The sequence below is a fragment of the Delphinapterus leucas genome, chromosome 12 (assembly GCF_059928025.1).
Source record: "Delphinapterus leucas isolate spDelLeu-1000000601 "Yukka" chromosome 12, BTC_Dleu_Yukka2, whole genome shotgun sequence".
Lineage (NCBI taxonomy): Eukaryota > Metazoa > Chordata > Mammalia > Artiodactyla > Monodontidae > Delphinapterus > Delphinapterus leucas.
In genome coordinates this window covers 49870791-50014969 of record NC_143140.1, presented here as the reverse complement: position 1 = coordinate 50014969, position 144179 = coordinate 49870791, and positions in this window count along the sequence as shown.

Genomic DNA, 144179 nt, shown 5'->3' with positions numbered 1-144179 from the left:
GGAGTTTATTTTCTTATTCAAATATAGTGAATAATAAAACTAAACCATTGAATGAACCCATCTCCCTATTATACAAAATTGCTTTAGTAACCTTAATATCTAGTTTATGTTATAGTGAATTATGACTTACAATATAGTTAATTGTAGCATACTTATATAATGCCATTGCTATATAATTTTGTTAACATACAAGCAGGCATTTCTCTCTTGCCACTTTAGATCAATTTCAGAATTAAAATAATCTACCTAATACATATTAAGTGAGAGAATATAGCATTAATTTCTTTAAATTTTGTCTGAAGTTGTATAAATCTATAAATATTTCTTACATGATCCTGAGAGCTCCTGGGAAATAAATGAACAGTCCAAAGGATTCTGTGATTTGAAAAAGCAAAATCTGTTGTAAAAAGGAAATATAAATCAAGAGGAAAAGCCACACGAAAGAAGTATGTATTCAATCTTTGCTTAGGATCAAACTACATTTTTCACATAATTCACAGAGACTAAGATGCCAAGTTGATACATGACTTGGAATATATCGAAGTTATAACAAATTCTGGAACACTGTTGAAAGGAAAAAGAAAATGCTAATGCTAAATTTTTGGTGCTACAAATGGGAATGCTTTGGTATCATCTTAGCCTAAAAAGTGCATCCTAATAAAGGTAAGTATGTTTCAATCATTTTTCTGGATCTCTTCTTTAAGATAGATTTTCAAAACCTAGAGTCATGTCTGCCATCATGCTAGTATTACGTCCTTAATTGGGAAGACACTTCTCTTGGTAAAAGCTTGAAGCTACTTCTTCACGTGTGTGATTTTCTCTGGCACTAGGGACTCTGCCTCTAGTTTGTCAGAGGAGAACTTTAAAATGGGAAAACTTTAGTCAACCAACATTATTTTCATTGACAAATATCCATCCTATTTAGCTTAACTTTTTTATTGAAGGGACAGTTGTTTTAAACTCAATTTATCAGTTACCGTCATGAGCTGTGTTATAAGCATCTCAAAGCCAAATCCACTAGTGCCTCTATGTGCAAGTTCACGGTTACCCCCTAAGAAAGTAGTACATGCACTAAATGTAATTTTGACTTTGTCTAGAAGGGTAAGTAAAGTACAAGGGCTTAGTCCCTTACCAGGAAGGACTCCATCTTACTGCAGAGATGATTAGGAATACAGTTAGAACCAATATATTGTACAGACAGTTCTCATTTTTCCCACTTGACTGACCTTTGGTTATATCAAGGTCCCTGCTCATAAGCATCCAAAATGCCCTCTTCTTCCTATCTTTTTCTCCTTCTTTTATGACACCTTTTCTTCCTTCCTCTTCCTGTCCAATTACCCACAAGCACACACCTGCCTGGATTATTGGTTTCCTCTGGGCATCACTGTCTTTGAGATGCTAGCAATGATATTAGCAAAGGCAAGTCCTCTTTCCCTGGTGCATCTTATGCTTTAGAGTGGACTAAATATAAGATTGGCCTTTGGTTTCACTAATATGCATTATTCTTCTGTGTTATAAGCATTACTCTGGTGCATTAATACATCAAAAGCTATCCTTATTTTGCAGAGGACCTAAAAAGCCACCTGAACACTTGCGGGTCTTTTAAATGAAATGACCATGAGAAACAGGGTGAAAGAGAAAGAAAATTATCTCACATATCCCCCCCTTCCCACTAATTACCAAAGGCTTCAGGCCTTGGAATCAAATCACTTCTGGGACCCAAGAGCTATTGGCCCAAAATACCTGGTAGTTAATACCAATACTTTTCATTTTATCGTCAGTTTTAGTCTTCCTAAAATGCCAAGTGATTAAACACTTTCACTGTGTCATCACTAAATTGCCAAAACTTTAAATTTTACACATTTTTCTTAATAGAGAGTTGAGACTAAGCCAATATTTCCTGTACCAACACTAAAATCTAGCTATTTGTAAGTATTCATTTAAAGGGAGAAGTGATTATTTTTCAAAAAGAATTCTACCCCAAATCCAAATTAAACAATTTGCTCATTTCTGCTCCTGTTTTCTGGTCTCCATTTTAATTACTCTTATTTGGGTGTCTGAATTTACTCATAACTCTTACCTATCAGGAGATAAAAGGAATGGGAAAGCAAGCCTGCCATTTTATACTTCAAAGTCAGAATCAGCATGCTAAATCTACTTCCCAAGTCCTCCTTGAAAGCCTTCAGTAAATTATTCTATAAATTATTCCAGGGGTATTGACAGAGAGCGTGGCTTTCATTTTTAGCTTTTATCCATAGCATAGAGGATCTTACTGGTATGGAGCTAACTCTTTAACTGTAGTTGGGGTGGAAGATGGGGAGAAGAACACAAATTAAATAAAGACTATCGCTGAGTGCATTCATCTACTGATTTTCCATTCAGAGGTTCACAGATAATCAACAAGGTACAGAATAAATTTGTCTGTTGGGAGTTCTAATCAGCTGAAGAAAAACCAACTCCAAAGTTCTAATAAGTTTTTAAAACACAGGATTATGGCAAGTCCATACACTGACTCTGACTCTATCAACTGGATTTCTTCACATTGCGCATTATTCTGATCCCATTTCTACACGCAATCCTTTAGTTCTTAATTTTTCTATACAGTTGACTCTCTAACAACGCAGGGGTTTGGGGTGCCAACCATCCCACACAGTCGAAAATGTGCATATAGCTTTTGACTCCCCAAGGACTTAACTACTAATAGCCTACTTCTGTTGATCAGAAGCCTTGCCAATAACCTAAACACTTGATTAACACGTTCTATAAGTTATATGTATTATACACTCTATTTTTACAATAAAGCTAGAAAAAATGTTATTAAGAAAATCATAAGGAAGAGAAAATACATTTACACTACATATATGTGTTTATTGAAAAGAATCTGCGTAGAAGTGGACTTCTGTGGTTCAAACCTGTGTTGTTCAAGGGTTAACTGTAGTACCAACAGTCAATGGCAAAGGTTTTCAAATTTTATAAGGCAATAATAGTTTTAAAATACTGATAATGGTTTTTTGATCCACCTCCTAGAGTAATGAAAACAAAAACAAACAAATGGGACTTAATTAAGCTCAAACCTTTTGGCACAGCAAAGGAAATCATAAATGAAACAAAAAGACAGTCCTCAGAATGGGCAAAAATATGTGCAAATGAAGCAACTGACAAGGGTTTAATCTCCAAAATATACAAACAGCTCATGCAGCTCAACATCATAAAAACAACCCAGCCAATCAGAAATGGGCACATCTAGACATTTCTCCAAAGAAAACATACAAATGGTTAAAAAACACATGAAAAGACGCTCAACGTCACTAATTATTAGAGAAATGCAAATCAAAACTACAATGAGGTATCACCTCACACCAGCCAGAATGGCCATCATCAAAAAATCTACAAACAATAAATGCTGGAGAGGGTGTGGAGAAAAGGGAACCCTCATACATTGTTGGTGGGAATGTAAACTGGTACAGCCACTATGGAGAACAATATGGAGGTTCCTTAAAAAACTAGAAATAGTGCTACTATATGATCCAGCAATCCCACTCCTGGGCATGTATCCAGAGAAAACCATAATTCAAAAAGATACAAGCACCCTAATGTTCATGGCAGCATTATTTACAATAGCCAGGACATGGAAGCATCCTAAATGTCCATCAACAAAGGAATGGATAAAGAAGATGTGGTCCATATATACAATGGAATATTACTCAGCCATAAAAAAAGAACAAAATAATGCCATTTGAAGCAATATGGATAGACCTGGAGATTGTCAGCCTGAGTGAAGTCAGAGAAAGACAAATATCATATGATATCTCTTATATGTAGAATCTAAGAAAAGGCTACAAATGAACTTATCTACAAAACAGAAAGAGAGTTACAGATGCAGAAAATAAACCTATGGTTACTGGGGGGTAAAAGGCAGGGAGGGATAAATTTGAAGATTGGGATTGACACATACACACTACTACACATAAAATAGATAACTAATAAGGACCCACTGTATGGCACAGGGAACACTATACTCTATAATGGCCTATATGGGAAAGAAGCTAAAAAAGAGTGTATATATGTATATGTATAACAGGAGTGTATATATGTATATATATAACAGGTTCACTTTGCTGTACACCTGAAACTAACACAACATTGTAAGTCTACTATACCCCTATAAAAATTTTAGAAAATAAAACATAAAACAAAATTTTGCTACTTTCTAAAATAAAATAAAATAATAGTCTCAAAATAGCTTCATTTATAGGAAAGTCACATATTATTAACTACTTGACAAGTGTGGAAGGACAGGATTATTCAATAAATGATGTTGGAAAAAACTGCTTATCCTTTTAAGATCTTTACCTCAGTGTTTTCAAATAAATATAGATTAATAAAAAAGGTAAATATAAAAATTACAGAGAAATTAGAAGAAAATAGAAATTAAAAATATCAAATGTTAGGAATGGCATAATATCTAACATTAGAGACAATGGGATAAAATCCAAATAAAAGATAAACAATTTTGTACACACACAATAATTTTTGATCATTAAAAAATAAGAGAGGAACCAAGATGGCAGAGTAGAAGGACGTGCTCTCACTCCCTCTTGCAAGAACACCAGAATAACAACTAGCTGCTGGACAATCATCGACAGGAAGACACTGGAACTCACCAAAAAAAGATACCCCACATCCAAAGACAAAGAAGAAGCCACAATGAGATGGTAGGAGGGGCACAATCACAGTAAAATCAAATCCCATAACTGCTGGATGGGTGACTCACAGACTGGAGAACACATACCACAGAAGTCCACCCACTGGAGTGAAGGTCCTGAGCCCCACGTCAGGCTTCCCAACTGGGGGTCCAGCAACGGGAGGAGGAATTCCTAGAGAATCAGACTGTGAAGCTTAGTGGGAGTTGATCACAGGACTTCGACAGGACTGGGAGAAACAGAGACTCCACTCTTGGAGGGAACACACAAAGTAGTGTGTGCATCGGGACCCAGGGGAAGGAGCAGTGACCCCAGGGGAGACTGAACCAGACCTACCTGCTAGGGTTGGAGGGTCAACTGCAGAGGCGGTGGGGGGGGGGAGGCTGTGGCTCACCGTGGGGACAAGGACACTGACAGCAGAAGTTCTGGGAAGTACTCCTTGGCGTGAGCCCTCCCAGAGTCTGTCATTAGCCCCACCAAAGAGCCCAGGCAGGCTCAAGTGTTGGGTTGCCTCAGGCCAAACAAACAACAGAGAGAGAACCCAGCCCCACCCATCAACAGTCAAGTGGATTACAGTTTTACTGAGCTCTGCACACCAGAGCAACAGTCAGCTCTACCTACCACCAGTCCCTCCCATCAAGCCTCTTAGATAGCCTCATCCACCAGAGGGCAGACAGCAGAAGCAAGAAGAAATACAATCCTGCAGCCTGTGGAACAAAAACCACATTCACAGAAAGATCAACAAGATGAAAAGGCAGAGGGCTATGTACCAGATGAAGGAACAAGATAAAACCCCAGAAAAACAACTAAATGAAGTGGAGATAGGCAACCTTCCAGAAAAAGAATTCAGAATAATGATAGTGAAGATGATCCAGGACCTCGGAAAAAGAATGGAGGCAAAGATAGAGAAGATGCAAGAAATGTTTAACAAAGACCTAGAAGAATGAAAGAACAAACAGAGATGAACAATACAATAACTAAAGTGAAAACTACACTAGAAGGAATCAATAGCAGAATAACTGAGGCAGAAGAACGGATAAGTGATGAGGAAGACAGAATGGTGGGATTCACTGCTGCAGAACAGACTAAAGAAAAAAGAATGAAAAGAAATGAAGACAGCCTAAGAGACCTTTGGGACAACATTAAACGCAACAACATTCACATTATAGGGGTCCCAGAAGGAGAAGAGAGAGAAAAAGGACCAGAGAAAATATTTGAAGAGACTACAGTCAAAAACTTCCCTAACATGGGAAAGGAAATAGCCACCCAAGTCCAGGAAGCACAGCAAGTCCCATACAGGATAAACCCAAGGAGAAACATGCAGTGACACATAGTAATCAAATTGGCAAAAATTAAAGACAAAGAAAAATTATTGAAAGGGAAAAACAAAAAATAACATACAAGGGAACTCCCATAAGGTTAACAGCTGATTTCTCAGCAGAAACTCTAGAAGCCTGAAGGGAGTGGCACAATGTCCTTAAAGTGATGAAAGGGAAGAACCTACAACCAAGATTACTCTACCCAGCAAGGATCTCATTCAGATGCGATGGAGATATCAAAAGCTTTACAGACAAGCAAAAATTAAGAGAGTTCAGCACCACAAAACCAACTCTACAACAAATGCTAAAGGCACTTCTCTAAGTGGGAAACAAGAGAAGAAAAGAATCTACAAAAGCAAATTCAAAAAAATTAAGAAAATGGTTATGGAACATACATATCGATAATTACCTTAAACATGAATGGATTAAATGCTCCAACCAAAAGACACAGGCTTGCTGAATGGATACAAAAAGAAGACCCATCTATATGCTGTCTACAAGAGACCCACTTTAGACCTAGGACACATACAGACTGAAAGTGAGGGGATGGAAAAATATATTCCATGCAAATGGAAATGAAAAGAAACCTGGAGTAGCTATACTCATATCACATAAAGTAGACTTTAAAATGAAGAATGTTAAAAGAGACAAGGAAGGACACAACATAATGATCAAGGGATCAATCCAAGAAGATATAACAATTATAAATATATATGCACCCAATATAGGAGCACCTCAATACATAAGGCAACTGCTAACAGCTATAAAACAGGACATCGACAGTAACAAAATGATAGTGGGGGACTTTAACACCTCACTTACACCAATGGACAGATCATCCAAGATGAAAATAAATAAGGAAACAGAAGCTTTAAATGACACAATAGACCAGATATATTTAATTGATATTTATAGGACATTCCATCCAAAAACAGCAGATTACACTTTCTTCTCAAGTGTGCACGGAACATTCTCCAGGATAAATCACATCTTGGGTCACAAATCAAGCCTCAGTAAATTTAACAAAATTGAAATCATCTCAAGCATCTCTTCTGACCACAATGCTATGAGATTACAAATGAATTACAGGGAAAAAAAACGTAAAACACACAAACACATGGAGGCTAAACAATACGTTACTAAATAACCAAGAGATCACTGAAGAAATCAGAGGAAATCAAAAAATACCTAGAGACTAATGACAATGAAAATGATGATCCAAAACCTATGGGATACAGCAAAAGCAGTTCTAAGAGGGAAGTTTATAGTTATACAAGCCTACCTCAAGAAACAAGAAAAATCCCAAGTAAACAATCTAACGTTACACCTAAAGGAACTAGAGAAAGAAGAAAAAACAAAACCCAAAGTCACAGAAGGAAAGAAATCATAAAGATCAGAGCAGAAATAAATGAAATAGAAACAAAGAAAACAACAGCAAAGATCAATAAAACAAAAAGCTTGTTCTTTGAGAAGATAAACAAAATTGATAAACCTTTAGCCAGACTCATCAAGAAAGAGGGAGAGGACTCAAGTCAATAAGATTAGAAGTGAAAAAGGAGAAGTTACAACAGACACCAGAGAAATACAAAGCATCCTAAGAGAGTACTACAAGCAACTCTATGCCAATAAAATAGACAACCTGGAAGAAATGGACAAATTCTGAGAAAAGTATAAACTTCCAAGACTGAACTGGGAAGAAACAGAAAATATGAAGAGACCAATCACAAGTAATGAAATTGAAACTGTGATTAAATATCTTCCAACAAACAAAAGTCCAGGACCAGATAGCTTCACAGGGGAATTCTATCAAACATTTAAAGAAGAGCTAATACCCATCCTTCTCAAACTCTTACAAAAAATTGCAGAGGAAGGAACACTCCTAAACTCATTCTGTGAGGCCACCATCACCCTGATACCAAAACCAGACAAAGCTACCACAAAAAAAGAAAGTTACAGACCAATATCACTGATGAATATAGATGCAAAAATCCTCAACCAAATACTAGCAAACAGAATCCAACAACACATTAAACGGATCATACACCATGATCAAGTGGGATTTATCCCAGGGATGCAAGGATTCTTCAATAATGCAAATCAATCAATGTGATACACCATATTAAAAATTGAAGAATAAAAACCATATGATCATCTCAATAGATGCAGAAAAAGCTTTTGACAAAATCCAACACCCATTTATGGTAAAAACTCTCCAGATACTGGGCATAGAGGGAACCTACCTCAACATAATAAAGGCCACATACGACAAACCCACAGCAAACATCATTCTCAATGGTGAAAAGCTGAAAGCATTTCCTCTTAAGATCAGGAACAAGACAAGGATGTCCACTCTCATCACTATTATTCAACATAGTTTTGGAAGTCCTAGTAGCCACGGCAATCAGAGAAGAAAAAGAAATAAAAGGAATACAAATTGGAAAAGAATAATTAAAACTGTCACTGTTTGCAGATCACATGATACTATACATAAAGAATCCTAAAAATGCCACAAGAAAACTACTAGAGCTAATTAATGAATGTAGTAAAGTTGCAGGATACAGAATTAATGCACAGAAGTCTCTTGCATTCCTATACACTAATGATGAAAAATCTGAAAGAGAAATTATGGAAACACTCCCATTTACCACTGCAACAAAAAGAATAAAATACCTAGGAATAAACCTACCTAGGGAAACAAAAGACCTGTAGGCAGAAACTATAAGACACCAATGAAAGAAATTAAAGATACCAACAGATGGAGAGCAATACCATGTTCTTGGATTGGAAGAAACAACATTGTGAAAATGACTATAGTACCCAAAGCAATCTACAGGTTCAGTGCAATCCCTGTCAAATTACCAATGGCCATTTTTTACAGATCTAGAACAAATCATCTTAAAATTTGTATGGAGACACAAAAGACCCCGAATAGCCAAAGCAGTCTTGAGGGAAAAAAATGGAGCTGGAGGAATCAGACTCCCTGACTTCAGAGTATACCTCAAAGCTACAGTAATCAAGACAATATGGTACTGGCACAAAAACAGAAACATAGATCAATGGAACAAGATAGAAAACCCAGAGATAAATCCACACACCAATGTCAACTAATCTATGACAAAGGAGGCAAGGATATACAATGGAGAAAAGACAGTCACTTCAATAAGTGGTGCTGGGAAAACTGGACAGCTACACGTAAAAGAATGAAATTAGAACACTCCTGAACACCATACACAAAAATAAACTCAAAATGGATTCAAGACCTAATTGTAAGATGGGACACTATAAAACTCTTAGAGGAAAACATAGGAAGAACACTCTTTGATATAAATCACAGCAAGATCTTTTTGATTCACCTCCTAGAGTAATGGAAATAAAAACAAAAATAGACAAATGGAACCTAATGAAACTTAAATGCTTTTGCACAGCAAAGGAAACCATAAACAAAATGAAAAGACAACTCTCAGAATGGGAGAAAATATTTGCAAATGAATCAATGGACAAAGGATTAATCTCCAAAATATATAAACAGCTCATGCAGCTCAATATTAAAGAAACAAAGAACCCAATCCAAAAGTGGGCAGAAGACCTAAATAGACATTTCTCCAACGAAGACATACAGATGGTCAAGAAGCACATGAAAAGCTGCTCAACATCACTATTTATTAGAGAAATGCAAATCAAAACTACAATGAGGTATCACCTCACACAAGTTAGAATGGGCATCATCAGAAAATCTACAAACAACAAATGCTGGAGAGGGTGTGGAGAAAAGGGAACCCTCTTGCACTTTTGGTGGGAATGTAAATTGATACAGCCACTATGGAGAACAGTATGGAGGTTCCTTAAAAAACTAAAAATAGAATTACCATATGATCCAGCAATCCCACTACTGGGCATATACCATAATTCAAAAAGACACATGCACCCCAATGTTCATTGCAGCACTATTTACAATAGCCAGGTCATGGAAGCAACCTAAATGCCCATCGACAGACGAATGGATAAAGAAGTTGTGCTACATATATACAAAGGAATATTACTCAACCATAAAAAAGAACGAAATTGAGTCATTTATTGAGACATGGATGGATCTAGAGACTGTCACACAGAGTGAAGTAAGTCAGAAAGAGAAAAATAAATATCGTATATTAACGCATGTATGTGGTACCTAGAAAAATGGTACAGATGAACTGGTTTTCAGGGCAGAAGTTGAGACACAGAGGTAGAGAACAAACGTATGGACACCAAGGGGGAAAACCACGGTGGAGTGGCAATTGTGGTGTGCTGAATTGGACGATTGGGATTGACATGTATACACTGATGTGTATAAAACTGGTGGCTAATAAGAACCTATAGTATAAAAAAACAAACAAACAAAAAAACTAATACTAAGCTTTCTTTGGGTTATTTGTATGGAAATATGTTAATATAAATGTTCCAGACATTACATGAAATTTCTAAAAATCTTATATGTTTTGGTATAATGTTATAAGTCATAATTCAAGTTATTACTTTAAAATGTGTATCTCAGAAATAACTACATTTCCTTGTCAATTGCATTATTATGAACTTTCATCAAATCTTTAACCGTGGTCATTTTAAGTCTTTTGTCATTTACAGACAGTTCTGGGTGTACGCTGACGCTTTCGCAAAAATGTTCCTATAAAAGGGTTTCATCTTCAAGGAAGTCATGGAAAAGACTGACAAGTACAGGTTTCTGGTAACAGAAATGAATATACATTTTCAGAACTCTAATGGAAAACTGATGAACTCATAAAAGTGCTAACAAAAGATCAAGATGAAAAAAAAATGAATTACACGGGACTGAGCGAACTGATGAGGATGATTATAATTTTTGTGACTTTCTGTTTGAATAGAAAAAAAAATCCCACAAGGACTCAGAGGCAAAAAATACACAAATCAATTTTCACTGCAAAGTAAAGGAGCTATTACAGTGGAGGATTACTGGACTGAATGTCAATATTATGACATAGTATGAGCGTGTTTCGCATCTGGTAATTGCAATCATTGTTGCTTTTGTTGTGGTCATCCATTTACAATGCTTGGTGTCAGTTTATTTATCTCTATGTGTGTGTGAGTTGTGGGAAAAAAAAAAGAGCTCAGGAGTTGTCACTTCCATCCTCACAACAGAATAAAATCTGAGTAAACTAAAAAATAAAATAAAATAAAATACCATCAAAAAGGATAAAATATTTAGGCATGACCTTAACAAAATAAGCATGAGACATGTACATAGAAAACTACAAAATATTGTTGAAAGAAAATAAAGAAGACATAATAAATGGGAAAAAAAAATCCCAGGTTCATTGATCAGAAGGCCTAATACTGTTAAGGTAACTATACTTTCCCAATGGAGCAACAGATTCAATGAATCTGTGTCGAAATTCCAGTTGCCTCTTTTTTTTCAGTAATTGACAAGCTGATATAAAATTAATTGAAAATGCAAGGAATCCAGGATAATCAAAATAACCTTGAGAAGGAACAAAATTTGGAGTACTCAACTTACCGTTCTTGAGTTCAAAATTCACATACAGCTATGATAATCAAGACATTGTGGCACTAGCATAAGGCTAAACATATAGATCGATGGAATAGAATTTAGTTACCAAATACGAATCCTTACATTTGGGCCATTTGATTTTACAGGTTTGCCAAGACAATTCAATGTGGATTATTTTTCTAACAAATGTTGCTAGGACAAGTGGATATCCACACGCAAGTTGGACTCCAATCTCACACCATATACCAGTTGACTCAGAGTGGAACATAGACTTAAATATAAAAGCTAAAACTTTAGAATAAAACATAGGAGTAAATCGTCATGACCTTCAGTTAAACAATGGTTTCTAGTTTATAACACCAAAAGGACAAGTGACAGAAGAAATAAATTGAACTTCATCAGCATTTAAAACTTTTGTGATTCAAAGCATACTATCAAGAAAGTGAATAGACAGCCCAAAGAATGGGATAAAATATTTGTAAATTATAAAGCTGATAAGAATGTCTTATCCAGAATATATAAAGGACTCTAACAACTCAAAAATTAAAAAATCTAATATTCCAATTAAAAATAGTTAAATAATTTGAATAGATATTTCTCTAAAGAAGATATGTACATATAGTAAGCACATAAAAAGATGCTCAAAACCTTTGACCATTAGGGAAATGCAAACTTATGCACAGTGAGGTAAACTTCACAAGTCTTAAAGGCATTCAGCTAAAGGAAAGAAGTTTGAAAAGACCATATATTGTGTGATTCCATTTATATGACACTGGAAAAGGGGAAACTATAGAGACAGTAAGCAGATTAGTGTTTACCAGGGGCTTGAGAAAGAGGATGGTTAAATAGGTGAAGTGGGGCTTCCCTGGTGGCACAGTGGTTGAGAGTCCGCCTGCTGATGCAGGGCACACGGGTTCGTGCCCCAGTCTGGGAAGATCCCACGTGCCGCGGAGCAGCTAGGCCTGTGAGCCATGGCCGCTGAGCCTGTGCGTCCGGAGCCTGTGCTCCGCAACAGGAGAGGCCACAACAGTGAGAGGCCCGCGTACCGCAAGAAAAAAAAAAAAATTGGTGAAGTGAAAATGTGTGTCGGGTGTATGTATATTTCTGAAATATATCTCTGTACTGTCTTCACAACTGTTTTATAAATCTAAAACTGTTCTAAATTTTAAAAGTTTATTTTTGAGAAGTCATTTCTGAGCTTAATATAAAGAACATTAGCAATATTGTAATATTCCCTGTATGCATATCCCCAACTTCATCCTCTTCCCTACCCACTGAAGGTGTTATTTATTATTATTTTGAAGTCTCTATTCATCATTCCTTTATTTCTTCTTCTTCTTTTTCTCTCTACATTTCTATTTCCAAATAACATACTGTTCAGCTTTGCTCATCTTCAAACTTAGATAAATATAAGTGTATAAATTAATCTATATCACTAGCATAATCATGAGAAAACATGCGACAAATCCACATTTTGGAACGTTCTACAAAATATTTGACCAGTACTTTTCAAAAGCGTAAAGTTCATGAAAAATAAGTGAAGACTGAGAAAGTGTTGCAGATTGGGAGAATACCTGATGTAGTGGGTAGACTCTAAGATGGTACCCGATGATCCCCACTTCTTGGTATACCACTTTGTGTTCTAATCCCTGCTCATGTGTGTGGGCAGTAACTGTGACTTTCCCACATGGCAAGGAACTGAATGCAACCTCTAGACAATGGCCAGTAAGGAACAGAGGCCCTTGGTCCAACAGACTGCAGGTAATTGAATTCTAACAATCATGTGAGTTTGGAAGGGTAATCTTCCTTGGCTGAGCCTTCTGTTGAAACTTTATCCTTGCACATTATCTACATCTGGATTCTTCACCCACACAAACTTTGAGACAATATGTGTGTAAGTTTAAGATGCTAAATTATGTGGTAATTTATTATTAGCAAAAAAAATATGTGATACATATGGCAAATAAATGTAATGTTGTGTCCTGGAATATTGGAAAAGAAAAATGACCTTAGTTGGCAAACCTATTGATAAAATATCAAGAAAGTCCAGACTTCCTTTAGTAGTTTTATACCACTGTTAATTTCTCAGTTTTTATAAATAAACTATGGTGATATAAGAAAAAATAATAAGTTAAAAAAAGAAAATATTGAAAATAAACTTCAGGAAGTTTTACAAAGGAAATGTACGTATTTCATACAAGCACACAAAAGAAACACCAAGACTAGCATAAGTAACTGGATATAGGACTTAAATTATTTTGTCTTTGGTTAAAAATCATATGTTTATCTAGTGATAAAAGAAATGAAAAATTGTCTAAGCTCATTGGTATTGTACTTTTAAATTATATATAAATATGTAAACACTGTACATACTTTAGACAAAGAGGTCATATGCATACATAAATAATAAAAGAAGTGGGATATTTCTATTAGTAGTTTTTTAGCTATTAATGAAGTATAGAGTTTACAAATAAAAGCATCCAATACTGGTGAGGATGGACATCTTCAAATACTGTTGGTGACAGTGAAAAATATCCACTTTGGAAAGAATGTGGCAATGCTTATATAATAAGATATAAAATGGGACCCTTTGTTTATCAGTTTTGGTTGGGGTCTCAAGAGAATAGATGATAACTGACCCCTTATTCTATAGTAAAGTGCTAGACCATCTGCAGAACTTGCAAAGAAAGTGTCCAAGTATCCAAGAACTCAACACATCATCCACCTCCTGGCTATATAAACAAAGACCAATAATCTAATTATGGAAGTTGAAGGCTTAAGAGAGGATTTATTTGGAGAAACATGGAGGTGCTGTGGTCTCGTGGGGGTGGTGCTAGTCTTTTTATGCCTCAAGAGTAGTGAGAAATGATTTAAAGAGGCAACTCGGAAAGCTTGGTGTGATTTCTCGGAGTTGGTGGTCAACGGGCATTGAAGGGGTGGCCTTGTAGAGGAGCATCTGATAAACCTGAGATATCTAACTATAAAGAACCTGGCTGAAGAAGCTTGTGACATCAGTGTAGATGGGGCTCTCTGACAGAGTCAGAGGTGTGTGTGTGTGTCTGTGTCTGTGTCTGTGTGTAGGGAATGTGATGGGAGATTGTTGGAGGACTTAGATTAGGAAGTGAAGTGATGTGATTGGATTTACACTTTTAAAAGCTGACTCAGGCTGAGGAGTGGATTAATAATAATCGTAATTGTGACGGTTAATTTTATGTGTCAATTTAACTAGACCATTAGGTGCCCAGACATTTGGTCAAACATTATTCTGGGCACCTAATGATCTAGTCAAGGGAGAATTCAGTGTTGGGAGTTCTGTGGAGTGTTTTTGGATGAGATTAACATTTGAATTGGTAGACTGAATAAAGAAGATTCCCTTCCCTGATATGGGTGGCAATTATCTAATCAATTAAACACCTGAATAAAATAAAAAAGGCTGAGTAAGAGAGAACTCCTGCGTGAATGTTTGATCTGGGACATCAGTCTTTTCCTGCTTTAAGACTGGAACTGAAAAATCAGCTCCTCTTAGGTCTTGAGCCTGTCAGATTTCAGACTGGAACTTACACTATTGGCTCTCCTGGTTCTCAGGTCTTTGAAGTTGGACTGAAGTTTAAACTATTAATATTAGCTCACCTAGTCCTCAGGCCTTTGAACTTGGACTGGAACAATACCATAAAAATTACTAACATTGACTGTTTCTTGTACTAGGTGCTACCCATTGGCTCCCTTGAGTCTCTGGCTTGCAGACTGCAGATCTCAGGACTTTTCGGACTCCATTATCATGTGAGTCAATTCCTTATAATATATCTCTTTCTAAATATGTGTCTATATATTCTGTTGGTTCTGTTTTTCAGGAGAACCCTGAATAATACAGTAATAATAATTACTAACATTAAGTGTTTCTTGTACTAGATGCTATCCAAATGTTTTATGTTTACATATATCAATCTATGTAATCTTCACAATGACTCTATAATAGATACTATAATGGTCATCATTTTAAAGATAAGGTAATTGACAGAGCTAGTTAGAGGTCAGGTCAGGTCCAAGATTCTCATTCATACAGTCTACTTTCTGCACTCACTCCCCTACCCGCTACTCTATACTCCATAGTAACAAAAACTGATTATGGTTAGGGACAATGATGCAAGCAGGGAGACCATTATAAGGTTCTTGCCAATCAGGCAAGAGATGGTAGTGGCTAAGACTAGGCTTAGAACAGATTGTAATTACATATTGAAGGTGTGGTATAAGAGACAAGTGCCAAACACAGCAGTGGACATGTATCCTGTGAAAGCAAAGCAAAGGAAACACAGATTTTTGGAATTAACTTGTTACTCTAGCATACCTAAACTATCCTTTCTTATGATTTTGATTCTTTTTCCATATCATCTTTTAATGCATTTGAAATTTTATATATCCATTAGACATATATACATTATAATTATATAAGTATATAATAGATAAATTAATATATAAAACATATATATACAGCTTTATTTATGTGGGTACATTTATTTTACCAAGAGGGTTTATAGTTATAAATTCTCAAAGAGGCTTGTATCCTCACAAAAGTTTAAGAGCATGGGTTTAAAGAGTCCCGATCAGGAGTTTCTAGGGTACAATACAGACACCTGAACCCCACTGGAGCCAAAGAACTACGTGATGATGTTCTTGAGTGGAACCCTGATTACTGAGAATAAAAATGATGGGTAGCTCCTGAAGCAGAGCAGATGCTAAATGTCACTGATAAATGGCATTTATCAAGAAAGGAAGATAGGAGATTTGGACAGAGGTAGGAGAACTGGGACAAAGAATCAGGAATCCTGCTTTGAGCATTCCAAGTTTGAAAGCCTTTATGCTTCTAAGCAGAGAGCCAGACTATGTGGTTTCATATAAGAGTCTGGAGCTCAAGGGAGAATTCAATGCGGAGATGTAAATTTTAGTGGTATCGGTTTATGGGTGATATTTAAAACCATGAGACTATAAGCCATGAGACTAGGAAGAGTGTCTAAATAAAGAACAGAAGGCGGCTCAGAGCCAAGTCATTCCAACATCTGAAGCTTTGAAATAGGAGGCAAAATTAGGGAGGGAGACAGAAAAGAAGTAGATAGAGGGGTTAGAGGAAAATCAGGAAATGGAAGTATTTCAATACCCAAAGAAGAAAGTATTTCAAGGAGAGAGAGGGGAATGATGCTGAGGGAGCAAGATGAAGGATGAGGAGTGACAACTGGCAGGATGGAGGCTGAGGGTGAGCTGGACCAGAGCTGTTTCAGCAGAGTGATTGAGAAAGAATCTCATTGAAGTAGATTGAGGAGTGATTCAAGGTTAGGAAAAGCAGACAAGAAATGAAGACAGTTAAGTTAAGCAAGCCTATAAATCATTGAAACTTGCATGTTACTGGTATTAATTAATAAAAAAAATCCAAATCTCCTTTCATTAAAGATCTTAAAATTTTCCAGCAACAGTCTTAATTGGAACATTGGTGTGTCTGCTGAAGGGCTGGTGAGGGGGAGGGATTCTCTTTGGTTCTCTACTTGCCATCAGATGTCCCCAAAACCACTATGGGTCTAGTGATTCACCAGGAGGACTCAGCATATAGTCACAGTCACATCAATGATTTATTACAGTGAAAAGATGCAAAGCAATATCAGCAAAGGGAAAAGGCACATGGGTTGAAGTCTGGAGGAAACCAGGTGCATGTTTCCATTAGTCATCTTCCAGTGGAGCCACACAGGAAATGCTTAACTCCTCCAGCATCAAATTGTGCCAACAGGTGTGAAATGTCTACTCGGGAAGGTCATTAGAGACTCATTACCCAGGGTTTCCACTGGGGGCTGGTCACATGGGCACCCTCGGCTGAGCACATACCAAAGTTCCAGACTTTCAGAAGGAAAGCAGTTGTTCAGCATAAACCACATTGTTTGCTCAAAAAGTTCAAGCACAGTGAGCCCCTCTTATGAGTAAGGGATTGGTTGGAGCAATCCCAAAATCTAAGTTCTTCAACATCACCCAAGGGCCAACCTTGCAAGCAGGCCTTTCTAAGGACAGCAGTCTCAGGACTGCTGTGTTAACACCTTTTTTGCATACCATCTGTTACAGACTAAATATTTATATCCCCCCAAATTCATATCTTGAAGTCTTAATCTCCAGTGTGATAAGTACTTGGAGGAAAGGGCTTCAGCACATAATTAGATTTAGATTAGGTCATGAGGGTCTGACCCTCTTGAGAGAATAAGTCCATTTATAAGACTCTCTCTCTGTCTCTCTCTCTGTCTCTCTCTCTCTCTCTGCATGTGCACCTAGGAAAGGGCCTCTGAGCACACAGCCAGAAGAGAACCCTCATCAGAACCCAGCTATACTCACACCCTGATCTCAGACTTCCAGACTCCAGAACTGTGAGAAATGTTTGTCGTTTAAGCGACCCAGTCTATGGTATTTTGTCATAGCAGCTCCAGCAAACTAAGACAGCATCCAAAGCTGATTACCTTCTTTTCTGTCTTAATGTATTTTAGCAGTATTCTGGCTTCAGTGCATACCCATCAGAGAGGCTGAGCAAGGAGAAAGGTAATTATGAATGGGTATTATGTGGAGTTTCAGCCAGATCATCAGTGTGTCTGGCAGTAGCTAGCCAGTTCCAAATGCTGATCTGAGAGCCAAAGGCACAGCTCTAGCTTAAGGAGAAGTAGTAAGGGCATGAGAGGGCCAGAACTTAAAGCAAATAGAAAATCAAATAGTGACTTTTTTTTTTTTTTTTTACAGAAGGGGAATTGTCTGTTCCAGCTCCTACCTTATACCTAGATATGAATATTGCCAATTGTTGGGAGTAAGGCCAGTCACACCCAGAGGATGGAAGGTCAAAAGCTGTGTAGTTGAGGTGTCATTCACACAGAGACCTGCCCTGCTCTAGAACCAATTGTGGTTTCTAGTAGAGGAGAAGTCTGTTCCAATTACCTGTTGCTGCATAACAAAAGACCCCACAACTTAGTGGTGGAGCCCTATATTCATTCTCATTCCATTTATTAAAAGGCAGGCACTTATTTATAATAGCCAAGATATATACAATGTAATATTAACCATAAAAAAAATGAAATCTTACCCTTTGCAAAAACATGAATGGATCTGGAAGGTGTTATGCTTAGTGAAGTAAGTCAAACAGAGAAATACAAATACTGTATGCTTTCACTTACATGTGGAATCTAAACAAACAAAAGAATGAATATTACAAAACAGAAACAGACTCACATATGCAGAGAACAAACTAGTGGTTACCAGTGGGGAAGGGGGAGGAGCAAGATAAGGGAAGGGGATTAAGAGGTACAAACTACTCTGTATAAAATAAATAAGCACAAAGGATATATTGTACAGCACAGGGAGTATAGCCAATATTTCATAATAAGTTTAAATGGAGTATAACCTATAAAGATATCAAATCACTACGTTGTACTCCTGAAACTAATATATATTGTAAACCAACTATCAATACAATTAAAACAAACAAGGTAGGCACTGTTTTTCAAAAGAAGGATACACTCTAGCACGCAAAGGAGCTGCTAGACTGTCTTAGTTTTTACTTCACACTTATAAAGCACTGATATTTATTATGAAAACCAAAGGACCTACAAGAACTCTTCTTGGATCTACATATGAATGATAATAATGAATGTATCTGACTTATAAACAATGAAGTAAAATGGAGCTGGATCTGTTCTCTCAATGGAATGGGGATTATATTTTTATGAGTAGAGCCTACAATCTAGAGTTTATTATAAAGTTATATGGTAGGACAGAACAAAACATAATTCCCGTAAGAGGAATAACAATGACAAAAATATTTGATAAAAGTGTTTAATGTGATTCAAAAAGTGCAATCATGTTCAATAGTCATAATAAGTGAATATGTACAAGCACACAGTCATAAGTGGATGGCTGGATTTCTGTTTTAGGACTGGGATACCATGCATGTTCACTTGCAAACCTTCATTAGATACTTTCTACATATTAAAAGTCACAATTTTCTTCTTCCTAATAATTACAAATTTATATACTATTCCCTCCCCTCTGCACGTGCATGTGTGTGTGTGTGTGTGTGTGTATGTCTCCTGTTGAATCATTGACAGGATACAGTGAGAACTAGTTTGCAGCTAGAAAGTACTTCTGTTTACAAACGTCAAAGCAAAATAAAAGTTTTCTCTTTTAATATCATTTGAAAATGAGAAGTTTGTCTATAAGCAGGCTATATTATACAAAAATAACATTGCCAAGTAAGGCATTTGAATTTTAAACATCATCCTCATTTGCTTTACACAGGTACCACTTTAATAATTATTATTAATAATTCCTGAATCATAGTAATTATTAATGGGCTCTGTTTCTCAATGCAAATATACTTCACAGAGTTTATTAGAAAATTTACAGTAGGGGAGGAATGTCATTTGCCCTCTTAAGAGGGATAATTTCTTCTCTCTGCCTTTTGGAATATAACTGGAAAATGGAGACAGTGACTGTGCTCATAAAGCACAGACCTGTCAAGATGGCTCTGACTTAAGCCATTTCATTTTCAACTCTCAGCCAACACTAAGACAGATGGATTTGAACCTTTAGTTTTATTTTAGGAGCTTTATGCACTGTCCTACGTGAAAAAGTAATGCTATCTGTGGTGGGATTTTTCATTTCCAAGCTGAATTTTAACAGCTGCTGCAGAAAATGTCCTTCTGTTGGACTCCTAATCACCAGGCAGGCTGCTTGGCAGATATCTCACCTTTGTATGAATATTCATTATAAAGTCTAAAATAGATGAATAGTTGTTGATCTGACTTCATCCTCCCTGGACCCAGAAAATAGTACCATAAAAACTTTATCTGCACCCCCTTGCTCCACAGCTATCTCAGGACCAAGGGGCCACAACTGCCTGGTAGGTCCATCCCCAGGGCCTCTGCCCATCACGTTCAGGTCTGAGCCCAGAGCCCTGTGCCTGGAGTCAAGTTGCTATGGCTGCCTGAGGCACCTGTTACTGGGATAAGGTGACCCCCTCTCATGTCTACCTGACAGCCTCCAGCCTTCAGCAAGGTCTTTATGTAAAGCTGAAGAAAAGGAAAAGGAAAGAAAAAATAGAAAAGGAACAAAAAAAAGAAGCCTTTTACTTGATGTTTAGTTTAGATTTTTATATTTTCAAAAATCACTCATACCCATACATCTTTCTCCTGACTGGGATTTAATAATCCAGTTAATGAAGACTCTGGTCATTTTCAATGAAATCAACCAGCCTCTGAGACAATAAAATGAGAAATGTGTGTCGTGTCCTAACATCTTAGTGGTAATATCATTCCTCACGTATTTTGTTCTGTGGGTTGAAATTTACACAGAAGAATCATGATCTGTCAAATGATGTCAGAGATCACTTTTATAAAGGTGCCATGCTAGATTCAGTGACTTTTTTAAAAAGGATAGGGGAGAAGGCCCAATTAAATTTGAATTTCTGGTAAATAAGTAATTTTTTTTTATTATAAGTATGTACCATACAATACTTGGGACACACTTATACTAAAAAAATTCCTTGTTTATCAGAAATGTAAATTTAATGGGGCATTCTATTCTTTTATCTGAACCCTAGTTGTATATGTCTTTGGCTATGTGTTGCATTGCTAAAATTAAACTTAGAAATCTCATTTAAGCAAATAGGAGAAAAATATTCAAATGAAGAAAACTTTTTTAAATGAAGATGAAAGTTGCCATGCAACAGAAATCCTTATAAATACATTGAAATAGTTAAACATCATATTTATCTGATTATCCTTTCTTCCCTCATTCTGTAAGTATAGGGTTGGTTGGAATGCAAAAGGCAGCTCAGTGGCTTGAGAATTGCATAATTCTCTCAAGAGATGAAGCAGTAAATTAGCAAGAAATGACTCCTCACAAGAAAATTTCTCAGTTTTATTGAAATCATTGTTTATTCTAAATTAACAGAGGATGCTTAGAAAATACTGCAGGTAATAGAGGATTGAAAGGATCAGTGGGTTGTTGGGTACTTTTTAAATACAGGTCAATGATTAGAAAATCAGATTGGGCATTTATTTACCATTTCACTATTGTCAATACTAATCACTATGTCAATACTCTAATACTAAAGAGAGACTAATCCTAAACCACAACTCCAGTATCTACAATACTTCACATTAAAATACACTTTTTGCTCATTATGTTAAAAGATTAACTAAACCAATAGTAGGCTACCGTATATGCTTTATATACTGGGTTGGCCAAAACGTTCATTCAGGCTTTTCCGTAAGATGTTACAGAAAAACCCGAACTAACTTTTTGGCCAACCCAATATTAAGTGTATGTGAGTGTGTGTATATGTATGTGGATACATACAAATGTGCGGGTATATATATGTAGATGGATATATATCTATGGATACTTATATCACCAGATCACCTCCCAGAGCAAGAATGGCAGCATTTTACCATAAATTTGCATATGGACCTACATTTACTATTAATAAATGCAATAGAAACAAGATAAACTTCAAAATATGAAGTTGATATGCTGCTTTTTCCTTCGTTTCTTTTTCATAACTACTTTACAGTATATTATTTTTCTCTTTTACCAAATATGCCCATTTCTTAGAGAAAATAAATCACATTTTAATGAAAAGCAGCAGAAAGGATTTTTTTAAAGGGCATGTGTTACTGTGGAAATAGTTAAGAGAACTCATTTAAGCAAAAGGCTTTCACACTATCAGAATACGTTTATTAAAAAGAAGATACATTAAACAAATTGATAGTATTAATAATAGTGTAAGAAAAGCATTAACCTAAATAAAAAGATACATAGCCTTAGCAGCAACCATTTGAAAACAAGAACAGCAGAGCTATTCTATTGAGTCTAAAGAGGTCTATTATAAAACACTGTTAAGCTAATTTGCATTCTTGTTATGGAACTAAGTTAATAAATCCAATTATATTATGAGAATATTCTGTAATCCTAACTTCATAAGTTCAACCTAACTTCATGAACTCAAACCACAACCAGAAGCAATTAGTGAAATTTTGATTGTGTGTGTGTTTGAGATACCCTTTCACGTCTACAAATTACAATGGTGACTGTAGTCCTGTTTGTATGTTTGACAAAGGGACTTGTGTATTAGTAATCTTTTAATGGTTAAAACAATGAAGTTGATTGTTTATGTTTTTTAGGGAGCAACTTTCAGTAACTTTAAATATACCTCTTTGCTTTTAAAAGGATCCATGTGCTTATTTCTGCTACCTTCACCTTATTGCTATGAGGTGACAAGCAATTTCATATGTAGTGAATCTTTAGAGGAAAAGCTTTAGGTAAGCACGTGTTGCCTTGAGTGTTATGGTTTTAGAAAAATTATAATTGAAGTAGTGGAGATGGGGTATGAGGGGAGGTGATATTTAACTAAGTGATAATTCATCTTGCTGAAAACTCAAAACCCCATTAGAGATTTCCATAAAGTTTCACACTCCTAATGAACCTAACATTTCATGCTGAGGGAAGAGTTGCTATTTAGGTATTTGACAGTAGAGTGTTGAAAGGTCATTTGTCAGCAGGGTCACTAAGCTGCAGAACTTGTTAGGAAAGCTTGATACTGCTCCGTCCCACATTGTTGCTGTCTAATATCCCACGGGAAGCTAGCAAGAGCAATTAGGCAAATTCTGGTTTAGCCGAGATTGACCCCTTTCAATATTTTGAAATATGCATAAGTGCCTGTCAAAGTGTATCAGCTGACTGTATTAATAAGAGGAGATGCTCCTGGCAATGATCCATGCCTCCTGCAGAGAACTGAGATTTAAGGCCAGTTAAACTAAAGCTTTGTCAGGCGAAAGGTTATTGAAGGAGGTGGCAGATTGATGTTGGAAAGCCTACTATTCAACCACACACTACACCTATCTTTGCATTTACTCTATCCTGTGTATCCTGTTATGGTCATTAAAGTTATAGATTGGAAAAGTACGTTAATGCCCTTTCCACAACCGAGCTATTTTGATATGCTATCTCATATGTGTTAATGTGCTTTATTTTAAAATATAAAATCACAATTAAGATTGCGAAGTAAGATCTATGAAAGAGTAATTTCACCTTTATTTTAATATTGCTTTGTATGGCCAAATATTTCATACTTCATATGGGGATGAGAAAGTATGCACATACATGCAGAGTGTGCATGTGTGATCAGATATTTGTAGCATCCTTCAAAAGAGATGATCAGATTAAAACGAATTTTTATAATTCCCCACTCTTAAAAATCTCAAAGAGTTAAACGAACAAATGTAATTTTTAGAAGATAAGTCCCTCAGCAACTAAATTTATTTTCCTAGTGTCATTCTTTAGCATACAATGTACTTAACTCCAGGCAAATTTATTTTTCCAAAACAGTATTTAACATTGTCAACCCCCATACCAAAAATCCAGTGGTACCTGAATAATGAAGGTTAGAAAATGCCAATCTACCAGTCTCAGCACAATGCCAGAAAACCAACCTCTGACCAGATGCTTCTGTTGATGTTTCTGAGCCTTGCAACTAAAAGCTTATTTGAGACCACTATTTCTGCCACACGCTAACACACTGCTTTATTAAGCATTGTCCTAGAGAATTTCCATAGAATGTAAAAATAAAATAAAAACTAAACAAATCATGAAACAACAATAAAACTGAAAATAAGAGGTTAATTTATTCTTGCTAAGGAATTGTTTACTAGTCTTTAAATAACTCATGTTATTGAGGTAAATCAAGTAGAGAGTGAGTAAGTATTATGTGCAAGAAAACCCAAGTGTTAACTGAGCTGGAAGTAAATGGAATTTAATAACATAAATAGCATTTTTATTTTTCTATGTGTTGATAGTATGTACCCTCCATATGACGTGATGAGAATGACACTTTACCTCTTTGGCATTCCTCTCAAAACCCATAACCACTGTCTAATCATGACAATAACTTCAGACAATTCAATATTAAGAGACATTTTACAACATACCTGACCAGTAGTTCTCAAAACTTTCAAGGTCATCAAAAACAGAAATGTCTGAGAAACTGTCATAATCTAGAGGAGGCTGTGGTGATATGATAACTAAATAAAATGTGAAATACTAGATGAGATCCTGGGACAGGAAAAGTACATTCAGTAAAAACTATAAAAAAAAAGTTCAAATAAATAATCGGCATTTCCATGATGATTATTTACCTGCTTATTGATTTACATCTTACTGATCATTCATAAACTTTTCATCCCTCTGTTACTGTGTCTATTCAAGCCTTCTCCTCATTTATTGTATTCTTGTTTATCATTGAGCCTAGGTCATATTAGTTAAAGCATACCTAATTCCATCCAGATATTGTTCTTGATAAAATTTAATAAGAAATTACACACAATTTCATTTCTTTGGATTTTATATTGATATGCATTCCTATACACTAACAACAAAAGATCAGAAAGGAAAATTAAGGAAGCAATCCCATTTACCATCACATCAAAAAGAATAAAATGCCGAGGAATAAATCTACCTAAGGAGGCAAAAGACCTGTACTCCAAAAACTGTAATACACTGATGAAAGAAATCAAAGATGACATGAACAGATGGAAAGATATACAGTGTTCTTGGACTGAAAGAATCAATATTGTCAAAATGACTATACTACAAAAGACAATCTACATATTCAACACAAAATCTATCAAATTACCAATGGCATTTTTCACAGAACTAGAACCAAAAATTTTAAATTTGTATGGAAACACAAAAGACTCCAAATAACAAAAGCAACCTTGAGAAAGAAAAACAAACTGGAGGAATCAGGCTCCCTGACTACAAAGCTACAGTAATCACAACAGTATGGTACTGACACAAAAACAGAGATATAGATCAATGGAACAGGACACAAAGCCCAGAGATAAATCTACACACCTATGGTCAATTAATCTGATAAAGGAGCCAAGAATACACAATGGAGAAAAGACCATCTCCTCAATAAGTGACTTGGGAAAAATGGACATCTCTATGTAGAAAAATGAAATTAGAACATTCTTTAATACCATACACAAAAATAAACTCCAAATGGATTAAGGACCTAAATGTAAGACCGGATAATTAAAACTCCTAGAGGAAAACATAGGCAGAACACTCTGACATAAATCACAATATCTTTTTTAGATCTGTCTCCTAGAGTAATGGAAATAAAAACAAAAATAAACAAATGGGACCTAATTAAACTTAAAGTCTTCTGCATAGCAAAAGAAACCATAAATAAAACAAATAAGAATTTAGAGATGTGTACTTTAGTACATCATAATAAAATAATTTCATTTTAAAAAAAGAAAAAGATGATCAGATGTTGGTAACATCGGCTTCTTTATGAAACAAATCCTAATTTCCAGGTAAAATTTGAAAATATATAATAATTAATGATTTTTGAACTTAAGATCATTTATACTCTATGAAGTTGTTAGCTCTTAGGTGGCATGCCTAAATCTCCACATACTTTTTTTTAAAGAACATATAGTTAGTTCTTTAAAAAAGAACTAACATATATAGTTATATATATTCTATAGAACTATATACAGTTCTATAACTATATGTTATAGAACTAACATATAGTTAGTTCTTTAAAAAAGAACTAACATATATGTTCTTATTATTCATTTGTTCAACAAATATTTACTAAAGGCCCATATGTTCCAGCCACAATCCACAAAAATCTATAAAAATATATAAAAGGGCTGAAGAAGATGGAATGGGTCCTTGATCTCCCAGAATTTAAAATCTAGTGAGTAGATGGCAAAAACAAGATGGCAGAGTAGAAGGATGTGCTCTCACTCCCTCTGGTGAGAACACCAGAATCACAACTACCTGCTGGACAATCATCAACAGGAAGACACTGGTACTCACCAAAAAAGATACCCCACATACAAAGACAAAGGAGAAGCCACAATGAGGTGGTAGAAGAGGCGCAATCACAGTAAAATCAAATCCCATAACTGCTGGGTGGGTGACTCACAGACTGGTGAACACATAGCACAGAAGTCAACCCAGTCAAGCGGTTTAAAGCTTTACTGAGCTCTGCCCACCACAGCAACAGTCAGCTCTATCCACCACCACTCTCTCCCATCAAGCCTCTTAGATAGCCTCATCCACCAGAGGGCAGACAGCAGAAGCAAGAAGAAATACAACCCTGCAGCCTGTGGAACAAAAACCACATTCACAGAAAGACAGACAAGATGAAAAGGCAGAGGGCTATGTACCAGATGATGGAACAAGATAAAACCCCAGAAAAACAACTAAATGAAGTGGAGATAGGCAACTTTCCAGAAAAAGAATTCAGAATAATGATAGTGAAGATGATCCAGGACCTTGGAAAAACAATGGAGGCAAAGATTGAGAAGATACAAGAAATGTTTAACAAAGACCTAGAAGAATTAAAGAACAAACAAACAGAGATGAACAATAAAATAACTGAAATGAATACTACACTAGAAGGAATCAACAGCAGAATAACTGAGGCAGAAGAACAGATAAGTGACCTGGAAGACAGAATGGTGGAATTCACTGCTGTGGAACAAACTAAAGAAAAAAGAACGAAAAGAAATGAAGACAGCCTAAGAGACCTCTGGGACAACATTAATGCAAGAACATTTGCATTATAGGGGTCCCAGAAGGAGAAGAGAGAGAGAAAGGACCCGAGAAAATATTTGAAGAGGTTATAGTCGATAACTTCCCTAATACGGGAAAGGAAATAGCCACCCAAGTCCAGGAAGCGCAGCAAGTCCCATACAGGATAAACCCAAGGAGAACACACTGAGACACATAGTAATCAAACTGGCAAAAATTAAAGACAAAGAAAAATTATTGAAAGCAGCACGGGAAAAATGACAAATAACATACAAGGGAACTGCCATAAGGTTAACAGCTGATTTCGCAGCAGAAACTCTACAAGCCTGAAGAGAGTGGCATGATATACTTAAAGTGATGAAAGGGAAGAACCTACAACCAAGATTACTCTACCCAGCAAGGATCTCATTCAGATTTGATGGAGAAATCAAAAGCTTTACAGACAAGCAAAAGCTAAGAGAAATCAGCACCACCAAACCAACTCTACAACAAATGCTAAAGGAACTTCTCTAAGTGGGAAAAACAAGAGAAGAAAAGGATCTACAAAAACAAATCTAAAATGAGAAAATGGTCATAGGAACATACATATCAATAATTACCTTAAATATGAATGGATTAAATGCTCCAACCAAAAGACACAGGCTTGCTGAATGGATACAAAAACAAGACCCATCTATATGCTGTCTACAAGAGACCCATTTCAGACCTAGGGACACATACAGACTGAAAGTGAGGGGATGGAAAAAGATATTCCATGCAAATGGAAATGAAAAGAAACCGGGAGTAGCTATACTCATATCACATAAAATAGACTTTAAAATAAAGAATGTTACAAGAGACAAGGAAGGCCACTACATAATGATCAAGGGATCAATCCAAGAAGAAGATGTAACAATTATAAATATATATGCACCAAACACAGGAGCACCTCAATACATAAGGTAACTGCTAACAGCTATAAAAGAGGACATCAACAGTAACAAAATGATAGTGGGGGACTTTAACACCTCACTTACACCAATGGACAGATCATCCAAAATGAAAATAAGGAAACAGAAGCTTTAAATGACACAATAGACCAGATAGATTTAATTGATAATTATAGGACATTCCATCCAAAAACAGATTACACTTTCTTCTCAAGTGTGCACGGAACATTCTCCAGGATAGATCACACCTTGGGTCACAAATCAAGCCTCAGTAAATTTAAGAAAATTGAAATCATATCAAGCATCTTTTCTGACCACAACACTATGAGATTAGAAATGAATGACAGGGAAAATAAGTAAAAACCACAAACACATGGAGGCTAAACAATACATCACTCAAAAACCAAGAGGTCACTGAAGAAATCAAAGAGGAAATCAAAAAATACCTAGAGACAAATGACAATGAAAACACGATGATCCAAAACCTATGGGATGCAGCAAAAGCAGTTCTAAGAGGGAAGTTTATAGCTATACAAGCCTACCTCAAAAAAACAAGAAAAATTTCAAATAAACAGTCTAACCTTACACCTAAAGGAACTAGAGAAAGAACAAACAAAACCCAAAGTTAGCAGAAGGAAAGAAATCATAAAGATCAGAGCAGAAATAAATGAAATAGAAAAACAGAAAACAGTAGCAAAGATCAATAAAACTAAAAGATGGTTCTTTGAGAAGACAAACAAAATTGATAAACCATTAGCCAGACTCATCAAGAAAAAGAGGGAGAGGACTCAAGTCAATTAAATTAGAAATGAAAAAGGAGAAGTTACAACAGGCACCGCAGAAATACAAAGCATCCTAAGAGACTATTACAAGCAACAATATGCCAATAAAATGGAAAACCTGGAAGAAATGGACAAATTCTTAGAAATGTATAACCTTCCAAGACTGAACCGGGAAGAAACAGAAAATATGAAGAGACCAATCACAAGTAATGAAATTGAAACTGTGATTAAAAATCTTCCAACAAACTAAAGTCCAGGACCAGATGGCTTCACAGGGGAATTCTGTCAAACATTTAGAGACGAGCTAACACCCATCCTTCTCAAACTCTTCCAAAAAATTGCACAGGAAGGAACACTCCCAAACTCATTCTACAAGCCCACCATCACCCTGATACCAAAACCAGACAAAGATACTACAAAAAAAGAAAATTACAGACCAACATCACTGATGAATATAGATGCTAAAATCCTCAACGAAATAGTAGCAAATAGGATCCAATAACACATTAAAAGATCATACACCATGATCAAGTGGGATTTATCCCAGGGATGCAAGGATTCTTCAATATACTCAAGTCAATCAATGTGATACACCATATGAACAAATTGAAGAATAAAAACCATATGATCATCTCAATAGATGCAGAAAAAGCTTTTGACAAAATCCAACACCCATTTATGGTAAAAACTCTCCAGATACTGGGCATAGAGGGAACCTACCTCAACATAATAAAGGCCACATACGACAAACCCACAGCAAACATCATTCTCAATGGTGAAAAACTGAAAGCATTTCCTCTTAAGATCAGGAACGAGACAAGGATGTCCACTCTCACCACTATTATTCAACATAGTTTTGGAAGTCCTAGCCACAGAAATCAGAGAAGAAAAAGGAATACAGGTTGGAAAAGAATAATTAAAACTGTCACTGTTTGCAGATGACATGATACTATACATAGAGAATCCTAAAAATGCCACCAGAAAACTACTAGAGCTAATCAGTTAATTTGGTAAAGTTGCAGGATACAAAATTAATGCAAAGAAATCTCTTGCATTCCTATACACTAATGATGAAAAATCTGAAAGAGAAATTATGGAAACACTCCCATTTACCACTGCAACAAAAAGAATAAAATACCTAGGTATAAACCTACCTAGGGAGACAAAAGACCTGTATGCAGAAAACTATAAGACGCTGATGAAAGAAATTAAAGATGATGCCAACAGATGGAGAGATATACCATGTTCTTGGATTGGAAGAATCAACATTGTGAAAATGACTATACTACCCAAAGCAATCTAAAGATTCAATGCAATCCCTATCAATTTACCAATGGCATTTTTTATGGAACTAGAACAAATCATCTTAAAATTTGTATGGAGACACAAAAGATCCCGCATAGCCAAAGCAGTCTTGAGGGAAAAAAATGGAGCTGGAGGAATCAGACTCCCTGACTTCAGACTATACTACAAAGCTACAGTAATCAGGACAATATAGTATTGGCACAAAAACAGAAACATAGATCAATGGAACAAGATAGAAAGCCCAGAGATAAACCTGCGCACCTGTGGTCAACTAATCTATGACAAAGGAGGCAAGGATATACAATGGAGAAAAGACAGTCACTTCAATAAGTGGTGCTGGGAAAACTGGACAGCTACATGTAAAAGAATGAAATTAGAACACTCCCAAACACCATACACAAAAATAAACTCAAAATGGATTTGAGACCTAAATGTAACACCGGACACTGTAAAACTCTTAGAGGAAAACATAGGAAGAACACCCTTTGACATAAATCACAGCAAGATCTTTTTTGTTCCACGTCCTAGAGTAAAGGAAATAAAAACAAAAATAAACAAATGGGACCTAATGAAACTTAAAAGCTTTTGCACAGCAAAGGAGACCATAAACAAAACGAAAAGACAACCCTCAGAATGGGAGAAAATATTTGCAAACGAATCAACGGACAAAGGATTAATCTCCAAAATATATAAACAGCTCATGCAGCTCAATATTAAAGAAACAAAGAACCCAATCCTAAAATGGGCAGAAGACCTAAATAGACATTCTCCAAAGAAGACATACAGATGGCCAAGAATCACATGAAAAGCTGCTCAACATCACGAATTATTAGAGAAATGCAAATCAAAACTACAATGAGGTATCACCTCACAGCAGTTAGAATGGGTATCATCAGAAAATCTACAAACAACAAATGCTGGAGAGGGTGTGGAGAAAAGGGAACTCTCTCACACTGTTGGTGGGAATGTAAATTGATACAGCCACTGTGGAGCACAGTATGGAGGTTCCTTAAAAAAACTAAAAATAGAATTAGCATATGATCCAGCAATCCCACTCCTTGGCATATACCCAGAGAAAACCATAATTCAAAAAGACACATGCACCCCAATGTTCATTGCAGCACTATTTACAATAGCCAGGTCATGGAAGCAACCTAAATGCCCATCGGTAGACGAATGGATAAAGAAGTTGTGGTACATATATACAATGGAATATTACTCAGCCATAAAAGGGAATGAAACTGAATCATTTGTTGAGACGTGGATGGATCTAGAGACTGTCATACAGAGTGAGGTTAGAAAGAGAAAAACAAATATCATATATTAACGCATGTATGTGAAACCTAGAAAAATGGTACAGATGAACCGGTTTGTAGGGCAGAAGTTGAGACACAGATGTAGCGAACAAATGTATGGACACCAAGGGGGGAAAATCGCGGTGGGGTGGGAATCGTGGTGTGCTGAATTGGGCATTGGGATTGACATGTATACACTGATGTGTATAAAATTGATGACTAATAAGAACCTGCAGTATAAAAAAACAAACAAAAACACAACTAATATTAAACTTTCTTTGGGTTATTTGTATGGAGATATGTTAATATAAATATTTCAGACATTACATGAAATTTCTTAAATAAATAAATTAAATTAAATTAAATCTATTGAGTAAATCTTAGTGAATTTTAGTGGATTGATCATTAAAAACTCAATATATAAGCACAACTTTTTCCTTTGGCTTAATCACTAACTTAAAAGGGACTCTCTTTTATACCAGCATGTTGAAAGAAGTCTAAGCAATAATGTTATTAAAAATGTCACCTTATTTTTTAGAGAGTCTGGTTGCTAACTCAAAAAAGGTACTCAATTGAAACAATTCTAGAAAATGAGCATATACATACACACATACACAAGTACATAAACACACAGTTCAGTGCAAACCCTAGTATTACTAAAATGATCGTTAAATGTTCTTAGTCTAGTGTATTAATTTTCTTATTAAAAACAGTTATTTGGATTTTTGTTTAAAAATTACATCCTAGGACAACCTCCCAGATATTATGATTCAGTAGGTTAAATGTGCATCCCAGGAATACACATTATCAACCAATCTAATCTGATTCAGTTGCTCCGTGGCTTACAATTTGAGAAACATTACCTTAAATAACAAATGGACTGTGTTTATTATTAGCAAATCAGAACCAGACCACAGGACTTTCATTTCTGTCCATAAATACTTACTTGCTAAGGAATTTGTTCTCCCATCATAAAAAATTTAAAAACTAAAAAAAAAAACTGGATAATATATATAAAACTATAATTATTAGATGTTTCAAATAGGCAGTAGAGGGCTGTGGTTCTTCAGAAAAGGGAAACAAATAATATGACCCCTATGGTTGCTCCAGGTTACTTAATGGAAGTAGTTCTCAGAACTCAGAGCAGGTGAGGGCAACTTAAGCCACACAGAGTTGAGAACAGAATTCCAGAAATTGGGATTTGGGAGACGAGGGATGGCTAGAAATTGTGGGACAGACTACAAGAGAATTGGGAGCTGGGAATGGGGGTGGAGAGAAAGAGAGAGATAGATATATGTAGAGCCATTCCCTCTAGTCTTTGGCTGAGTATCTGAACACATGTAGGATAAAACTCACTAAGACTGGGGAAAAAAATACCAGGAAGAAGGCTGAATAATTCCTCTTGCTCACTGAGGGTTGAAAATATTTTACATTCCCACAGTCAGAATAGAAAAATCTCACAATACAGTCATAGAATATTGAGTAGAATCAAAAACAGGTATCACTTTAGGAATGAACTAAGAGAGCCTAAGACTAAAAACTTCTTTGGATCAGTCCTAACAAAGTTTTGAAGAAAATTATGAAAGGATAAACTTGGTCTCAAACAGCTCAACTGAATGCTAGAAAAAATTCAACACCCTTTAAAGGCATACAACAAAATCTACTAACCAACAGCATAAAGTTCATTGGGTAGGACATTCAAACAAAATTCCAAGGTATACAATGAAGCAGGAAAATGTGACCCATAAGAGATATAAGTATCAATTAATAGAAATAGACCTAAAAAGGACAGATTATGGACTTGCAAGCCAGAGACTATAAAACGGAAATTACAAATGTTATAAATATGCTCAGGAGTGTAAAGGAAAACTTAAAAATGATGATCAGAAAAACAGAAGACGTAAAAAAGAAAACAACAGAACTACTAGCAATTAAAAATATAATATATAAAATGAAAATACTTAGTTGAATAGGATTAACAGCATATGAACCGCTGCAAAAGTTCAGAGAACTTGAACACATAGCAACAGAAGCTATTCAAAATAAAGTTCAAAGAGAAATACACTGAAAAGAATAAACAATATCAGCAACTGGTTGAACAATATCAAACTATCTAACATATATAATTGGAACCCCAGAATCATGGAGACAGAGAGAGGGTGGGGAAAGGTATGAGGAGACAGAATAAAAGGACTGAAAAAATAATCAAAAGTGATGAAATGTATAAACCCTAAGATCCAAGAAGTTCAAAAAATTCCAAGAAGAAAACACATAAAGTACTATATAAAACAATAAAGACATTCTGAAAACGGTGACAAAAAGAAAATCTTAAAAACAGCCAGAGAAAGAAGCATTACATACAGAAGACCAAAGAGATGATAAAAGACTTACTTTCAGAAACTATGCAAACCAGAATACAAGAAATGTCATCTTCATATTACTGAAAGAAAAAAAAAAATCTGTCAACCCTCAACTGTATACCCAATGAAAATATTATTTCACAAATGAAGGCAAAATAAAGACTTTTTAGGAAAGAAAGAAAAAAAAAAAAAAAAAGCTGAGTAACTTTGTTGTCATCAGACTCTCCACAGGCAGAAGGAAGGAGATACCAGATGGGAACTTGAATCTTTTCGAAGGAGTGAGTACTGCCAGATGACTAGCTGTTTAAGGCAAAAATAATAATAGTGTGTTGTGGGGTTTCTATCATATGTAGAACTAAAATGTATGACTATGTTAGCATCAAGGCAGGGAGAATAGAAGTTTTTTATACTAGACGGAAGTGATACAATGCTTGCTAGTTGAAGTGATAAGTTAAAGTGATAATGACAGTGATAAGTTTGTATATTGCAAACCTAATGGAGAAAACTAAAACATAAAACAACATATGCTAATAAGCCAATAGTGGAAGAAAATGTAATCATAAAATAATGATAGATGCAAAAGAAGTGGAGAAAAGAGTAACCAAAGAACAAATGAAATATTTAGTAATATGGTAGATTTAAAATTAAACATATCAATAATCACATTAGATTTGAGTGATCTAAATCCTTCAATTAAAAGATAGATACTGTCAAAGGAGGCAAGAATATACAATGGAGAAAACACAGTCTCTTCAATAAGGGGTGCTTGGAAAACTGGACAGCCACATGCAAAAGAATGAAATTAGAACATTCTCTAATACCATACACAAAAATAAACTCAAAATGGATTAAAGACCTAAATGTAAGACCAGATACTATAAAACTCTTAGAGGAAAACATAGGCAGAACACTCTGACATAAGCTGCAGCAGTATCTTTTTTGATCCACCTCCTACAGTAATGAAAATAAAAACAAAAATCAACAAATAGGACCTAATTAAACTTCAACCCTTTTGCACAGCAAAGGAAACCATAAACAAAACAAAAGGACAGCCCACAAAATGGGAGAAAATGTTTGCAAACGAAGCAGCCGACAAGCGATTAATCTCCAAAATATACAAACAGCTCATGGAGCTCAATATCAAAGAAACAAACGACCCAATCAAAAAATGGGTAGAAGATCTAAATAGACATTTCTCCAAAGAAGACATACAGATGGCCAAAAGCATATGAAAAGATGCTCAACATCACTTAATTGTTAGAGAAATGCAAATCAAAACTACAATGAGGTACCACCTTACACTGGCCAGAATGGCCATCATCAAAAAATCTACAAACAATAAATGCTGGAGAGGGAGTGGAGAAAAGGGCAAATTTATAGTTTTAAGTCAACTATATTCTTGCACTGTTGGTGGGAATGTAAACTGATACAGCCACTATGGAAAGCAGTACGGAGGTTCCTTAAAAAGCTAAAAATAGAGGTACAATATGACCCAGCAATCCCACTCCTGGGCATATATCTGGAGAAAACCATAATTCAAAAAGATACATGCACCCCAGTGTTCATTCCAGCACTGTTTACAATAGCCAGGACATGGAAGCAACATAAATGTCCATTGACGGATGAATGGATAAAGAAGATGTGGTACATATACACAATCGAATATTACTCAGCCATAAAAAAAGAATGAAATAACGCCATTTGCAGCAACATGGATGGACCTAGAGACCGCCGTACTGAGTGAAGTAAGTCAGAGAAAGAAAATATCATACGATATCGCTTATACGTGGAATCTAAAAAAAGGGTACAAATGAACTTATTTACAAAACGGAAATAGAGTTACAAGTGTAGAAAATAAACTTATGGTTATCAAGGGGAAAAGGGGGGAGGGATAAATTGGGGACTTGGATTGACATATATACACTATTATATATGAAATAGATAACTAACAAAAACCTACTGTATAGTACAGGGAACTTAATACTCTCTAATGACCTATATGGGAAAAAAAACTAAAAAGAGTGGTTATATGTATAACTGATTAACTTTGCTGTACAGCAGAAACTAACACAACATTGTAAATCAACTATACTCCAATAAAAATTAATAAAAAAGATATTGTCAGATTGGATACTATATGTAGTCTGCATGAAACCCATATAAGTATACAGATACAAATACGTTAAAAGTAAAAGGATGCAGAAATACACACCATGCAAAAGTTAATTCAAAAAAGCTTAGGAATAAGAAATATTATCAGAGATAAGCAATATTACCAAAGAAAAGGATGTCATCTCCTAATGATAGAGGAATAAATCAAGAAGACATAACAACCCTAAATATGTCTGCACCTAATAACAGATGTTAAAAATGCATGAAACAAAAACCAAAAGAGAAATAGACAAAAGTACAGTTAGAGCTGGAGAGCATGCTGATTTCAACTTTTTTCTTTCAGTAATGGATAAAATGATATAGAAAATAGACGAAAAATTCAATAAGGATGTAGAAGACTTAAATATACTCTCAACCAACTTGGTCTAATTGACATATAGAACTTTCTAACAAGAACAATAAAACCTACACATCACGTTTTTCAAGTTCACAGAGAATGCTGACCAAGGTAGAGTATATTTTGGTCCATAAAGAAAATCTGAATAAATTTAAAGGGATCAAAATCATACATATGATGCTATCTGGCCACAATAAACTTAAACTAGAAATTAATGAGTATGTTAAGATTAATAAAAGGATATATTTTCATTATATATTTATATACACACACACACAATATAGCAATACATTTAGGAATTTTAAAATATACTACTAAATAATCCTCAAGTCAAAAAGTGTATCACAATGAAAATTAGAAAATATTTTGAATGGTATCAAAATGAAAACACCAACATTTTTTGCTCACATCAAGAACAGTACTTCAAGGGAAATTCATAATATTAAGTGTTTGTACTAGAAAAGAAAAAATGTGTCAAATAAATGATCTTAGCTTCCACTTAAACTAAAAAATGTAGAGAAAATTAAACACAACCAAGTAGAAGAAAATAATAAGGATAATGTTAAGTCCATAAAATATAAAGCAGAAAGAGAAAAATTTATGAAAACAAAGGTTGGTTCTTTAAAAATATCAATAAAATTGATAAATATCTAGCCACTGGTTAAGAAAAAAAGGACAAATTAGCAGTACATGGAAAGAATGGAGAGTACTGGCTATACTTCCTACATTGAAGGCTACTAGTAAAGGAATATTATGAACATCTTTATGCCTATAAATTTGAAAATATAAGAAGTGGACAGACCTTGAAAGATAAAAATTAGAAGTTCACGGAAGAAGAAATAGTAGTATAGAACACTATATGTATAAAAAATCGAATTCTTATCTAAAAGCCTTCCTACAGAGAAAAACCCACGTCTGAGATAATGCAATAATGAAAGGAGAGTGTTTGGCATAGTTTTGTAGTTTTTGTTTCTTAGTTACCCCAGCATAACCTACCTTAATCTTACTAAGATAATATCAATAACATACTAAACTCTGATACTGTAGGGATCTCTGTCCTCTGGAAGATTAGAGGGTAGCAAAATAGAACTCTAACCTGAGAAAGCTGATTAGCCTCTGGCAAGACGTCACAGTTTAGCAAAATGGCAACAATCAAAGCACCATGCTCAAAGGTGGCCAGTTTCAGGAAACTCTTACCAAACTCATATATAGTTAAATAGAATATGATTTATGTATTTGTAGAGACGTCATGGAGACTGGTCAATTAAGTCCAAGTCTACTGGTAAGGGGGGGTGTGGTCTATTTACTCAAGTCCTCTGTTCAAAGCATCTCTTCCCTGAAGGCAAATAAAACACTGACAAATTCTTACCTGTATACTCCCTTTTCCTGACTTCTGTGTAAACATGTCCTTTGTTCCATTGTTACTATCACCAGTAAAGCTACAGCTTCCTCTTGTCAAAATGGGCTTTGATTTTCTTGTCTTTTTTTCAACTTGGAATTATAAAGACATTTAAAGTAATTTATGCAGAGAATTCATATCATCCATTGTATGTTAATTTTGCAGACTAATGCCTCACAGTTCCCTCATTCAATAAATATTTATTGGGCACCTACTATGTATCAAGCATGACTCTAGGTGATGGGAACACGGTGAATAGGCTGAAGCTCCCACTAATGAGAAATATTAAATGAGGAAGACAGACAAGAAACAAACACGTAATGTCAGTAGTGGAGGCTGCTATAAAATACTTTGCTAATTAATCCTTCGCCATCACAAATATCTTATTTGCATTGGACCTTGGGTTTGTTTTTTTTTTTTTACTACAATCCTTTAAACAGTAGTGAAAGATACATTTATAAAGTTTAGGAATATTAACACATTTAAGAAAAATAATAGGTATTAGTTGTGCTTTAAAATAGCTAGTTGTTCTATAAAAATTGATGCACTAACATTTATTCAGGATTCAGTACATTTAAAAATACCATACAATGAGTTTATCTTTTTCTTCAAAATGTATGTGAGCCAAGAAACATTCTATAAATAGAGTAATAATTAACACATTGCACAAATTTAAATTCAAAGCACTTAAAGAAGTGCTTTCACAGCTCCAAAACTGTTCCTGTGGCTGAAACACCTAAGGAAGATGCTGTACAGTGTGGCCATAGTGCTTCTTATTCCCAGTTTTACTGTGTTATGGTTTCAAAGGGAGCTTACAAATAGCAAAAATGCTGTGCCATGTTGATTTCTCTAGGAAACAAGGTTCATTTTAATCAAGCATTACTTTTATCATACACTAAAATACCTGCTAGAAAATGGTAGGTTAGTAAGCAGTCCTATATCAAATGGCTACACTGTATCTTTTTAATTTTTTTAAATTGAAGTATAGTTGATTGACAATATTGTGTTAGTTTCAGGTGTAGAGCAAAGTGATTCGATTATACATATATATGTGTGTGTGTATATATATGTTTTTTCCAATTCTTTTCCATTATAGTTTATTACAAGACATTGAATATAGTTCCTTATGCTATACAGTAAATTCTTGTTGGTAAAACTGTATCTTAAACCACAAAGAAACAAAAATGACGGATCACTATGCACCCTAAGGGACCTCCTAAATGACTGCTAGATTGTTATTTTCTTCTCTAGATATCCTGCAAGGTGTAACTTTGGACTTCTCTGAAACAAACAAAACTATAGACCAATTGACAAGCTATCAGGCATGGGTTACAAAACAGAAGGAGAGAAAATGTTTCACTTTTCCAGAGAAGGGAAAAACAGAAAATGTTAGGATAGCCCAAATCTGATGGAGAGCGTCTAAATCTCTAAAATCTCTAAAATCTCTAAATTTCAAGGGTATACCTTGAAATCTCAGCTCTGATTCTGTGTCCCTCCAAAGTACAGGGAACCTGGTATTCTTTCCCTCTATTTCTTCACACTTTTCTTTAAATGACAGAACCAGAAGAGTTAACATGAGTGAACTCAGGGAAATCATGTCTAAGGAGAAAGATAATTGATAATCGTATCAAGAAGTTAGAAAGAGACAACAGAGAAAAGAGTGAATGATGCCAAATTAAGATGGAGAGTCAGCTATAAATAAAGGCATCCGTTATTCCAGGGTTTGGCAGCTGTTTTCTGTAAAGGACTAGTAGTAAATATTTTAGGCTTTGCAAGCCATATGGTCTTGGTTGCAACTAACCAACTTTCATTATAGTGTGAGAGCAGACATACAGGCAATACCTAAATGTTCCAATAAAACCTTATTTATAAATGCTAAATTTGAATTTCATATAATTTTCAGGTGTAATGAAATACGATTTTTCTTTTATTTTTTCCCAAACATTTAGAAATGCAGAAACCATTCCTAGCTGACAAGCTATATAATGTGCTGTGGACCAAATGTGGCCCATAGTTTGCCAACCCCTGTACCATCCAAGGAACATACAAGATCAACGGCTGTATGAAATTTTCTTTTTATATTACTACAGTCTGAATGTTTTATTTTTAAATTAATAATGTACATGATACTTAATACACAGTTTAAAAATGTGTGAGTAGGAAAATAAAGTTATATTTCTTATTTTGGTCAGGTCTGTTTTGTACATCCAAAATCTTTCATCCCCTGACGATATTAAATCCAAAATGCAAGAGCAGTACCTGACTAATAAATTAACTCCTTGAGAGCCAAAACTGAAAATCTGGGTAACAGAGGTAAAATCTTCAAGGCTCTGGCAAAATGTGCATGAGAGAGCGAGAGTGGGAGCGAGCAAGGGAGGGGGAGGGGGGGAGAGAGAGAGAGGGAGATGGTCATTGCAGTTACATTTTGATTTGATATATAACCACATCCTCGGTCAAAAGAATCTTCAAGTCCTCACAATAGTGGATCCCTACAAATCCCCATAAATTTATTCACTCTGGATTTCCTTGTTTTCTATCTCTAAACAATTATTGTTTCTAGAAATCACAGTACTAGAGAAGGAGATCTTTGTTTCCAGGGGTGATTCCTGTCCAATCAGGCATAACCTGGGGACCTGAGTCCTGGGGCTTCATGCTGCTTTCTATGTTCTGAATCCATCCAGTGGTGGGGGACTGCTGAAGGATCAAACAGTGAAGGGGCCTTGCTAGAAATCTTGACAGCTTTTTTACTAGAAAGACATTGGCTAAGGTCAATACACATAGTTGATACATAGGGTAAAAGCATTTCTGGAGGTGCCACTGCACTGCAGAGTAAGCAACAACAAAATAAACAAAGCAGGACCCTCATCTTCAAGAAACACTGGATATCTTGCTGGAAGGCTCAGAACTGCCTGCACATTAATTTATGTGCATCAACCATTCTTTTTATATAATCTTTATGTTGAATTCAGCAGTTTTCAAAACTTTGTTTTTATAGCAGCAGTTAGATTACTTTAGGAACCCAATAAGATTTAAATCAGTCCAAGGTGGGGCTCCTCTGGTTGACTGTGGGTGAGTCCATTGCTTGGGGTTCTCTCATCTAATTCACTGGCTCTTGGGGCTCCTGGAATATCATTCAACAATTACTGGTCTGTACTATTTTACTTACTATTTACTTTTGCTTTGCAACGGTAAAGTTTTTCTCCAACCATATACAGAAATGGCAACCTATTAAAAATCTTCTCTTTCAGAATAAAATTCCACACAAGTTTGTTATAAAGTTATGATAAATTTCAAATAAGATCCCTTCACCCTTTCCCAGAACAAATAAGGATCTGCAGTATTGCTCATTGTAGATTACTAAATGGTTTATCTCCTCTTTTGTTTGCCTTCGGAAATAAGTTTTACTTTAATTTCAAAACAGTTAATTTTGGAAGTATCCACAGTGTCCTTCATGTACAGCATTCACAGATATTTTCATAGAAGGCAGAAGCTTCAGGGTGGGTGGAAAAAGAGAGGTTGAGTTCTTGCTAACAGGAAGCACCTCAGTGATTTCAGTTGCAAAGATTTCTAGAGAAGGCAGTGAAACCAGGGATAGAAAAGCAACCTCCAACTGTGAACAGTCATGGGAAATTGGAAGATAGAAGGACATGCATAATTTCGCCTGGCTGACAAATTAGCATTCATTCCAGTCTGTGAATACACAGCTTTGGCCTGCCCACAATTAAAGTGCCCGCTTAGCTTTCAATTCAAGGGGCATTATAAAGATCAGAAGAAAAAATAACAGTTTCTAAAGCCCTTTATTTAGACTACTGAAAACATCTTGAATTAAATTGAAAGAACAGCTCATTTACTTTCAACTACTTTTGCCACTTGTTTCCACAGACCAAGAGAAATGCAACATGGAGATTGCTCGGGACATATTTGCGGACTCCAAGAATTATTGGTGCCTGCTGCTGCTGTTGAATATTTGGTCTCAACTTTTAAAACATTAATTAGGACTCCAATTATAATATTGCCTGATCTGTGTTAAATATCACTGAACTTATTTTAAAAAGCAAACTAAATTTAAGAAAAGCTACAAGAAATATAATTTAGTAGCTCTTAATATAAATAGCCTTTTTAAGATTAGGTAACTGGTCCTGTGTAGATTTAAAAATGCAAGAGAGGGCACATCTGGAGATGAAGTTATATGTTAATTTGTTCCCTCATCTCAAGCTGCTTCCTCAAGTATGTAAGGATTTAATTTAATGTAGATTATTTGGACTTCTTTCCAGGTTTTGTTTTCTCAACCTGGGAGGTCAGTCCTGGAGGGGATGAACAATAGTAGTCAGTTAGGGAATCTTTTTTTTTTTTTTTTTTAAATAGGAAACTTCTGAGGTTGTATTTTTAATCCCACATAAAGGGATGTGTGTGTGTCTGTGTCTGGTGTGTGAAATGTAAGCTCAAATTTCTAGGATATACTTTTCTCTTAAAATCATACAATAGGATCCCCTGAGAATAGGTTTGGGGGTAGAAAAAGGAAGATTATTTATTTATTGAAAGTTTCTTAAACAAAATCCAGTTTCCATTTTTAATTAGTTCAACATATTAAAAATACATTTTACATATATTTGTGTGTATGTGAATACATATTTTATATATATATAAATATTAACATGTAAATATATAAATATTATGTGCATATTTATATGTTAATAAATGTTATATTTATATATAAATATATATATTTTTTTACATTGACTGTATGCTACCTGTGCACCTTTCTAAACTCAGTTCTATGTGAAGGTCACTGAGAGTGCACAGGCTCTTCATGTAGCCTGTGGCACTATAAAGTGTAGCAGATAATGAGCTGAAAACATATTTGGCTGTGATTATGAAAGGTCAGAGCATGCTTGCTGAAGGGTCACTAAGTGGAATTCGTTCTGAAATAAAAGCAGAGTCTTCGTGGTACTGAAAACAGCCAGATGAAAAGTGAAAATCAAGTCAATCTGCAAAGTCATCTGACAATGTTTTACAGTCATAGTGTTGTTTATCCAAAGTTCACACACACACATCATAGGAAGAGGCGCTTCTCAAGCATACAAAAATTTTTATGATCATCTAGGTTTTTAAACGGTTTAGATGAAAAAATACACACATTTTATTGTAAGAATCAAACAAACAATTTAGTAGTAACCAAAGAACAATGATTAGAGGGGAGATGGAATTATGGGTTTTCTTTCAACAGTGTAATTTATTTTCAGTGAGGAATTGGTGATTTCAACCTCTTTCCAAGATATTCCTTATTTACTCCTCCCTAACCTCCCAGAAGGCTATAGCCCTAGTAAACACAAGAGTTGTCAGGAGGGACTGTTGTGTTGGTGGGAAAGAAAACAATTTTAACAGTAACTTCTCACTTTTTTTGTGTGTGTGTGGTACGCGGGCCTCTCACTGTTGTGGCCTCTCCCGTTGCGGAGCACAGGCTCCAGCCGCACAGGCCCAGCGGCCATGGCTCATGGGCCCAGCAGCTCCGCGGCATGTGGGATCTTCCCAGACTGCGGCACGAACCCGCGTCCCCTGCATCGGCAGGCGGACTCTCAACCACTTGCGCCACCAGGGAAGCCCTAACTTCTCCCTTTTACTGCACCAAATATAATTATGTATTAAGGAAATACAGGTTAAAGGCTATGTCAAGCTGCGATGCTTGACATCATGAGAGAGCACGGATAAGGGTGTAGGCATGTCCTCAATTACAAGGAGCCTGCATTCTAGGAGTCAATCTTCCCAGTAATGGACCACACCCACTGGTGTGACTTGACAGGGTTACACAGGGGCTTGGAGATGCTGAGTCTCTGTGCACTGGGGCGCCAAGTAAGCCCTGCAGAAGACAAGACCTATGGCCAATAACCTCCAGCTGTAAGCAGTCTTACTTTGATTTCCTTGGAGATCATCATAAGCTGGGTGGCACTTCTGATGGTCCAGCGACCTACTGAATAATACTGAAGAAGTTCTCTACCAACCAGACATCTGGCTCTGAAGCCAGCAAGGGTTTGTAGGCTGCTGCTAGAAGATTTTATTCTCCAGGTTTTTCATAAATGTCCGTTATTAGACTGAAGGAGTTTTATTCTTTTCCTAGCATTTCAAGGGGTTTCATCATAAATGAACATTTAACTTTGTCGTATGCTTTTTCTGCATCTATTTAGAAAGTCATAAAATTTTCCTTATTCTGTTAATATATTAATATAATATTAACATGCTGTTGATTTTCAAATGTTGAACTTGCATTTTCCAGATAAACCCCACTTGGTCATGATGTATTATTCTTTTTACACATTGTTTGCCTCTCTGCTAAAATTTGGTTTAGAATTTCTGCTTCTATATTCATGAGGGATATTGATGTACAGCTTTTATGTCTTGAAATATCTTTATCTGTTTTTGGTATCAGGGTAATGTGGTGCCAAAAAAATGAGTTGAAAGTATCCACTCTTCTTCAATTTTCTAAAAGAATTAGAGTACAATTTATGTTATTTCTTCTTTAAATGTTTGGTAGAATTCTGCAGTGAAGACCTCTGGGCCTGGCATTTTCTTTGTGAGAAGATTTTAAACTACAGTTCAATTAGGGCTACTGGGGTTAATTTTTTTTCTTGGGTAAATTTTGGTAGTCGGTAGTTTGTGTCTTTAAGGAATTTGATAATTTCATATGTTTTAATATTTATTAGCATAAAGTTGTCCATAAATATTTCTTATTTTCCTCTCAAAGTCTGTAGAATTTCCTCTTTTTCCTGATATTGGTGATTTGAGTCTACTTTTTATTTTCCTGATCAATGTGACTAGAGGTTAATCAATTCAATTGACTGTCTTAAGGATTGATATTTTGGTTTTATTGACTTTATTGTTTTGCTTTATATCTGCTCTTATCTTTAAAATTATCTATAATTATTTAATTTTATATCTTATCTTTATTATTACTTATTATATTTCTATCATTATTACTTGTCATTTCTCCTACTTTTGTTGCATCTAATTTGCTCGTTTTTTTTCTTTCAGTTTTATTGATATTTAATTGACATATAGCACTGTATAATTTTAAGGTATACAGATAATAATTTGACTTACATACATCATAAAATGATTATCACAATAATCCATCATCTCATATAGATATAAAATTAATGAAATAGAAAAATATCTTTTCTAGTGATGAGAACTCTTAGGAATTACTCTCAACACTTTTCATATATAACACAGAGCAGTGTTAATTATATTTATCATGTTTTATATTACATACCTAGTACTTATTTATCTTATACCTGGAAGTTTGTACCTTTGACTGCCAGGGGATTCTGGGCTGGTGCCTACCCACTAGTGGGTAAGGCTGGTCCCAGGGTTAGTGCGGCCCACTGGTAGGTGGAGCCAGGTCCCAGAGTCTCTGGCTGTAGGGTCCTGGGGGTCCCACAGATAGGGCTGGTGTACTGAGGTGCAGGGCTGGGTCCTGGGTCCTCCATTTTTTTAGATTTTTTTAAGTGAAAGTTAAGGTCATTGATTTGAAGCCTTTTAGCTTTTCTAATATGTGTATAATTAATATAAAATATTTACAATTTTCTAAGCACTGTTTAAGCTGCACTCCACAAATTTTGATATGCTGTGCTTTCATTTTCATTCAATTTGACATACTTTTTTAACATCTTTATTGGAGTATAATTGCTTTACAATGGTGGTTAGTTTCTGCTCTATAACTAATTTGACATACTTTCTAATTTCTTTTGTGATTTCTTCATTGACCCATGTGTTATTTAGAGGTAAGTTATTTAGTTTTTGAATATTTACGGATTTTCCAGATATCACTCTGTTGTTGATTACTAATTTCATTTTGTTCAAAGAACATATTTAAATTACTTAAAATTTATTGAGACCTGTATTATGGCCCAGAAAGTTATCTGTCTTCATAAATATTCCATTTTCACTTGAAAAGATTTCTTGCTGTTTTATGGGGTGGGGGGTCCTATAAATGTCAATTATGTCAAGTTGTTTACATTGTTGTTCAAATCTTCTGTATCCCTAGTGACGTTCTACTTGTTCCATCAATTATTGAAAGACGAGTGTTGAAATATCTGATTGCAATTGTGAATTTGTCCATTTTACTTTTCAGTTCTATCAGGTTTTGCTTCATATATTTAAAAGCTCTGTTGTTATGTGCACAAATACTTATATTTGGTATGAATTTTTTATGAATTAACCCCTTTATTATCAAGAAATGACTGTCTTTATCCCATGTAATATTCTTTGCTCTGAAATCTATATTTTTCATAAGAATATAGCCATTCCAGCTTTCTATTGATTTGTGTAAGCTTGGAATTTCTTTTTCCAAACGTTCACTTTTAACACATTTGTATATTTTATTTTAAATGAATATTTTATATATAGCATAATGTCAGCTTTTGAAAAAATCCAATAGGACAATATTTGCCTTTTAATTGGTGTTGTTAGAACATTTATGACAGGATACCTTCAAGTAATATCATTCTATTTCATGTATATCATAAGGCCTTTACAACAGAATTCTTCCTCTTCCCCTCCCTCAGTCTTTGTTTCTTTGTTTTCATATATTTTACTTCTATATAACATTATTTTTTTGTTTGTTTGTTTTTGTTTTTGTTTGTGGTATGCGGGCCTCTCACTGTGTGGCCTCTCCCGTTGCAGAGCACAGGCTCTGGACGCGCAGGCTCAGCAGCCATGGCTCACAGGCCCAGCCACTTCGCGGCATGTGGGATCCTCCCGGACCGGGGCACGAACCCGTGTCCCCTGCATCGGCAGGCGGACTCTCAACCACTGCACCACCAGGGAAGCCCATTCTATATACATTATTAACTCTATTTTGTAGTGAAGACATCTGGGTCTGGCACTTTCCTTATGAAAAGATTTTTAACTAAAAATTCAATGAGTACTATAAAGAAAACGAAAAGGCAAGTCACAAACTGGGAGACAATACTGTCAAAACACATACCCAGCAAATGACTTATATCCAGAATATATATATAGATCTCGTATACCTCGATAATAAGCAAACCAAGAGTCCAATAAAAATGAGCACAGCATTTGAACTGAAACTTCAGCAAAGAAGATATATGAATGCCAAATAAATACAAGAAAATATTCTCAGTACAATTGAGGAAATGCAAATTAAAACTACAAAGAAAAAATATTACACACCTATTAGAATAATTACAATTAAAAAGACTTACCATACCAGATATTAGGTAGGATGTGTGAAGGAACTTGAACTCTCATACACTGCTGGTAGAAGTGTAAAACGGTACAACCAACTGTCAGTTTAAGCATACACCTACCATATGATTTAGCCATTTCTCCATAATTATGCCCAGTGAAAGAGTATGATTTCACATAGAAAATTCTAGAAAATGCAAACTATAGTGACAGAAAACAAATCAGTGGTAATCTGAGGACATAGAGGAAGGAAACACAGGGATGGAGTATAAAGGCATATGAACAGGGTTTGTATGTGATTGATATGCTCATTTTCTTGATAGGGGTGATGGCTTCATTGGTATATACATATATATAACACATTAAACTGTTCACATATGTGTAGTTTACTGTGTATTAGTTGTATATCAATAAAGCTGGATATAAAGTATTTTACTTAAGTTTTAAAAAGTATTATTGAATTTGAAATCCATTTGTGTAGTGACAAATTTCAACATTACCTTTATCAATAAAAAATAGAGTTTTATATTTTTAAAATTATTTCCAGTTGTTGTAAATTGTTATGCTTTTAATAAATGATGTCACATTTTTAATCACCTCCTGGCCTGAACATCAAGGGTGGCTACTTAGAATTTTAAGAAATCCAAATGAGAATTACTGATTAGAAATTGTATGTAGTCATTTCAAACAACATCTATTATAAAAAGTTTGTGAGGGCTTCCCTGGTGGCGCAGTGGTTGAGAGTCTGCCTGCCGATGCAGGGGACATGGGTTCGTGCCCTGGTCCGGGGGGATCCCACATGCTGCAGAGCGGCTGGGCCGCTGGGCCTGCGCGACCGGAGCCTGTGCTCTGCAACTGGAGAGGCCACAGCAGTGAGAGGCCCGTGTACCGCAAAAAAAAAAAAAAAAAAAAAGTTTGTGATTATGAATAAAAACTCATGAAAAGCTTTTATTTGAAAGTGGTATAAGAATGTAGTATGTAATATCTTCCTAATTCTTTGGATATTAACTTGCCTATCGAACTTATTTTATATATATAAAAAAAACTATGGTTTTTTTTTCATCAAGCCTGAAATAAATACCCCTAGATTACCTCCAGCTTACTCCCGTGTGCTGTACAAAAATTATCATGTTTTATGTGTGCAATGAATCAGTTGTTTTTTGGAAAGGCTACTCAATGAACTAACATAAAACAGATTTATACATGCTAATTTTTAAAAATAAATTTTGGGTATTTGGGGTCTGGGAACCTTGTACACTGTTGCTGGGATGTAAATTGGTACAGCCACTGTGGAAAACAGTATGGAGGTTTCTCAAAAATCTAAAAATAGAACTACCATATGACCCAGCAGTGCCACTCCAGGGTATATATCCAAAAGAACCAAAAACACTAATTCGAAAAGATAAATGCACTCCAATGTTCATAGCAGCATTATTTACAATTACCAAGATATGGAAGCAACCTAAGTGTCCATCAATGGATAAAGATACAGTATATATATATATATATATATATATATATAATGGAATGCTGTTCAGCCACAAAAAAAAAAATGAAATTTTGCCATTTGCAGTAACATGGATGGACTTGGCGGGCATTATGCTAAGTCAAGTAAGTCAGACAGAGAAAGACAAATACTGTATGATATCACTTACATGTGGAATCTGAAAAATATGACAAACTAGTGAATAAAACAAAAAGGAAGCAGACTCACAAATACAGAGAACAAACTAGTGGTTACCAGTGGGAAGAGGGAAGGGGGAGGGTAATATAGGAGTAGGTAAGAGGCCCAAACTATTAGGTATAAAATAAGCTACAAGCACATATTGTACAACACGGGGAATATAGCCAATATTTTATAATAACTATAAATGGAGTATAACCTTTAAAAATTGTGAATCACTATATTGTATACCTGTAACTTATATAATGTTGTACAGCAACTATACTTCAATTTAAACAAATAAATAGCTGAAACTAGATCTTTGAGTGGGACATTTCTATTCCCATTATTAATTTCAGGTATACGCATACAGTGAAAATTAAAAGCGGAACTCTGTTTCATTAAACTAATAACCAAAAGAAGCTTAATGGGGTGTGGCTGGAAAGAGGGCCACTCCCTCTCATGTCACACAACTGCACATTCATGGGAACCTGATGCTAAGCTGCTCCCAGACAACCTGCTTCTGGGTCCGGATTTTGTAGCAGAGCAGTTCCCTCGCTGCAATCTACTGAAAGCCTTTGACATTAATTTTCTTTTTAAAGACATACTTTTGAGGTAAAATAAGGCGGAAAAAAAGAATGCTGAAAGAAGGAGCATACATGAGTAGGCAAACAACCAGCTCAACTAGCCAAGGCTACTTTGACTCATTCAAATTCTTGGCTTAATGTTGACTGCATGACTGTGCATTCCAGATTTCAAAATGTGCCACTAATACCACTTAGCCTTTTGCCTATCTTTTAAACTACAAGTACAGTTGACCCTTGAACAACGCTGAGGGTTAGGGGTACCCAACCTCCAGACAGTGGAAAATCCACTAGTCGACTTTCCTTATCCAGGGTTCCTCAGGATCCTCGGTTCCACATTAAGATTCAACCAACCCCATTTTGTGTAGTACTGTAGTATTTGCTATAGAAAAAAATCCACTTATAAGTGGTCTCACACAGTTCAAACCCATGTTGTTCAAGGGTCAACTGTAAAACAATAGATAATGTTCAACTTTTAATTCACAATTTTATTTTCACGTGTACTTCAAATGGTATTTCACATATAATTTGCCATATAGTGCTCATATATTTTATTTTTGTCAGTGAATTTTAAAGTGAAGGTGCTTGACCTCCATGTTCTCCTTCCCCCTCCCAAAGGCTGGTGAGATACCCCTGACCCTAAAGACAAAGGTAACTGGAATAATTGCCTTAGACCCACAAATGGAAGTCCCATAGCATTTATAGTAGATGGGGTACAAATGCACTACCCACCTGAGTCCGTGAATGACCTTGTGGAGAAAAGCCTGTCTACTCATTTTGAACTATTAGTTAAGCGAGAAAAAAGTTCTATTTTATTGATAGATTTTGGGGGTCTCTTTTGAAAAAGTTTAGGAGATACTCTAATAAATACAACCTAGAAAACAAATTTTCTCCCAAACCTAGCATATTTGTATAATCTAGCATGGAATATTACATAGATGTTTTTCTCAAGTATGTCTATTCTAGGTGAGAGATAAGGGGTAGGCCCTACCACCAACTACTAGTAAATACCGTCCTTGCTGTGATAAGGAACGAGCCCCTTTTGTAGTCAAATTCTTAACCACTGCAGTCCCACAGTAGACGTCAAAAAGACATGTGCAAGGTATGGAGTGTCCTCATGGAGGAGACTTAGGGGCAGCACGTGAGGAAGGGATGCAGGTGAGCTCAGCAGGCTGCCATTGACTTAAATGAGCTCCTTGAGCAGTTCTTTCTCTATAGGAAGGGTTGAGAGTATGTTTATGACCACTGAAGGGTAAGTAAGAAGCGATAAGATTAGACGAGATTGACTCTCGGTGCATCCACAGTGATCAGTGAGTGTTCACAGATCATATGTGTCTATTGTTTTACTTGCTTCTAAACCCATCTCCCTTCTGTCTGATCTGATGATTCACAATCATCTCCTGTCAATCTTCTGGGTGTTAATCTAATTCCCAGACTTTTCTATTCTATCCTCATAGCTCTGCTAATCTTCAGGAATAATAAAGAATCAATTAGGAATGTATAGAAGCACAGCAAAAGCTGGAATCCATCATTTTATAGAGGCTGGGGCTGGTGCAGCAGGGCACTGACCAGAACTAACCAAATATCCGTGGAGCCCCAAATCAGGGAGTCACATCCAAGGGTCAGGGAGCAAAGCCATGACCTATGCAGGCAGCTGAGGTCCAAATATTATAGAAGAGTCCGGAAAACCACAACACCTGGGCTAAGGCCTAGTCAAACACAACAACTAGAGTACTAAAAATCAAAACAAATGGTAAGAATTTCAAGTAGCCATTGAAATTCAGAGTTGGAAGGAAGCGTAGATAGTCTTTAATTCATAGTTTTTTAGTCATTTATCACTAAGTGGAAAAACTCTTTCTTCAAACAAACCCTTGCTAGGAACAGCAACATAGCTCCTGAAGCAGTGTGAAAGGAAGACAAAGATGGTGTCTTGTTAATTGTCCCCACAGATCCAGACCCCACCCAAAGTCACAACCTGGCCACTAAGCTCCCTCTTCCTCATAGGAACCCTGTTATGACAAATAATATTAGAGTAGCTCTGGTTGAAGATGGGTGAGGAATTGAAAACTCCAACAATCTTGCCTTCTCAACCATCTTTGACCTTTAAGAGTTTCTATGGAGTCCTAGGAGTTTTTGCACTGAAATTTGAGAAAACCACTTATTAAACTTTCTTATGTCATAGATGAGGACACTGAGGTTGAGAAAGGGTAAACTTCTTGCCCAACCTCAAGACCAGTGCCTCTTTCTCATGCTGCCAATAAATTATCATCTTTCTCTGGTTACTGGGAAGAACTGATGTGAGCTTCAGGACAAACATATTCTACGACTAGAAAATACTTAAATGGATCATTATGTATACTAAAAATAATTGGGGTATGTGGCTGCTATCAATTTAATGCCTCTCCACAACAAATCATCCTTTGTTGCCTAGCCTGGAAAAATGAATCTGGGCCCTTTACAGTCTTTGCTTTTCGGGCTGGTATGATGTTAACATTTGTCCGTAGAGGGCAACAGAGAGGCATTTGGGGAAGAGGACAGGGCTTCTCTTCTTGGTGATACACTTTTTCCCCACTGACTCTCCCTTGGAGTTTTCTTCACTGTCAAGTGCTTATAGGGCAAGCTTTCACATTGTGTTTTCTATAGTTCAGGAAGCAACAGTGTAGACAGACGCACCAGACAAATTTGGACCTTGTCCCAGGGCTCTTCACTGCTGCCCACACCCTTACTTTAGTTCTGGGTGGTAACAAATGAAGGGAGCCCTGTGGGTCTGGCCAGTCAGCAAGCTGGTAGTATTATGTGACTCCATATACCTTATAAGTAAGATAATGCCTGAACAAAATCTAGTGCTTTGCGATAACCTAGATGATGACAATATTTTTCTCATGCTTCTCATTTTTATGTTTCATGTGATATGATGTGACTATATTATAAAGCAGGAACACTGATAATGAATCAGAAAACAACAATATGGGATGTGGCAAAGTCAAAATAAATATATAGGTAGTAGCAGCTATTAAAAGAGATTGTAACTTTAAGTATCCCATGAAAGGAATTTGAAAATGGGAATTGAGGGCTTCCCTGGTGGCGCAGTGGTTAAGCATCTGCCTGCCAATGCAGGGGACACGGGTTTGAGCCCTGGTCTGGGAAGATCCCACATGCCACAGAGCAACTAAGCCCCTGTGCCACAACTACTGAGCCTGCACTCTAGAGCCCGCAAGCCACAACTACTGAGCCCACGTGCCGCAACTACAGATGCCCGCGCGACTAGAGCCCATGCTCCACAACAAGAGAAGCCACAGCAATGAGAAGCCCGCACACTGCAACAAAGAGTAGCCCCCGCTCACCACAACTAGAGAAAAGCCTGTGCACAGCAACGAAGACCCAATGCAGCCAAAAATAAATTAATTTTAAAAAATGGGAATTGAGCTGTTATTCTTGTAATAACCTATTAATCTTGTTTTCAAAATATATTTTCCCATGCTGTAATTGTATTATAAAAGAGATCTTGATGAAGACATGCCTTCAGTTAAGACAGTCAATAGGAGCAAGAAATTCTGGAAACTCAAATTACTAGCATAGTACACCCAATTCAGTATGTTTATATGACATAATCATCTCTAGATAACCTGTGTATTACTAGGCATGTTTTGAAAAAGTATAGCTCAATAAGAGTTTATTAAATTATATCCAAAAAAGACTATTTTCAATTGGAAAACTGAAAAACAAAAAAGGAAATAGAAAAAATTGATAGAGATCTCATCACCTACCATCTATTTCCTAGGAATAGTTGCTGTATTAAAAGGTAAATAACATTCCATCAATTGGTGAACTTAACATTTATAACCAAGAGCCATAAAAACTTAGAGAAGTTTGAGAAGGTTTACAAGTAAGTTTGCTTGTTATGAGTAATTTTGTGTCAACATGTTTTAAAAATTACTACCTCGGATTTTAACCATGAAAAGATACAGTTCTATCCCATATCTTGGATTCCCTTACAATGTGACATGTCATTTCATTTATTTATTTTGTTTTAATTTTGCACCTTTGCTTGGATTAAGGCTGGAACCCCAAACCTCAGCTGGTATGGGCAATAAGTGGCCACCAGAATGGAGATTAGCCACTCCAAAAATGTACTTGGGTTTTACTGAGTACAAATGCTGGTCTCAAACAAAACCTAGAGGGGCCTGTGCTACACATATTTCATTTTGATGTACAACTGTATTATATTCTTGAGCAATATAAAAACCCCTCCAGGACCATTGGAGAAACAAGGTATCAGCCCTCTTTTGTTTCCCAGGGCCCCAGGTTGATTTACCAAATGTGAATTTGAAAATATTCTAATTAGAATTTTTTTGAAACATTTTATAGCTCAGACCTTTCACTTTCAGTTTCTTTGCCAATGGTCTTAATTATGGGATTCAATTTTGCAATTATCAGAAGTATTCTAGCTCTTAAAAGTGTTATAACATATAGATATGTGATTTTTGCAATTATCAATGTTATATTGTTATTAACAACATTTTCATACTGCTAATATTAGACAAGGGCAATTAACCTGGTTCCAGAATGTAAGTATTCACCTCCAATATAGGTAAAAGGAAAATAATCTTTAATATGAATGAGAAATTATAGTAATTTATATTATTAATATCTCAGATCATTGGTATTCCCATAGGTAAGAAACCATTACTTTCTCCCCATCTCAGATCTTTTTTGCCTGTTAACTCCAAACAATTTTAGAAATACTAGACTGTCCATTTGTTCAACAAATAAGATCATAATATTTCTTCACTTGACAGATGAATTATCTCAATTTAGGATTAGGTTGAGAAAAAATGTGACAAAATTTCCAAAACCTTAAAAATAACTTAAATTTTCTCCTTTATTTTTTAAGTAAAGATTTTCATTTTATGACCATCATTAAATAGAAACTCTAAAAATTATAATTGTCAAGAACTATCAGCCATTTTTTGTAATGGTTGTTTTATTTGTGTAGTTTTAAATATATATACATATATACACATATATACACTATATATATAATTGAAATACCTATAGTATTTTGGTAATGAAACAAATAGCACCAATTTTAAATAATTTTTGGTAAATGGTACTTTGCAGTTGAATTTTGCCAGTTCCATCCATACTTATTTCACCGTGCTTGCTAATTTAATCCTAAAAGTTACTGAACAGCAATAAACTTCGGTCATTGCTAATTGCCTCACCTCATTTTCGAATTTAACATCACAACAATCCTCTCATAAAGCCATTATTATCATGACCATTTTGTACACAGTGACAGGTAGATTCTAAGATCTCAAGCATCCAAGGAGAAAGAAGGTAAGAAATAGAGCCTGGATTTTGGGTCACATTTTCTGAGCCTCATTTTCTGAGCTGTGTGACTTTTACAAGTTCACTTTTCTTTTCCTTTCCTCATCAGCAAAATAAAGTAATGATAATTTCTAACATACAGTAAAACAGTATTAACTTACACAGCAAGTGAAGAGCATGTAAGTTAATGATAGGCCTATGAAAGTATCTATCCCATGATAGATGCCCAAGAAAATGAATTTCCTATTCCTTACCCAAGGTAGCACAAATAATAAATACCAGATTATGACTCAAACCCAGATTTCCTGACTCCAAGACCAAGTACTATTTTCCACATGGTTGACCCAGCCTCCATTCACATATTTAGCTAAATCCAAATGCATGCTATGTTCAATCAGAGCCTATCAGGTCAAGGACAGGGTAGCAGTGATTTGCCATACATTTGTATGATTAGAGTTTATGTGTGTGAAATTGTGTACAAGCTGCGTCCCTGTCCTTTGAAGTAAAAGGGCTTTGCTTTAGTCTCACAGGCCTCCCCTGAGTCTCAAAGGGCTGGTTCAAGAGTTAATGATTAGGAAATGTGAAGATGTAGAAACAAAGAATAGCTCTTGGGCCTGGAAACTGGTAACAATTTAGACTGTAAATCCACACCATCACAGAATCACCGAACTCCCAGTTCCCTGAAAGATATAGATAGAGGCCTGGCACATATTCCTAAGTTGTTTTTACAGGAAGCAGACCTCCAGCAGATGAAAACTGACCACAAGCACATAGACCCTAGACCAGTTGAAACCAGAGGTTGATGGTGCTTGAAACTTCACCTTGATGCCAACCAATCCAAGAATGGTGCACGAGCTGATCACACACCCTGCAGCCCCCTCCCTCACACTGCCTTTGAAATCCCAATTGGGGAGTCTGGGTCTTTTGAGCGTGAGCTGCCCATTCTCCTTTCTTGGTGCCCTGCAATAAAAGCTCTACCTTCCTTCACCGCAACCTGGTGTCAGTAGCTTGGCCTTACTGTATGTGGGCAAGCAGACCCAAATTTGGTTCAGTAACATGTACAAGACGCTGTACATGAGAGAAAGCTGCCATGGCTTGACCTCTGGAACATAGGAAGCTGGTTGCATTTCACCTATTTTCCCATTTGTGTTTATTGGTGGTATATTGGCCTGTTTTGGACACACATGCTCTTGTAAATACCAAGCATGCACTCAGGGTGTTATATCTAGACCTGTTTATCTGCACAACCAGAGGGAGATGCACAATTTTTAGCAATGATGGATGTTGAGCTTCTGGAGGCCAGTGTTTGACAGTTTCAGTATCCCACATATTCCACTGAGAATTAGATTCCAGTGGAATGAAATAAGTTTTGAATATTTTCTCACAAGTATGTTCTATAAGCATGCCCACTGTTTGGCAGCCACTGTGCTAGACACTGCTGACACAGTGGGCAACAATAAGACATGGTCTTGCCCTAGAGAATCTAGCAGTGTTAGTGGAGAAGACAAAAAGCAAATATCCACTGCGACAAATAATATGAGGGTGACGTACAGAGAGGATATGAGAGCCTACAATAGGGTATTTGGTTGGATCAGAAAGGTCAAAAGAGGCCTCTAGGATGGATTGAAGCTTGAATTGATATCTGAAGAATAAGTAGGAATAACCTACTTGAAAAGAGGAAGGAAGCACATTCTGATATACTAAACAGATGTGCAAAGGAACTGTGGCAGGAGGAACACGGTAAGTACAAGGGATGGAAGAAGTTACAAAGTGGCTAGAATAGGAAGAATGAAGGGAATACTTGGTGGAAAATGAGGGTAACAGAAATCAAAGGGTCAAATTGTTCAGAATCTGTAGTATATGTATTATAAGAAGGAGGAAGTGTTATAATTTGGTTGTTAACTTTGGCTGCAATATGAAGACAGATTGAAGAGGGACTAATATGAAAGCCTGGAATCATGCAGTAGGAGGTGATAGAAATAAGGCAACACAAATGAGAAATTTTGTTAAGTTCATAATAGATGAGATAAAGAGCAGGGAGGGAGATGGAACTATCAAGGATGAATTCTAGGTTTCTGACTTGTGCAGCTCAGGCAAATTCTCAGCAACTGGTCTACCATCTGCTTAATACCACAGTACAGGCAGTGTGCAATATCTGAGCCCATTAGCCCTCAGTCCAAGGTGACAAGTCCCTTGTCCACTGAGCCAGTGCCTGCCCTCCTCAAAGAGGCACTTGAGATTAAACCCACTAAATCACATGCCTTGTTTTCATCATTAAATGCACAGAGTATAAGTCCCCCAAAGCCTCCAATGTCCTCTACAGCACCTTTGTATAAATGAGAAAAGGGTGACCCTGTGGGTGGATGCAGTCCCATGCGGGGGGGTGGGTTTCACCCCTCACTACCTTGCCCATGCACTGTACACAATCCACAACCACTCAACCACAGCACAGTGCCCTCTCCAAACCTTACCTAGGACCTACCCTTCCTCCACATTCCACACCCTTCCCACATGTCCCCGAGAACTGACAAACATCCTTATACTCTCTATTTGGGGGGATATTTTCCTCTACATCTTTGATTTTAATTTAAAATGTAGCTCACCATTTTCATGTAGCCCTTTCAAATTGGTCCAGTTATTTTCTCTTATCCACACACCGAAGAGCCAGGACTCCCATTACCATGGTCAATATCATTGCTCTTTCCTGCTCTTTAAATAAAAAGCCTAACTCCTAATTCCTTGAAGATTTTGTGTATTATACCATAGTGGATAAGCACATGGACTCTGAAATCTTACTCTCTGGATTCAGATCCAAACTCTCTGCCCTCATTAGCCCTGAGACCTTTGTCAAGTTACCGAATCTCTCTGTGCCTCGATGTCTTCATTTTATAATGGAAAAATAATTTTACTTAACTCATGGGATTACTGAGAATATTAATGAAATAATGTATGAAAAGCACTTAAAACAGTGTTTCACATATTTTAAGTTAAACCCAATGCGTTAGGTGGTATTATTATTATTAATTAGATATACCGCTATCTTCCATGTTGCTATTCACCAACAAACTCAACAAATTTCCTGATTCACTGGACACCTTGTCGTCTGAACCATCATCACTCATCATGCCAGCTGACTTCAGTACCCACATAACCAAGCACTCCAGAACCATAGCTTACCACACTCTTCTCCCATTGCCGTATCTTTGGTCATGTCACTAGCATACAGATTCATTCTCCAAAAGCATTGATTCAAACGTTGACAGAAGCCTCCATTCAACTTTTTTTTTTTTCATTGTTCTTGCTCTGTTTTCTGACCACATGGGGAACTCCTATACAGTGATGCCTAAACTTCTTATCAAGCTATCAGTCCTCTCCTCTCTTCACTTCCATAGTATATCAGACTTAGATTACAGGGTACATTGTTTCACAAACCTTCTTACTTTTACCCTAAATTCCCTTGACCATCTGTGCTTTTGTCATCTGGCTCTAAACACCATAGTCCTATATCAACCCAACAACACTCGTTTCTTTGCTGGAGAAAATCACAGGAAGCAGGAAAAATGATTTCTTTAAAATTCATGAACAACAATGAAGTAGATCCTCAACAATGCACCTGACTTTCCACGACATTATTTCAGACTCACCCCACCTGACTCTTTCCACACAGCTTTACTTTCACTAGACTGCTAGATTGATGTATTAGAAAATCAGGGAGTTTTTATCATTTGGCATATATTCTCAGCCCTAAGTTTAATTGATTTTCTGATGATCAATGATCAAATGGGCGGATACATCTGTAAAAGAATTTATAAACTGAAATTTTCTTCACACATGTTAGTGATGGCTTTATTATCATTATTACCTTTGCTGGTTTGCAGATTTAATGGATGATTGGGCCTTTTACTGGGACAAAGGAAGACTGAATAAGACTGAGTTTGGGAGAGGAGGTAGGAAATCTTAAACCCTGAGTAAATTCTACAATGATATTACAGCTCTATTCCTAACATTTAGTGATTTTTCATCTCTAAAATTTATTTAGCTAAATGACAAAATATCAAAGACTATTTTGACAGATGCATTGACAACAGTTGCAGCAAAATCCCTGATCTTTGCTTTTACCACTCAAAGCAGATGGATCTTCAGCCACAACTTAGATTGGAAAAGAACATATTTCATTTTCACTAAATATCAGTGTGATGACTAGTCAATGTTGTAATCTGTTTTGACAGTGACCAGGCAGTTATTTTTTTCTTAGATATGTGTGAACATGATATTAATGACACACACATCCATGAAACTTGAACACCACTCCCCTTCAAAGACACTCAAAGTGCATAACACACATTTATCCTCTAAAGAGCAAGAGGTGAGAGAGAGTAAGCACTATCGATAATATTCAAAATATAAGGAAGTTTACGCATAAAAACTTACTTGATTTATCCAAAGATGAATGAAAAGCAATTGGTGGAACTCAAAAGACAGCCCAGTTTCCCAGGTTCCCAGCTATCTCTGGAAAGTCTTTTTCCCAAAATCACCCTTCCTTTTGCTGGAACTGCCATTGAAGACAATGAAATCTGGCTTCACATATCTTTTTTTTTATTTCTTAAAATTTGTCTTCTATTAAATGAACTAAAGGGATATCCTATTCTTGAATAAGAAGTAACTAGCATTTTGCTCTTGACTATCACTCCCCTCCAGAAGAGGAGAAATTTCTATTTTCAGGCAGTAAAAAACACCATTACTTATTGAGCACATATAATGAAAGATCAGTCTTCTTTTCACGTTTTTAATACACTGTCTTCAAATATGTCCCCAAAATACCCATCAGGTGCTTCACCCACTAAACCTAAGTATCAGACATGGCATCTGTAGACCAGAGTTTTGAGAGTCAGGTAGTCTCTTATCTGACTCTTTCAGATAGCTGCGAATAACAGAAAGCTGCTTATCAGAACTCCCCACACTTTGCAGTGTATTCATTTCATACAAGAGGTCGAGGGGCAGACAGTGCTTCGGCTGCTTCTTACTTTCTTGCTGTACCATGTTTGCAATGCCTGCTTCCACAAATCATCTGTTTACTACGGAAAAAGAAAAAAGGGAAAGAAGGCAACAGCAGACAGTGGGCAGAACCTGGCTACTTGCAGCTATAAGAGAGACTGGGCATTTGATGCATTTCTTTTACGTGAGAGGCAGGCAAAGGAAAAGGGTGGGTAGAAGAAGTATGAAATGAGCAAACCCACAGTTTCTGCTCCACAGTCTCTCCTCTGCCTCTTCCTAACTCTATCTTGCCTGGTCAAATTAAACAGACAGCCACTGATTCAGAGAGAAAATCAGGGAGATACTTTGGGAATATAACCTAGAAAGCTTTCCTAAATTAGTTCTTCTTGAGTAATGCCTGTACAAACTCTCTGATTCCCAGAGTCATAAATTGAATTTTTTCACAAAATAGGCATCCACAGACACTGAATTAATAAAAGAGCTACACAAGCTATCCTAAAAAGCAAAATAAAAGCTCTCATAAAGGAATATCCAAGAGATCCTGGATATGGGCTATATTAAGGAACCACTTCTGCTGCATTTTTCACACTCTCAGCTTGCCTGTTGTATATGTGTTTAACAATACAGAGACCTGTAAGTAGCAAAGCCAGCAAGTCATCCTCATGAGGATATCTGTAGTCACATCTTTAAAATGACTTACTCCTCTTTTCCACTCAGGATTATCCTGCCTCTAGGAAAAAGACTGAGGTCAGAACCATCTAACATGCTAAGAATAATACAGAACAAAGTTTGAGGCACTTGTCATGTGACCTTGAGCAAGATATTAAATCTTTCTGAACTGTGCTTGTATCATCTATTAACAAGGTCTTTATAAATATACCAGAAAGAGGCTATGAATGTCAAATAAAACAACATCTGTCACTGTACACGTAAGGAATTATTAGCAATGCATTATTTCATTTCCAGAGAATTCATTAGGAAATTTAGTTAAAAGTTCTGGATGCATGAGAATGAAAGCCACTCACCAATGAAACTGCTCATCCTCTTCAAACCAAAAGATTATCGGACAACAACTATTGTTACTCTTATTATTACCACAATTTGTGTGATTTCCCGTGTCCACTCTTTGCTAAGAATACTAGCAGCTTTGTTCCTCTTAAGAAACCCACTTTACAGATGGAGAAACTAAGATCTGTGGGATCATCATGAGCCCAAGATGACCTTACTACTAAGTGATGGCCCTGGATTCATACCCCCATTTTTTTTTAATTCAAATTATTTCTTAGTCCCTAGTATACTAGGTGCTCAGTAAAAGGATGTGAAATTACTCCATCCCATCTTTTGTGTCTTTGAATTGTGCATCTCCTTAACTGGAATATGAGCTCTTTGACAGCATACAGCCCATGAATCTGGTTCACTGCTGTATTTCTACAGCTTAGGACAGTTTTCTCAGCGGATGAATGAATAAATGATGAATGGTTGAATGAATGTCTTATTAGAATCAGCATGCTTAGTTATAAGAGGCCTTTCTTCTGACGTTCTGGAAAATCTTTGCACAGTTTTTCCCAATCCCTTCAACTGGTAGCAAAGATTATTCACATATTGAATCATAGGAGTAAACACCTTCATACATATTTCCCTTTTTTGGGAATAATTATTTGAAAAGATCTTTGAAACATTCCTCATAGTACTGGTGTTTATAACCAATATGATGCTAGATTGGTTGCTTTAGCAATTAACAAAGTATCTAGACAACAACAGAAAATTAAATGAGATATAAAGGTATTTATACAGAATAAACACAAATATGTAAAATATTTAAATTTGAGCACAGAAAAGTTTAGAAGGGACTTTTCTAAGGCCAGCAAAGGCTTGGAAGAAAGACTTCTCATACTAGGAGCACCAGTGAAGGTAGAGGATGAGCAGACACTGAGTGGATGGGAGGAAAGAACACTCAGTTTGGTGTGCCCAGTGGCTGGCTACAAGCTTGTAAGGAATGACAAAATTTGAAATGCTGCTTACTGTCAGATGGTAGAGTTATGTAGACTCTAGGCCAAGAAGACAGAATTTTACTTTAAGAAATTTTGGAGGGTGTTGGGGAGAAGATGGTGATAGCACTTTTGGTTAGACTGAATTTCAAGACATCTAACGAGGAGATAGCAAATGGCAATTGTAATACTGGATTTGAAACTCAAGGAAAAAATTTGCACAGGAGAAAGAAAAGCAGGCGTCATCCCTGTGTAATTGGATGTGATGCCCGAGGGAGGTGGTTTAGAGTGGGAAGAGCAGGACTGAGCCTTGGGGGTCACGACAGGTAATGCCCAAGTGGAATGAGGATCAAAGGAAACCACGTAAGAGGCTGTTTAATAATCCAGGCAAGTGCTGGTGAAGAGCTGGTCTGGCATGATGACTGTAGAACGGGAAAGAAAGGGAAGAATAAAAAACACTTCTGTTATTGTTTATTTTTTAAATACAAAGGAAAACTGTCTAGTATGTGAATGACCAGTTTGTGTCTATGCCAGTGATTCCCAAAGCTGGCTGTCCATGGCCATCACCTGGACATGCTTTCAGTAATGCTAATTCCTACCTTAGCTTTTCCCCAGTATTGCATCCCCAAATCTGATTCAATAATTTGTGATGGGATCAAGGAGCTGGTAATTTTACAGAGCTCTACAGCTGATATCAGTGACCAGCCAGATGTGAGAACTGCTGGTCTAAGTAGTCCATTTCAAACCCATTCCAGCCCAGCAAACTGCGACCTTAACTGAAGTTGATATTGCCGTGCTAGGATGTTCCCCAGTGGCTTCTAGTTCAAGTTGCCATGGTGGCAGCTCACTTGATAAAGCATCCTCGATGGGCTGCCTGCCTTTTCTAGTCTCATTTTGTCTTTTCTTTACAATGTCTCCTTCACCTTTCAAATAAATGTTTTTCGTTCAGATCTTTTCCTCAGGGCCTGCTTCTAGAAAGCCCAAACTAAGACCCCTGGTTTTGAAGTGCAGAAATAGTGTTTTGGGACCAGAGTGTAAGAAGAGCACTGGACATCACAGTCTAGAGGCTGGTGGCAGCAGATACAGAGATGAAGCAACAGAGCTACTATAATTAACAGTAGGAAAGACCAGTCACCAATGATCACTGTTGGCAGAGCTTCAAGCAGAAACTCCAAGTATACATTTGAATCCCACCCCTGCCAATTCCACCACAGGCACACACACAGAGACACACTTACTATCCCAGTAATTTCTAGAAGGAATAACCGGAGAATGGAAAACCAAGGAAAGACTGGATTTTTGTTAACCAAGTAAGTAGAGTGTTAGATTTTTGTGTGGTGTCTCAGTAAATGTGCTATGCTTTTTCTCCCCATTGTTTAGACCTGAAAATTACATGTTACATATATAAAATACATATATATATATGCATATGGTCTGAGATCAACGTAAAAGATGCTAAAATGAGTATCACCTTGTTATGTTGATTTTGTTCTTCATTCAAAATTTCAGGACCATAAAATGACAATAAAATCAGATCTAAAGATGAATACATGCACAATTCTTTAGACAGTGGAGGGAAATACAATTCTTCTGTTTGCATCTGAAAAATGGTAGCAACTTTTTGAAATCTAAAGCATAGATCTGGGTCAAGCAGACATAGTGACTCTGTGGGTTGAGTGAATTTTCTCCTCTCTTCCTTAGGCACAAGTACAGTTTCCCCAGTGTGAAATGGGCTCCAGTAGTTACAAATGCCCAACCTGGGACCCACAGAGTATGTATTCAGTAGCTGCTCCTGAATGTCTGTGTACAACTATGAATGCTCCAGGTTATGGGGCGCCGGCTGCTGTAAGAACATAGTTATCTACCGGAGTGAAGAAGTGCACGAAAGAGTCCAGGAGAAGCTAGAAGAAAGGGAGCTAGAGCAAAGCAAGAGATGTAGCTTTAAAATGATATGTATACAGGGCTTCCCTGGTGGTGCAGTGGTTAAGAATCCACTTACCAATGCAGGAGACACGGGTTCGAGCCCTGGTCTGGGAAGATCCCACATGCCGCGGAGCAACTAAGCCCGTGCACCACAACAACTGAGCCCACGCGCCACAGCTACTGAAGCCTGTGCGCCTAGAGCCTGCGCTCTGCAACAAAAGAAGCCACCGCAATGAGAAGCCCACTCGCCGCAACAAAGAGTAGACCCAGCTTGCTGCAACTAGAGAAAGCCTGTGCAGCAACGAAGACCCAACGCAGCCAAAAATAAATAAATAAAAATAAATAAATGAAAAAAATGATATGTATACATTTCTCTACTTCACAGCGTGAAAGGCTCAGGTCCACAGACCCTGTGACTGCAGCATGCTGAGTATCATCATTCGGGAGGTGAGGGGGTGATACTATCAACAAAATCTACAAGACACCAAGGTGTAGTGGTCATGCTATAGATTCCCAGTTGCACTTGGATCAAATAAAAGGCAAATGAGCTTTTGTTATGTTTACCCATTTTTCTGGAATTATTTTCTCCTCCACTAAAACCTGTTCTTTCTGTTGAAAGAAAAGTTGTGTTGATATCATACTAAATGTTTCATGCAACATATGTTTACCTCAGTCCCTCCGTGCAGGATAGAATTTAAAAGTTTTATGGGGATTGATCATGGACCCCTTAATTCATTCATTTATTCATCCATTCATCCAAACATCCAACAAATCCTTGTTGAGTACTAGATTTTCAGTCATCTTTCTAGAATAAAAATTGACCCTTTTTTAGGATTTTGGTAAAGTGAATCAGAATATAATTGGAAACTGGATAAAAGTTTTAAAAATAACTGACCTAAGGTTTTTTTAAATGATTGTATTATTTTACTAGTTATTAGGTGAATATACATTCCAGAGGCTCTTAGATTATGTTAATCAATAGTAAATGCTAACTAGGGATGGTCACTCAAGCCTTCATGCCTTTCATTTCAATGGCAAATTCTTGCATAGTTGGTTAAAACTGATGATTTAGCTCATGATACAAAAACATGTAATTGCCTCTGTGAATTAGTCATTAAATCTTATTTTCAGCGAGGACATGATTTTACCTTAGGTTGCTGCATTATAGACAGATTAACTAAAAAATAAAAGTGAAATTAACCTCTTTAATTGAAAAGAAACTGGAGAAAACTAATTTGAAAAGTTACATGCACCCCAGTGTTCATAGCAGCATTATTTATAACAGCCAAGACTGGAAGCAAGCTAAGTGTCCATTGACAGATGAATGGATAAAGAAGATGTGGTATATATACACAATGGAGTACTACTCAGCCATTAAAAAAGAATGAAATAATGCCATTTGCAGGAACATGGATGGATCTAGAGATTATCATATTAAGTGATGTAAGCCAGACAGAGAAAGCCAAATATCATACGATATCACTTATACGTGAATCTAAAAAAAATTGATATAAATGAACTTATTTACAAAACAGAAATAGACTCACAGACATAGGAAACAAACTTATGGTTACCAGAGGGGATAGTGGGGGAGTGGGAGATAAATTAGGAGCTTGGGATTAATATATACACACTACTTAGTGCAAAATAGTTAAACAACGACCTACTGTATAGCATAGGGAACTATATTCAATGTCTTGCAATAACCTAGAATGGAAAAGAATCTGAAAAAGAATATATATATACATATATATATAACTGAATCACTTTGCTGTACACCTAAAGCTAACACAACATTGTAAATAAACTATCCTTCAATAAAAAAAGAAGCTAGTTACTGTTTCATTCAACTGTAGATTTACTGGTTAAATGCATCACAGAATATTTGCATTCCTCATATAGGCAATTACAGGCAGGTCTTCATTATCAGAAAATTAAGAAAAATTTATGCTACTAGACGGCTTTACTTCCACAAATTTGTACATCCTTCTAATGTTGAAGTTTAACAATAAAATGTTTGCTTATATATGAAATAAAATAAACATAGCTTTAGTCATTTATTTGAATCTGTGTTCCCACGCTAACTTCCCCAAACAAATTGTGTTTTCATAAGAATCCCTTTTGAGATTGTTCTGTAGAAAGTCTTTAGGATCTAAGTGCAAGCAAAATATGTGTTATCCATCAACGTCTGGAAGTCTCTGTAAACTACAGCTTGACTGGAGGCAAGAAAATGACCCCTGACCTAAGAAGGCCCAGCCTAATGTTACTGTAGCACTTGATACAAAAATGGCCTTGGCAAGCTGCCTCATTTTTACAGTCCCAGTTTCTTCACCCATGAATTAGCAATAATCACTTCTACTGTAAAGTTTCTGTTTCATCGTTCAGAGGTACTATTTAGAGCACTAATTTTATCAGTAACCCCTGATAGTAGTGATGGAAGATAAAGTATGCATGAATTCCAACTGTAAGAATGAAATAATGTACAGAATAGTGGTTAGTAAACCACTATCTATGGTACACACGCTGTTATTATTATATTCATGCAGTTAGGTTTTATTACCTTTTAAAAAGAAAAATAGAAGTGTTTTCAGACTCAAGACTGATGAATATATGTGTGCATTTCATCACTTTATTATTTCCCAGATATTTGTAACACAAGACACAGACGCTCCTGTCTGGTGCAGGCAGGGCAACAACAATGGGGCCTCTATTAATCCACTTTCTGCCATGAGCACTACACTTTTTAAAAGGTGGCCATTCTGTAGAAAATGAGATTCAGATTTATCAATCTGGGTCACAGTTTAAGGTATGGACAGGGGCTGAATTAGTATTAGGCTGGTTTGACTACTCCAGATTAACATTTGTCTAGGAAATATTTATTGAATTGTAGCTTGTCACTTAATCCTCCCAGGATCTGAGATTCTCATGTAAAACATCTCTCCCTAATAGTTGTTTCTAAATAATCATGGGTGGAAAAAGAAGTTGAACAATTTCTTTGATCTCCCAACCCCCAAGGACATTATTTATTTATTTATTTTACATCTTTATTGGAGTATAATTGCTTTACAATGGTGTGTTAGTTTCTGCTTTATAATAAAGTGAATCAGTTACACATATACATATGTTCCCATATCTCTTCCCTCTTGCGTCTCCCTCCCTCCCACGCTCCCTATCCCACCCCTCTAGGTGGTCACAAAGCACTGAGCTGATCTCCCTGTGCCATGCGGCTGCTTCCCACTAGCTATCTGTTTTACGTTTGGTAGTATATATATGTCCATGCCACTCTCTCACTTTGTCACAGCTTACCCTTCCCCCTCCCCATATCCTCAAGTCCATTCTCTAGTAGGTCTGTGTCTTTATTCCTGTCTTACCCCTAGATTCTTCATGACACTTTTTCCCTTAAATTCCATATATATGTGTTAGCATACGGTATTTGTCTTTCTCTTTCTGACTTACTTTTCACTCTGTATGACAGACTCTAGGTCCATCCACCTCATTACAAATAGCTCAATTTCGTTTCTTTTTATGGCTGAGTAATATTCCATTGTATATATGTGCCACATCTTCTTTATCCATTCATCCGATGATGGACACTTAGGTTGTTTCCATCTCTGGGCTATTGTAAATAGAGCTGCAATGAATATTTTGGTACATGACTCTTTTTGAATTATGGTTTTCTTAGGGTATACGCCCAGTAGTGGGATTGCTGGGTCATATGGTAGTTCTATTTGTAGTTTTTTAAGGAACCTCCATACTGTTCTCCATAGCGGCTGTACCAGTTCACATTCCCACCAGCAGTGCAAGAGGGTTCCCTTTTCTCCACACCCTCTCCAGCATTTATTGTTTCTAGATTTTTTTGATGATGGCCATTATGACTGGTGTGAGATGATATCTCAGTGTAGTTTTTATTTGTATTTCTCTAATGATTAATGATGTTGAGCATTCTTTCATGTGTTTGTTGGCAGTCTGTATATCTTCTTTGGAGAAATGTCTATTTAGGCCTTCTGCCCATTTTTGGATTGGGTTTGTTTTTTTGTTATTGAGCTGCATGAGCTGCTTATAAATTTTGGAGATTAGTCCTTTGTCAGTTGCTTCACTTGCAAATATTTTCTCCCTTTCTGAGGGTTGTCTTTTGGTCTTGTTTATGGTTTTCTTTGCTGTGCAAAAGCTTTGAAGTTTCATTAGGTCCCATTTGTTTATTTTTGTTTTTATTTCCATCCCCAAGGACATTATTTATCATGATGCAGTCTAGATGATTAAATGGTCTGGATGCTCAGAGTAAATTAACTTTCATCTATATCCACCTCTACCTATTTTGGAAAATAATGATATTCAAAGAGATTGAGTATTAAAGCAGTAATTCAGTTCAGGCCTGCCTTAAGATCTATACAATAATAGGTTTTCTGCATGTTTGATGGAGTAATTCAGGGAGGATTTGATCAGACCTTCCAATTATTCTTCCTTTTCTGTTACACTTTTCCTAATACCATGGATAGTGAGTTACAGTAAAACAGATATCATAAGATAATATACCTGTTCATATATATGTCCTGCCCCCATACTCTTTTAATCACTGCTGTACTTTAAGTATTCATTGCTTCCTCATTGTGCATTGCTCAAATCCAAATCAAATCGAAATTTCAGAAAAGTCTGTTATTTCCTTAAAATGAAGACTGATCTATTATATAATGTATCTTAGTATTTTGTGCAATACTTTTTAAAGTAAAAAATTATAATATTTTGGTTATATTGCCATATGTCAAAAATAAGAGTAGGGTTTATTTCAGGTAACCTGAAATAATATTCAGACAACTTATTTTCTATGCTTTCCATTAGTACCTCCTGATACTGATGGTGGGAAACAAAGCATGCAGAATTCATAGTGTGAAACCATCTCTTTAAGAAATTAGTTTGATATCTCATTTTCAAAATAATTTATTATAATTCTACCAAAAAACACATTTTAATAAAAGCAATATAAACACTGCACCAAGAGGTCTAAATGAAGTAAATGTAAGAAAGTATTGACAATACAAGTTAAGTATTAGATAACTGGAAATACGTAAAGCAAAGATTCAAAGCAAATATTTGGGTATCAAAAATGTCCACAGTTTAATGCATTTTTCAATACAAATATTTGGAATGACTCGGATTAACCACTGTAAATGGAGCAGAGTTTCGAGATTATATTTAGATATTTGGCAGCACAATGTTAAAAACTTTGGGGGCAAAAATACTAGCTCAGATTCAGAATCATACTAATTTGGAAAGTGGAGAATTCAAAATTATCATCCCTTTCGGAAGTAGAAAGAAGGAATACAACTAAATTTTGCTTTTAGGTTAAAAGACATGATAAGAAACGTGCAGGAAAATTGAAAAAAAAAGTCAAAATAGCCTTATTTGTTCTGTTCAAATTTGATTTTTTTTAAGTTTTTGTTTTCATCTGGCTACTAATATCATGTGGTGATAGCTCTGAATTAATACTGCTACGGGTAAATACCCTATAAGATTGTTTCATTTTTCTCCTGTGTACATACATTAATCGATAACTCATCACTAGAAAATAAGCTAATAAATAAATGTAATGTCACTGCAAACTGTGTCACTGTTTTAAGTTTATTATTATTAACCAGACATGAAAAATAAAATACAGATAATAGAACAAAAAATGTCATCTCTCTGTAGTCTGAAATGTTCATATCAGTATTTTATTATCAGGTTAACTCATATGTGCATATTAACCAGTTTAAATTAGAAGCTGAATCATAGTTTTGTTCCCATTTTTACTGCAAAATCAATATAGATATTCACGGAGAACTTCCCTAAATAATTACCTGCCCACAGGTAATTATGGAAGACATACTTACAAATATTTTAGCTGCTTTGTTGTTTTTTGTTTTCTTTTTTGGCCCTGATTTATCTTTCTATTCTTTTACTTTCTGTACCATAAGAAAAAATATATTTGTCATAAATCAGGAAGTTCTAAGTGAAGTTCCCAAATGAAGTCTAGGTGTTCAGGACCAACATTACTTAGAAGTGAGGAATGTTAGCATTTTAGTCTCTTAGGAAATTCTCTCCAAACCGTGCCCCCAATTTACAGCTGAGTCAAGTTACACTCAGGTCACACGCAGACTGAGGAGGTAACAGAGGGGAGGTGTGAGGGGCAGACACCCCACCAGGTGACTTGCTAGAGCCACTTGGGCCCTCCTTTCCTTTCAGTCCCGTTCACAGAGTAGTATCCCCTCACCATCTTTCACTTTTAGAAGTTTCTGAGTAGATGTGCAAGGCTGAGAACGTGACTCCTTCTCTGGGCCCCTCATCCTTCCCTCGCGCCTTTTTCTACCCTTATAACCGCACCCCTACCCTGCCCAGCCCCGCCCCTCCCCAATCCCATGCTCCTGATACAATATAAAAATTCTCCTGGACTAGCTCTGAGGGAGGAGAAGGGTTACTTATTAAGGTCCCACAAAGATTAAATCAGGTCTTGCTGTGATGTAGTCTCAAGGCCCTACAATCTGGGCGGGAAAGATACATGCCGTGTCAACAAGCCTCCTATCTCTAGTGGGCTTCTAGAAACATTCATAAAAAGTATGGCAATGTTTAGTTCAGGAGGTGCACATTCTTGAGCTGAAGAGTTAGTGGGGCCACAGGTTTTGCTTGGAAAGCTCCTCCTGCAGTATTTCCTGTTTACTAATCTGGGTTTACATGCAGCAGGATGCAAGCAAATATAAAATCCTAGTATGATTTCATAGGAATTCGGGTATTTGCCACCTAGGGGTGCAACAACAAAACATACACTTACATTATTTTATGGTTACCCTCCAACACACACATACACACATGCCATCCGGACCTCAGATATCCATTAAATAAAAGTAATATCTGTTGGCTACTTCAAGGAGGAGCATATTTACTATTGGAACAGTGAATTAAGGGACGTGTGTGTGTGTGTGCGTGTGTGTGTCTGATGTCTTCTGACTTTATGTCATCAAGTCATTCCTCTAAAAGAAGCAGGAACAAGCTTGGAAATCAAGATTTATCAGCAACCTCTGTAGGTTTCATTGTGATTCATCAGGTTTGAATTTCCTGCGAGGGTATCTTACAAGAGTTGCTGGAGGCCTTTACTTAATGTTTAGTATTCACTTGATTATTGTTTCTCTCTGAAGGGATTCTTGCTGTCACATGGGTCATTTCATAGTTTGTTAAGATCCAAGTGCATTCTACCCTTTGGTAGTACGTTTTCCTCCAGTCATCTGCTTCCCTTTAAAATGGGCTTTATCTGGATCTTTGCTTAACTGCCTTGGTGAAAGAGCTCTCCAAGTTCCCCATGTCTATGTTAGGGTACTGAGTAACCGTGTGCTGGATGTATGTCTTACAACTCAGTTTAAATTAATTTTCATTATGGCCAAGTCTTTAAGATATTGAGGTAGTTAAAGCAATTAAGCAACGCTATTTGACAGCCATGTCTCAGCATCTTGGTTTTCAGATGATAAGATAAAATCTACCTGTTTGGCTATTGCCTTTGCAAAGAGGTAAAACCATCTGATATTCATTTTAACAGTGCATAAATCATGGCAACATACATAAATCAAAGCAATGGTTTCCATTTCAGACTCCAAGAGCCAAGAGAGATAAGCTGATCTCAAAAGATCCAACTAAATGAGGGAAACAGATGTCAGAGACTTTGCATTTCAGTTTTTCCTCTGTAAGAATGTTAATTTCTCCCCTTGGTCACAAAGCCCTAAGAAAGCAAAAAACTGCCTGCCATACCTTGTCATATTAAGTACCCCATCACCCAGCATTAAAGCACAAAGAAGAAGAGCTAAAATGACAATGATATAGTCTGAAAAAGTGATCAGAAACATTACATTTCAGTGCCTCATTTGTATAAGATGCTAAGAATATGGACCAACTTCATGTGGGTTTCTTTTGGGAATGACTTAACTGAGTGCTTTAAACACACTTCTTCTAAATTAGCTACATATGTTACATTGATCAAAGGTCCAATAGCAATCATAGTGTGTTGAACAAAGCACTAGAGTATAAATCAGGAGATGTGGGTTCTAATCTTTACTATTCTACTGTATTAACCATGGTCCTCAGACAAGTCACATAAAACCTCTCTTCCACTTCTTTAGCATTTAAATTAGGATAATATACCTCTGCCAGCTAATCAGGATGGATGTTGTGAGATTCAAACAAGGTAAATATTTAAAAGTGTTTCGAGAAAGTAAAATATCTGTAACAAAAATTTTTAATATAAAATCCATTTTGTGGCCACCAACAGCAATTATATAGAGTAGATTGATCATTTAACTTAGTCATTCATTTGTTCATTTAACAAAAAATTTATTTATCCTTGCTGTTTCAAGCACAATACATAATTTAAAGTAATAATCTAGAGGTTCTTACAATCTAGTGAGGAAGACAGGCATACATACAAGCAACTATGTTATGGTCAATAATATTCTATGTTAAGCCTCAGACTTCCATGAGAATATGGATACAGGATCCATGATGTGCCTTCGTCAAAGAGGAGGATTTAAGAAGATCTGGAAAGATGAGTAGGAATCTGCCACACAGGAAAGTCAGAACTCACTTCAAGTACAGAAACGATATGAGCTAAAAGTGAAAGCTAAGAGTGAAGAAACTTTTGGAGACCTTGAAGGATTTCAGTGCACTTGGGACATAGAGGGAATACTGAAAGTGTAGCTGGTTTGGGGAAGAGGATGAACACCGGACATGCTGAATTTGGGTGCCATGAGCCAGCCAGATGGCTCTGGGGTCTGGAGCTAGGGGGGAAATCTGAGCAAAATAGAGGTTCTCAGGTCCTCAGTGTAGCTGCAGTCATTTTTCATTTACATCATCAGAGTAGGTGCAAAGATGCAAAAGGAGTGTGCAGTGGCATGCCCAGAATTTGTCACAGAGAGCAGTTTTTAAACTTTTTATTTTGAAATAATCACAGATTTCAAAGAAAAGATAGTAAAGAGAGGTCCTATGTAGCCATTACCTAGTTTCTCCCAATGGTTATATTTTAAATAACTATGGTAAAATATCAAAACCAGGTAATTGACATTGGTGCAATGAATGTATATAGTTCTATGTCAATTATCACATGTGTACATTAGTGTAACCACTTCCAGAATCAAGATACAAAACTATCCCATCACCATGAAGATCTGCTGCATGCTTGCACTTGATAGACACACTAACCTCTCCTTCATCGGTAGATTAATCAACCAACGAGCATTTATATCTCAAGGAATGGAGGTGAGCCTAGCACAATTGCTGCAAACTTGCCAGTTAGATTAATGTTGAGATTTCTTTCCAAGAGATGAAACTAATGGCCCATTGTGAGGATCTATCATGTGTGATCCATCATAGACCTCCTAAGTGAGAATACAAATCCAAAAACTTGAAGGGGAAGAAATTTAAAGCCCAAAATTCAGGTTAACATTATAAGGAAGAAATAAATTAAATTGACTCTCACACTCACACACACACACTCATGCATTCACTCAAACCACAGTTATGAATAGTTTCTCATTTCAACAATTCTCAGGAGAGGCTGAGTGAAAGAACATTCAATTAAATCACATTAGCTCTCTTATTAGGCGTGATAACACTAAATCTGAATTTAAAATGTTTCCCTTGACTTGTCCCAGCCTTATGACTTTCAGCCATCAAGAGGAAATAACACCGGGCAAATCGGACCGAGCCCTTTGCTTTTCCACAAATATTATACTTTGTTTCCTTGATTCTATTTCTGCATTTTGTATTCTTCAAAAAATAGCCAGAGTAATCATATGAACATGTAAATCAGACTACAACACCCCATTCTGAAAACTCTTCAGTGGCTCCCCATTGTGTTCGAAATAAAATCCATATGCCTGGATCTCCCTTCGGGAACAAAGGACTTATTTCACTAGCTGCTGGGAATAAGGCCAAGTCAACCCTCAGGTATCAGCCTTCCTTGTGGACTACGGTGGCTGAAGAATACTGCTGCTTCTTCCTTCTTTCAGGAGCAGTCCATATTCAGTGTCTGAATCAATGTCACAATATGATTTGGGACAACTCTGAAGGGCCATGCCAGCTCCAGTGCCCCCATGGGCTTGGCTGACAGCTTTGTCAGAACTACAGTGCAGCTCATTATCTCCCTTTGCCCCACCCTCGGTCATCCCTGTCTTGCAAAGTTGGTCCTAAGGGCACTCTTCATAAATGTCCCCCATGCTAATTTCCATCTTCAAAACTGCTTCCAGGGAATTCAACCTGGAACCCTGACCACTGCCTGCAGGGATCTGCGTAATCTAAGCTCTGCCTACCTTTCCAGTTCACCTCACTTCACTGCCCTTGGCTTGCTACTAGACACAGTAACTTCTTTTGACCCCTTAACTGCACTACTCCTTGAAGACCTCTGCATTTTCATTGTCCTCTGCTGGAGCACTCTCCTGTCTCTTTATTCAGCTGGATATTTCTTGCTTTTCAGGCATCAGCTCTTCAAAGTTCTTAACTCTAACTCTTCTCCTTCCCAAGTCAACACTCTGTTCCTTTTTTCCTTCATTATACTGATAACTTTGAAATAATCTTGATTGTCTCCTTCCTCTTGACTAGAAGCTCCAGGAAAGCAGGGACCGTGCCTGTTTGGTTCACCATTGTATCCACTGTGCCTAGAGGGTAGTTACCACATAATAGCGATAGTAAATATCTACTAAATGAATGGAAAACTCAAGAAAGCCTCAGGAATAAATTTTATTTTTATGACTTCTTAAGAGGACTGGTTCCAGTTTTAAGCTTCATAAGTGGTATGAGAGCAGAGTCAGTAACACTTAATATCCACACCCCTCTCAACACATACACACACACACACACACCATTTCAGTATCAGTCTACGGTTTGAAGTCCCACGGTTTGAATGTGATACTATTTTAGGTGGTAAAAATTTAATTCGACTCATTAAACTTTACTTAATATATTTAGCTTTCTTTTGGAGCTATTGGACTTTTTCAAAGATCCCACAATCATTTTAAATAAGACATTATTTCTCTTGGTTGTGTGATTTACGGAAAAGAATGTCCTTCAGTAAGTAGAATCTAGGTGTCCTTACCCACGTCTCTAAGATGAACGGATTATGTAAGAAAGTGGCAGACAAGCATGACCTCTTACCATGAGAGAATGTGACGACTCTGGGAGGCAGAGGGCATGGAAGCATACTGTAGAATAACGTAGGCAAGGGGCACCAAACATTCACATGTGAATTCACTTATGGAAATTACTCTTTTGACGAATCAGAGCAATCAGTGTGAGACACTCAGATTTAAAGTGAAAAGTAGAGCCTGCCCATAAATTCTACAAAGTGTGCATCTTAGTACTTTCCTGGGGCCTGTACCAAATAGCAAATACCTACCTGTCAGATGAATACAGCTGTATTTTGCTATCAGGAACCTAACAGGCAAATGCACTTTGAAGTTCCTGCGACTCATTTGTGTCCACGTGTTCTTTAATCTCGTGCTTCCATTTTTGTGCATACCAACACCTGGCTCTGGCAGGAAACCAGAAATAATATTCAAAGCAATTCTGTGCTGTCAGTGCTGAGCACAAACAGCTTAGTGATGGATATTTTACTTATGTTACTCCAAGTTTGAGTTGCAAAAGGCTGAATAAATCATCCCAACCTCAATACACTAACATCCTTCAAGATGACTAATTTACTTTGCAACAGAAGCATCTTCCTGAAAGGAAGGCACCTTTTGATGGAAAATAAATTCTCTCTCAGCATATGTTTCTGAAGTGTGAATGTTAATCATATTGGAACTGGGGAGAAAACATGAGCATTTTTACTGGGGATCTAGTTTTATTAATAGGCACACACATAATTCAATTTTGGCTTTATTCTAACGCTTCCTTGGCTATTAGTTTTTCTAACAGTGACAGGATATTGTTTTTTTCCAGAGTTCTTACATGGAAAGAGTTCTGTCCTGTATAAATCCTATCACATTAAAAAAAAAACACGGCAAATTTTGATTTAAATTAGATTATTAAGACTGTTACCAGAAAGAGATCTATTTTTAACTTAAATCTCCTTTAGTTTTATATACTTGGAATTATGAGATAAATATTTTTGTTACTTGCTTAGAAAAGTGTGGCTCTTTTTTATACTAAATTGACATATGTTCATCAGCCAATATTTCAGCACTTTTTATAAAAACCACTCACGGAACAATGAGAAGCAAAAATTAACTCAATGTTTAAGATACCAAGTGTCTTAAAAAGCAAAATGGTGGTCTTGCTCAAAGATTTTTATAGTAATAAATAATAAGCCATCAATATACATAATGCAGGTGATAAGCACTTTATGCACAAAGTTCAGACTTTTCTACCCTCTCCCTTCCCCATTTTTAAGTGGTGCCTGATGCAAGTGCAATCATTATCCAGAGATCTTTTCCATGTATCCATCTTCTGAAGCTAAGCATTTACTAAGTTTTACCTATTAGTTATGTTTCACAGAGAGACCCCAGACTTAACTATGAGGAGAGTGAAAGCAATAATGGGAAAGGATGCTGAAACATGTTCTCTTATACATCACTTCTTGAATGATAAATACATCAGTATACAAATAAATCAATAGTCAAATCAATATTGAAATCAATATTTTAAGAAAAATCAATAGTATATATGGAAAGGGGCAATGTGTATATACAGGAAATCTTTAAAAACTGCCGTTTCCTGGTCTAGATTGGATACCACAGAAATATACATATATAGCATCATTTTAGCCTGACAGAAATCTTGGAAATTTGGAATGGGGTTTAGAATTCTAGTTCTCTGCACTGGGCTCAAAGCTTCCTCAGTAGAATCTCTTGTGGTAATTCTAAGTAGTTTGCATGATGCTTGATGGGTAGGGTAACGATTTAATTTATTGTCCAAACCAGTGTAAAACGTGGCACAATAATAATTATACTGTTAGAGTTGGGCTAAGAGTGTAATTATTAAAGCTTAGGCTGACTCAGGCACCCTGGGATGGTGCAGACCCTATTGATTGGAATAAATCAGAGAATCATCAGGGCAGCTTGTCCTTTTCTGGACAATTAGACCGCAGTAGCTTAAAGGAGAGATATGCCTACCCACAAAGCAGGTAATCAATAACTTTCAGTTAAAGTAAAAATAATTCATTTTAGGGCACTAGAGGAGTCTCAGGTTTAGAATATATCAAAGATACTGCTAGCTGTCCAGAAAAATGCTTTCTTCCCTATTTCCATAATAGTAGTTGTTGCTGGGACATGCCCAACCTCTTAGCCCCATCTAGAGCAGTGATCCCCAGTTTCTCTGCAGCTGTTTCATGGACATGTGACTAGCTCTGATAAATAAAATGTGAGCAGATACAAGTGTGTGATTTCTGATTGACTTGAAACTGAGCTTCCTCTTCAGTGGATGAAAAGGCAATGGCTAGAACAATCCTGGAAGCCATCTGTTGAAGGTAGCAAATCCATCATCAGACTGAATCTCTGAATTACCATGTGGAGCAGAGTGCTCACCCACCTGAAAAGTTCACTTGAGAACTACTACATGAGAGAGAAGTAAATTTCTAGGGTTCTTAAACCACAATATTTGTTGGGTCTCTTTATTAGGCATCCTAGCCTTGAGCCCCATCTCACGCAGGGCAAGAAGTTACACAGATCGTTTCTCTTTGATTAGGAGCAACTGACTCAAGGCTAAATGGATGGAGATGGGGGGGGGTTCTTTTGGAGAACATGTCTATAGTTTTAACAACCCAAGCGTTTACAGTATACTGCTTTGAGTGTCAGATATATGAGACCAAACATGACATTGTACAATTTCAGGAAGCACCATTCACATCTTGTCTAAGTGAATGATGCTCCCTGGAGTTGTTCACTGTTTATAGACATATACAGAGGCCTAGCTCTGTCAGACCTTTCAAATGGCAGCTACAATCACACTATGTTGTCTATCCTAATGTGTCTATTGGGAACACCAAACCAAGCTTCATCTATGGTATTTTTTCTGTTCCTTGGCTATGCATATATATTACTAATTTCATTCATTCTTGTTTTGCAGTTTTTAGCACTAATTGGTATATCCTTCAACCTACCGTCTCACTTGTCACTCCTGTGCCTATTGTCCTTGCTTGTAACCTCAAAGTAGCCTCCCACCTTGTTTCCTGACTGATCCTGCTACTGAGCTACTTTTCCCACCAAAAGATGCTGTCCCCAGCACACTTTGGCTATGGAAGATACCTAGGGATTATTAGCCAGCTAGAGGAGTTCTGGAAACTGAGTATTGGAGCAGATGCTCTACTGAGGTGGACTAGAAGAATGAAAGACTGGAAGCTCTCAAGGTCTCAAACCACTTACAGTCGCTTACAGCACTATGTAGCATCCAAGGAGCACTGTCAATGATTCCTGATAGCCTAGAGACTTGCTATTAATCCAAAATGTGGTCCAAAAGCATTAGCAACACCTGGGAGCTGGCAGAAATAACAAATCTCAGGCCCACACCCAAACTCCTGAATTGAAATCTGCATTTTTACAAGATTTTTATTGTAAGGGGTGATTTGTATGCACAGTAAAGTTTACAAAGCATTAGTGGAGAGACCAGGCTGGCTGGGATCAGACACGGAGGCAGAGGTAGAGATGAGGCATTGACCCATCAAAGATCCCAAGTTTAGCACTAAATCAGCAGAGTAGTGACATTAAGGGAGCAACTCTGTCTTGCATAGGTTTTTCAGCAGGAAAGGAAATGCTGTGGGGTGATTGGTGAATCTTCTGTAAACACCATAAGGACATGGTGAGACTTAGATTCCTGAAATTTTATTTACTAATATATTTTTGCTTCTTGATAAATGATATCTTGAGGATACATAAGTATGCATGCTCCCAAAGTGAGAAGCAATTCTAGTGAATGATTTCTCCTGTTTATCCTAGAAGGGGCCTTGAGCCAATGAAGAATGAAAGCCTGACACTTTAGTCTGGGACTAAATGTCATGTGTGCTTCTAACAAGAAGTAGAAGAGGCTTTTTTTCTTCTTAAAACTCATATTAAAATTCTATTCCTCTAGAATACATTGTTGGACTGCAACCTATTAAAATAAATATAAAGAAATAAAGCAGCTGTACCTACGGGTTTTGATGGAAAAATTAATTTGGACTAATTTCCTACAAAACCACTATTTTTCTACATTAAAAAAAAACAATTACAGTGCTCTAAAACCTCGTTAAAAAGTCATTAAAGTTTTAAATATATTTACTAGGGCTTACAAATTTTCCATTAAGGGTGCTGCTGTACCGTATGGTTAAGAAAAAGAAATAATATCTCACAGAAAGCAAGGGAACCAGAGGACTGTGAAAACTATTACAGTGAAATGGAGAACTCCAGCTCTTCCTACATCTATTACACACACAAAAGCAGATTCGAGGAGCTCTGAAACCAAATAAACCAAACTTCCTTTCAAGAAGGAAGGAACTAAACCAATTCCAGAATAGTAGACTGTGTTGGAAAGGTTGGCAACTAAATAGGAAATCGGAAAAAAAGAAGGGCAGTAGGGATCACTTAAAGTGACCATAAATCAAAGCAGCTCAGGCTGGAGAAATGCCTTTAAAGTAAAGCCAGTGAGGAAAGCCAACAGCAGACCCGCCAAAATGGTTCGCATTTTCTTTTCTTCATCCCTCCCTTTCACACACACACAAAAAAGACTAATATCTTGTTTTAAAGTAACAATAATTTTTAAATGCCTTATGAAATTTTATCTATGCTACAGGTACAACCCCACAAAGAGCCACAAAAAAACTCACTGGTACTCCACTGGAAGATTTTTTCTGGCTGGTGTAGAGGGTACAGAATGTGAAGAGGTGTTATAGGCATAATTAATGTCATCCCGATAGCAATCCAGACGTCAGGAAAATCAGGCTCATTAATTTAATCATGTACTAGCTGAAGCTGCAAGCACCTCCTTAGGTGTATCTATTATCTTTGAAAAACTCTTCAACGAATGCCAATTCCGAGAATGAAGAAAACTTCAACACATCACAACCCTGCCAAGGATGCTTGTGGGATGCTATTTTGATCATTTATCTCGCTTTTAAGAAGAATCCAAAAGAAAAATTTTCAAATAAAGAGCCTTGTTTTGAAGCTTTTATTTCTAATGCCAACACCAAAACAAGAATCCCAGACAACTTTCCCCCATCCTTCAAAGGCACATTCAGATGCACATAATGGGATAATGGGTCTGCCCTAATGAAGGATAAGGGAATGAATCAGAAATTCTTAGAAGAGTTAACTAAATGGTGTAGTGAATTCTCAATCCTAATATTTTGGTTACTGGGACTTCCTGATGGAGACAAGGAAACTGTTTGGTGAGAGATGTTAATCACCAAAGGAAATACCAAGACAAGCTGTCAGGCAATGCCATGGTCACAGACAAACATACACATGCTACTACTATTACTTATGCCGCTAGTATGCCTATATCTTACAAATTATTTGGAAAATACAATAACATTGAAGAAAAAAATCAAAGCAAGTACATTAAATGAATTTTTCAACGATTCAAATATAACTGTTTTGATAGCGATGTTCTTTTACATGTGCACATATTTTCACAGTTTGACACAAAATGCAAATGGCATTTCGTATTTGATAGTTTCATTTAACTTTCTAGCATAATTTGTACTTCTGTCAATGTTTACAATTATTAACAGGCACATAATACTCTATTTTGTTGTTGGAATATGGTGTACTAAATAATATCCCAAATATAAGTAGACCACTTCTATAGGTTTTTCTTTTAGAGATATCACGAATAATACAATCATATGTATAGCTCATAGCTTTTTTGCTTCTTCAGAATTATTTCCTTAGTATGCATGCCTCAATCTCAAGTTTCCACATCAAGATATTTATTTATGGTTCCTTTCACGAATGCCTACTTTGCTTTTCCAGAAGTTTTCCCCAATTACCCTTCTACCAAAAATTAATAAGGGTTGCACCCTCACAAGAATCTCTTTAACAATTATGACTTTCCTAAAAATTTGACTGCTTGAATATATAAACTGTATTTTCTTTAGCTTAGATTATTTTTTAAATTTTCTACATAGACTAAAAGTTTTTTCACACACTTTAAAAATTATTTCTTTATACAAATAACAGTGAATGAAATAAAGGTATTATTGGAATTATGAATATTATATGTATGGGATCACATATATTTCCTTTTTATGAGTTGCTTGTTCATATTGTCAGTTTATTTTATAATAAATATTGAATTTTATTTACAATCCAAATGAATTACTATTACATTGTGGTATTTATCTACTATATACCATATTAAATGAGAGTATTTTTCCTAATCTGTTTTCTCTTAGGTTTTGTTGCATTGTAAATTTAGTTTTGTTAATTTCCTTCAGTGTACATAAACTTTAGATTTTCTAAATAATCTGTTAAGATATTTCATAAAGAATGCCTTTTAAACTTAATGGTAAGAATGTATTACATTCTTCTGCATGTCAAAACATAAAATTCAAAGGCAAACAAAAAAGTAGAAGGCCATTCACAAGAAATTGCTTGATAAAGTATTAACATCCTTTCTATACCAAATTCTGACACAAATTGAAACTGAAAACCACAGTAGATAAAAGGCCAAATTAAAAAAAAATCTCAAAAAGAGAAATGAACGCAAGCCAGCAAGTGAGGCTATCTTTATGTGTGACAGTAATCAAAAATGCAAATTGTCCTAAAGAATGATGACTCTTTCAATCTTAGAAGGCATAGATATATTGTAATCTGTACAGAGTCAACTTCTGTGGACACAACCTTGTAAATGCTTCCAAAGGAAGAAAGGATCTGACCCCTGTTTCACAATAGAAATTTTCAAGCTTTTAAAAATGTAACTCATAGTAAGAACTATATTTTACATTGAGACAAATTCATAAACACATGTGTGTTTCTAATAAATCAAGATTCATGAAAAAAATGCCAATTGAGAGCAGAGTCAGGTATCTGTTGCCTGCCTACAAGCTGGATATGCCATAGCAGCTGAGCCTTCCACTTGCACATTCCTCTGTCCTCTCCCTACTGCCTTCAGCTCTACAATTCCAGGGACCAGAGGACATCAGAGGACACCAGTGGTCAGAGCCAGGAGGCGAGACAAACAGACTAGGTATTGTAACCATGTCACTCCTGACATGTGGAAACCAACATACAATAAACCCCGTGAAATGCAAATAACAACTAGAGGACAAGGAGAGAAAAATCTGGCAGAAAAAGTAAGTAAGCTCCGAGACAGAAATTTCATATTAGATAGAGGGTGAAAGTTTCATAACTGAACTGGATTAAAAACTGCTCAACTGTGCTGAGTCTCAAGATTAAATTAAGTATGGTTTTCCCATGCCTGAGAAGGAATAAAGACTTATCGAGAAATGTAAGCAGTTAGCAAAATAAAGTCGGTCACACCACTCATATCTAAGTGGTAACTGTCAGGTTATACCCTCTATTTATATAAAATTAGCCAAGATTTTATTTTTCATTGTGAATAATCAGTACTGCCATGGACTCATGAAAGCGAGACTCACACACACTGTTGGAGAGAATGAAGAGGGCTGCCACAGTGCTACAAGCACCCCAGGTTCCCCTCTGGGCTCCTGACTTTCTCTTTCTCCCTGGAGTAAGGTTAGTTGTTCTTCCTCTCCCGGGTTTGCCATTGTCTCATGACAGCCAGCCTATCTGCCCCCAGCAGGCTTGCCCATGGACATCTCTCTCCTACTTGGAGTCCAGTCCCTAACCCCTCCTGACTCCAAAAGGAATAAACTCTCCTGTTTCCCCTGTAAGTTCTTATTTTTTCTGCTCTCTTAGAAACACTGACAATGAAACTGTGCATTCTCTTGGTGGAAACACCATGTCCCTAGTATTTTGTGGTTTGACTTTCCCCAAGCCTCCACTAGGACAAGCTACCCTAATATAATACTTCACATTTTCTCTGAAGCAACTGCATTTTGGTTAATTCACCATGCTTAGTTCCTCCCAATGTCAGCACATAGGTAATTGTCTTAAATCAGCATAATTAATGAGATCCTTCCAGAGAGTTTCCTCCAAAAAGGTGAAATCATGTCTTTATCCTAGAAAATCAAACTTCTTGTAACTTTTTAAATGATCAATCCATTCTCCTTCAATTACAAAGGCCCAGTCTCTCCTAGATGCCCCATGACGTAATAATTCCATAAATATTGAAAATAGCTACCTTTTATCTTATACAAATGAACTTATTTACAAAACAGAAACATAGTCACAGACTTAGAAAAGAAACTTATAGTTACCAAAGGGGAAAGTTGGGGGGAGGGATAAATTAGGAAGTTGGGATTAACATATACACACTACTATATATAAAATAGATTATCAGCAAGCACCTACTGTATAGCACAGGGAACTCTACTCAATACCCTGTAATAACCCATATGGGAAAAGAATCTGAAAGAGAATAGACATTTGCATAACTGAATCACTTTGCTGTATACCCGAAACTAACACAACATTGTAAATCAACTCTACTCCAATATAAAATAAAATTGTTTTAAATACAAAATAAAATTTAAAAATATAGCTGTTTATCTTGAATGTTCATTTTATAAATGAGTGTTAACCAATTTTTAAATATATTTTCACATTTCACTTGGCAAGAACTGAGTTTTGGATAAGCTCATTATATTTCTACTTCACCGAAAAATAAATGGCTTACTTAAATTTCATAACACAAACTCATGAGTCTATGAAGAAGATGGAATTATACATGCTATATAGATAAAGAAACTGAAGTTTCAGAAGGATTTCAAAAGTTACCACACATTACATATCTAGCAAGTGGCTGCGTCAGAACCCAGCCCACCTGATTGCAAAGCCCTTACTCCTTTCAGCCTGCATCAAGGCCATCTTTGCAGGGAAGATTATTTCTTGGTACCTGGCCTGGTGATGATTCCTTTGAGGGAAATGTGTCATGTTTTGTAAATTTTTATTAGCAGTTAACAGGACTGTCAAAGAAAGGGAAGTTCCAGAGTACGCCTTTATTGTAGCAGGAGAAGCTCTAGACCCTCTATTGGAGGATTCCTGCTGAAAACTCAATGATTTTGCTGACAATACTGTTGATTCCAAGCTAAAATACAAAGCGTTTAAAGGTTTTCCTTGGTTGAGAATAGATCTTCTTTTAGAATCTGAGTGTGGAAAATATGCTTAGTCTTTTCTAGTGTCTATTTCTGTTTGATAGATCATTTCTCTTTGGTAAACATAATTTGTTTGAAATCAGATATTTTGCTTTGCATTAGAATCCTATGTTCATATTCCTAGTCCTCATGAATGCTTAAAATATTCTATGAGCAAAGAAACAAACAACCCTAAATAAATAATTCACTGCATTGCTTTCAAGTACCCCAGATTTTAATTAGCTGTTTGTTTTTTTTTGCTTGTTTGTTTATTTCTCTGCTTGCTCTTTGGAGGAAAGCCCAGTACAAACAAGGGTTAATGTAAAACCTTCAATTTTTTTTTTTTTTTTTTTGTAAGAGGAGCTTTCTTCCTTGGATCTGAATAACAACATATCTGTCCTGCAATATAAACCACTCAACTGTTGCATATATTTGGGAATGAATGCTTATCCACTAATTGGCTTCAGCTGTTTTTTCTCTTCATTATTTGAGCTGAGAAAACAGCTGTTTTGGCAAATGGTTAAGCCCTGGGTCACATGGTTAGTGATTTATGCACTTCAACATGCTGATGGATGCCTTGTACAGCATGGTTTTGTTTATTTGATTGTTACAGGCCATAGTTAATGAATCATGACTTTCTTTAAACACACAGTGAACCCAATCTCATGGAGCAGCTCTTAATTTGGAAGCTTTATTTTCTGATCATTTTTTTCAGCTTATTATCATTTGCTTGATTTTACTTCTCTGGGATAACAAGAAAACAAGGAGAAAGTGGAGATAAAGACTGACGTTTTTATGAAATCTGATGTGCTTGCAAGTGAGCAGGGAGTCGACTGGCAGACAACACAGGACAAGCGGGGAAAAGAAAAAGGAAGAAAACGCTTGCCTTTTGAATTGTTTGAGCTAACCACACTCCGTGTAGTGTTCTCGGAGCAGGCCTGTTAGTATCAGTAGCTTTGGCACTCAGTTACATTCGCCAGTTAGGCATTAATTGACCAGGGCTGAGATGAGACCCTTGAAGTTATCCAAAGGGTGTTTTCTCACCACCATAATCAGAAGAGGCCAATCACAAATGCTGATGCTCTTCCAGAAATAAAATAAGTATACTGTCATCCCAGTAATGTTAATAACAAATACTATGACTAGATATGACCAGCTATAATCACATTGAAAGTGAACAGGAGGTTAAAGCAATGAATGAAACAGCAAAATTTAACACAGATTTTATTTTGAAAATCTGACATCTTCAAGTAGACTTTTTCTTAAATCATACGAGATGGTTATGTTTTCAAAGACTTTCAATGTGGGCTCTTCAGTCTCCTCAAGTAATCAATTCTAGCCTATAATCCTTGATGTCAAAAAATTACTAACAAAATTTATCTGATTTTTCACCAGTTTAACTCTCCTAGGATGATAGAATGTTATTATTTCACAGAATATTAGAACTCAAATTACTCAGTCCTCTCACCCTACAATAAAGAAACAAAGCCACTGGAAGGTTAAGTATATTGTCCACACATAGACATAGGCAAGTTCACTGAAAATAGAATATTCCCAATTTTTTTTTTTTTTTTTTTGCGGTACGCAGGCCTCTCACTGCCGTGGCTTCTCCCGTTGCGGAGCACAGGCTCCGGATGCGCAGGCTCAACGGCCATGGCTCACGGGCCCAGCCGCTCCGCGGCATGTGGGATCTTCCTGGACCGGGGCACAAACCCGCGTCCCCTGCATCGGCAGGCGGACTCTCAACCACTGCGCCACCAGGGAAGCCCCCAAATTTTTAGAACATTTTCAAGATTTTGGTTTTGCCTAAATTCCCTGGCTCTGCCCTGTCCTGTCTTTGCTTTTGCCTCTGCTCTAATCAAACCCCAGTTATAACCATGGTTGGGGTGAACTTGCATGAACATAGGACCATAGCTAGTACGAAGAAAGACCAAGAAGAGCTGAGAACTGGAGTTTATAGAAAGGGCTGATAATTATCAACCTAGAGAACAGAATCATCAATCGGCAAGGGTGGGTTTTCTAAATACTGGGAAAATATTAATGGCAAAATGTGAGCCTTGGATGCTGAAGGGGTTGAGGACACTAAAATTACATGACAACAGTACAGAGGCAAAGATGAAAGCATGTGACCATTTTGAAGAATAGAATGAATTTTCACTAACATCTTCATTGATGGAGATGAATGTCAAGATGTATTGCTGAATCTCAGTGTGGTATAGTACATAGCATAGGACAGATGGTTCCCAGGGACCTATCATCGGTCTTTACCTCTTCTGCCTCTCTGGACCTAGCTTCAGAGCAGGGTACATACTGATCAAAAGAAATGAAACACAACAGGGAAATGATTTGCTAACTTAAAGGGAATTTTTCTTAACTCCTCTAGAGCACACCTTACTTCCCTGTAGCCCTTCCTGCACCTTTGAGCTCTTCTCTTCCATCATCTATCCAGAAGGGAAATCCAAGTGCACCATGGGACTGAAGGTAAAAGGGTACAGACAAATATAAATACAACAGGTCTTAGGATGCTTGATGAAAAGAGCAAAACATCTTTGTAAGCAAAGGAGGAGATACACAGTTGGATGTTGTACATACTGGGTCTACTGTGTTGAATAGTGTCTCCCTCCCCCAAACTTCATGTCACTCCTGGAACCTCAGAATGTGGCCTTATTTGGAAATTAGATCTTTGCAGTTATAATTAAGATGAGGTCATACTGGATTAGGGTGGGCCCTAAATCCAATAAGACTGTTGTCCTTGTAAAAAGAGCAGAGACACAGAAACAAACACACAGAGAAGGAAGATGACCAAGTGCAGACAGAGGCCAAGATTGGAGTGAGACATCTACAAGAGAGGAATACCAGGGATTGCCAGCAACCACCGCAAGCCAGTAGAGGCATGAATGGAGCCTCCTCTAGAGCATTCACAGAGCGTGCCCCTGCCTGCACCTTGATTTCAGACTTCTAGCTTCCAGAACTGTAAGAGAACAAATTTCTGTTGTTTTAAGGCACCCAGTTTGTAGTACATGTGTTGTTATACAGCAGCCCTAGGAAATGAATTCACTGGGAATGGTGTGGGATGTGGAAAGATACAAAAAATTGAAAGTGTTCTGAAATTTTTATGGCAAATCAAACTTGCTATGACATCCAAATGAGTGACTGGTAGACTCGTCTATTTGGGAAGGGTATAGCCTGGTTCAGCTGCTCAAGGTCATGTGATGAGTCTCATGCCTCCCGAGTTGCATACTAGTCATGAAAAATAAGATCATGTTTCAATAAGTGCTATTTTTTCCAACTTTATTGAGATAATTACTGACATAAATGTAAGGGTACAATGTGATGATTTGATACATGTATATATTGTGAAATCATTACTACAATAAGGTTAGTTAACACCTATATCCCCTCACAAAATTACCATTTTTGTGTGTGTGAGGTGATAACTTTTAAGTTCTACTCTCTTAACAACTTTCAAGTATATAATACAGTGTTATTCATTGTAGTTACCCAGCTGTACGTTCCCTATCCAGAACTAATTCCTCTTATAGCTGGACATTTGTAACCTTTGTTCAACATCTCTCCATTTCCTCCATCCCCTATCCCCCTGCCAACCACTATTCTACCCTCTAGAATTTGATTTGATTTTTTTTTAGATTCCACATATAAGTGAGAACATACAGTATTTGCCTTTCTCTGTCTGGCTTATGTCACTTAGCAAAATGTCCTCAAGTTCTATCCATGTTGTCTCAAAAGGCAAGATTTTCTTCTTTTTTTATGGCTGGATAATATATATGGATGAGTAACATCTATATTATATATATCACATTTTCTTTATCCAATCGTCTGTTGATGGGCACTTAGATTGTTTCTATGTCTTTGCTATTGTACATAATGCAGCAATGAACATGCTGGGTGCAGATATCTCTTTGAGATAGTGATTTTCTTTCCTTCCGATCTATACACAGAACTGGGATTGCTTGGTCATACACTAGTTGTATTTTTAATGTTTTTGACAAGTGATATTTTAAGATTAGTTTCCCAACTATGACCCAGAAGTGAATAAAAATATTTATAATGTCAGCATTTATATATTAAAACATATCCTTTACAATCATTTTATTTTAAATCAAACCTATTTTTAAATTTATGATTCAAAACTATCAGATAATAATACAAATAGAATTTCCCTAATTTAAGTTTTAACTCTCATGGCTGCGACAAATTTTCATTTACCTTTTTATTAAGAAAAACACATTTTCTGGATGTGGCAGGAGTCATAAATCAAATGTTGGTGATGAAAATTATTCCAACAAGTAAAAACTAAATGTTATTTTTACTCAGATATATGATTCCTCATATATTTCATTCAGCTTTGTAGCTTTATTTGATGATGAAATACTAAAACAACAGTATGTTCTTTATGGCAGTACACTGGCTAATAAAACAATGCAATCCTCAAAATTTAAGGAGACTTACACATAAAACATAAGGAAATAAGTTGAAAACAAAGAATACTTCAAAAGGAGGGATACTGATTAACAATTTTACAAAGGCAGACGCTTAATATTCCACATATAAACATTAGTCCTTTCTAAGCTTCTTTTAAAGTAGCACTAAGATTTGCTAAGATTAAATAGCCATGTGAAATGGCTGACACAATTGGTTAAAGATTACATTAGTAAGAGACTGTTCCAAATATTGGGTAAATCTGGGCAAAGAATTAAGCACCACTTTCCAGTGACAACATAGCTCCAGGATCTAATGAATTATGTGTCAAACCAAGTCATAAAACTAATAAACTATCAAAGATTTTTTTTCATAGCCCTTTGACAAATACACCAACATAATTGCTAACATGGCAATTATTTTTAGTACATGGGTAACCTGAACATGTTGGTGCTATGAAGGAAAAATTAATTTTTTCAGTTCATTGTTGATAAACACAGCTAGATCTGAACTTTATAAACTATAAAAGATTGCACCGTCAACAAATGTTATCTTAATTTTGAGTAGTAGCACATTCTGATGACACAGTTTCAATGACAGGAAAATATTCTGGAGTAGCAACAAGATTAAGGTTTGAATATAAATTACTATACTGCTTCCTTCATTTTGAGAAATTGTATAAAAATGATGTCGGTAGAACTCAACAACGTGCGCAGTAGTATAATAAAATTTATGAGGTAGATAAGAGTTAGTGTATTAAGTTCAAGGTTTTTCTCTCTATAAAACTATCAGTCTGCTAATCATAAACAACTTATATCCTGATATATAATGAGTATCAAGGGAAAAGGTATTTGAGAAATTAGAAAATAAACTCTTAAGGTTTCTATAGGATGAAAAACAGTTTACTCTCCATGTTTTAAATATGTGAAGTGCTCAGCCAGACTGACTTATACGTCTATCTGGTATTTTAATGATCTTAATATTTCCATACAAGAAATCAAAATAATTTTCAGTGGCAGATAAAAAGTCAACTGCAAAATGTAGAACTTTGGAAAAGCACAATTTATACAGAATGTGATGATGTGTTACATAATTTAACAATTACCAGTGAAGTAGGTGATGATCTTAATATTGCACATCAGCAAAAAGCTATCACCAAACGCCTTATGAATTTGATATAACCTTTGGAATTTGATTTTTCATCTAAGACAAAATTAAAGTCTTTCAGCCCAAGACACATAAAAGTTAATTACAAAGTTAAGGTTAAAAGCTAAAATAAAGACACTAATAAAATAATAATGTTGCTAGTATATCAGATTATATATCCTAATTACAGCGTATATGTTCTTTTAAGTGTTATGTATTACCTATCTATCCACACACATTATATATATATATATATATAAACACATCTGTATAGCATGTAAAACACACACACACACACACACACACACACTTATAGCCAAAGAAAACCTAGACCTAATACAGGAAAATGATTAAACTAGATATAAAAACACTAGGTATAATTAAATTTAAATAAATAAATCATTTAATTTAAATAAATTAATTTAAATAAAATTTAAATTTAATAAAAATTTAAATAAATCAGACCAAATTTAATTAAACTAAAAATTTAAAAAAACAAGACAAAACAACTCAATCATCTTCAAATCTTAAGATGTTCTATTAATCTACTCTTGCATCCAAAAAGAAAATCAAAACTAAATTTATAGTATATCTGGAAAAATATGATAATGAAAATCTAATATAAAGGAATTTATACCATATAGCCAAAGTAGTGGTCAAAAAAATTAAAATCCAGCTTATAATAATTATTTTCTTAGTAATTGATTTTTATTATTAATAAAGAATGAAAATCATGAATTTATCATTTAACTCAAGGTAGAAATATAAAAATAACATAATCTGAAAGAATAAGAAACTAAATAAGTTAAAATATAAATTAATCAATTAGAAAACAGACAAACGTAAAAATAATCAATGAACTAAATCTTTGAGGAAAATAAATAAGATGTTAGCCAGCCTAATAAAATTAAAGCAAGCATTTCAAATATACAAAATAAGAAAAGAGGAGAAAATAGCTACAAACACTAAAGAAATTAAAAGAATATATTAAACTACTTTTCTCAACTCTTAAATAAATGTGAAAAACTGGATGTAACAGATGAGTTCCTATGAATATAAACTCCCAAATTTAAACAGATGCCAGGACTAGATAGTTTCATGGTTAAAATGGACCAATTATGAAGTAGCAGCCACCATATTATTTAATCTGTTATATAGCACAGAAAAAAAGGGTAACCTACATTTTTAGGGGGCCCAGTTTATACTTATATCAAAGCCCCCTCAAGAAAGATAAAAAAGAAAACTACAGAGTAGTCTCACTTATTGAATACAGATGCAAAAATCCTAAATGAAATGTTAACAAACAGAACCTAGCAGGATATTGAAAGAATACTACACAATGACTAAGTGGATTCTTAACCAAAAATGGCCAAAAATAGTCCAATGTTACAAAATCTATTAATAATATTTACCACTTATTTGCTCAAGGGAAAGAGTCCTTGTCTGATCATTGTTTTAAAATCAGTGTCCATTTTTGAAAAAAATTTTTAAATAGGAATTGCATAAATGGAAAATTCTTTAATGCAAATTCTTATTATTTTATACAAATTTTGTTGGAGGTTAACTTTGCAATTTAGTATTGAGATTACAGAATATTCAGACCGGCCTATGACTGAATTTGAGTAGCAATTAACATGGCACAGAGATGAACACAGATGTGAGGACCATGCCGCTGCTCACTTGGTTTGGAAAAGGCTGAAAACATCTTCACTTGCATAAAGGATATTTGCATATTATTAGGTAGAAACACGGAGTTGTTTTTTGTATGGAAGTTCAGTTTGTGAGAAGGGAGAGGATAGATGACATGTAGCTGAAGAGGCAGACTGTGCCAACTGGTGAGTGTTTACCTCCTAGCTTCACCCACCCTTCTGTACTGCCTTTGTCATACTGGATCTGGACCTCTGCAAACCACCTTTCTTTCTACCTTGCCGGGTGGCACCAATGTTAGGCTCTGCCAACAGGGGGAGCTACAGAGGTACACCAAGGCTGGAAGAGGAAGAAGGAGCTTGCTTCTCCCATTTGTAAACAATGGGCTCTCAGTCTCAGGTTCAGGTGCATGTCACCACAGCAATCCTTCTTTACGCCGGCAACAGCAGGTCATTCTCATAGTAGCATTTTAATCCAGGGTGCAATTTTAACACTCCCAGAATCCAGCCTTACACCAGTCAAGCAGCACCCTCTTCCCAGATGTCCAAGTTTCAGCTCAAAAGAGGATCTCCTCCAAGTGTCTAAGTTTTAATAATTTCAACTTGTTCCATTTTTTCCCGTAGCCCTAAGTAGCACATGCTTCCTGCAGTGCTATCTCTATGATTCCTCAGAGTTTTCTTTTTACCTTTTATTTACCCAGTTTACAAATGTATGACTAGTATAAATGTATAAACTAGTATAAATGTATAAACTACAGTGTTTTCTTCAAATAACTAATGTAGTTCCTGTCTCCTAGCTGGATCTTGATTGATTCATTGTATAAACATATAATTAGAAAACAATGTTTAAGTACAATACTAATCATAATGATCACTAAAACTTACTGAGCTATTGCCATGTGACCCTCATATTCTAAGCTCATTATATTAGGATCCAATTACAAAAGGCCTTAGCCAACAAGTTCAGAAGTTTAGACTTACCCTGTAGATAGTGAGGGCTCCCCCAAAAGATTTAAAAAAGAGGGGGATGAACAGATTTATTTTTTAAAAGGATATTCCTGGTATTTTTTAAGTATATGAATTCTAGGAAAGAGATACTGGAGATATTAAGGTAATAAGTTGACAATTATCAGTCAGCTGAACAATAACAAAGAGCTAACCTAGGATGATGAAGATCTAACCAGGAAAGGAGGGAAGGGCCATAATGAGAAACATTTCATAAATATCATCATGGAGTCTCGCGGCTGATACAACCCGGTGAGTAAGAAAGAGGAAGTAGAAAAGGATGACTGACGCTCTTAGATGGAGAGAATGGCAAAGAGGACACGAATACCAATAACCAACGTATGAAAAAAAGGGATTTTAAGAGAGGGGAACAAAGAGTTGGTAAGTTAGTGGTCCCATCAAGAGTGTTAATCTGCCTAGCCATCTCAGCTGGACCACGGGCCACGTTGATCTCATTGCAGGCTTCGTTCTTTAACACTGGCTTCCCAATCTGCCACCTGAGTAGCTCCATTGTGCTCCCAGGTATAAAGTTCATGCACTACTACTGTATTGCATTGAATCACTGCTTTTTTGTAAGGCAGCCCATTATTTTCCTACCATTAAGAAAAATAAAACTTTGTATTAAAATAAGATGATTTTTTTATCACATTGATTATAAAATACACCCTTATTTCAGAGATGAAATATAATACTGTGAAAGCATTAGAAAAAAATGACTTTTGAAAAGAGGCCACTTCCCTAGGAAACTGCCTCAAGTTACATTACACAAACAGAAAATTGGAACTTCACAGCTTGACTGTATTTTGACAGTATTTCTAAAGAAATCTAACTTTAAGGAATAGGAAAGAAATAAATACTTTATTGAGATATTGGCATAAAATTAGTCATAATGGCTCAAACAGATGCTTGGGGTTGAACTGAAAATGTACTACCTTATATACATAAAAATAACCTTTATAAAGTCCACAAGTTTCTAAAATTTTATCAAATTTAAGCAAAATATAGATGGAAAGCTGGCAAAATATCTCAGGATTCTCTCTATAACAGACTTTAATCATTAAAAAAAAAGAATCAAATCTTTATTAGACGGCTTAGGGAAGATCTCTCAAATACACACTAGGGATTTTATTTTGAGAGTTGATTTATAGAATGAAACATGTCCACTGAAAAACTGGAAAATCGGTGGCTCACTACAAATAGAAAACTAATGTACTGATTTAGATGATATAATCTATCAGAGCTGGACACATTGTGGATCACAAGCCATGCCTACTTTTGTGAATAAAGTTTTATTGGAACATTCCATGCTCGTTCATTTACCTAGTCTATGGCTACTTTTGTGTAACAATGCAGAATTGACTAGTTGCCAGAGAGACTGTAAAGATTAAGGTATTTATTATCTGGCCCTTTAGAGAAAACATTTCCTGACCTTGGTCTAGATTCAGTTTTAAATTCTCTTGCTATTTCATCTTTAATGCTATATATTGATAATGCTACAGAAACTATCTTCTCATTATATATCATGAGAGAATATACTGATCTATATTGCTTATGAAAAATATATAAACTAAAAATAATGTGAAATTAAAAGTATGTATGAATCTTTATATCAAGAGCATGATCTTTTATATTTCTGCATTTTCCTATTATATACTTACATGCATTAAGCAATACACCTGCAGAAAATGAAAAATATTAAAAATAATAAGACCAACTTAAGGTTCATAAATAAATATATAAGTAAATACATATATATTTTTTATATTTGGTTTTTAGTTCAATCATAATTTATCATTTTCATCATCACTGTCATCGTCACCACACCATCACACAAGAAGTTAGACTCTATGACTTTTATAAAGTCCCTTCTAACCCTCTAAGATTCTATTTGTGGATGCCTTCAATAAATAAGGCTCTGCCCAAAGTAGGGAATATATAAAATTTTATAATCTGTTTTCTGTGCCCTGCAAAGCTTTGCATCTGGTCTGAAACACAAAATACACATTTTAAAAATAAACAGTAATACAGGGCAACCATGCTAAATGACAGGTATATTTCAAGAGAAGGAATAGATCATCGCAAGCTGAAAGTCTGAAAGAAATTCTCAGCAGAGGTAGAATTTGATGTAAGTTTTAAACCATAAGAATTACACAGAGAAAACAAAAGAGTAGAAGATTCAGGCAGCAGGAATAGCAGAGAAGCAAAAATGCACACATTATTTATCAAGAATACGTAAAATGAAAATACATTGGTCTTTCTTCTGAATATTCCTTTCTTTTAAAAATCTCATTTAACATTTCAAGCAATATTTATATTCACAGAGAAACTGGTGCACAGCTAGAATAAAGACTGGCCCAGGCCACACAGCTATTAAGTGAGGAAGGATGCTTTAAGCCCAGCGCCGCTGATCATAAAGTTCATTATACTAAATAAGACCAGTTCTGTTGAAAGAGTGGTTTCAAAGCGAGGAGTAATGTGAAATGGATTTGGAAAGGTAATAAGGTTTGGGTCAGATTATAGAAATCTCAAGTTTATACTACAGGGATGGGGAGACAACTAACCATCCTGGAGCATCAGAGTGGCACGTCTCTTATAAAGAGATGGGGAAACAATCCTGAAGCAGGCCGCTGCAGGAGACAGCACAGTCCTGTCTTTGAAAATCCTGAAACCCAAACGTAGCCTTTATGAAAGGAAAATGAATTTTCACAATTCTTTAAAAGTTCTTGCTTATTAAACTTGTGCCAATACAATGATTACTTAACACAAGGAAGGGACCACCCTACTATTCTACTATCTGTCTTGGAAAGCTGGCAGCACACTCATTTCACTTTAAATTAGCTATTTGGTTTTTTCTTACAGGTCCCATGGGTGTGTTTATCACTCCCTCAAGCCCCATCCTGAAAAGATCCTTTCAGATTCTGTCAGATTATGAGGATGACTCATGTTGAAGTGATCCAGGTCTCTGATACCGGGCCCTGCCTTGTTCCTCTGACTCATGCTATTTCAGTATCTGGGACCACTTGACCTGTTACCATAATCAAGCCTCACTACAAGAAGAATTTAAAAGGAAGAAACAGCTCAACCACTCAGGGACTCAGCAAACCATTTGTCTTGCTGCTGGTTTTCTCCTGATCTACCACTTCATTTGTAGTCACTGCTTCCTTATATCCTTTGTTCTGTTAAAACTCTAGTCCTGGGCTTCCCTGGTGGCGCAGTGGTTGAGAGTCCGCCTGCCGATGCAGGGGACACGGGTTCGTGCCCCGGTCCGGGAAGATCCCACATGCCGCGGAGCGGCTGGGCCCGTGAGCCATGGCCGCTGAGCCTGCGCATCTGGAGCCTGTGCTCCGCAACGGGAGAGGCAGCAGCAGTGAGAGACCCGCATACCGAAAAAAACAAAACAAACAAACAAAAAAAAACCAAAATAACCCTCTAGTCCTGATAATCTGTTCAAGATCATAATTCTTCTAACTAGGCCTCCAAACTCCATGCTCTGGCCCTTCCAAGGATGAGTACCCAGTCCCCGTACTTGCCCGATGGTGGGAGTCCTACCATCTGCTGTCAGGTCTTCTTAGTGCTAAGACCTTGATGCTAAGGTCTTAGCCCCACTTCTAGGTAAACTCAATCACGTTCTACAATGTCATCTCTATTGAACTTTTACTCTGAATTTATTCATGGTCACTTGTGTTAGTCAGCTTTTCCTGTTATGCTTACAACAAACAAACCCCAACTTTCAGGCTTAAAACAAGGATCCTTTACTTCTCATTCAGGTGTCTGGGGGTCAGCTGCAGTGTGTCTGTCCCAGGCTGTGGGTTGGGTACAGAAGTGTTCCACATGTCCTTTCATTCCATGACCTAGGGGAAAGAGTCATCTCCTATCTGTGATGTGATGATGTCATAGCAGAAATACAAGAAAGGGGAGCAGAAGCCCACACTGCCTTATGAGTCCATGCTTAGGAAGCACATTATCAATTCTACACCCTCCACTTGTCAGAGCAAGTCCTAAGATCAAGCCAAGAGCCAGTGGCATGAGGAGGTACACTGTGCATGGCAAACCCTGCCAAGGGCAGAGAAGAAAGGGGAATTGTGAACAAGTAGCACAATCTACCAGCACACGTGTCAGCTAGCTGAGTTCTCTAAAACACGAGGGTGACCTGTTAACGTAACATTAGAATAAGCTGAAATTCTCAATGCTTTGCTTTGCACGTGGTCAAACAATCCTTGCTTTTTCAAATAGTTTGCCGAGAGGCTTAAATGCAAGACATACCATTCCATTTTCCACGATGGATCTTTCCACAGGAACTTGTTGAACATGAATACACGTCTGAAATTGCAGCCCGTGTGAATGAAACGGTAATGCAGCTGCTTATTTGTGTGTGTATATTTCAGTACTATTAGAGTTCTCCTCGGTCTACTTCATTACCGTTACTTAACCACTCGTACCAGTGTTTCTCGGTTCAATATGCATTCCTTTAATATCAAAGGGTAAATGTAGAAAGGTAAATATTACTGGGTTATTTTATAATTTTATTTTTTATGAATAACATGTCACTTCCTCTCCCACTCATTTATTTTTAATTAAATTCCTTTGTTAAAAACTAAGCTTAATTCTAGGAAACCAACCTTTTAGCGATTTGCACAAGGTAAAGCCCCTTTGCATTTTTTTGGCGTAATTCTTTTTATATGCTAGCGGAAGTTAGGGAGAAATTGTTTATTAATGAACAATTTCATGCAAATTCATAGAAGTAGAACCCAAAAGAACCTTAAGAGCTTACCAAAATGACATCAAGGTCCCCTTCCCACAGCTAATTTCTTTTTCCCTGAGATAGAGTTTACATCCTTTATGTTAGTTAAGACATCCTCCAATCTGCCAACATTTAATTCTTATTTTAGTAAATAAAATAAAACAGAAACATAAAAGGAAATGCTTATTTTAAGCAAAGATACGTGTCTCTGTAGCTAGCAGGCTTTTTTGCCTTTATGTAATCTAGCTGTTAGATGAGGATCTTTTCTGAAAGCAAAGGACAAAGACTTAAGTATATTTGTATAAACTCAGGTATTTTCACATTTACCATCAGAGTACTTTGAAAACAGTTATTCCAGGAAAACATCTGATGAACAAGGAGAGTATATTTATTTATCCAAAGATACATAAACTTACAATTTCAGGATATAATACCAAACCTTTGAAACTGAAGTAAAACCAAGGGAAACTTTTCATGCAGGGTGAAAATTAAACCAGTAATTGGCTCTGTGAAATGGTTATCATCAAACTTCCCACAATAAGTGGTGTACCTTAGTATACACATCTTCTGATATCAAAGAGCTGATGTTTTTGATGTCTTACTTGTTAAAGAAGAGACCTTTTATTTAAAATTAATTTAGCTGCAAGAAATATTGATGTCATATTTAAGAACACATACACACATACACTGGAAAGATATTTAGGTCCTCCAGATTTTGCCAAACTCACAGGGAACAAAAGTCTTAAATAATAACAATTATGATGAATATTATTTTCCAGAAATCAATGAAGTTAAGCACTTAAGCTCTCCTTACTTGGAGTGGCAAGATTATATGATAGATTCTGTAATTAAAAACAAGCACATAAATAAGTAACTAATAATTGTTCAAATGTATTATTTGTCCTTTTATTTATAGGATACCACTTGAATTTATATTTGAGTGTTTTTTTTTTTTGTGGTACGCGGGCCTCTCACTGTTGTGGCCTCTCCCGTTGCGGAGCGGAGGCTCCAGACACGCAGGCTCAGCGGCCATGGCTCACGGGCCCAGCCGCTCCGCGGCATGTGGGATCTTCCCGGACCGGGGCACGAACCCGCGTCCCCTGCATCGGCAGGCGGACTCTCAACCACTGCGCCACCAGGGAAGCCCTATTTGAGATTTTTAAAATGAGAAATATAACATTGTACGTTCCATCTCCACCAAATCAGTGAATTTAGCAAGATGGCTGCAAAATCTATCAATGTGGCCAATGAGAGCTGCGTATTTAGGGAAGATTGGTAATCACTTATTTTAAAAGTCACACATAATAACAATAAACCTATTTTTTGGTCACTTTTTTTTCAGATTACTTGTAATCCTTACAATAATCCAGCAGAGAAATGTTATTATACCCATTTTGTAGACAGGAAAGCTAAAACAAAATGAAGTGACTTCCCCAGATTTTTTAACTGATTAGCGTCCAGCTCAAATCCTGTGTTCTTCCTACTACACTATAGAATCTATAAAGGGGTGAATTACTCATTCCTTCTTCCAATTTAGAAGATAGAAATTGCTGTGACAGTTTACAGGTATTTGAGTACTTCTCTCTCTGGTGAAAGTGTCCATAAGTGCCCTTTTCGTGTTAGTACCATCTGTTAGGTTTTGTATCACAGGTTTAGATGTGAACCTTGAACAATGAAAAAACAAAACCTGTAAATTAAAGTAACACATAAAATAAAGTGACAATTGAAGTTTTACCCCACCAGTTGCGAGAAGGTGCTGTATGTCAGTGTCAACCATTAATCCTATTAATTAAAAACAAGAAGCATCTACCATATTTCATTTCAGATATCAAGTGTTCATGATGCCCGTTACATTACCTAGTCTATAAATAAAATGTGAAGATGTTTATATTGACTTGTTTCCATAGTGATGAAAGAGTCTTCCCTTGAGTTGTCAAGGCAATGTGCAGGAGCCTAGCAAATTGGACAAGCACGGGAGCCATTTGTAAAGTAATAGGTTTAAGAAAAGTCAGAATAATCCAATAAGATGATCTAGCTCTAAGTAGAGCCATGAATCTCAGAATGTGAGCATTTTAGTTTAAATGACATGCTAGCACCATTTCTTTTGGTGAAATGTGAATCCATAATAAGAAGATATACTGTGCATATCCAGGTATCTTTACATTAATGGTGAGATATTTTTCCCAGAGTAGCCAAGCTTTTATTATAGAAAAGCAGTCAGAATTTTCCAGCTCTGAGGCTTAGTTGGCAAAAGTGAAAGGTTCACCAACAAATTTGATATGTTCAAGGGCATTTACATTGGAATCAACAGAATCCTCAATTATGAAAATAAATTTAGGAAAATGATTCCTTGGGTAATTTGCGGCAGGGGAAATGTTGAAAAAACCAAATACATTGTCTCTTTTTCTTGATAGATGAAAAAAAAAATAATGCACAATTCAGCTTTGTATTTCTTGGCAGACAGATGCCTGTTCTAACTTCCAGGGTAGTTGGGGACCTGATATTAAAAAAAAAAAAAAACCTACAACCGTAAGAAAAGCACATCTCCTTCCTTGAGTTTTCCTAGTGTCTTCATTTATTAATAGACAAATTGAAACCATCAGGTCAGAAAAAGCAAGAATACCTGTTTTTTTTTCAGAAACAAAAAAAATATATGGCAACTTAGTCCTGGCTGAATTTGAGAGAAGAATAGATGAGAAGTCATATTTTTAAACAAGTGTTATAGGAAGATGTCTGTAGTTCACGAGAGCAGAGACACAGCAGAGTAAGAAGATTACTCAGCTCTAGGCTATGCAACAGGCAGCAAAGGACTGTCCAGCTAAAGTTAAGGCATCAAGTCACTTCCTAACAAAATTTAAAAAAGAAAATGCCAGTGACAATAAATAACTACAATAACTAGAACGCTTCTTCAGATTATAAGGGGAACAAAGCCTTAAGTCATGAAGCCTTTTCTGAGACATTTTCTTTAATAACGTGTAGTAAGTTAAATAATTTTTTACTGGTCAATTTCCTTTAGTTGTCTAGTTAAGCCAATGGTTTGGCATTGAGATGATTAAATCATCTGGTAATTTACAGTGAAAATTGAAGCAAATTTTCAAAGTATTTCTTAGAGATGGAATGGACATGTGTTATTTTACATTCTAGGTATTTTCCACGTAAGAATTTTTGCCACAAGTAGTTTCGCCACACAACTAACTGGGCATAAGACAATTATGTCCTGAAAGATAAAAAGAACATAACAAGAAAGATAAAAAGGAGATAATGAAGCATGGATAAATTTTTTTAAAGATTTTATTGTGCAAAATGAAAATACAAGAAATATTTTAATACATTTAAAATGTGTGTAGATTCATGGTTATAGTTGTATTCAGGTATATCTTAGAGAAGCAACAATACTTCCTTTCTAAAAGTTGATCATTAGGGATACAGGATCTAATGTCAGATATAAGTTCTTTATAATGTAAAAAAAAATCTGTAAGTCTCTTCAGATTTCTTTGGAAGTAAAAAACAAACAGGAGGGACTACTGCTATTTCTTATCAATACATGTAACACATAACTATTTCTTATCAATACATGTAACACAATACATGTAACACATAACATAAATATCTAGACTACATTTAAATCTTCTATCACCTGCCCAGTCCTTATTTTTTACCAGCTCAACTAAGCCGATTCTGTGCCAAATACCAAAATTCTCCACCACCAAAAAGCAAAAAATGTTCATTTTCAAGAAACTTGTACTCATCAGGAATCAGGTCACCATTCTCTTTTGAGGAGTAGGAGAAGCCTGATTCTTCTTTCGCCTCCAACTTCTAACTTTGTATGATAAATTTGGTTAAGATGGCATTACAGAACAAGCTGTTGTTGTATCTAGATTAGCTAAAGTATAGATAACAAATGTTCTTGAAGACTGTTGTGAATTACAGCTATTTTATCTTTTACGGTAAAAATTGCCTTAGAGCCAGTTGGTTGTGGGGTAAGACTGCTGTGGCAAAGATGTTTACAGTGAAAATATGGGACACGGTTGTTTTAGTCTGCCTGGTATTCTGCATCCCCTTCATTGGAAACAGCAGACATCCTGTCCTCATTTCTTTGGGAGAACTACTTGACACAAGATAATTCTGGTGCGCTGCCACAGTCCCCTACACCCCTGACTGCAATCGCCAAATAAGTGTTGGAGCCATGACCCAAGCCAGACCAATGAAATCTTCTGGGGTTTTATATATGATCGCTGGAAGCAAAGTGCTCTCTCACTCCTCTGTGGACAGTAGCTGAGGTAATGCTAACCATCACCATCACACTTTTGTCCCTCCCAGAGAGAGCCATCTGCATCAGGAGAGAAGAGCCAACACAAACCAGAGTCAATAAGAACCAAAGCTGAGATGTGAGAGAGATGAGATGAGGAAGAGACCAGTATCACCATTTGAGTCCCTCAATGGAGTCCCACTTTAAATAGATTTAACTCTGTCTTCTCAGATTAAAAAAAGGACAATAACTTCAACTATTTTCATTGTTGACACTATTTTAAGTTGTATTTCTCGCATTTGCAGAGCTGCACTGCAGAAACAAAAACTCCTTTCTTAATTTTCAGTACTCAAGGTAAAAATCTGCAAAAATTATATTTACATGGCAGCCTACAATTTCCCTTTGATACATTTTCCTTGATTACGTTTATTTTGCACTGAATAATTTGCCTAGCTCCATCTTCAATCTTTAAATAAGGTCAAAAAATACTCTTGGCAATTGTCCTTAAATACATCAATGTTCTGTCTCCTTTGATTAAGCACTTAAGTCTATCTGAAATGGCTTGGCAAGGTGATAGGCTGTTGTTATTTTTACCCACGCATTAGCTCTAAGTATAGAAGTTAAAGTGACTTTTCCTTGTCAAAATAATTTGGGGCTTCACAGAAGACAGTGACTTCAAGGGGTAGGAAATTTTAAACTAAAAATTCAAAGATGGAGGATGGATGGAAGGAGGGAGGGAGGGTGGGAAGGAAGAGAAGGGGAAGGGAAGGGAGGAGAATGAAGTGGGAGGGGAGGACTTATATGATTATATTCAGTTTCTCCTCTGAGATTCGCTCTCTCAAACAAAAGACACAATCCCAACCCATTTTCTTAAGTCAGAAATCAGAGCAGCATTTTGGAGTCCTCCTTCACCTCCCTCAGTGCCCTCACTTAATCAAGAACCAAGCCCTATAGCTCTAATTTCAAAATACCTTTCCTGTCCAATAACCCACCCCCTTCATCGGCACTGCCCTAACCCAGGTCACTATCATCGTTTTCATGGACTACTGCAAGGACCATCTGGTCAGTGACACTGTCTCCTTTCCAATTTCTACTAGCATCACCCATTCATGTCCTACTCTTAAACCAAGGTGAGAATATTAAAATGCAAATACGATCATGTATGATTTAAACCCTTCTGTGGTATATGCCTGGTATATACTATCAAATCTGTTCTTTACCTTTCTATTTCCCTTTCTCAAGGGATCAGATTGGTGTCACTTATTTCAGGAAACCTTTTAACGATCTGAATATGGTTAGGTGCCTTTCTGATTTGCTAACCTTCTAAATAACTTATCATTTATTATAATTGTTCACTTGTTCCTCAGTAATATTATAAACTACAAAATATTAGCAGTTGTTTCCTTTGTTTACCTTTTTATTTCTAGTAGTTAGTACAATTCGTAGTATATACAGCAGATACTCAACAAGTATTTAAGTAAATTAACAAAGAAATGAATTTTTTTAGTGCTCCTTTTATCTTTTATTATCTATTGAAATGGACAACATTCACCAAAGGAAAGTTAACATTAAGCTGAAGCAAAATATTTTTATCTGTGTTGAGCATTACTTGCTAATAAGACATACCTACCTACTAAATCAAAAAGCCATTTCATCATTTATGTGTCACTCAACAAGAGTGTACTGGTTTAGCAGAACCGTCTGTGTCTGGCATTCATCACTCTTAATTGCCCAATCAACTAGAGATAAAAAATAATATCTTTGGAGAAAGAAAAAATATATTTATTCTAACGCAGAATTTGTCAACTTTCTCTTCAGACCCAAATGTAGAGAAGTGCTGATGATGTACGTGCATAGACAGCTGTAAACTCTTCAAAAGAAAATTTTATGCTGCCTTAGGAAACCTCTCACAATTAAAAGTGCCTCTGAGTAAGCCTGGTTGAAAACGTGTGATTTCCCAATTTTCTTTAATCACTTGACAATTAAAAAAGGCTGGATTTAGAGTCTTATGATACAAGGCTGAAAACTGGGGGCTTTATTGGCACCTGATCTACATTTCCCTGGAAACGTGATTGGTTAGGTTTCTTCAGACGGTTTTTTAGTAGCATTTAGTCAAGTGCTTTACTAGCCACTGTGTCCAATTACAAGCTGCATTAAAAACACCTGTCTATACTTCCATAGCAATTCTGAAAGTGTGGGAAAATGTATGACAGAGACCATAGAATACCCCATGGGTTAATCTCCCAGCAGGATGTACGAACACCCTGCAGCCCCCGCATGTAAGAGTCATCTTCCTAGAGCACCACTTTGATCACACCCGTCCCTCTGCTGAACAGTATTCAATGTTCAGTGGGAAGGTGCCCTCTTCCCTTTTTGAGTAAACCTAAAATACTGGTACATTAAAAAGAGAAGCAACAAAGGATTAATCTCCAAAATATACAAATAGCTCATACAGCTCAATATCAAAAAAACAAACGACCCAATAAAAAAATGGGTGGAAGACCTAAACATATTTCTCCAAAGAAGACATACAGATGGCCAAGAGGCACATGAAAAGATGCTCAACATCACTAATTATTAGAGAAACGCAAATCAAAGCTACAATGAGGTATCGCCTCTGACGATGGTCAGAATGGCCATCATCAAAATAACTACAAACAGTAAATGTTGGAGGGGGTGTGGAGAAAAGGGAACCCTCTTACACTGTTGGTGGGAATGTAAATTGATACAGCCACTATGGAGGCCAGTATGGAGGTTCCTTAAAAAACTAAAAATAGAACTACCGTATGACCCAGCAATCCCACTACTGGGCATATACCCTGAGAAAAACATAAATCAAAAGACATAGGTAACCCAACATTCATTGCAGCTCTATTTACAATAGCCTGGCCATGGAAGCAACCTAAATGCCCATGGACAGATGAATGGATAAAGAAGATGTGGTACATATATACAATGGAATATTACTCAACCATAAAAGGAACAAAATTGGGTCATTTGTAGAGATGTGGATGGACCTAGAGTCTGTCATACAGAGTGAAGTAAGTCAGAAAGAGAAAAACAAATATCGTATATTAACACATGTATGTGGAAAAATGGTACAGATGAACCTAGTTCCAGGGCAGGAATAGAGACGTAGATGTAGAGAACAGACGTGTGGACACAGAGGAGGGAGGGGAGGGTGGGATGAATTGGGAGATTAAGTTTGACATAAATACACTACCATGTGTAAAATAGATAGCTAGTGGGAACCTGCTGTATAGCACAGGGAGCTCAGCTCGGTGCTCTGAGGTGCTCTGACCTAGATGGGTGGGATGGGGAGGGGTGGGAGGGAGGTCCAAGAGGGAGGGGGTATGTGTATACATATAGCTGATTCACTTTGTTGTACAGCAGAAACTAACACAACATTGTAAAGCAATTATACTGCAATAAAAACAAAAAGAGAAATACTGATGGAAGTTCAAAAAGGAAAACAACCTCATTACAAAAGTGCATGAAGAGGGCCACAAAGGAAAAATTCCCAGAGATCCAGAAATTCTGAAGGCCACAGAAAGATATCTTAGCTATGTCTGTACCATTAAAAAAAAAAAAAAGACATAATGTGAAGTAATTTGGAAAATGCAGAACCACTCAACAGTTTTGTATATATCTTCTCCAGAAAAAGTGGTTTTGAAGTTGAAGGGTAGGATAAAAAGTATAAAGAGGGAATTGAAATCCAAAACAGTGAAAGGAATGTCAGTGAATACAGGATCATACTAAATGAGTTTAAGTTTCCATCTCTGAGAAAACTCTCTCAGGTTATGGCAGTAATTACAGGTAGGATAGGTTTTATCTCAAAAGAAACTGTCAGTAATATTGAAAAATTATAAAGGAGAAGAAAGTTTCTGGAAAACTAAAAAGGAACACACATTGCCAAGGTAATGTGAAAGCAGAAGATTCACAGAAATAGCACACAAGTAACTCTAAGGCTAACGCCCAATTGCAAAAAAAGAAAATGAAAGAAAATTGGCTGATCAGATACCTGGTTTTTAGTTGACACATTTCATGTAAATCATCAATTTTTTTCTAGCAGATAAAAACGCTTACATAATCTTAGTATTAGAGATTTTATAACTCTAGATTAAAAAGAGTTCCTTGACTCTCTTTGATGGTTAAGACCAATATAAAGTATTGTTAGATTCTCATCAATTGTCTCTAAAAGAAACATTAATAGTTATGAATGTGTATCAATAAGGCAATCACGTTTGTAAAGGATTTAGAATCAGTGACAAAAGAAAAAATTAAAAGAAATTATCTTTGAAAAGGCTAAGGAGAAATAGAGTAGCTCTATTCATCTATTCAAAACTTTCACATGTAGGACACACCACTTCTCCTGCATGGAAAAAAAGCAGAGAAGAAGAGTGTTAGAAAGTGGGAACAGAAGGGAGAGAAGGGGGATGGAGAGAGAGACAGAGACACAGACTACTTCCTTTCAAGAAAAGGGCTGCAGTGCCCTGAAATTTTGCCGATCGAATAAACCCTGCCTGTTTTTAGGGAAGACTAAAAGAGGATGTGAAAAGACTGAGAGCTTCCACTTGGGTGTCACATTTAATGTTTGCATTTTTTTTAAGGGATGAGATTTTAAACTGACTACTAATGAGTTATGTTTGACATACTATTTTTCTGAGCACAAGTACATTTTAGTTTTGTCTTGGCTACAAGAAATGCATTAAACTATGCTTAGTTCGGCATTTTTGTTTTCCTTTTATGTTCCATGTTCTTTTACATTTGATTTGTTTAATTTGCAAGGTTAGAAATTTAAAAAGAACCGAACCAGGAATTTCATGACTCCCCACTAACAGGAGTTATAAACAAGCCAGAAGTAAAAAGAAAAACACCTGGCAGAGGTACTAAGAAATGATTTCGGAATGACATGAGCCCAAAAGCCAAATCAAGGTTTTCTTGAACTGGGAATGAGATTCTGCCATGGCTACATGTCCCAGCTGGAAACATTGTAGTCTGGGCAGCAAGTACAAAGCTCTGTGTAACCATCCTGAAAGATATTATCTGCTATAAAGAAGCAGGCTCTTCATATTTGAAATCTAAATTCCCTCATGTATGCCTCTGGTCCTTTCCAAGCAGTTACCTGGATAAAATGATTTGGAAACAATCAAGTTCAGGCAGACTGTTACAATTTTAATTAACATTACAAAATCACCTTTTTGAACTACCTGGACCATGTGATTAAACACAGACAAAGAAGTATGAGGTCCTCAAACCCGATTCTGCTTTCTGGTGAGATCAAATTAATTTATCTCAATGCGTACTGTACCCAGAATACACAGTGATTCATCATGCCCAGCACCAATTTGATGGTCTCTTAAGTACCACATTCTCTAATTACTTGTACTAAGTAACTTCAGAAGACACAAATTCTAAAGTCAGTAATAGTCCTTCAATAAGCTCTTTGTATATGTGAACTACAACTACAATATTTACAGATACCACGCTTGTGTGGGAGGACACATTATCTTTTCAGAACCAGCAGTATACTGAAAAGTCAGGTCTACTACAGAAGCAAAACAGAAATAACTCTTTTGACATCACCATCACAAAAAAAGAGCAAAATACCCATATTTCAGAGTTTAACATTGAATACACCCAAATTAATTTTAAATATAGTATTATTCTTCCATTTGTTTATAGTATATAATCTGAACTAGTTTCCAGACTGGATTGTGATCTAATTCAATCTAACTTGTAAACTTTCTCTCCCACTAGTCCTCTCCATGTTCTTGCTAATTGATCCTTATAAGAGTGCATCAGCACAGTGAGTGGCCTTTTCCTGTTGCCATGGAATTCATAACTTTAGGGCTCAGAGTTGGGGACAAGAGTCACCGAGCACTTCACTTTATAAAGGAAACTCATATGAACCACCGTGCCATAATTTTCACAACCTACACACCCACACACACACACACTAACACACACACTCTCACACACACACACACATACACACACACTCTCACATACACACACACTCTCTCTCTCACTCACACACACACACACACACACACACACTTCAAATCCAGTTAAGCAGCACATTGGGGAAGGAAAAGAAGGAACTGTCAGCTCTATGAGCCCCCAACCTTGCAGGACATACAGTGAATTTTCCTTCCACTTTTCAAGCCAATGGAATGAGCACATCCAAGAGAACCACTCACAGAGACTGAGAGTACCCTCAAGAAGCTGGCATTGCCGTCTCATTCTTCTGTGGGATTTCTACCAAAGCAGTGGTTGGGCTTGTCTGTCCCCTGTGCCTGATACCAGTGTCTGGATTTGAGCCAACCTGTTGGTATCTCATCCAAAGGCAGGTTTCTGGGCAAGGAGCCCAGCAGAGAAAGGCTGGGCGGGAGAGCACCGGGAGTACGTACGGGCAAAGGGTTATGGAGACACAGCACTGTAACAGATCTCCCACCATGCACTTGGCAGCACTCCGCATCCACAATCACCGCCCCCACCCCAGTTAACTCCCTGCTGAAGAACTCCCTTATGTGCCCCCAACAGTCAGTGTTTGATGTCTGTTCTCAGAGAGCCTTGGGTCGCTTATGGCCGCTCAGTGGTATCCAGAGAAAGAACCGCAACCAAGAGCCAATTCATATCAAGCACTTGAACTGTGCTGGACAGTCAGTGGTCAATAAATAGTAACTACTATTATTTTATCCTGGGAATTCTTTACAGGTCTGATTGACTCAGAAAATATCTGTCTAAAAGGTAACATTAAATATAACTAATAGATAATTAAATGAGGACTTAAAACATCTGATACATATTGTAAGTCACAGCTCCCAAAATAGGAGATTTACTATTTCTGCTGGAGGTTATAAAGAATACATATTGTCACAAGATACAGATCACTGTATGTAACACATTTAACTTAATTACGTTAATATAAATTCAATCAGAGCACTTAAAATCACTGTCTTTGAGTATTACTCCCTACCAAAATAGGCCAATTTTTTCTTGCCAAACTAAGATGAAGGCAATCCAAAGTTAGTTTTCACAGAACCACAAATAATAATGTGAAGAGTTATTTCAGTTGTCTCTTGAATTTTAATAATCTGAAACATCTTTAAAAACAGATTCATACACATTTTTAAAATGATTACATGTGTTAAACCTCTGTGTGGTACAACTTTTTGCAAGTCTTTTACAGCCATAAACATTGTTGGGATTATTCCTAAAATTTCATCCAACGGGACAAAAGTATTAAGCACATCCTATATAGAAATCACTTAAAATTTGATGCATTCACTGTAATTATTTGTGTGGTCATGGTTTAACAGTGGTATATGGTTCATACAAATTTTACCCACTATACTTCATTGGACATCATTATTGCCATAAATTGTTATAGCCATAAGTATTTTATATAATGTTTTTATTTCTTTTAATTTTAATTTTTGTAAAGAAGAAACTCCATAGACTTTTAGATGTTCCATCCTGTAGGTACTGATGATCTGCCTCGTGACTAGCCAAAGATTTTGGATACAGAACCTTCCCTGCCATCACATCCATAATCCCATCATACAAATAGAGCAAAACCATGAAAATGACAGGTCAGATGACATTCTGCTCTTATAAGCTAATCCCAAATAGTGAAAGACTGAAAGCATAGGAGAATATAGCTCAATGAAAACTTATTAGTATTTTCCTTTCACAAAGTCCTACATAAACTTCTGACATTCAGTTCATTAACACAAGCTTTGATAGTTATCTGCCATATCCTTGTGATTCAAGGGAAAAGTTAGAAGGCTAAATACTTAATGAGAAAGACTAAAAATAGTATTATTTCTTCCTGCTTAAAAACAAAAATAATAGAATCGCTTCTTTTTCAAAGTCTTCCCAGGTAATTTTTGCTACTGAGATAAATTTGATGTAAGTAAATTATGTATATGCATTTGGGAATGGGGTCAGGATTGAATAAAGGGACTTGAGATAGCACTAGATGTGTGAAAAATTAAGACAACTGTCTAGATAATTAATCCATAAAACTTAAAATCATTTTGTCCATTTAATCCAGTTTCACAAGAGGATGTGTTCCATGCACAAATGACAAGCATCACTGGAGTCTAAATATAGGCAGTCAATTCTTATTGATTCAACCGTAGAAAACAAAGCATTAAGAACCTAATTGGACACAAAAAGAATTAAAAAGGGTTTCTTTTTCTAGATCAGAATTCTATATGAGAATTTTTTCCTAACTATTGTAAGTTGATTTAAAACATTCATTTAAGCTAAAATCATGTAATTTTATATTGACATAAAATTACCTCGTTCAGACAGTAATTATGGAGAACTTTCAATTATGGAGAACAGTCCACACAAGGTGGCATGCTGTCATTTGTACCTGTTCTGCTCTGCTAAATTCAACTGTAAACCCTGCAAATAATGCAAGAGGCCATCAAAGGAAAAGTCTGAAAAGGGAAAGAAGAAGGAGACCTGGTTAGGGACTGCAAGACTGGAGGAACAAGGTAACAACAGGTCATCTTGTGACCCCTTATGCTCAAAAGAAGGCTATCCAGGTCTGGTGTACCCAGACTCCCAACCCAGCAACAGGAGATAGCCCAGGTAGGCGCATTCCTCTCCTGCTGAAAGCACCAGGCAAGCCCAGCAGAACAAGTGAGGCGGTTCATCAGGGGGCCTTGTTGACAAGAAGAACCAGGGGCAATGCTATCCTTCCCCATGAGCCTGAGGGCCCCCATCCGAACCCGGAGACACTGGGTGGCAACAGCAAGAGGGATCCCACCACAAAAAGGGGTCCAACCTGGAACATACAGTTTGTCCCCACTGTCTGGGACTCCCTCCCCCCAGTTAGAGGCTCAGGCAAACGGGCCTGGGGAGCTTCTTCCTCATCCTCGGGTAGCACTAGTGGGAACCAGTGTGTGCAGCAGACTGAATAACCCTGTAAGGTCTCTGAAAATTAAACCACTGAACCACAGTCCACAAAAATAGGCCAAGCCCCACATGCTAAACCTGAACAGGGTGAGTGCCTGCTAAAATAAAAGCTTTCACTGGGACCCAGAGTCTCCTTGCATTCAACTCTTTCTATATTTCATCTTTTACCCACTCTGATAGCTTCTCCTTTCTAGAATGTTGTAAGAGGATCTCATAGAGAAGACCCACTCAAAGACTCCAAATCATTCTGTACTGAGTCTGCACAGAACAGAGAATGTGAGTCTCATGGAGCCTTCAGGGTGGCATACTGAGAGCAGCAGAGAGAAAAAAGGAGAACGGAATCCTTGCATAAGCCATAGCAAGGAAGACGTTTTTCCTTACTGTGAGATCATTTTTCGAATTGACTCTTTATCTTGCTAACTATTGGCTAAGTGCAAGAGACATCTAATTTACCTGATTATGGTAAATTGTAGCATTTTCTTTTTTTCCTTTTTAATGAAAGAATCTATTTTCATGGCTTTAATTTTTTATGATTGAAAATCTAGAATCTATCTATCTCCCCCATGTATTCCCCCATGGAATTTGACATTTCCCTATTTCTGAGGTATTTTACACACAGAACCTATTCTAATGCAAGTGTATTTAGCCCAGCTGAACATCACTCACAAGTCACAGAGCACAGAACAGACCATCAATCAGTATACAGGGAACACACGGTTTCAACAAAACCGTAACTTTGCACCATCCAATAGCAAACTAGCAAGATTTTTTTTTATAAGATCTCACAATTTTTCACTGGATGAATCGATTTAAGTAGAAGCTTTATCATATCAAACCAAACCAGAGATTTCTATAAAAACATAATCTTGTGCAAATATACACATATCTGATGTTCAGCAGGGCTGCACTGAACACTTCACCCAAATAGTGATCTGCATGAGAACTAGATCCTTCCCTCTATGTAATGTAATTCACTCAGAAATGTGTCATAAAGGAAATCTTAGCAAGAGCCTTTAAAATCCCTGCAAAGCTTACCCCACTGAATGGAAGCCAAGGCACCACTTGCTCTGTTGATTTCTTTTATTTGGAATGGGATTCACGAGCAAGTTGACTCTACCATAAATGTAATGGCTTCAACTTAGAGCCTAAATGACTACATTTACTCCACCATTTGTGTGTGTGTGTGTGTGTGTGTGTGTGTGTGTGTGTTGGGGATGGGGGTAAAAAGCCAACAAGAGCAACACCACACAAGCAGTTGTGAATGTACAATAAAATATTCAAGTGGACTACCGTAATGACCCTAACTATGTGAAACGGCCACCTATGCTGGCAGAATAAGATCCATATTATAAGGTCACATGGCTGCAATTCAAGTTCATAGAGGCTTTGTCTGAAGACAGAAAGTAAATCATGGAAAAGGCATGTCTCCATTTCACCCATGGGCTGATGGGTGACGTTTACGGTCCTGGATCTGGGCTCCCAAAGGCCTCAACCACTGTCACAAATAGGCAGCAGACCCCTGAACTATTTTGGATTAATTTCACAAAATTCCTGGGCAGCCTTGTGAAATAAAAACTGTACATGGATTTTATATTCTGTAAGGGTGTCCCAAAAGGGTGTGTGATACTGTCTTTGTCTTCCACCCTGCCTGTCACAAGGATGAGTTGGTGGAGAGTTCCTTCCACAATTAGCATGTGAGGAGCTTGGCTCCACTCATGGGATGTAAGGGGAAGCCAGGGACCACTCCTTCTTTGCCAGGATAGAACCACAGCCCAGTGTATAAGCCATGGTGTATAGACACATGCCTGCTAAAATTCCAGAATGCATGAGTCAGCTTTGGGAGCTCATTCTTCTTGAAAACAGACATCCTTGCACGTTTACTCCATAGCTGTTATACCCACTTCCAAACATAATTTTTCTTCTTAATTATATCTCATTCTGGAAAACGTTTTCTTTCACTACTTTTAACAACAGCAAATAAAGCTAACCTTCAGAGTCTGAGCTCATACCACTTACAAGCTGTGTGATCATGGGTAAGCTATTTTAACAGTTTGTGCTTCAATTTTTTGTTTTGTAAAATGGGAATAAATGAATAATCACCTGATAGGTTTTCTCATGGAATTAAATCAGGTAAATTATGAGAAGTCCTTAGGATTTGTCTCACAGTAATCAATAGCTATTATTAATATCATTATTTAAATAGGGTCTCAAATCTGACCAATACTTTAAAGATTTTAGTACAAATTAAGTAGAGAATCCATAAGGGGAAGAGGCTTGCAATTCTAGATAATTTTCATGTGAAATTCTACTAAAAGTTTTTAATCATTTCCCATGAGCCTAATGGTTTAAAACTATGTAAATAAGTATTGTTTTGTTAAGGTGATGAGATGTGTCTAACGGTACAAAAACTCTGCATTTTTCTTTCTACCATAAAACCAAAACAATTAAGCATATGCTATGCTGTCTGAAATAAATCCTAAATTATGAATTATTAAAATTTGGTTCATGGCACATATAAAAAAATAACAGTCACTAGTCAACAGCATGGTGTCATTAAAAACAAATAAGTTTGAAAAACATAGAACGAGTATGGGTATGAGGAAACTAAAGTTCAAAATAAGTGAAAGTGGTAAAGTGCAGAGTTCAGGAAATTGCTTTTAAAAGGTTTAGGTCTTGTGTCGTAAATAAATCCCACTACAAAGTACTAAGAAGCCTCACAGACTGTATTTCCCCTTGGTGGTCTCCCAGGTATGTGCACAAAAGAGGGTGTGGTGACAGACATCAGATAACACCACAAATGTATCAAAACATCCACTCTGCATCCCATTATTACTTAATTCTAAATGGAACACTGAGAAATAGAAACAATGATCCCACTTCCAGAGTGAAAGATGAAGACAACCCAAATTATCTGCTCAAGGTCATACAGCTGGAATTTGAAATCAGGTTTGTTTTTCATCTGAAGCCTTTCCTTTTTCTTCATTACAACATGATGCTGTTTATATACCAGGTTGCCTGGTTAGCTTCTAGAATATATAGTTTTTTTTAAAACATTCCTTAACATTTGGAATAAGTAACCACTGATCAGTAGAGGTCAGTTTGTTGATTCTAAGGAAAAGTGATTCCAAACAATTCCTTCTTGCTTAGTTTTCAAGGATGCTTAAGAGGTAGCATAGAGGAACACTGAGAAATCACGAATCTGGACACCAAAAAGGCATTATCTTTCATTGTATACATTGAAGGGATGTGTGTAAGCTAGCTAATGGTATAAATAAGTGAATTTGAAATTATTTGAAGACTAAAAACAAAGTGCGCTTAATAGGGTTTGAAATGGAGCTTGACAAAATTATTTAAGCCTATCAAAAGGTTTACCTTTAGTAGCACCCAATGTATGCAATGTTTTTATCAATGATTTTGATAAGGATATTCATGGAGTGCCAATTACATACATTACATTGAATGATACAAAAAATACATTGTGTGAAATAATTAGGATTCTGAAAAGAACTCAACCCATTGGAACCATGTGATCGATCTAAGTAAATAAAGCTTAGCAGGGATAAATGTAAAGGGTCACTATTTGCTTGAAGAAACTAACTTAAAAATTATAACTTAGGAGATATAACAAGAGAATATGCATTCAAATATAATAATTGAAAATAAGCTCAAAATTTTAAAAGAAATTATGTGGCTGACAGAAATCTAATGCGATCCTAGGATACATTAAAAATATACTAGATAGAAGCGGTGATAGTTCCCGTCTTTGCATTGACCGCACACTACATTTGGATTATTTAATTATTTGTTTGTTTCTCTTATGTCAAGGGACATACATCAACACATTCTTAGGAGCAAAACCTAGGTAGTTTGAGGGGTCATGTGTCCTATCAGAAACATTTGAAAGAACTGAGGAAGGTTATACTGGATGAGAAAACCTGAGGAAAGTAATTTTTTTCCATTTGGTTTCGGGACATGTAACTAGGATGAGTAGTTAGAAGTTGTAGGGAAATGCATTTTTTTCCCCATATAAGACAGAACTATTTACCCATAAGAGCTATTAGAGTAATGGAATAAGTTACCTATGATCACAGAAAATCCCACTTCAATGTAAGTATTTATGAGTAGAAGAATGAACAATGTATGACATATTCATCACTATAACATATTCAATGTATTTAATTCTGCTCATTAAACAGAAATGACCTACTGACATACACAACATGCATGAACCTCAAAAACATTATTCTGAGTGAAATAAGTCAGACGTAAAATAGGACAAACCATGTGATTCCTTTTATATTAACTCCTGGGCTTAGCAAAAATATTCTGTGGCGACAGAAATCAGAATAACGGTTGCTTCACATGGGGCTGGTGAGGGTGAGTGGGATGGTAATTATCCCTGACAGGAATGGACACAAGGAGACATTCTGGGCTCATGGGAACAAGTTCTCTATCTTGATAGGAATGTGTGTCACATGAGTGTATGCATTAATCAAAATTAAATGAACTATACTTTTAAGATCTGTACATTTCATGATGCATAAATTATATTCTCATTTTTGAAGCTATGAACAAAACCGTCTCAGTCACATTTCCCCCTCCAGCTACCATCTATTTCTCTGAACCCCATTAGATGAAAACTGAAAGAACTTTCTATTCTTCCTGTCCTCAGTTCTTCCTCTCCCGTTATCCTGTGAACACTCTCCAGTCATGTTTCCCCCTTCACTCCACTGAAACTTTGCTAAGTCACCAATTACCTCCAGCTGAAAAATCCAAGAGCCAGTTCTCACTCCACCCTTCACTTGATCCATCAGCTGTGCATAACACAGTGGACCACTTCTTTACTTCCAGGACATGTTTTTTTTTATTTTTGGTATTCCTTCCACCTCACTGGCCACTCCTTCCTAGTATCACTTTTCTGGATATTCCTTCTCTCCCTGATGTCTAGGTGTCGGCATGCTCTAGAGCTCAAACCTTAGCCTTTTCTCTAACTATGTTTATGCTTTAAAATGGAAACATTAAATCCTATGACTTCAAAAGCCAATTTTATAGGCCAATAATTCCCTAATGTATACTTTTAGCTTTCAACTTTCCCAAGAAAGTTCAACTCAATTATCTAGCTGCTTATGCAGTCTCTCTCCATGGAATTGGCGTCTCAGTCTTAAAACATACCTACCAGAATTCTTGATTCCCTATACTCTGCTGAGATTGGCTCCCTTTCAATTTCCCCCATCGTATTGATGTCCTGACCATTCACCAGATTGCTCCACTGTATATCACTAAGATTCTTGTATGGATTTATATTAACTATATACTCGTGACTAAAGAATATTTCCGTTATATCCTTGAAGGCTGTCATCTTTCAATAGGTTGCTTTGAAAGGAGCACAGGTGAAACTACAAGGAAAGAAGAGGAGGTATATTAAGCCAATAAAATTCACTATATCAAACCAGGTCATGAATGCGGAAAGCATGTCTCAGCAATAGTTTTCTTCTACATTACTACATAACTTGATTTAAGTTTATAAAATCCAAAAAGTTCTCCAGTTAGTAATAGATGACTGAATTGGAGGTAAGGAAGGAGGGAGGGGAGGAGGGGCTACTTCACTCTGATAGTTGGGATTCTATGACCACATCATCACTGATTATATACATGTATTTATTCTCAAATACTTATTTACTGCCAGACAATATGCTAAATGGTAATTAGCACTGATCTACAGAAATTAAAGGAAATAATTTCTTTAAGTAATATTAATGGAAAATGTACCTTTTAACAGGTACTGTTTAGAGTCAGATATTTTTAATATTCTACATCTTTTGTTCCGTGGGTAAAAACAGAATGAAGGTGTTTTGGACCACCTTAAGTTGCAGCTAGAGGTCCACGTGGAGAAAATCAAGTAGGCAGTTTGATACTGAATACATAGCTTTGGAGTAGAGAAGAGTAAACAGAAATATAACTTTGGGAGTATCTCAGGTTAGGTTCCTCAGAAAATAAGCCTGAAGAAAAAGCATATGCCCTTGCACATTGCTGAGGAATAAAATCCTAGAGAAACAGTTTTATTGAAACAATAAAACCAGAAGAGCTTATCTCACTGAGCAAGATACATAGAGATGGAAGAATGATACAGAAAAAGAGACTGTATAGCTTTAACACTTATGAAATGCCAAGAGAGAGGAAGGAACTGGAGTGGAAATAAGGAAGAGTTTGCAAGAAGGGTGATGGCTGAGATGCTAAAATCAGATGGGAGAATGCTTTGAGTTAGAATTTTAAAAGAGTGCGTTGAGCTTGCAAGCTGGAGATTATCTTGGTTTCTTCTTCTGCTCTGATTCTTCTGACCTCCAGATGAACTCCTCTATCCCAAGTGTCACTTCTGCCCATCGAAAACAAAAACGAAACGAAGTAAAACAAAGCAAACTAAAAGATGTCCTAGATAACGTCAGATCTTATTCTTGTGATCGATTTTATGAGTAGACTTAAATTTCTGGAAGTTTTAGCTGCCTGGCCTGACACTTCCATCTCTCCTTGTTACTTGCCTCCACCAAACAGTGGCAGCATGGCCAGAGGAAACAGAATGGGGAACAGCTTTTAGCTGGCCTGAACGTAACAGTGAACAGAACATAGTCTTTGATCATACAGAGTTTACAGTTTAGCTGGGAATGTAGAAACTAAGCAAATGATCAGAAGTATGGTGAGGGATACAAAGGACAAGTTTGGGATGATATGGGAGTGAACTATCTCTAATACAAATTGGAAGCTTATCAAACTCTTCCCAAATAAATTAGCACTTCATCTGAGACCTGAAAGAACTATGAGATTTATCCAGGTAAATGTGATGGGGATAAATATTGCAGGGTGAAGGATTAGCACATGTGAAGGTACTGAGGAGGGAAAGAGCATATTTGATCGAGAAACTAAAAGACGTCTGGTGTGACTGGAGTATGGAGAGCAAGGAGGAGAGGAGGAAAAGATGAGAATGATGTTAGTTATGTGTTGAGTCCATATCCATGTTGGGCCCTGGACATCATAATAAGGATTTAAGATTTTATTCCAAGGCAAGGGGCAGCTAATGAAGGCCTGTAGATAAGAGATACTGGATGACATTCCTATTTATAAAAGCATTTGGGCTACCATTTGGAGAATAAATTGAAGGACCCAAGCATGGATTAAGTGAGACTAACTGAGAAACCATTACAGTAGTCTAGGTAGAGGCTTGAATTACTGTGGCAGCAGTGGAGATTAAAAATACATGGACAGATTAGAGATATTTAAGAAATACGTTTAATAGTGATTAAGGACTAATTATATGAGAGAGTTAAGAAAGGGACAAAATAATGATTCCCAGATCCCAGGCTTGAGAGAGTGGGTGTTTGAGAATGTAATTTATTAAGCTAGGAACACTGAAAAAAGAAATGTTATGGATCTGTGGGCCATGGAAGTGTTTTGGACCTGTGGCTTTGAGTTGCAACTGGAGTTCCAAATGGAGAAACCACACAGACAGTTGAATACTGGATATGTGGCTTTGGAACACAGAGGAGTAAGACAGAAATAGAAATCTGGCAGTATCTCAGGCTAGGTTCCCTAGAAAATAAACCTGAAGCAAAAGCATATGGTCCTTACATTTTACTGTGGAATAAAATCCTAGAGAAGTAGGAGTGAAGGGGAAAGGGAGATGAAACAGGGAAAGAAAAAGTAAATGTTAGGGAGATATTACAAAGCTGAATAGTTGATTGCTTGCAGATATCTCTAGAGAGGCCATATGAACTATTGCACTCAGGACAGACCCACCAGGGAAAAATATTTATCTGCTGGCTCTCTACGTCCCTTGGCCTCCATCGGTCAAAGTCCTGTTATCAAGGTGGCGTGGCACTCCTCTGTACTTGAGTACAACATCTGCGTTCTCAAGGAAGAGAAAAGTAGGAAAGCCAAAGGCCCTGAGGGTCACTCCAACCAGTGAGCAGGCCTGGAGATCTGCTTTTGCCAGGTGGCATTCTGTGCAGAACTCCTCGATCGTTAGCAGTTACAGCAGCAGCGACCTAGTTCCAGGAGTCCAGGTATACCACAAGCACATACGGGGTGGCACAGAAAATGGGTCTGCTATGGAGAGTCTGGGGACTGGATGGACAGCACAGACATGAGAATAGTGAACTTTCAAAAGAAACAGACATGAAGAAAAGAGGACCCTGAACAGAGGAGGATGACACCAAAGAGAATACACTGGAGAGCGAAGTGATGAGGAAAAAAATTGAGAAAGCAGTATATTGGTGCTTTCAAATTCAAATGGTATTTTAGAAATAAGTAGATTTAATTTGGGGAAACAAAAGATTTGAAGAAAACAAACTAATGCACAAATAGTACAAAAACAGATCAGTTTAGTGCCAGCTAGTATGTATAAAATATCACAGAAACTGAACCTGATTGCATATTTATGGGAATCAGGTGACAGAAGTACTGAATGTTTTCAAACATTAGGAAGAAAGTTAACTGGTCTCAGAGTTTTCATCAAGGAAAACTGCAGCGTGAAATAAAGTTGCCTAGAAACAAAGCCCTCCCTATATTTTAATTTCACATAAATTTAAAGGGATCACAAAAGTAAGCAGTATGTGGGATCACTCAGCCTATTCCAAGGGAAGAACTAGGTGGAAACATGGCCGACATCAAAGAGCAGCAGGGTTTGTGTGATTCCTGAATTTAGGTGTGTGCGCTGTCAGTCTACTAAGTTATTTCCAGTACAGTGGTTTTAAAAATTATTTTCACAGCACCTGATTGACAAAACAGATAAAAGTGAGACTGCTCTGGTTGGGAAAGGGGTGGGTACCCAGGGAGCTTCAGATGGTGCTATCTTTAAGGTACATTTCCTATTCTTTTAGCCAAGTTTCCAAATTCTGCGTCCATGCAGAACAAAGCACAGATTAGAGGGGAGTGCAGTAAATCAACATGGCTAATTAAAAAAAAGAATTGTTCAAAAATAAGACATTCAAATTTCAAATTGGATTTAATTCCCCAAGAACCTGCCAACCTGATTTGCTAATTGAAGAAATACAGTTGACTGTGATTTATACAGATAACGCAACCAAAATAAAATTCAGGAACATTGTTGTCTTCCAATGCCTAGTGCTCAAGTTGAAAGTAAATGGATGATACACTCCAGCTATATAAACACTGGAGCCCACTTTCACTAGAAAAGTCGCTGAAGGGCCAGTCTTCACAAAACACCAAAGTGCTAAGCAACTACACAGAATACCAACAGGTCTCCTACCGAGCTAAATCAATGCCTACAACAGTTAGCTTTTCAGAAATGCATTTCACTCCAAAGGAGACCCTCCTGGGAGAAGGGTGTGACAATGAAGATGCCACTGTGTTTTTCTTCAACCCCTAACAAACCAAAGCCCTCTTTAAAAAACTAAGCTTCAAATTGGTAACTGATGGGTGTACCTGCTGTTTAACTGAATATTCTGACACGTCTGTCAAAGGTGACTTTTAAGTATGCCCTAAATAAATCCTCTAACTAATCAATGGGAACTCACTTTCAAAGCTCTGTTTAATCCTCTATTTGGTGAAGGTGGCAGGTTTTCAGAGGTTTAATTCCCTGTGGCAGAAATCGTTCAATTTAATGTCTGAGCAAAGGTAGGGCTCCTCATCATCAAGGGCTTGTTAATAACAGGCCAACAATTCAGTGACAGGTAAGTGGAAAAATGCAGAGGGGATGGCCAGTAAACCTGCGTCACATCCTGTTCAAGAAGAAGCAAGAGTGACTGATGTATCAGGCTCCCAGATGAACTTGTGCGCACCTTACTTTCCGGAATAAAAGGGAGTATTTGGTAAATCAAAACATAAGATGTGGGAGAAGTTCACAATTAATAGAATATGAACACTATTTGTGTGTCCATTTGTACTTTGTGGCAATATCCACTCCCTCTGATGTCTTGAGAGCTGTAAGCATTGAATTTTTCTTTCTTTTTTTTTTTTTTTGGTAAAGAAAGAAATACATGAATTTTTGAAAGGTAAATTTGGTTGTTTATGGGACTTCCCTGGTGGCACAGTGGTTAAGAATCCACCTGCCAATGCAGGGGACAGGGGTTCGATCTCTGGCCCAGGAAGATCCCACATGCCGAGAAGCAACTAAGCCCGTGCACCACAACTACTGAACCTGCGCTCTGGAGCCCAGGAGTCACAACTACTGAAGTCCACGCACCTAGAGCTTGTGCTCCGCAACAAGAGAAGCCACTGCAATGAGTAGCCCGTGCACCACAACGAAGAGTAGCCCCCGCTCGCCGCAACTAGAGAAAGCCCACGGGCAGCAATGAAGACCCAACGCAGAGAGATAATTAATTTTTTAAAATTTGGTTGTCTATCTAGATCTTAGAAACTTGGAAAACCAAACTTTGGTAGTGAAGGAACTTTAGATATCAGTTAATCCAAACCCTGCCCCTTCCATCTTCCAGATGAAGAGACTAAGACTGAAAGAGGTTCTATTACTTGCCCAGCATCAGGCACCTAATTGGTAATAGAATCTACAGTTAATGTCCACTTCATTTTACTTTAGGTAATAAAGGTTTCAGGGAGGTTTGTCAAATAAGATTTGTCAAAAAATTATATAAATAAGGCATGAGAAGTAAACAGGTGATTTTTGATAACATACTTTAAGTTAAACAAGTATAAGAAGTATGACTCTGACACCCTTACAAATACTTGAGCACCTTTAACAGCTCCTTCCCACCCACAGTAGAAACTCCCACTCATGACCATTATTGAAAACGGCCTGGCTCTTTGGTTCTTCAGGTACCCCTAGGACTCTGTAGGGCTCCCACAAGCATGCTATACCCTGGCCCGGCCAATTCGCAGCCCTATGCTTCCTCAGCCGCAACGCTTCAAACTCATTGCCTTGTTCTCACAACAGGGACTCACATTTGTTGTTCTCTCTGTTAAAGGTCTTCTCTCCACCCTCTAAATAAATGGGTCTGTCTCACAATTCAGAGTTCAGAACAAATGTGCATCTCCTCAGAGAAGCCTTCCTCGACCACTCTTTGAAGTAGCCCCTCTCTATCCCCTTACTCTCCTGTATTTTATTTTTAATACTTATTACTCTCTGAAATGAAACTACCTCACTGGTTAGTGTCTGTCTCCTCCACTTGAATGTAGTTCCAGAAGGCCATGGACCTTTTCTATTTTTTGTTTTTCTCTCCCAGCTTTATTCTTAGCCTATAAAACATAGTAAATATGTGTTGAATCAATAACTGAATGAATAAATGGATGGGCACTTCATCCTACCTACACAAAATCCTAATCCTACTTGTTCACTTTTGACAGGGCTCAGTTTTTCTTCTCTGTCTGAATCTCTCTGGATTCATATAAAGTCAGGATAGCATTGTGGCTGAAAGCACTGATTCTGGGGTCAGTGTACTTGGGTTAAATTCCATATCCACCACTTGATAGCTGTAAGATAAACTTCCTCTTTCTTGTTCAGTGTTCTCATTTGATATCCACCTCATGAGATTTTTGTGAGGATTAAATGGGAAAATATATTTGAGGCACTTAAGAGGTTTTGGTACAATGGCACTGTTTCTTGAATATTATTGTTATTGAATATTTCACAAAAGCTTTCTGTGTCCTGTCCCTAACTGTGGCTACTCTTGACTCCTCTGGTTATTCCCTGTCCCACAGTCAATGAAGCTCTCTTGCCCTCCCAGGTTCCTAAACTTCTAGCATCCTACCACTATCCCAGCCACCCACCCCGGATCTGGAAGAAGAACTTAAATCCTGCCTCATTAAACCTTGAAACTAATCCTTTGAAATGGGTATCTCCAGTATATCCATATTCATATCAGAACGTTGAGGAATGGGAGAAATTAAGCCAATCTCCCAAGATCACACAGCTAGTAAACATCTGAGCTGTTATTCAAATCCAGATCTTGCAACTTAATCTTAATTGCACTTTCCTTTGAAGTCCAGTTTCTTTCCAATACGATCCTGTGCCTTTATGTCAGCAAGCACTGAACATATCATCCCGATGCTTTTGCTATGCTCATCCAGTAAGCCTACAAAGATTTTTCAGAGCATAATGATCCACATAAAATAGTATTGCCCTTCAGAGGAAAAGGGAACTAGGGTTTTACCAAAACATTTGCATATGTGAAATAGAAATGATTTTGCATAAGGAACAAGGTTTAGAAAGGTTGGGTCTGATACAAATTTATAGAATTAATTGAATGTCAAAATATAGCTGTTTGACACTGAATGCCCACTACTACAACCTTTCAAGGAACTGACCTTTTTTCCAGTCTTTATTTCTGGCTCATGCAATAAACAGAAAAAGACACAAATATGCAATTTGAGCTTTTTTAAACAAAATCTTGAGTAAACCTACATTTTCCCAAAGGATTTTCTCTCATACAAATAAGTTAAAAGTTCTTACCACTATTAATAATATCATTATATAAAAATGAGATGCAATAGTTATACTCTGCAACTGAGTTCCTACACTCTAAACCACGTTTTTGTTTTTTGTTTTTTTTTTTGTTTTGTTTTGTTTTTTTGCGGTACGCGGGCCTCTCACTGTTGTGGCCTCTCCCGTTGCGGAGCACAGGCTCCGGACGCGCAGGCTCAGCGGCCATGGCTCACGGGCCCAGCCGCTCCGCGGCATGTGGGATCTTCCTGGGCCGGGGCACGAACCCGTGTCCCCTGCATTGGCAGGCGGACTCTCAACCACTGCGCCACCAGGGAAGCCCTAAACCACGTTTTTGTATTATGACATTTGCTAAGACTTTCTGGAGAAAGAGCTTTTGTGCAAAGGATCTAATCAGAAGGAAAGCTCAACCTTATGTTTCCTATGCCAATTTAGAGAGATGGAATTCATTTTGCATTGTAAGAATTTCTCAATTTCTGTTAAACTATGTCCCAGAATAATTGCCTACAGGTAAATTACTGCATGCCTGGCCCGTTTTTCCAGTGGTTCTCATTATCAAACTGCAAATGTATTTCCAAGGAAAGTATGCATTCCTCCAGAATAAAAATCATATCGAAAAAGAGTTACAGTTATCATTAATACTAAAAACACTGAAACTACAAATATCAGAAATGATGAATTAGAGATGCTACAAGATTTAATAAAATGTGAAGACTACACACTTTCTAACCCTTACATCATTAAAATCTGCAATGTAGGGCTTCCCTGGTGGTACAGTGGTTGAGAGTCCACCTGCCGATGCAGGGGACACGGGTTCGTGCCCTGGTCCGGGAAGATCCCACGTGCGGTGGAGTGGCTGGGCCCGTGAGCCATGGCCACTGAACCTGTGCGTCCGGAGCCTGTGCTCTGCAACGGGAGAGGCCACAACAGTGAGAGGCCTGTGTACCGCAAAAAAAAAAAAAAAATCTGCAATGTAGCTTCTCTCTGTTTTGGAGGAACGGTGATGAGAAAGATATGATTAGATCAAGTCAACCATCCCTGCTGTTTCCTTTTTTCTTTACTGCTCTATAGAAAGCACATAAAAAGTAGGGCAACACTTTACCATTTTCTTTGCAATAGCTCTCCTCATACCTTAAACATAGGACAAAGGATTATTAGCTTTTGTATCAGTAATCTGTTACCACAATAATGCTATGTAACAAAACATCCAAAAATCTCATTGGCTTAAAACAATAGCAATTTACTTATCTCATAGCTCTCCAATCAGAACTTGAGGCTGGGGTCAGCTAGGAAGTTCTTCTAGTCTAGCTGGGCTTGCTCCTGCATCTGAGATAAATTGTAGGTCAGCTGGGATAGAATGACCTTGACTGTGGCAACTGAGCTGTGCTTTTTACTTGAATCTGCTCAGCACATCTTGTCCTCCAGCAGGCTAGCCTGGGGATATTCTCAGCATGGAACTCCAGATATGTTCTCATGGGGATTTTAGAGATGCAAGCAAAGGAAAAGCTAGATAAGCAACAGGAAACCACCTAAAAACAGTGGCCTAAAATAACATCTGTTGTCATTATTCATAAGTTTACCAGTCAGCTGGGTAGTTCTACCAAAATGGGCTTGATATGAGTGTTTAGTCAAATATAGACTGGGTAATATGGCTTTAACTAGGAGACCTGAGCTCTGTTCTACGTGTCTCATCTTCCAGAAAGCTGCCCCAAGCATGATTTCATGGTGATTACAGAAGAAAGAAAAAAGCAAAAACATGGAAACATTTTTTCCAGGTTTTGCTTGCATCATATTGTCTACCACATTGGCCAAAGCAAAGATATATTGAGCCCAGAATCAAGGTGTGTGGCAGAAACTACAAAGAGAAGAGCAAATTAAAGACAAGAAAATAATAAATATTAAAAATGAGAGCAGAAAATAATGAAATTGAAACAAAAAATAGCAAAAAAAGTGTCTCTTGAACACAGATGCAAAATTTTCAATAAATTAGCAAATTGAATCCAGAAATAAAGAGTATAATACCTCATAAAAAATAAGATTTATCCTGAGAATACAAATTTAGTTCAAAATTCAAGCAATATGCCTCACCATATCAACAGACTTTCAAAGAAGACCATATAATCATCTCAACAGATGAAGACAAAGTATTGGACAAAATTCTATATTCCTTCATTATAAAAAGGAAAAAGGATAAGCAAACTAGACATTAAATGGTACTTCCTCAACCTACGTAAATTGCATCTATGCAAAACCTACAGCTAACCTTATGCTTAAAGGTGAAAGAATGACAAGGCCAGGATATTTTTCTTACCTCTTTTATTCAGCATCATAATAGAGGTCCCGGCCAATGCAAGAAGGGAAGAAAAAGAAATAAAAGGTATACAGATAGGAAAGGAGAAATAAAGTATCTTTATTATCATGTGATATGATTTCCTCAAAAAAATTATTAGAAATAAAGTGAGTTCAGCATGGTTGCAGGTTTTAACGTCAATATAGAAAGATCAACTGTACTTTAACGTACTAGCAATGAATATTTGATAATTTAACTTTAACAAACAGTCATGGTAGCACCAAAAACATCAAATCCTTGAAAAATATAATTCTAAAAAGTATATACTATACATTTATGAGAGAAATCAAACACAGCTAAATAAACAGAGCTGTACCATGTTCATGGGTAGAAGATTCAATATTGTCAACTTTTATAAAATTACTCTTTACATTTAATGTAATTACAATAAAAGTTCTGCATGATTTTATAGAAAATGACAAGCTAATTCCAAAGTTTAGATAGCAAAGGGATTAGTTTAGAGAACAAAGGAATTTGAATAGCCAAAGCAATTTTTGGAAAAAAACCCAAAAACATAAGGTTAGAGGATTCACTGTTCCTGATTTCAAGATTTGCTATGAAACTACAGTAATCAAAATGGAATTGGTGAAAGGACAGACACGTAGATCAACTGAAGAGAACAGATAGTCCAGAAACAGACCCACATATATGAACAATTAATTTTTGACAAAAGTGTCAAGGTTATTGACACATTTTGACAGATACTGACACATATTGACACATTTCAACAAATGGTCCTTTTTAAAAAAAAAAAGAAAGAAATATGACAAATATTTTAGGCTGCATAATTAACTCTTAATGGGTCATAGACCTAAATATAGACCCTAAAACTAAAACTCACCTCGGGGAAAACATAGGAGAAAATCTTCATTGTATCTAAGAAATCTTTGGATTAAGCAAAGATTTCTTAGATACACCACCAACGCATGATTCACAAAAGAAATTTTAAAATTGTTTATCAAAATTTTAAACTTCCATTCTTTCAGACATTTTCTAGAAAATAAGACAAGCCACAGACTAAGAGAAAGTATTTGCAGAAAACACGTCTGATAGAGGACTGGAATCCAGATTAAATGAAGAACTCTTAGACCTCAATAATATTAAGACAAGCAACTCTTTCCCTATAAAACTTTTGATTAGACACCTCACCAAACAAGATAGACACATGACAACTGCACAGATAGATGCCTGACATCACTAGTCGTTCAAGGAATGAAAAATAAAATCGCAACTAGATACACACAGCTATTAGAATGACTAACATTTTTAAAATGATGATATTAAATCTTGGTGAAGAAGGAAAGAAACAATCACTCTTACACTGCTGGTGGAAATGCAAGATGGCACAGCTACTTTTTAAAACAGTTTGAGAGATTTTTATAAACACTCACTCCATACAACCCAATGATCCCTCTCCTAGGTATTTAGCCAACGGAAGTAAAAACACATTCACAAAAAACCTTGTATATGAATATTTATAAAATTATTTTATCCAGAATTGCCAAAAACTGGAAACAATCTGTATATCCAGCAACTAGTAAGGAAACATTTTGTGATACATCTTTACAATGTAATACTATTCAGCAAGAAAAATGAATAAGCCACAGATACATGCAAAAACATGGATGAATCTTTAATGTATTATTATGCTAAGTGAAAGCAGCCAGACTCAAAATGCTCAATATTATATGGTTCCATTATATATGATATTCTCAAATGGGCAAACTATGGGAAGAGACAAAAGCCCGGTGGTTGCCAGTAGGCATAGGGGAAGGTGACTCTACAACAGAGCATGGGGGAACTCTTTGGAGTTATGGGAATGATCTGTATCTTGATTGTGATGATGGTACATGACTCTGCATTTGTCAAAATGAGTACACGATTGTGACTCTAAAAGGAGTGAATTTTACTCTACGTAAATTCTACCTCCACAAACCTGACATAAAAAATCTATCAAGTGTTCTGCACTATGAAACTGCTTATGTCATGTGAAAGTAAATGCTGTTGCTAAGCCAGGATCATCTTGTAACACAAATGGTATACTCCAAGATCTATACAACTATTTATTTCAATATGAAAAAATTTAAAGTCTTCCAAGAGAATGCATTATTTGTCTAAAGCAATTAAATGTAAAGGTGCTCTTATAATTCATCAACATGTACATTGGCTTTTTCTTTCTTTGACTAACTGGGCTCTGCAGCTGCTTCTCTCATGGGCATAGAATAGAAGCAAAAGGAATAGAGTTGATCTCTGTTTTGTAATAACTTGTACTAGTGACCAATAAACTTGTAATGAAATATTTAGTTCATAGCCATATAACCCCAAATTTGATTAAATAAGGAATTAATAGAAAGTATCAAAGCTATTATAGATGCTAATTTGAGGACTATTTAGACATTTTCCCCTTTACTCTTAAGGATCTGAAATCTATCAATACATCCAATTGGAAATACTCAAGGTCAGTGCTGGCCCTCCATTAATTGCTGAGGATAGTTATCCATTTCATTCCTTTACATTTCTTTGTTTTGTAATACAGTCAGAATCAAGTACATAAAACTTAGAAAATAAAACTATGAAGATGTAAGAACCTAGTCTGAAACTTCAACAAACTAAACCACTAAATATTTTAAAGTAGAAATTTAATTGTAAGTAGATATTTAAACAATGCATTACTGCAGAAAACACTCCTAACTTTAGTTGTGAAAATTAAAATTTGGGTTAAAGTACAACTTTATACACTTTTGAGTTCAAATATAGAAAACATAAAATTATTGCTAGCAAAATACAGGATAGTAATAGATCACAGGATTTTCTCAAAACTTTGTTAGCCCACTCAAATTGGTTATGAGATAGCAAAAATAAGTAATAGAATAAGTCAGCATGACTGATCTGCACAGCAAAACTGCACATGATGATAATGAAAAAGGCTTGTTCTGCTCTTTCCAGGGCTTTGATAATCCATGCAGAACCAGGACAAGCATATTTGCAGATTTTGAATCTGATTTATCACTGCCTTCCTGATCTAGCTGCCCAAATGAGATTCATGTAACCACAAGACCATCTGTAAATGTGGGCTTACATTCCAGTCATCCCCTGGTGAGACACACTCAGTGAACCTCACAGCCCTAGGCAGATGACTAATCTCATTATAATCTTTTGGTTAGATTTAACAATCTGTCCCTCGACTTTCAAAACTTCTTTCAAGAAATGTGGAAAGTTTAATATTTCCAACTGCCTATGTAAAAGCAAATACTCTGACCATCAGACTTACCTTTATTAAAATATATAATTTTACTAAGAAGATTTGTCAAAGATTACATTGACTTATATGTTTCTTCCAACAGCAATGTCTCCTCTATTTAACCTTATTCAACATTGTCAAATGAAATCACTCTGAGTAGGAGCTCATCCAAATAAAGCAATGGTCTTTAATAAAACTTTCAATGATAAGTCCAGCGACCCTTACCCCACACAGAAATTCTAACACAATTCAAATGTTTAAAGGAGTACAGATGTGGTGTCCCTAACTTATTGGAACAAGTGGAGCAGATGTTTCCAGGGGGCAGGCTAATTGCACTACTTCCTAATTCATACCAATCTTTAAATATTTTCTCTGGAACGACCAAAGGACAATGACTTAGAAATACATTAGAAAGTTCTTTGTTTCCTAAATTGAATTAATATCTTAATTAAGTTTCCCATATGCATGTTAAAATTTTTATATAGTATACAGATCCAAAGAGCCCCCAATTATCTGTGAGACAGTGTGCTTAAAAAAAATGAATGCAAAAAAAAAGTTGTTTAAGTAAAATGGAAAAGTTACAGTCCTAAATTTTTACAAAAACTATGAGATCTAGAAAATATTAAAACACGGTCAAAGATGTGCTAAAAATATAAATTTGACACCAATTATAGAAATTTTTATCTCCATGCACAGTGCATTAACTTCATACCAAGGTGCATTTCAAGTAACTCAAAAGGTCAGCAAACTATCGTAATAGGCATCAGAGCGTTTGCATGTTTATTCTCTGAGTCATCATGACAGCTATAAAAACAGGATCTATGCAGAATCTGGAAAAGCAAAAAACAGTTGGGGAGCAAGGGTATGTTTTAATATACATATTATTAGTGGATTTAGCTATAAGGCATGTTCGCTTAAAAACATTTGTTTCTCAGTTGCACTCTGTGCAATGGTATGATTATTATCAGTCTTACCTCCAAAAATATAGTTTGTTATTAACTTTGATAAGTTTATTTCACTTTTCTCTTTCCACATGTGTTACTGGCTTAGGATGTATTGTTTGTTTCTATTTCAGTTTGGCACTGCTTACTATTGTTTTTGGTGAACAACTGAGTTCATATTTTGAATGTTTCCCATGTGGATTATGAAGTACACAACTGGAACTAAAGAAGACTTCCAGCCGATTTTTATAATATTGCAGAGACTGTGAAGTAATAAATACAAAGAATATTGGCTCTGAAGAAAATATAAAGGATGTTTACCTCAAACAAAAGTAATAAATCATTTTAAAAAATACTAAACTGTTATGAAATATGCAGATGAATATAACATGGTTGGAGTGTATTCACATGACTCAAGGAGCTGTGATGAGAAAATCTACGTGGTTCAATTCTCATCCTAAAATAATAGACACTGGAAGTATATGGTTCCTTGAGAAATAGGTTACAGTTATCAACTTATTTGAAGTATTTTTCTTATTTTAAAGTAACACAGAGATACTCATTAAGTATGCCTTTCACCGAGTGCCTGTGTACTGAGGATACAACGGTAGTTAGTGTGCTTAATAGCACAAACACTACACAATAAATTCAGGAGGGTCATTAATTCTGGGGCATTAGGAAATTGTCCTGATAAAGTGGTACATAGCCTAAGACTTGGGAATGACCATGAATTAGCTAGACAAGTAAGGTAGAGAAGGGAGAAGAAGGTACCTAGAAAAAAGTATTCTGAACTTAGCAGTGAGAGTAGCACTATAAATTAGGAGTTGGAATAAAGCATTGGAGGCAGTAGTGCTGGGAGTGAGAGAACATGGTGGTAAAAGGTGATACTAGATGGATGGAACAACAGGGGACGTAGTATGCAGCGCCTCTCAGATCAGTGAAATATTTAGAATGTTAACTAGCAGTGTCTTACTAGAGATGAGATGAAGGCACTGAGCAGAGCGTTAACGTGACTTGTGGTTTGTGGAGAATGGATTAAATTGTGGCAGACACGAACTGGGAGCAACAAATTAGGAGTGTGTTTCAGGCATCCATTCAAGAGACAGTAATGACTTAGACTAGGATGGTAGCAGAGGATAAATAAAAGTGGGTGGATTCAAATATATGACAGAGAATCTGCAAGATTCATTGACTGAACTTGAGGATAAGTTAGAGGAAATAAAATAATGATGATTTCTGGGATTCTCCGACCCTCAAGACTCAGATAGTTACTTTATTACTTTCCTACTGCTACACAACAAATCATCAAAAATTTAGTGGCTTAAAACAATAGCCACTTATTGGTTCACAATTCTGTAGGTTAGAAGTCAGGCATGGCATGGCTGCAATCTCTTCTCAGGGTATCACAAAGCTGAAATCAAGGTGATGGCTAAGTTGAATTCTTGTTTGAAGGCTATAAGGAAAACTCCTCTCCCAAGCTCATTCCTACTGGTGAATTAGTTCTTGGAGGTTGTAGGACTGAGGTCTTTTTTCCTTGCTGGTTGTCAATCTGGGTGCCGCTCTCAGCTCCTAGAGGGCAACCACATTCCTTGTCATGTGGCCTTCTCTACCTTCAAGTGAGTGATGGTGTGCTGAATCCCTCCCATGCTTCCAAACTTTGACTTCCTTCTCTGCTTTTAAAGGGCTCATGTAGTTGGGTTATGTCCATCTGGATAATCTCCCTTACTTGAAGTCAACTGTGCCATATAACATAACTCAATCACGGGAGTACAACCCATCATGTTCACAGTCCCAGGGATCATACAGGGCAGTACACCAAAACATCTTCAAGTTTTGCCTGCCACAAGTGGTGACACAAATAAGATGGGTACTGGAATAGGAAGAGAGAAAAAGCTGAGCTCCACTTTGGAAAAGTGAATATTCAAATGGAGATGTAAGTGTGCCATTGGAAAGGCCTGGACTATAGAACGTGAAATGTGCGTGGTTGGTAGAGTCAATAATTGAACCCATGAGAAAGGATGATATCACCTATGGAGAGGTACAGAAGGCTTAGGACCAAGTCCAGAGAAACTGCAATATTGAAGGAATGTATATAAGCCGAAAATTAGTCAGCAAGAGGAAAATCAGCAGAATTTGCTGATGTGAATTCCAAGGGGAGAGATAACTGAAGTAAGTAGTATTTGTTTATCTGTATTAAACCTTGCTGAGAAATTTAGTATGAAAAATACTCAAATGTACTCCTGGGGATGTGGTGACATGGATTTAGGGGTTACAGTGCTTAAAGTTGTCTCTGAAATGGTGGATTCAGAAGCCAGACTGTTTGGGGAGTGGGAAGAAGGTGAACTCCAGAAATGGAATCAATGAATTTTCTTCAATTCTTGAATGTGACTATCAAGGAAAGGTGCATAAGTGGAGATTTTATTTGTTTCTTTCTTTTAAGATGGGAGAGACTTGAGCCTATTTAAGCTCAAATGAAATGAAAGGAATTCAGCACAAGAGACTAGAAAAGGGAAAGACCCTGAAGTAGATGATTAGAACCCTAATCATCTAGTAAATTTTCCAGAAACACCTCTATCATTATAATTCAGCCAAGGAAAATAAGGATGATTGTGGAAGTAGAAAGACTTATATTTATGGTGTAATAATGAGGATGCTCCTATCTATTTTCTAAGTAAAATGAGAGGGAAATAAAGTTTTTGAGAGTGAATAAGAAAAGAATGAAACCAAAGGCTTGAGGAAAAAACATTCAAATTTGCCTTTGTGCTGAATGGGAGAAGCTGACTGGAGTAGTATCACAAGATTGTCTTTTAGGCATTAAGACTAAATAAAGTCAGATTAATAGAAAAATCAGTTGGTTTGTTTATACATTTTCCCCAGTAGCATGCAGCTACAATTCCCAGACATATCAATGGAAACTAGTAATTATATTCATTAACCCAGGTTGGTACTTTTGCCAAGGGGCCAAGATAGAGACAGTGGAGTAAAAGACTTCTAGATAATCCCAAGAAAGTGGTGACTTTTTTAAAAAAGTATAATGAAAATCATAGCAAATAAGAGCAAAAACATGACAGTGGATAGCTAATGGATAATACACAAGGAGAAAATGAAATCGTTTCAGGAACACAAAAAGGTTGGTATAGCAGGAATAGTTGTGCCTTCTAGCAGAAAGGATGAAAGGTTACAGTGAAGGACTGTAATGTCTGCATCAGTGATTTCAGAGAAAGATTTGCTTTCTACCTTGTAATTGCCTTTAAGCTTTTTTTTACCCTTCATTCTACGTTTATGATTTCAATACTTACTGCAAGCCCTCTTACACCATAATTTTCCTTTCTTTTAATTGGTAATTTTGTTTCATATCTCAGTTGACTGTAGTATATATCCTAATCATGTTTAAAATAATTATATATATACATATATAGAGAAATATATAGATTTATATATATGATATATACATATATATATCTTACAACATTCTAGGCACTTTGCTAGGTACTTTACATGCATTTACTCATTTCATCTTCACAACAAAGAGATGAGTGTGTTAATTTTACAGACTAGGTAACTGGAGAAGTTAAGTAACTTGCCCTAAACTATAGTCTATAGAGCAAGAAGCACTGCAAAGAGAGGACCTCAAACAGATCTGCTCAAACTCTAACTTCAAATTTTTCTTCTTAAATATGGATACTAAACTAAAATTGAGTATATTGCTTTGAGCCTTAGCTTATTTGAGTGTCCTTCTGTTCTTTTACGTATGAATTATAAATTGACTGGTATATAATCTGGAAATACACTTAAGCATTTTTCAATAAGTATATTGGAATAATTGGAATGATTCCTACAAACATGGCTTCCTATTTTGAGGTCCTTGAAAAAGGATGACAAAAGAGTGTTTGAGAAATAATTTGTAAAACAGACAGCACTCAGTGACAAATTGGTTATATATAAATATATATTGATATAATGATTCAAAGGCAAATTCAGGATTTCAAGCTATATGAAATCTGATGTAGAATGTAGTTAACCATCCCCAGTTTCACCCAAACCCTTAGCTGTGTCCAGTGGTTCTTCACAGATCCCTAGTCAGATTACCCTCCCATACCCCAGGACTGCTGCTCCTCCAAGTATTCACTTTTCTCTGCAAATCCCTATTTCATGTCTCACTCCTTACTCACACTATCAATGGATAGCCCTGATCTTAATTCAAAGAAAAGGAAGTCATCAAGACTTGTTTTTCTCTGCTTCTTTCTGTATTACTTTTAGATTTAATCACTGTAGTACCTGTTCTTACCTCTTCCTTTCTGCCTTAAATAAGAAAATAACTATACTGCGCAAAGTTATTCTCTCCTGGGAGCTATGGATTTCCTTTCCTATTGTATTTTGGGTTAACTGCACTCCATTATCCACTTTTTCCCCGTCAGTATCCCACAAACTCCCAGTTCATTGTCTTCAGCCTATCAAAACAAAACAAAACAAAGACAAAACCCACCAAACAAACCAAAAAATCTTACAGCACCTCCTAGCCTCCTCATCTCACTGTCATCCTTTCTGTCACATCTGAGGCACCGTGGCATAGTGGAAGTGAACAGGTTTTGGAAGCAGACCAAATAATGTTCTTTGTTTCCCTCCAATACACCACCATTTTCCACTTTGTCACTTAACTTTCTGAGACTCAATTTCCTGACCTTCAAAATGGAAATTATATATACCATTGAAGAGCATCTTTTGTAAAGCTTAGTGGAAAACATGTCACTCTTGTTTTTCTAGCCTTTTTAAGTAGGAGGTAGATACAGGAAATAGAGATTAGTACTGGCTTTTGGATAGCCAGGTCCCTAGATCTTCACTGACAAAATTCTTGAAAAAGTTAACCACTATCATCATTCGCTAACTCTTTAACTTCCATTCATTCCTTATTTTAATTCACTACACTTTGACTTTTGACTTCACCACTCAGCAGAAATTGCTCTAAGGTCATCAAGAACAATCTGATATTTAAATCTCAAGAGCTCTTCAATATTCTATTTAACTCTCCTTCAGCTTTTGCACTTCCCCCTCGGTTCTATCTTCTGTCCTCTTACAATTTTATTTAGAGGATCTGAGACATCTCTGTAACTCTAATCGTTTTAATAACTAAATCTCCACCTCAAATCTCTTCTCTATCAAACTGGAAATTCACATCACAGACTGCCTATTAAGTATCAAACACTAATTCAAAACTGTCCAGTGGGGAATTCCCCATAAAACCTAGTTCTTCTGAATTCTTGAATTTTTTCCTTACTGTTGCCAAGTCACCATTCCCCAAGCAGGAACCATGGATTCACTTTCAGTTTCCTGGCTCATTACTTCCCTCTGCCAACTGTGATTTGGCACCATAGTCTTATAAAGTCAATTTTTTTAATATAATTAAGCTTGAAAATTTATTATATTCCAGTAACCTATAACTTTAAGGCAAGGTTTTTGGTATACTCAGTTTTGTAACCCTAGCAACTAGGACAACATTTACAACATCATAAATAAATGACTCTGCAAATCAAGTCAGTTGTGGTCTATAAATCAGTTATCATTAGTCAAAAAATTATTGGGCCCTCTTAGGCTTTCTAGGACTATTATACACTAATACAACTTTATATTTAAATCAATACTTGATTTTATGTTCATTTGAGAAATGCAAATTAGAATATAAATGCACATTTTAATAAAATATAGACTCCTCTGAAATTAAAAAAAATGTCTTTCATTTTCTTTCATAGACTATAAATAGGAAAATCCCTCATATATAAAATGAAGACATTTGGTTAAAATTGACATCTAAAATTAATTAACACAAAAGAGATTACATTACTGCATGAATAAAAGTGAGTGCTTTGTTCATTGATTACCACCTGAATGTCTGGTAAAGTCCCTGATTATTCACACATCTGACCTCGTTTAAATATATGGCAGTCCAGGAATTGTTAAACTTAGGTATCTATTTTTTCTAAAAGAAAGTTAATTTATAGAATATTATGTAGTAAATTACTACACTGTATTTTATCCTTTAAATTTCAATTCTCCTATGTTACTTGAGAAAGCAAAGTATTTTTATGAATTCCAAATACTGTACCTGGAGTTCTTGTTACTATTGACACTTTATAGTGTTTATAGCATAATGAAAAAAGCAAAGAAAGAAGGATCAGGAATTCGGGAATTTTACCAAATTTAACACTAACTAATTTTATGTCTTTAGAAAAGTCACTTTACATTCTGGGCTTGAGATTTCTCTTTATTAGCTCTGGTATAGAAACATTCTATTAGAAGCCTCACATTATTTAGAACTCTTAGTCGCAGTTCTGTTATCTATATAATACGCTGGTTGAGACTTTTCAGTTTCAACCACATAACATAAATGTAGATTTTCCCTTCTTTGACAATTACCCTAAAGCAAAAATGAGAATGAAAAAGAGAAATTCCACTTTTGTTAAAAACCATGGGATTGCTAAAACCTCAATATAAACAGGAAAGTGGCTTCCAGAAGCTCTGAAAATGTCAAAAGTAGTATAAGACGACACAGTTCAAGGGGACCTGGAGCTACAAATCTCATAAAAATCAGACCCAGTGCACTTCTCCAAGTAAATAGCACAAAGATATTCGCTCCAGCTAAACTTAGCAGCTTAAAGCCATAACCATTTTATTCTATCTCATGAATTTGCGGCAACAATTTGAACAGTCTTCAGCTGAGTCATTCTTATGTTCCATTTGGTCTTGACAGAGGTCATTTGATTGTAGCCACCTGGTGGATGGGCTGGTCTGGAGTGTCCGAAATAGAGGCACCAGACATGAGAGTGAAACTATGGGGAGGACTGAAATGCTGGGGTCAACTGGACCTGTCTACACTTCTGCCTCTTGTGGCCCCTCCACTTATGGTGAATGCAGAGTAGTTGGACTTCTTACATCTTAGTCCAGAGTTCTTACAGCAAGTGTCCTAGTAAACAAGGCAGAAGCCACATGACCTTTTATGACCTACCCTCAAAAGTTACATAGCATCATTTTCACTGTATTCTATTAGTTGAAGCAGTCATAAACACCCAAGACTTGATGAGAGGTGTGTCAAAGAACATGCGGCCATGTTTTAAAACTGTCATGTGCAAAACCAATAATATTTCTTTGGCCACATGGAAAACAAGTGTGCAAGCTACTGCTGAGAGCCTCCACACATCTGGTTTGGTTATAAGAAGATGAGTTATAGCCTACCAGGAAAACACAAATAGTTCACATTACAAAAATGATGGAGGAGGAAAATACAGCAATATTTGTGGCCATAGGGCTGCTACTCTTACTTGACTAGTGAGGAATAAACTGAAATAGTGCTCTAAGAACTACTGTTGTAAATAAAATTTGTTTGCCCATGAGCTGGCCCTGGTCCTTCTTGCAAATAGCTAGCTCAGAAGGATGAACCTTATTTCAAAGCTGGTTAATCAAAAAGAGCCAAAACAGAATACTAAAAACAAAAAGAAAAAAAAACAGGAAAATACAAATGGCAAATAAATATTAACTTTTAGAAGTTACTAATGTTAGTATAGAATGAAAGAAAACTGCCTAAACATGTAACTATAAAATTAAATTTTAAAAAACTTATTGAAACAGTCACTTCTGTAATAAAAGAATTGAAAACAGAGCTATCAGAGATCAAGAATATATGATGAGACTATGTGAAACTATAATACATAACCTGGCTGAACTCATTAAAAACCTGAGGAGAAAAACAAATCCATCACAGAAGAGAAGGCCCTACTGGAATCTACACTTAAAAAGAGGTATTGCTGACAACACAGAAAAAGATACACAGGCCAGGATTTGAGTAAAGTGAGCAAAAAGAAATGAAGCCAAGTTTTTAAATGGAATACAGTGAAAATGTTAAATATGGAGTACAGGTCAAAGAGATGCAAAAAAAAAAATTCAATACTTGGAGTCCTAAAATAAAGAAAGGAAAATAATGGAAGAAAATTATTTAAATATATAATTTAAGAAATGTTCCAAAAATAAAGAAGTTGAATCTAAAGATTGAAAGTGTGCACTATATCCCAGGAGTGTAGAATGATCACTATCAAGACTTATCTTAATATATTTACTGGACATCACAGATAATAATCTTTTGGTTGAATAGGCAAAAGATTATGGTATGGGGAAAACACTGTCAGAATGGCTGGTGTCCGATTTCTTCACAAAGAGTAAACTTTGAAGAAAGTGGAGTAAGGCCTTGCAAAGCCACCAAGAAAAGAAAAGAAAACCCAAGAATTCTATGCCCAGAAAAACTGTCTAAGAATAAAGAAAACATATTTAAATAAGCAAGAACTCATGGATTATAGATTCCATGAGCCCTCTTGAAGAAAGTACTGGAAAACACACTTCAGTCAACCAAAAACTGCTTGATAAACAATTATAAGAGTGCTATTGAATACTGAAACTAACTTTAGGATTAAGGCAAAACAAATATGGTGATTACGATGATAGAACAGAAACAAAAGTCAGGAAGGAAAGGAACAAGAAGGTAGGAGGTAATAAGTATGCCAATTCCCTAATCTTTTATATTAAAAAAAATCAATAGAGATTATTTAAATTATTTAAAAAGCAATAGAGGTATATTTAAAATAGGAAATATTAAATATACAAATTAATGAAAATATTCTGGGAAAAAGGGAGGAGAAAAGTTAAAAATATATCAACTTTATCATTGTTCAGCAGCATTTCAGTAGGAAATTAATAGGTTCATGACTAAAAATTAAAACATTATAATTATTAGACAAAAATATAAACTCCAAAGTTATTTTTTAAAATTTCTCCCCCATCCCACACACACAAGCTAGGAAAATCACATAACATAAACCACGATAACAGAATTAAAACCAAGCCACTTGTTTATGTAAAACTAAAAACAGATTAAGGACAGGTAGTAAAAGAAAAAAATCTCAACTATATGTTATATATAAGTAGTTAGCCAAAGTCATGTTACATAGAAAGAAATTTCTTATGTTACTATAGAGCAAATGAAGGAAGTTACTTAGAAAGACTGAAAAATAAGGAATTGAAAAGATATACTAGACAAATGTAAATAAAAATCAGGGGTTGTGATTTTAATATTAGATGAGATTGAATTCAGTGGGGAAAGCATTAAACAAGATGGAGACAATAAGACTCACATTTCAAACCACATGACTATCTAATTGTATGAATATATCTGTACCAAACAGCACTGCTTTAGTATATATGAAGGAAAAAAAGGAACACATGAGAAGAAATATATTAATAGGAAACTTTAATGTACTTCTCACAGTCAATGATGGATCAAGTAGACACAAAATTAGTAAGAAATAGAAGACATAAATAGGATGATGACTTCTAAGGTAGATCTAATGTACATACATCAAACTTAGTATCTTGAAAACAGAGATGACAATTTCTTTTTAAAGAATACTTAGAATACTCACAAATAACATGATCAAGTACAATTTATTCTAAGGATGCAGGGATGGTTCAACATTTGCAAATCAACATGATATATGACATTAACAAAAGATAAAAATCAAATGATCATTTCAATGAAAAATTGACAAAATTCAACATTTGTTTATGATAAGAAACTTTTAAAGTGTGTATAGAGGGAGCATTCCTCAACATAATAAAAGCCATCTATGACAAACCTACAGCTACCATCATATTCGATGAAAGACTGAAAGCTTTTGCCCTTAAGATCAGGAACAAATAAAGGATGCTCACTCTCACCATTTTTAATACAACATGGTATTGAAAGTTCTAGCCACAGTAATGAGGCAAGAAAAAGAAATAAAAGGCATCCAAATTGGAAAGGAAGAAGGGACTTCCCAGGTGGTCCAGTGGTTGAGACTTCACCTTCCAATGCAGGGTGTGCAGGTTCGAGCCCTGGTCAGGGAGCTAAGATCCCACATGCCTCATGGCCAAGAAAACCAAAACATAAAACAGAAACAATATTGCAACTAATTCAATAAAGACTTTAAAAATGGTCCACATCAAAACAAACAATCAAAATCAATCTCTGGCCACCCATAATGGTAAAATCTGCAAATTAAAAAAAAAAAAAAAATTGGGCTTCCCTGGTGGCACAGTGGTTGAGAGTCCACCTGCCGATGCTGCCGATGCAGGGGACGCGGGTTCGTGCCCCAGTCTGGGAAGATCCCACATGCTGCGGAGCGGCTGCGCCTGTGAGCCACGGCCGCTGAACCTGCACGTCCGGAGCCTGTGCTCCGCAACGGGAGAGGCCACAGCAGTGAGAGGCCCGCATATCGCAAAAAATAAATAAATAAATAAATTGGATAGTAAAACTGTCACTATTGCAGATATGATACTATATATAGAAAACCCTGAAGACTCCACAATAAACTATTAGCATAATTGTTAGTAATAATAATAATAATAATAAATGAATTGAGTAAAGTTACAAGACACAAAATCAATATACAGAAATCTGTTGCATTTCCATATATGAACATCAAACTATCAGAAAGAGATATTAAGAAAGCAATCCCATTTACAATTGCATCATAAAGAATAAAATACCTAGGAATAAATTTAACCAAGGAGGCAAAAGAACTGTGCCCTGAAATCTATAAGATGTTGGTGAAAGAAATTGAAGATGACACAAATAAATAGAGATACCATCCTCATAGATTGGAAGAATACTGTTAAAAAGATGATACTACCCAAAGCAATCTAGAGATTCAAAGCAATCCCTATCAAAATATCAATGGCATTTTTCACAGAACTACAACAAAGAATCCTAAAATTTGTATGCAACCATAAAAGATCCCAAATAACCAAAATCTTGAGAAGAACAAAGCTGGAAGTATCATGTGCCCTGATTTCAAACTATATTACAAAGCTATAGTAATCAAAGCAGTATGATTTGTTTCATGCCAGTGCTACATTGGCATGAAAACAGACACATAGATCACTGGAACAAAATAGACAGCCTAGAAATACACCCATGCATATATAATCAATTAACTTACAAAGGAGGCAAGAATATACAGTGATGAAAAGATAGTCTTTTCAATAAATGGTACTAGGAAAACTGGACAGCTACATGCAAAAGAATAAAACTATCTTACATTATATACAAAAATAAATTCAAAATGGATTGAAGACTTGAATGTAAGACCTGAAACCATAAAACGCCCAGAAGAAAACATAGGCAGTAAGCTCTTTGACATCAATCTTAGCAATATTTTTTTGGACCTGTATCCTCAGGCAAGGGGACAAAAGCAAAAGCAAAAATAAACAAGTGGGACTACATCAAACTGAAGAGCTTTTGCACAGCAAAGGAAGCCATCAAGAAAAGGAAAAGGCAACCAACTGAATGGGAGAAGACATTTGCAAATCACAGATCTGATAAAGGGTTAATATAAAAATTATATAAATAAATTATATAGCTTAATGACGAAAAAGCAAGCTTATTAAAAACTGGGCAAAAGACCTGAATAGACTCTTCCAAAGAAAACATACAGATGGCCAACAGTCACATGAAAAGATGCTCAACATCACTAATCATCAGGGAAATGCAAATCAAAACTACAATGAGGTATCACCTCACACCAGTCAGAATGGCTATTATCAAAAAGACAAGAAATAACAAGTGCTGATGAGGATGTGGAGAAAAGGGAACCCTCATGTGCTGTTTGTGGGAAAGTAAATTGGTGCAGCCATTATGGAAAACAGTATGGAGGTTCCTCAAAAAATTAAAAATAGGACTACCATAAAATCCAGCAATTCCATTTCTGGGTCTTCATCAAAAGAAAATGAAAACACTAACTTGAAAACATATGCACACCCCAATGTTCAGAGCAGCATTATTTACAGTAGCCAAGATTTGGAAACAACCTGTGTCCATTGATAGATGAATGGATAAAGAGGATGTGGTATATATATATTTACAATGGAATATTACTCAGCCATTAAAAAAATGAAATCTTGCCATTTGAGAAAACATGGTTGGACCTAGAAGGTATTATCCTAAGTGAAATAAGTCAGAAGAGAAAGACAATTACTCTATGAGTTCACGTATATGTAGAATCTAAAAGCAAAACAAATGAACAAACAAAACAGTAAAAGACTCAGATACAGAAAACAAATTGGCGCTTGCCAGAGGCGAGCAAGGTTAAGGGGCAGGCAAAGTATGTGAAGGAGTTTAAGAGGTAAAAACTTCTAGTTATTAAATAAACAAGTCATAGCGATATAATGTACAACATAGGTAATACAGTCAATGATACTGTAATAACATAGCATGGTAACAAGCGGTAACTAGACTTATTGTAGTAACGATTTTTAAATTTGCATAATATTAAGTCACTATGATATACGCCTGAAACTAGTGATATAGTTTGCCAATTATACCTCAATAAAAAAATCACCTGTTTATTCCACAATAAAATTTAAAAGTAATATGTTTAAATTTGAACATATTTAAAATTTAAATTTTAACATTTTTACCTCACCATGTTTCTAGATCCAGCTACGTAGAGTTTCTCTTGAACTTTCTAATAACAGAAGAGTATCGTATGTTGCTTTGAGAGTAGACAGAGAATGACCCCACTGGGGTTGCCCATGGGGAGGCTGAAAATAGGTGCTGTTGCTTGGTTAAGTCTTCCTTCTGTTTCTTCGTAATCAAACCCCCAGATGATTTTATCTACTTATTACCTGGATTCTCAGTCTTTATAGCTCCAAGTTTTCAGATATATGAAAACAGCTCAATAAATGATTTGAATCTCATTTAGTATCTTTCCAACTCCATCAATTTATAAATGGGAACTTGGAATTCTCAAAGAATCAAAGGACTTTCCCAAAGTTACAAGCAAGTAACTGGCCAAGCAGAAACCAGAATTTAGTTCTCACACCCTGAAACCCAAGTATTTGGAGCAAATGATCATAGACATTCATATGACCCCTCCCCCTCCCCCATGTTGGAACAGCAAGTGTTCATATCCTTCGAATGCTCAATTTGTGGGGGAGAAACGATAGACAGACAGCTAGCTAACCAGCTAAATAGGATATCTACATATATATGTATAGAATAAAAACATTTTTTTCCACCAGAGAAGACTCTAATTAAAAAACAAAGTGATTATAAGCCTGTGGAAGGAAAATCTTAGTTTATTTCAATGCAAATACTGTATGACAGCAAGGTCTGCCAGAGGCCTGTGTGTGGGCTCATCTTGACTTTGGGATAAGCCTTCCCCCACCCCTCGCTGTCTAAAGCAACCTGCTCAGTGGTTTTACATAAGCTGGAGAACATTTCCATGCTCCAGTTCATATCAGGTCTATGAGATAACAGAAGGAACAGGACCCAATATATATAATAAGCAGTTCAACAGCTGAGAAAGATAGCATATGGCAGTGGATACGTAAGTGTAGCTTTGATTTTGGAAAGAGAAGTGAGAAGAAGTATTCCAGAGGCAAAGCTCACTGCCACCTGAAAGAGATGATTTATTTTTCTGCAACAGAATGAACTTTGTGTGGGCACAGAGTTATAGCAAATACAAACACCTGCACAGATCTCAGTAGGGGTTTGAAGAAACACCATTTTCCCATGACAGAAATGATTATAGGTGCGATAATAGTATTTGCATTTAATGAAAGTGGGTTTTTTTTCAATTCCTGAAAGCATAAAGCATTTGTTAAAATGAATTAACTTATTTTCAGTGAACTTTTCAGCAAAAGAAAGGTATCTAACAAGTAAGCTCAAACTGACAAGCTTTATATAATAGAGCCCTAAGTAAACCGATTTTAATTTAAACAATCAAGTAAAATAAAGCTAATAGGTTTCTTCAGAACTTTTCTATATTGCCATCTAATTTTTCTTAAAAGTTTGTGAAATTTGGAAAACACCCGCTGGGGCTGCTCCAGCACTCTTCAACTTGCTTTCAAGATTCAAATTCTAGATTAGAAACATTCTTTCCCTCCTGGCTTTCACGAGAAAGGAAGATACTACCATGAACATTTGCTTGTTTTTACAAACTCTCTTGTTCAGTCTTATTTCATTCTAATGTTTTAAAATTGTGCATATGAACTTTTAATATCTCGAAAAACCACAAACCTGAATGGATCAGCTGAGTCTGTACTTTACTTTCTTTGCTACCCTAGAGGGGAGGTGTCTACCTACTGCAACCCAGAGTATGAACACTCAACTCCACCAAGGAAAATTACTGCGCTGGTAACATGCATCAGGGCCCAGCAAACATGCCTATGATGGAAAGCCTGACACTAACGCTATCCTCATCCATGTGCGATTTTAATCATCACAACCCGGTCACAAGAATAATCCACAGACCGCCTGGGCTTACCAACCTATGGATGTGAATGAAGTCACCTTAACATCAGTAGTCAATAATGCATCTGTTCTAGTTTCTACCTACAAAGAACCTCAGCCATTTCCATTACAAAGTCACCCTATGACAAAAGCATCAAGTATTTCTGAGAAGCACTTAGGGGGCATCACATGCGGTCCCAGGCTTCATGCCACAGCCACTGCATGGCATCTACAATGTCTGTTTTGCCTGATTCCTTGTTGATTGTTTACTGTCCATAAAGCCCTAGGGAGAAGCTTCATCATTGCTATCAGTGACAGTGTCCCTCAGAACAATGCCAGAGCCCTTGCCAAAGATGCTTCCAATGGCATCATCTTCCAGATCCACAGCAACGTGGTTCTATCTGTTTTGTTCTCCATCCTACATTCAGCATCAACCACAGTGCTTGTCAGGAAGACGACAACACCCAATGAATAAAATAGGAAGATTCTCAAAATTAGGCGCTTTTCCTAAATCACTTAGGTTTTTGAGGTACTACAGAATTCTGCAGTGAACTTACTTGGTCTTTCTCTACCAGTTATGTGACACACTGAGAATTTATTTTCCATTGGAGTAAGAAAGGTTAATTCACTAACCCTTGGAAAATGCCGTGGTGCACAAAAGCCTGTATAATAGAGCACCAGCATGATCACTGTGATGACTGGCTCTGCTCATTTCATTCTCTCATGGTCTTTTGCACAAATTTACAAATTTCTCAAGTGCCTCTGAGTGGCCTTGGAATCTTTCACCTCCTTTTGTACATATTGGGATCACTGGCCCCTTTCGTCAATCATCCTGTTTGATTAGCTAACTGGTAGCCGTTCCTGCAAGTTCATTTGCTTAGATTTTCCATTTTCACAGAAGACTTCGTGACCTTTTAAACCCTTCCAGTGCAACCCCACAGCACTCTCTACTTGGCAATATCTTAGCACTCAGCACCTGATGCACCTGCTGGTTTCGTGGCATGTATCCTCCTCTTGACTCTAGACACTAGACTGTGTTCTTGAAGCGCAGTAAACGCTCCCTAATTCACCACTGTATCCCCTGTGTCTCAGTGGTGTCTAGGGGATATTTACTGTTCCATGAGTGTTGAGAGAA